Source organism: Ictalurus punctatus, chromosome 3 (genome assembly GCF_001660625.3).
Source record: "Ictalurus punctatus breed USDA103 chromosome 3, Coco_2.0, whole genome shotgun sequence".
NCBI lineage: Eukaryota > Metazoa > Chordata > Actinopteri > Siluriformes > Ictaluridae > Ictalurus > Ictalurus punctatus.
This window is the reverse complement of record NC_030418.2, coordinates 18,685,400-18,826,760: the sequence shown is the minus strand read 5'-3', so window position 1 is coordinate 18,826,760 and position 141,361 is coordinate 18,685,400. Positions and strand designations below refer to the sequence as shown.

The 141,361-nt window shown below is 37.8% G+C and overlaps 3 protein-coding genes across 6 annotated transcripts; 1 reads left to right on the top strand and 2 right to left on the bottom strand.

Moving 5' to 3' along the window:
* Positions 1–32,839: 32,839 nt before the first annotated feature.
* On the bottom strand, positions 32,840–45,361 carry sfrp5 (secreted frizzled-related protein 5). Its single transcript, XM_017464788.3, has 3 exons — positions 44,479–45,361; positions 38,601–38,678; positions 32,840–33,897 (listed from the first exon to the last, which is right to left on the bottom strand). The coding sequence occupies exons 1-3, from the start codon at positions 45,008–45,010 to the stop codon at positions 33,569–33,571; spliced, it is 939 nt and encodes a 312-aa protein (XP_017320277.1). The 5' UTR covers positions 45,011–45,361; the 3' UTR covers positions 32,840–33,568.
* Positions 45,362–79,027: 33,666 nt separating this feature from the next.
* golga7bb (golgin A7 family, member Bb) lies at positions 79,028–99,381 on the top strand. Of its 2 annotated transcripts, none has more exons than XM_017464654.3 (5): positions 79,028–79,424; positions 85,234–85,359; positions 86,951–87,103; positions 89,633–89,734; positions 91,007–99,381. In XM_017464654.3, exons 1-5 carry the CDS (start codon positions 79,413–79,415, stop codon positions 91,088–91,090), a joined length of 477 nt encoding a protein of 158 aa, XP_017320143.1. In that variant the 5' UTR covers positions 79,028–79,412; the 3' UTR covers positions 91,091–99,381. The 2 variants fall into 2 exon arrangements, with proteins under 2 accessions (XP_017320143.1, XP_017320144.1); XM_017464655.3 differs by lacking the exon at positions 79,028–79,424 and adding an exon at positions 80,012–80,104.
* Positions 99,382–105,233: 5,852 nt separating this feature from the next.
* crtac1b (cartilage acidic protein 1b) lies at positions 105,234–132,345 on the bottom strand. Of its 3 annotated transcripts, XM_047154159.2 has the most exons (16): positions 132,182–132,344; positions 129,073–129,272; positions 126,575–126,771; positions 126,334–126,470; positions 120,586–120,742; positions 119,581–119,715; positions 118,882–119,027; positions 116,460–116,596; positions 115,549–115,631; positions 114,861–114,961; positions 114,390–114,558; positions 112,145–112,293; positions 111,690–111,732; positions 111,414–111,557; positions 106,516–106,577; positions 105,234–105,706 (listed from the first exon to the last, which is right to left on the bottom strand). In XM_047154159.2, the coding sequence occupies exons 2-15, from the start codon at positions 129,264–129,266 to the stop codon at positions 106,537–106,539; spliced, it is 1,833 nt and encodes a 610-aa protein (XP_047010115.1). In that variant the 5' UTR covers positions 129,267–129,272; positions 132,182–132,344; the 3' UTR covers positions 105,234–105,706; positions 106,516–106,536. The 3 variants fall into 3 exon arrangements, with proteins under 3 accessions (XP_047010115.1, XP_017320146.1, XP_017320145.1); XM_017464657.3 differs by having other exon boundaries at positions 105,234–106,577; XM_017464656.3 differs by lacking the exons at positions 105,234–105,706; positions 106,516–106,577 and adding an exon at positions 110,259–111,104 and having other exon boundaries at positions 132,182–132,345.
* Between the last annotated feature and the right edge of the window lie 9,016 nt (positions 132,346–141,361).

Here is a 141,361-nt window from a genome sequence, read left to right as displayed (position 1 = left end):
TGGCTTGTTCATTCATTCCGGTTTATGGTGATCTTCTATTCTAGAAACAATGGACTTATGACAGGAATACACTATGGATTCTGGACTGCATGGCATCACATACATACTGTATGCATGCTCATTTTGACTGTAACTAAAAGAATACAATATGGTATTGCACAAGGTCTCATTCAAGGCTACTTATAATTTTTTATTTAACGCCTCTAGAAAATGTAATTAAGAAACATAATGTTGGCTTTTGGGTGTCATAGCGATATAGCTGGTAATGTTGGAATAAATCAATGAATTAATTCATTAATGTTTCCTTCTTTGTTGATGATACACAATTATACTTGCCTGTTCTGTTAGGTTCAGCAGCTAAATTTGACATATACAGTAAAGCACATAAGGTACATACAATTCTAGCTCTGAATGTGTCAGAATGTCTCACAGCTAGTCATACTGAATTTATATTGGAACTGACTGTAAAGTACTGCTTATACTGATTAGTCTATAGCATGTCTTGCTAATCTTTTGAAATAATATTGTCATCAGCTGGTGGAAGATTTCTCTCTAGAATAGTGTTATAGTGAAATAGTCCTATGCCTTTACGTTTATACTTACTTACGTGGTTTGTATTATTTATCAAAATCTCCACATGCAAAGGCCGGGTCTAAGAATACAGTCAAGCTAAAACCCTGTTAGTGGGAAGTTAGTATAGGAAGGCAAAAACAAAACCACTTTATAATATGTAAAGTGCTTGAAGTGAGTGAAACTCATAGTTCTTTCAGTAATTTTAGTGTGTGTCAATCTAAAGCATGATCAGAAAAAAGTTTTTTATTTATTTTTTCAGATTTATCATAAAACATGCCTCGGTGTTGTGACTGTTTGTAGGACTACCAGACCGATAAAATATAAAACTTTTCTAACTAGGCTAGTTTGGTGTCGCTAACTAAGGGGAAGCACAACTAAGCTATAATTGTATGGGTTTAGCTGCTACAGTGCCATGAAAAGTACATTATCTTTCCTTATGCTCTGCTCATATTATGTTCATGTAAACTGGAACTCATATAGACATTTACACACATTGTTTTCCAGCTCAGCCTCAGAGGATGTTAGTGTTTCAGTTTCAACCCATTTACTGGTTTAAAAAAAAAGGCGTATATCCATTTTTCCTAACACTGTGAGCTAGCATTTGGCAGAATTGAGAGATGTCAGCCTATAAGACACAAGTATTTCCACGTATTTTCCTGTAAACCCTGTCTGATTGATCTCGCCTCCATTCAGTGAAGATATAAAATTACAGGCAGTCTTCTTTTACTGATGTTCAGTCACGTAGTGACAAACCGCTCCAAGTTATTTGGGGCTACAGAAATCTTCGGGGCAAAACGAGATTTATTTAAAAAATGCATTTTACTTAATATTGTTTTCTTAACAATAAATTTGTAATGCAAGTAGCATAATTTTATTGACATCAGTAACTGTAATCTAATTACATAAATTTAAAATGTAATGCATTACATTACAGCGTTATCAAAAAAAGTTATTAGATTACAGTTCTCTGTAACACATTACATCCAACTCTGATCACAAATACTTGGTTGAAAGTAATATGATCCTTTGAATGAAGAAATTGTACTGGTGTGCAGATTTTCTTGTGCAGGTGTGCAGATATTTGTGGAAAGAATAGAGGTGGCTACTGTTCAATTTATTGTCTAATTAGATACATGTAAGTATCTATTAAAGAGGCCTGTGTGAAGGTGGAAAAAATTATACAGCGAACTCCAAAAACTTAGACATGACAGAGTGAAGATCCCAATAAAGCAGCAGAAAAAACAAACAAATAAGTCCTGCTGGTCTGCATGAATTTGGATTTTGCTTCATTTTGAAAAAAGAAAAAGAACATGCCTTTACTTCTCATGCTATGCACTTGGTTGCAGTGTATGCAGGTGTTGAGCTTCTGGGCAGACAGCTTTCCTGAACCATGCAACATGACATTTACATTCTACCTGGATATTTGGACCTTCAGCAAATGGGTCTGCAGCCTGAATGACATACTGTATACTGTGCCACAGCATCAGCAGCAGGATCTCATTCAGTCCTACTGCCTTTATGCTTAAGGTTTTGACTCAGGGAAAGAAAGTATGTTTAATGTGACTAGGTTGTGTGATGTAATTTCTTTACATACTACAATACTACAAGGCATTTTCCATACATTTAGATGTAAGCAGGTGTAAGTGTTATCTACTATGTGCTGTGTAAATCACAGCTATGCATTTTGGAACCCATTTTTAATGGGTCATATTGCTGATGATTATTTACCATATGTTCAGTGAGAAAATGGCATTGTCTTGTCCAGAGTCCAAACAAAAAGTGTCTTTGTGTATATACATTTCTGTGCCAGTGCGTATGTGTGTGGCTCTGTGGGGTATGTAAGAATGGCCTGGGCTGGGAAGAGTGATGACAGACTGGCTCATGAATTTCATGTCCAACTGAGAATCTCATCCAGCTGAACCTTCGATCTAGCCAAGATACCAGGCCAAAGCAAACAGTGAAAAAATCTTTCACACTTAGGACACACACATGCACACATTTCTGCTCTTGCCTTTTTATTCTCTTTTTACCACATTGCATTGAATGAAAAACAACAACAACAAACTTTCAAATTACTAGTTTCAAATCTCAAATATGTATGCTGGGGTTTAAAAACCCTTTAGTTACCTTCGGTATAAAGCAATGATTCAAGAAAACTTAGCTCACTCTAAAAATAACACAGTGCTTGTTATTAGCTCATCATGTTTTCTGCTCTCCATGTTCAGCTGAAGTCTGAATGCTGTCCTTTTAATCATCTATATTTCGTCACAGCTGCAATCTAAAATGAATTCATGGATCCTTACCAAAAATACTCCAATGTGTGTGTGTGTGTGTGTTAATAAATGGTTTGACTGAGTGATGTGTTCATTACCACAAATGACCCACAATTCATTCAAGGAAGGAGAGTATTGTAAAAAAACATGGAATTTTTATTTTCTCATATATGCCAAGAATTCTTGACTGCAGATTCGGTAAGCATAATTGGGGATATTAATACACTTAGACATAATTCGCCTTGTAAACAGATGGAACATCAAACCTAGTGCCAAATCTTGTTATTCTATGGTCAGAGGAAGTTTTGCATTATTTGTAAGGTGTAGAATTTGTAGGTTAGATAATTAAATAATCTTTTGTGCCAGAATGAAGGGATGAACAGAATGAAGGGATGTCTTCTTCCTGGGCCAGAAAATTTTCCATTACTTAAAAGTGCTGCATTCCAATACTGTGCTGTTGCATAAGACACTCTTTTACATGGCAGAAGAGAATCTGACAGGTTATACCTAGTTTCTCTCCCATTATAGACCACTAGATGAGCTTTCATATTCCACTTAGCTTGACTGTCCCTAGGCGCAATGTCACTCAGATCCTGTTCTGCATTATTAATATCTACTGAAGGTAAAATATCCATGCACAGGGACTGTGTGGAGATTAGATAATGGCTTTCCCAGCATCCCTAGGTAGACATGAGCATGATCCCTCAGCTCTGCTGCTCAGAGTTATCGCCCCTGTTGTTGACCTAAGTGAGAATCGTTGCCATGGCAGTGGACATTGAGATATGAGTACTCTGCATCTCAGTTGGGGAGGCAATTAGTCCACAGAAAAACTCTGGGTCATACAGCGGATGTTTTGGACTTCCCTGTAGTTATTTTGGTCAGTGTCCAAGGTGATCATAAACCTTTATAGCACTCAGCATGCACAAGTCATGGTGAAATCCCTAAGGCAGAGTTTAGGTTAACTAAACTCAAACAATATTTCTCTGAAACTCTGGTCCACATTAGCAAAAACTCCTGTGTTGCTTTTACACACTACAATACTTTGCTTTTTCAGTAGGTTCAGATGTAAGTATGTGTAAATGTTATACAGTATATGTGCTGTTTATGTCACAATAAATTATTACATGACCAGTGTTTTAAACAGCCTTGTGATGATTTACAATATGTTCAATGAAAAATGATTACTGTCTTTGAAATATTCAGACTCCATATAGAGTGTCTTTGTGTATGTGCACTTGTGTGCTAGTTAGAATGTGTACATGCATGTGTGTGGCTCAGTAGGGTGTGTAAGAATGACCTGGGTTGGGGAGAGTGATGACAGACTGCTTCATGAATTTCATTATAATTAAGCTCTAGCAATGTTGCTGTGAAACTCCAGTCCAAACTGGCCAATAATGCTAGCAATCCTGGCCCACGGTAGATTAGTGCTCTGTTTTATTTTTTCAGGTTGATAGGTAATCACAAGGATTTTCCTTTCATTGCCCAGAAGAACCCACTGATGACAATACATCTTATATATTTTTCTCTAAAATTGTGTAGATTGCTGGATGTTCGTCCTCACAGATATAGAGTCCCCCACCTCCCAATCCATGGCTGTACGTGCATTGGCTATACTAGTGCTGCATTCATGGTGCATTGTAAGTGGTAATTTCCATCTTGGGATGTTGAAGGTGCAAAGTGGGAAAAAAAACAACAACCCCAAAACATGAACACCTCAATGAAATCCTGTTCTTGCTTGCTCTGTCAGAGCATGTAAAGCTAATAAAAATCTACTTTAACTGCACTTTTACAGTTACAGGTCTGCGTGGCTACTGGTACTGGTCTACTATAGTGAACTTCAAACATTCATTCAACATTATGGAGTGAAACTGCAGCACAGCAATAACAGCGGACAACACTTGGCAACACGCTAACCGGCTAACATTATTGATAATTCTATTGATAATAATTACCTTCTCAAAATATTGATTAGTATGGTCAATGTTTGAGATTCAACCAAGTACTGTGTCTGTTTATTAACCAATCAAAAAACGATACTACTATAAACTAATTTAAAATTATGGAAGGGGTGCTTTACACTGTTCACAGCGTGCACAGTTATTTGATGTCACTCTGTAAACGGGGAAGGAACGGGTGGTTGACAAGATTACCCCAAGTTGACAAGTTGAAATTGGAAGTTAAGGGAGTGTTTTCAGTGGTTGCAACTTCACCTCGAACACAGCATAAATTGCCCTGGGTTTGGATGTGTTTGTGTGTGTGTGTGTTTGTGTGTGTGTGTGTGTGTGTGTGTGCGCATGGTGCCCTGCAGTGGACTGACTTCCCATCCTCACGTACACACACACACGCGCACACATTTGATATATATATATATATATATATATATATATATATATATATATATATATATATATATATATATATATATATATATATATATATATAGTATTAATATAGTGACTTTTGCATAAGTGAGCTGTGATGTGCCAAAATGAGTTACATTTAGTTCTTATCATCTGAGCTGTGATGGAGCGGTCTTGGTGATTATAACCTATTTTCAACAGAAAAAAATTACTTCTAAAGTACAATATATTGAATTCCCTCTTGTGTGATTTTATGTGTCATCCACACTTGTCTGTCACTTTTTTCATTCTCTTTCACTGTATTCCATCTGTGACTAGTTCTCTCCTTATTTACTGTCTTCTGATGCTTCCTTTAATTTTCTGTCTTGGGGCCTCTGCTTGATGTATGTTTTTTTTTTTAAGTGTAAGCAGAGACTTTTAACAATAGGACAATGAGAGAGAGAGACAGAGAGAGAGACAGAGAGAGAGAGAGAGAGAGAGAGAGAGAGAGAGAGAGAGAGAGAGAGAGAGAGAGTAAAATCCAGAACTCTTTTCAAATTCAAACCAGCAGATCATAATCAGATTGCTATCTGCTTCTTTTAAATAGGTCTCACTGGACAAAAGATTGTGTTACAGTCAACGTCTACCTGATAGCAATAAATCCTGAAAACATTAGTATGAAACATGAGTTGTTTTGTTTAATAAGTTTTATATCATACCTTTAAAATAGAGTTTTGCTCCATGATGGCTGTGCACATAGTGTCTGCTTGGTATGGCTGTGGTTTGTAGTATACAGTAAAATGTAAAAAAAAACCCCAAAATGTTTCTATACACTACCAAAAAAGGGGAGAGAAGATTTGTAACAACAACAACAACAACAACAACAACAACAACAACAACAATAATAATAATACAATGTAAGTATAAGAAGTTAATTTGACAGGAAAAAAAAGATTTGTCTAAAAATTCAAGTAAGTTTAATTTTCTAGTTTTAAATTGTTATTAGGATCTCACATCATGGCAATAAACTTGTAATAAGGTGGACTACCCCCAGCTTTTATAGTATATCAGCTGTTCAACAAATGGTGATCTTCATAAAGCCCTCAATCACATCTATTTTTAAATTCCATTTACATATTAATTACATCTTTTGAGTGGCCAACAATTAAAAAATGTTTCACATGTTATACTAATTTGCTCACCTTTATAGATGTTGCATAGTCATGGGGCAGCATCCTTGGTAGAGTTATTATTACACATAGTGATCAAAAATGAGATTGGTCCACTGGGAGGCATGCTGCCCAAACTCAATAGAGGAGTGCGTGACAGGTCAGTTAATGTCAGCATTGCCAGGGTGGGCTAGTTTTAAAAATATCAGCTCAGAAAATACTACAGAAAAATGTCAAAAAATAGTATAGCATAATTTGTGACCACCAAGATCTTGTGTTATAGCAAATAATCCGAATGAAATCTAATAAAGTGTAAATGCAGACAATGTGACTAAGATGTGCATAATCATTTCTATTGTAAGATATATTGCAAAGATTGGGAGAGGGAAAATGGGATTATGGAGTGTGTAATGTCTGTGCATCATAAAAGATGACCTTGTTTCCCATACAAAGGAGAAAAAGAAGAAAGAAAAAAGGAAAATGTCTCCTGTTTCCAATGCCCAAATTTTTTGCGCTAGTTTCAGGTCTTTTTTGTGGTTTTTGAGATATAGTTGGGCTGGAAATTTTACTGGATTCTGGCAACCCTGGTTAATGATATTACCTCAAATAATGTTGAACAAAAGGTACATCTGAAATCACTCAAAAAGCCACGAGTGTCACAATTCGAGGTTGACCCAGAAGCAGGTGCAGATAGTGACATTTATTGAAGGAAACGTACTAAGAAACGAATACACTATGACAACTGGGAAACACACTGTGGCAAGAAACAAACACAGACATAAACAACATGAATCTAAGACTACTTGCCAGAATACTGTGGCAAAACTAAACATAAACTAACAAGATCAAGAAACATGGAACACAGGGGTCTAAGACAACGAAAGACAAGCTAATGGTGCCGACAAGGACTATATATACACATGAGTGCTCATTAACCACAACATGAATCAGGTGCAGGTGGTCATGTGACAACTAGAGCAGTGCAGTGGCTGATGGGAAGTGGAGTCCAGAGTTTCCCGATAAGTGACAGAACCCTCCCCCAAGGGCGCTACTCCCGGAGCGCCCAAAATTATACGTCCTCCATCTGGTGGTCCTGGCCCCCTGGAGAAAATGTCCCCCACAAAACCAGGAGGCCGGGCAGCTTCTACAATGGCACAGGGAGGCTGAGATATTTCCTCGGCAGAGCACGAAAGCGGGGCGACGTCCTCGGCAGAGCATGAAAACGGAGCGACATCCCCAGCTGAACTGGAAGGCCGAGCGACGTCCTTAGCTGAACAGGCGGGCTGAGCGACGACCTCAGCTGAACAGGCGGGCTGAGCGACGACCTCAGCTGAATGGGGAGTCTGAGCGACGACCTCAGCTGAACAGGAAAGCGGGGCGATGTCCTCGGCAGAGCATGAAAGCGGGGCGACGTCCTCCACGGGACAGGAGAGGGGAGCGAGGTTCTCCGCGAGGCCAGGGAGAGGAGTGAGGTTCTCCGCGAGGCCCGGGAGAGGAGCGAGGTTCTCCGCGAGGCCCGGGAGAGGAGCAAGGTTCTCCGCGAGGCCCGGGAGAGGAGCGAGGTTCTCTGCGAGGCCCGGGAGAGGAGCGATGTCCTCCGTGGAGCAGGAAGGGGGAATGATGTCCTCCGTGGAGCAGGAAGGGGGAGCGACACACTGAGAGAAGCGAAGAAAAGGAGCGACGTCTTTAGCGGAACATGGAGGCAGAGCGACGACCTCAGCGGAGCAGGAAGGCAGAGCGACGACCTCAGCCGAGCAGGAAGGCAGAGCGACGTCCTCGGCGGAGCATGAAGGCAGAGCGACGTCCTCGGCGGAGCATGAAGGCAGAGCGACGTCCTCGGCGGAGCATGAAGGCAGAGCGACGTCCTCGGCGGAGCATGAAGGCAGAGCGACGTCCTCGGCGGAGCAGGAAAGAAGAGCGATGACCTCGGCCGAGCAGGGAAACAGAGCACTGTACTCGGCGGAGCAGGGAAACAGAGCACTGTACTCAGCGGAGCAGGGAAGCAGGGCGACGTCCTCGTCGGAACATGAAAGCGGAGCGATGTCCCCAGCTGAACTGGAAGGCAGAGCGAAGTCCCCTGTAAGGCCAGGGAGAGGAGCGTGGGTCTCCGTGCGGCCAGGGAGAGGAGCGTGGGTCTCCGTGCGGCCAGGGAGAGGAGCGTGGGTCTCCTCGGAGCAGAAGAGGGGAACGCTATCTGCCATGGAGCAGGGAGGCTGAGCGACGTCCACAGCTGAACAGGCGGGCTGAGCGACGACCTCAGCTGAGTGGGCAGGCTGAACGAGAGCCATAATAGGGGAGGGAGGGTGGGAGATGGTATTAGCCCCGACCACAAACTCCCCCTTGTACCTGGACTCCTCCTCCTGTTGGCGTGGCATGGCGGAGTCCTTCATGAACATAGGCGGTAAGTTGAAGCCCAGGTAATTCCTGGCGACCTGCTGCTTTCGTAGCGCAGCTTGGTAATCTTCCGACTGTTGGCGTAACGTGGCAAAGTACTCCACTAACATTGGTGGCATCCTGACGCCCCAGTTATCCATCCTGGCGATCTGCTGCTTCTGATTGTAGGTCTTTCGTTCTGTCACAATTCGAGGTTGAGCCAGAAGCAGGTGCAGATAATGACATTTATTGAAGGAAACGTACTAAGAAACGAATACACTATGACAACTGGGAAACACACTGTGGCAAGAAACAAACACTGAGACATAAACAACATGAATCTAAGACTACTTGGCAGAATACTGTGGCAAAACTAAACATAAACTAACAAGATCAAGAAACATGGAACACAGGGGTCTAAGACAACGAAAGACAAGCTAATGGTGCCGACAAGGACTATATATACACATGAGTGCTCATTAACCAAAACATGAATCAGGTGCAGGTGGTCATGTGACAACTAGAGCAGTGCAGTGGCTGATGGGAAGTGGAGTCCAGAGTTTCCCGACACGTGACAACGAGACTGCAGGCTGGTTGACTGACTGAACCTTAACTGTCTATTATGGGGTAAAAATTCATTGGTATAGTAGCCTATAGCATAAGTCAAGTGCGATGGCCTCTTGACTTAATTTAGTTTGAGGCTATGTTGTTATTAATGTCATACTATAAGACCAAAATCTATGGTTACATGCCACTGCTCAAGTTGCCTACTAACATTTTAGTTCACACAACTTAAATATATAAAAGTCTTCTTCAGGTATTTTAGGAAGTTTGAAGAAATCTCCTGTATCAAGCAAGGATGGGTTCATTCATTCATTCATTCATTCATTCATTTTTCTTCAGTATTCATTTTATCCTGGTCATGGTCATAGTGGATCTGGAGCATATCCATACCCAGAGAACACTGGGTGCAAGGGGTGAATACACCCTGCTTAGCATGCCAGTCCATCATATGGCATCTTGTACACATCTTACACAGCCTGTGGTCATCTCCACGATGATACATACAAACAAAGGCTACTAAGGCTACCTTAATAGCTCCCCCTTGTGGAGAAACCTCATCCTACTAAACGTGAGTGAGTGAGTGAGTGATTGAGTGAGTGAGAGAGTAAGTGACTAAATGAGTAAGTGCATGAGTGTGTGCGTGAGAGAGCATGAGAGTGAGTGAGTGAGTGAGACAGTGACTAAGTGAGTGAGAGTGTGTGAGAGTGAGTGAATGAGTGAGTGAGTGAGAGAATGAGAGAGTGAGTGAGTGAGTGAGAGAGTGACTAAGTGAGTAAGAGTGTGTGAGAGTGACTGAGTTAGTTAGAGAATGAGTTAATGAGTGAGAATGAGTGAATGAGTGAATAAGTGAGTGAGAGTGGGTGAATAAGTGAAAGACTAAGTGAGTGAGAGTGTGTGAGAGTGAGTGAGTGAGTGAACACGTGTTTGAGAGAGTGCATGACTAATTGAGTAAGTGACTGAGCAAGTGAGAAAGGGAGTGAAAGTGAGTGAGAGTGTGTGAATGAGTGAGGGAGAGTGAGTGAATGAGTGAGTGAGTGAGAAAATGAGTGAGTGAGAGTGATTGACTAAATGAGTAAGTGAATGAGTGAGAAAGTGAGTTACTAAGTGAGTGAGTGAATGAGTGTGAGAGTGTGTGTGAGAGTGTGTGAATGAGTGAGTGAGAGAGTGAGAGTGTCTGAGACTGAGTGAATGAGTGAGTGAGAGAGTAACTAAGTGAGTGAGAGTGAGTGAGTGAATGAGTGAGTGAGTAAGAGAATGAGTGAGTGAGTGAGAGAATGAGTGAGTGAGAGTGAGTGAATGAGTGAGAGAGTGACTGAGTGAGAGTGTGTGAGAGTGAGTGAATGAGTGAGAGTGAGTGAGAGTCAACGAATACATATTTGAGAGAGTGAGTGACTAAATTAATAAGTAAGTGAGTGAGAAAGTGAGTGACTAAACGAGTGAGTGAATGAGTGAGTGAGAGTGAGTGAGAGAGTTAGTGAGAGTGTGCGAATGAGTGAGTGACTGAGTGAGAGTGTGTGAGAGTGAATGAGTGAGTGAATGAGAGAGTGACTAAGTGAGTGAGAGTGAGTGAGAGAATGAGTGAGTGAAAGTGTGTGAGAGTGAGTGAATACATGTTTGAGAGAGTGAGTGACTAAATGATTGAGTGAGTGTGAGAGTGAGTGAATGAGTGAGTGAGAGAATGAGTGAGTGAGAGAATGAGTGAGTGAGTGAGAGTGTGTGAGAGTGAGTGAATACATGTTTGAGAGAGTGAGTGACTAAATGATTGAGTGAGTGTGAGAGTGAATGAATGAGTGAGTGAGAGAATGAGTGAGTGAGAGAATGAGTGAGTGAGTGAGAGTGTGTGAGAGTGAGAGAACGAGTGAGTGAGTGAATGAGTGAGGGAATACGTGTTTGAGAGAGTGTATGACTAAATGAGTGAGTGACTGAGAGTGTGTGAGAGTGAGTGAGTGAGAGTGTGTAAATGAGTGAGTGAGAGTATGTGAGAGTGAGTGAATGAGTGAGTGAGAGTGTGTGAGAGTGAGTGTGTGAGAGTGAGAAAGTGGGTGACTAAATGAGTGAGAGTGTAAGTGAGTGAATGGGTGAGTGAGAGTGAGGGAATGAGTGAGTGAGTGAATGAGAAAGAGTGATTAAATGAGTGAGAGTGTGAGTGAGTGAATGAGTGAGAGTGTGAGAGTGAGTGAGAGAGAGTGAGTGATTAAACAAGTGAGTGACTAAATGAGTGAGAGTGTGAGTGAGTGAATGAGTGAGGGTGTGAGAGTGAGTGAGAGAGAGTGAGTGATTAAACAAGTGAGTGACTAAATGAGTGAGAGTGTGAGTGAGTGAATGAGTGAGAGTGTGAGAGTGAGTGAGAGAGAGTGAGTGATTAAACAAGTGAGTGACTAAATGAGTGAGAGTGTGAGTGAGTGAATGAGTGAGAGTGTAAGAGTGAGTGAGAGAGAGTGAGTGATTAAACAAGTGAGTGAGTGATTGATTGAGCGAGTTGCAAATCCATAAGCCAGCTTCAATAGAAAGAGCAAAAACAGGATTAAAATTCTTGTTTATCTTGCTCTCTGAAATATAATAAAACTTTTTAGAGAGAAGAATAAGATGTCCCGTGGGGCATCATGGAGAGAAAAGCTCTAATGTAGACTGCCAATATAGTGTAGACTGCATATAGACTGGGCTATTCTTTTTCAGAGGGAATAGTGTGTTTATTATGACTATGACAGGATAGTTCCAGTTCTGTTCCCTGTAAAGATAGTAGATTAGCAAATGGTAAAAGCCCAGGAGCTTCCAGGATAGAAAATCGTCAGTTAAACGTTCTCTCACTCTCTCTCTAAGAAAACATGAAATGTATTTAGATTAAACATGATAGACCAACTGGGTAAGAAATAGCATGGAAAATACACACGTAGCTACAGTAAACCAAGCCACAAAAACATAAGATAAAACATAGGTAGTTTGGCCGATTACCACATCTTTACTTTTACTCTTGCTTGAATCTACAAGCTTCTTCTATAGTTCCTTTATGCTGTTTTTATAGGATATGGTGGGATAATTATTGATATAGCACCTAGAAAAATGTTCTAAATGCTTTACTTTGAAACTACCTTGGCCATGTCTTTAAAGGTTAATATTAAAATCTGTTGCATCTTTATTGGTTACAGGTCATCGAGGCAAGGTGAGAAATGTACAGGCCATTCATCTGGCTCAAAAATTCACATATACTAATCGTTTCATGAGATTTATTAACCTGGGTACAGTAAAGTTGCAGGACCCAGGATATGATTGCAGGCTCTAAATGTCAACGAGGCACAAAACTGCTTTGACATGACTGCGCATTGCAAACACATGCAGCTATGTAAAGACTGTGCTTATCTCCCGCCTGCTTCAGGGAGAGATAAATACTGCTCAAAGGCTGTGGTCTTGACAGGAAACCAATAAAGCCAGCTTTCTGGTGAATAAGTCGATTATTACTGCTTGCCTCTCTCCTTGGAGACTCTTAACTGAGTTGACAGACTTTAGCTCTTCAGAGGTGGGTTGGTTTGTGGGAATCTGTCTTCTCCTCTCAGTGGTCCTCTTCCTGAGTCAACAAACAGCACCTCTGAACCCTGAGCCCTGTCCAAGCAACAGAAACACAGAAATACAGTGGATAAGAGGCATTAAAATGTTGTAGTTATGCTTACTTCTCTGTGTATATCTAAGTCTGTTTTTACAGCTTCTATTCCAGTGCTTTTCTCCCTTCATGCAAAAACACTTGCCAAATTCTACTGTCCAATAAACTCATAGCCTATTTGTTCATGCTCTTGCATAGACATAAGAGTGTTTTATAACAGTAGCCTCAGGAATCTTCTTAGACTGCAAAGGTAGCTTGGAAAAACATCTTGGCTTGAAATGCATTTCTACATATTTTCTCAATTAGCCAGTATTTCATAGTGTGTGCGCTATGAAATGGACTTCAATCATTTAGTTGAAATGGCTGATATATGTAATTTTATATTTCACCCATAGATACATGTTCAGTGCATGCTTTAAAAAGCATATTCTGATCAATTGAATTAGTCTTTGTGGCATGATGAAATGGCACACACATATGTAGCTCATTTGGATTAAGCATACATCAAAAGTTACATGCTATATTATGGGAACTGCATAGAGGTCCTAAATCCTGTATTAACCATGGGGTATTTAGTGGTGATGGACAGCTGTGTGCGAAAGGAAGGGAGGCCAAGAGTATTAAACTCTCCTGCCAATTCTGAACCAACCAGCTAGAGGACATAACTTACACAGTGTGAAATTGATAGAAGTGCACTCAAAACTCAGCCCAGAACATTTTTCGGAAAACTTCTTTTCCACTGTTCCCATGTGTGGAAGCTAGATCCAGAAGCATGTAGAGATAGAGAGCAACTTTATTAGCTACGATAGCACTATAAAACACAAATAAAGTAGTATGTTTTAAGACACTCTTTGTAGGTTTATTATGAGACAAGCATTTTGTTGAAAGACTTTTTCCCCCAGTTTTGCTCAAGCAGATCATCTCCACAATTCCAATTTAAGGAAAGTCTGCATTGTTTCTGAGTGTGTCCACTACAACCTGCCCAAAAACCGCACACATTTTACAATTTTTTTACACCAAAAGCTCATTTGACCCCCGTGTGACAAAGCTTATTCTCATTCTGTGGGTCAGAGCAGACCATGCTAAATAAGAAGCTGATCCAGAAGCTACCCATGCTCCCTGAACTGTGTCTCACAGAGTTCTTATTTTTGTGTTTATGTTTTTATATTTGCTTTGGCTGAAGCAGCATTTTTCAAATTCTGATGAAAAGGAGACACACAGAATTGAATCGTGGTGCAACTGTTCCATGTGTGTGTGCATGGAGGTTGACTGCATAAGTGAACACATTCTATGAGGTGTAGTCAGTTTTCACAGGAAGCAGTAGATTTGTTTACACGTCCTTCTGCATAAACACGTCTGCTAGAGATCTCTGTGAAAAGATGAACTCAGCTGCACTTTTCAATCTATTCAATCTTTTGCACATCCATTCCATCCAGGAGCCAGCAGGCACAAGTGAGCTATACACTCCACACATTGCTCAGCCCTGCCAGCCCACACACGCACATGCACACACACATGGATGCACACACACACACACACACGAAACAAGATTTTATCTGACTATCTATCTATCTGATTATTTATACATAGGATTTTTAATGTGTTAATGGCAAAAAGACATTTTAAAAGTTCATACAGTAAATATATATATTTTTTTATAAGATACAAAATAATTCCAATTTTGGTAGATCTAAAAGGCAGAAATGGCATTGGATTCACAACATCCAAGCAGGATAAGCTGGTCATAATCATGTTAAGTTCAGTATTTCATTTATTAAATAATGTGATAATAATAATAATAATAATAATAATAATAATAATAATAATAATAATAATAATAATAAAATCAATTTAACTAAGGATCATTCTTTATGTGTGATCTCTACCAAAAAATAAAAAAATCCCAATTAGCTAATTTCAACAAAATTCAACCCTGTGCCATAGGTACCTTTTATGGATTTCTAAATGACACTGAACGACCAGAAAAGCAGAGCAAAATGCAGAATTGAGAGACGATAAATTACAAGACTGAGTTCCTGGAGTAACTTGGATAATTGAACAAGCTAAGAAAGTTTTTCTCATTGATATTCATGGTCATGGTGTTATATACTGTATGTTGTACTATGTTGTTTAAAGGCCTGATCTGATTCTGAGTATGATGTTGGTTGTGAAGTTGAGCACATATTGCAAAGCTTACACATATTGCAAAGTACACCCCATAGAAATGGACATATTTAGGCGAGGAAACATTTGATCCTCTTTGAAACAGTGCCTATTAATAAAAGTGATACACTCAAATCAAATGACACATGAAATTGACATTTTGTAGTAATTTTCACAATTTAAGCTAACCAAAAACACGTGTCACTTGGAAAAAGTAAATACACTCCTAGATTTATCACACCTTCAAATCCAAATAATTTGAATCAGATGTTCAAGATTGAGTGCCAGTGATTAGAACCCACTCAGGGAGTGCAGGTAGAACCGGTCTTATTTACACCCTTCTCATATCTAGTGTCTGGTGTTCCCTTTGCTATTGAGGTGTGTGGTGTCATCATTCCAAGAGCTAAAGAGTTCTGTAAGGCCTTCAGAAAAGAGGTTGTGGATGTCTATGAGTCTATCATGGGATTGAAAAAGATCTCCAAATTATTTGAAATACATCATTCCACTGTAAGGAAAATCTTCTACATACAAGTGGGCAGATTTCAAACGACTGCCAATTTGTCCAATGAGCATATAGGCAAAGACCAGGCCTTTTAGATTAATGTACAGACGAATCAAAGATAGAGTTGTTTGACTACAGTAACAACAGACATGTTTGGTACAGACCAAAGACAGCTTTTCAGGAGAAGCACCTCATACCAACCTCAAAGCACGGTGGTGGAAATGTCATGGTTTGGGGTTGCTTCACTGCCTCAGGGACTGGAAAGCTTGCATTTATTGATTCAACTATGAATTCTGCATCATATCAAAGAGGGCTTGAAGATAATGTGAGGCTATCTGTCCAAAAGTTGAAGTTGAACCGAAAATGGACCTTTCAGCAGAATAATGGTCATAAGCACATTAGCAAATGCACCAAGGAATGGCTAAAAAAAAAAAAAGAAATGGAGGATTATGGAATGGCTTAGTCAAAGCCCGGCTTTGAATCCCCATTGAAATCTTGTGGGGGGGATTTGAAACAGGCAGTACATGCAAGAAAACCCTCCAACATCTTGCAACTGAAAGAATATTGCATGGAAGAGTGGTTAAAAATTCCTGCAAGCTGATGTCAGAGACTGGTGGACAATTATGCAAAATACCTACAAGAAGTTATTTCTGCTAAAGGGGAGCAATACTCGCTTCTGAGGCCAAGGGTGAACTTACTTTTTCCACAGAAGAATATCACATTTATTGATATTTCTGTTGAATAAATGATTGAAAATGCTATTTTTTTAATGCTATACTTGTGGTTTTGTTCAAGTATATCAACTTCATTAATTGGCACTGTTTCAAAGATGATCAAATGTTTGCATGTCCAAATATTTTAAAAACCCCAACAATTTCAATGGGGTGTACTTATTTTTTCACATGTCTACTACTACATACACTACTGAGTTCTGCAAAGCATTTCAAGCACTGTTCTGTCTATATGTTCCAGGGCCTCTCCCTTGGTGTTCCAGTACCTTATTTATTTATTTTAAATTAAGCACAATAATGTTACTTAACCTAGTTCAGTTAAGAACCGCTGTTCCAAGGCATGGGCAGAATCTGGATTGTACCTCCAGAATCCTAGGTTCAACTATAATGATAATGATTATGAGTCTTTATTGATCACATACACATTACAACACAGTGAAATTCTTTTCTTCTCATACCCCAGCACTTTAGGGAGTTGGGGTCAGAGTGCAGGGTCAGCCATGATACAGCACCCCTGGAGCAGAGAGGGTTAAGGGCCTTGCTCAAGGGCCCAACAGTGGCAGCTTGGCAGTGCTGGGACTTGAACCCATCACATAGATCTCCTGTCCAGAATCCTGGTATACAATATTCCTGGGAGGCTGAATAGTGGGATTACCCTATAATTGGAACACACTCTGAAACTTTTCTCTTTTTTTAAATAGGCACTATTATCCCAAGATCTCCCGAAGATCCCCATGCAAACTTACATGAAGACACATGTTAAGCACATAACCCAGTGACCTCAACATCTCCAGCCAAATCTCATCCACCTCTGCAGCCTTACCGCTTTGAATCTTTCTAACTGCCAAAGTAAACTCAGCCACAGTGATCGACTCCAAAGCACCAGAGATTTCTAGCATTGGCTTCTGAAGTGAGGGCAAGACCACTGGGTTATGGAATTTCTCAAAGTTCTCTTTTGATCACTCAACAGTATCCCCAGTAGAGGTCAACACTCACCTGTACTTGCTTGTGCTTGTCTATCCATCCTGAGGCTCCAAATAGTTTGCCAGACCATCTTTGGGGCCACCCAAAAGTACTTTTCCATGTCTGAGCTTTTGCTTTTGCAACAGTTTTTGTCACAGCCCCTCTTCCTCTCCTTCCTTCATTGGGGTTGTAAGCTGGAAGGCTGTCAGAGCATTATGGAATCAGTAGGAGGTACCCTGTCAAGCACCTGCTAACTGGGAAGATTGGCAGCACAGCATAGTTTTTGTTAACAATTTAAATTTGGAATATTTGGAAACACTTTATTTAAAGGGCATGTACATAGAGCCTTTGTACCACATTAAAATTCAAGTATTAAATAAATATTTTATAATGCATACAGAATAATTTATGTTAAAACTCTTCACATTTTGTGTAACCTTGTTTAAGCATGTAATATGGTAGAGAGATGAACCCTCAATTATCAATATGGGCAGAGTAAGAGAGATTGTAAATGTATTTTTTATCCTTATCTGGCAGCCTTCTAGCTTGATTTTATTAAAAACATATTCACACTTTGTGAAAGTTGGATGAGGTACACATAGTGCTTGATAACAGTGTCATAAATGCAAATTTGATTACCAGTTTAGGTTGAGGGCATTAACTATGAATGCAAAATTCATTTGGCTTACATATACAGGCTTTGAATGTTAAGTTGAGTTTAATTTGAACGGTGCTTCATAATTGTTCTGAATGAAAACAGACCACCACAACTATAGCTGAAGAATGTTTAATTCCATCCTCCTATAAGAAGTTAATACAGTAAATACACCTCCCAAAAGATGACAAGATTATTGGGAACTGACAACTCTTAAAAACAAACAAACAAACAAACAAACAAAAACATTTTGGTGACGGGACAGCCAAGAGACTGCATTCTTTCTTTCTTTATTTGCAGTAAATGATAAATGTGCATGCAGGCATTTCTCAGAGTAAAGATAGACAAATCCTTGTACAACATGTAGTGAAGGTGGCACAGCAGTACCGCGGGTAGTGCTGCTGCCTCACAGCTCCAGCGTCCCTGGTTTCATGTTGAGCACGGGTTACTGTTTGTGTGGAGTTTCACATGTCCTCCCAGTGTCTGTGTGGGTTTTGCCTGGGTTCTCTGGTTACCTCTTAAAAACATCTATGGATGGTTTGTCTACACTAAATTGGCCCTAGGTATGAATGTGTGTGTGTGTGTACCTGCATGGTGACCTATGATGGCCTCATATCTCATATCTCATTTACCTTGCCTAAACACTGTAGGCTATATGGAGTCCACACCATGATTTTTGAATCACTCTTAACTTTTAGCAAGTAGAGGCAGAGCACTGTTTCTCCTCAGCATACATGGCTGTTACATATATTTTCACTTTTCACTAATGCTTACTGAATGGTTACTGTTTTCTCTTCTTCTCTCTCACACTCCTCCGCATCTGCAGACAGCGTCTTTGTCTTTGTGGATATTGTCAGTTTGGCAGTTAAGGAGATTGTGCACATGGTGATAGAGACACAGATGAGAAGATTTATGGCAGTAACAGCTTACCATGTTAAACAGAGGAGAACATTTTTCAGGTACTGTGATGCCAGGGAGTCAGATCAGATCAGACATTTGATTTATGGTGGCTGAAGAGCTAGAGGCTACAGCAGCCCTCTGAGGTCTGGAAATAATTGTACTAATTATATGAGGTGTCCCAGGTAGCAAAAGTCTGGAGTTTGGTCATGCTAAGGAATTCCCATAATGTAGGAAGTACTTTAATGATCATGCTATTAAATAGAGCAGAAATGCTGAGTATATTTTAATATGCACAGGCTACTTTCTCCTTTATAATGCAATTCATACTGGATGGTGTCAAAAAGTTACCCATTAGAAGGAATTTGCTATTAAATAATGCTATAATAATGCTAATAGTGGTACTAGCCATTTCTTCTGATCACGGCACATTTTGTTGACTAAGCAGCACAACAGGCCCTTTACATATCATATTTATTAAATAGTATTTATTTATTTACAAGAAGTTTACTACAATGGTCCATTACTCCCTCTTCCCTTGCATGATTGCAGTCTCTTTACATCCCTTGGGGTGAAGACATTCTTGAGCATTCCAGGAAAGAGGCTCATTCTTTATCCAAGATAACACTGTGGTGTGGAGTTGCTGACTCTGCTGCCTCGCCCTGTCCGGACACACAGTCTCCAGATACAGAAGAGCAGGGGCACTCACCCCTGAGCTCATGGTGCATGTGGCCACAGTGCTCCCAGGATGTGGAAATTTGGTCATTGTGCTGGAATTCATTCCAGCCATTTCCCGCTGTATGGTTCCAGGAAATGACAGCATGGCTCAGCTCAGCAGGTGTACGCCAGGTTGAGGGCAACTGCAATGCAAAAAACAATGTTCATCCATTCATGATCAGATCATCATAAGGCTATTGGAGGATGTTGTTTTCTGTAACAATATATAATAACAAGCCATATTTGCAAACATAATTAACAGACAATAACATGTATGAAATCCAAATTTAGGTTTGATATCCATCCACAGTGCCTGATCCTCTCTACATAGGTGCTCAAAGGAGCCTTAATTGACTTTGCCGTCATGTAAAGTCTAAGTGATGACAGCAGCACTTGGAATAGATAAAGAGGCCATCAGCGCCCTAGCATCTGACTGTCAGAAGAACACTATTCCTGCTTTATGTGAAGGTGTTGAGTGTCTGAGGCAAAGTGCACAGGTAGTGCACTATCTCTGTACCATGGCTGTGGCATTATATTAAGTGTTCATTAAAATATATTTATTCTTAGCTATGCAGTGCTATCAGAGCACACAAGCTTGTTCATGTCCTTTTGTCCTGTCAATTTTGATCCATAATGTCTGCTATAACTTCAGGCCATAGATAAGACACCAGTAATCCTTCCATAATATATAGAGTGAAGATCTACTGGACCATCTATACCTTAATTAGTACCTTAATTATTATGAAGGTTTATTCAATACATACATACAGTAGTAATATATGTTACTGCATGGACACACCATTGTAAGCTTTCCTGTACAGAAGGATTAACAGTGGAGTATCACTGTGTGAGGCTTAATGAAAGATTTGGTGCATATATTACACAGGAGGAATGCTTTACCTGGGTGGTACATACCATTTGTTTTCCCTCACTGTAAATATTTGCAGAATGACATTGCACATGTGTGTTTCAGTGCTATCTGATCAGTTCATAACTGTATGTTATGCATGGTTCACTGTGCATTTCTTTAGTTACATTTTATTTAAAAATTTAAATGTGTTCTCAGAGGGAAAATGAGCAGAATTATTTTGATGTCTCTGAGAACATATTTCAGTATTGTTAGCACTTTTTTTGGCTTGTATATAATTAAAATGGAACTATATGAATAAAGTGTTTCCTTCTGAGCAACGGAAAAAAGTACTATGGGCTGATGAGTCGTCTTTTAACCTTTAGCCTACATCTGGATATATTTATATTCAGAGAAAGCCAAAGGATACCATCAACCCACAAAGTCTGTTGCTAACTGTTATGTGTGCAGTGTATGGTGGAGGTTCTATAATGGAATAGGCAGCTATGTGTAAATCATTCAGTCATATGATTGCACAGCAGGGCTGTGTAATAGGCAAGGCATATGAGCACCAGCTGTTGTATCCTCATACTGTATCCTGAAGATGCTATATTTTGAGATAATAATACTATTGTTAGAAACATACAAGAGTATGTCTATAACACAATGACACAATGACAATAACACTGACAATATGTTCGGCTAGTAATATAGTGACAATAAATTTCAAATTCACAATGATTATTATGAACTACAGGGCCAGACAGTGGGTCTTGCATTCCTCACTCTTTTAACTACATGCATGCATTTTCAAAAAGGTTTCAGTGTTTATTGATTGATAATAGCTTCCAAATAACATATTTTTGTATCCAAAAAAATCTGAAATGCAGATACATAATATGGGCATCTTTATAAATGCAGAGATTGTGTACATATTCAATTTATTTTAACTGTGCTAACAGTATGTCATTTATCTTCATGTTCTGAAGTGATACATGAATTTTCATGAATGCACTTTGTGAGTGGAGCAAAAAACAGTTCTTCGTCTATACTGGAAAGTTGAGTACTGCAGCACACCCACGATGTAATGAAGGCGTTCTGTATGGTAATTAGTGCACATGTGCCCTTTACTCTTAGAGACTTCCATGTGGCCGAAAGCCTTCCTCCCTGTGGCCTGAGTTCACTCGGCCTGTCTAAACAAATACCTCATCCTGAGGACCAGCACATTGCTGTACAATAACAGGTCTGAAGTCAGGTCTGCTACCCATGAAATGCACATCCGCCATCCACCTACTGCTGCTGCTGCTTATGGCTGCTGGATAATCAAATCACATCTGGCCACAATGTCTTCTCTTATCTCATGCACTAGAAACTATTAGAAGAACGATAAGTACTTATCAGCAACAATGAACCATAATTCACTATTAAAGAGGCCAATGGGATTTATATAGATTCTATGCAGTATATAAAGTTAATGTCTACAGTTCCTCTATAAATAGCTCCAATACTAGCCTCTCAGTCTAACCCCTTACTTATAAAGATACATGTACTAAAGTCACTGTGAAGGAATAGATTGTTGATTGTGTGCAGACCTTAAAATGAATTTTGTAGCTCACAAACAATTGTAGTTTTTTTACAGACTAGATTTAGTATTTTTACTAGCCAAAATGTTGTCTATATTCAGTAGGGTCTAAAAGTCTGAGACCACACTGAAAATCTGGGATTTTTATTTTTAAAAAAATAATAAAATAAAATAAAAAAATTCAATTAAATTAAAAAAAAAAATCTGAATAACCAGAAAGTTTTAGAATTTTGAAAAATGTAAAACAAAGAAAGGATATGGGCAATATCTCGAATACTCAGTGTTCAGTATTCTGTAGTATTTTTATGACACTGTAAATTTAAGCACATTTGTGATATTGACTAACTCCTTTGTACAAAAGGTCAGAGTCTTCTCCGTTCCATTGAAGCACCAGTTCAGATGACACAGGACGAAGTCGATCTAACACAGATTGTCAGTTTTTACACAGACTTCCATGTAGACTCCATGCCAGCTCCAGTACACACTGTCCTTAAAGTAAAAGAGGGACATCCCAAATACTATGAACTTCTGAAATTCATGCAAATATTCTTAATATTCTACTTAGGTTAATGCTTATAAAATAATTTGCAGCAATAAATTTTGTATCAAATTTGAAAAAAGAATGATTAGTGGTCTCAGATGTTTGGACCACACTGTATTTTATAGTTATAAAATACAAATGAATGAATTATTAACCATTAATTATTCACATATTCTTTGATATGACATAAAAAGTACTTTTTTTATTTCCTCTTGAGCCCCCATCAAAAATCAAGTCCTATTTAAACTAAAATTCATTAGTGTGCACTTGCTGAGTTGCCAGTTTTTCTCAGCTCACTAAAATAGCAGAGGAGATTGTAGCAAATTGGGTAAAAGAGGATATATATCTCAAACTTGACTCTGGACAACAGTAAATGTCTAATGATACTGACAAGGTGATAGAAATCAGGATCCAGTCTGACCTACAGTAGGATGGTCATACAGCAGCAATAGTAAAACAAACAAACAAACAAACAAACAAGAAAAACCTAACACCAAACTGAAGCGTCTGACTACTATAAACCTAACACCAATATACACTGGTGTTCCCCCACTTCCGTGCACTGTTTGTTTGTTTGTTTATTATAGCCTATTATTTTTAAAAACACATTTATGACTGCATATTCCTTTAAATAGAGAATACTGTGTATTTAGTGCATGATTAGGTATTGGATAATAAGCTTTGCTTTTGACATACTATATTATGTGTTACATCAAGACAGCTGAGTGAAATGTTGTGATTGTGAAGAATAAAGATGGAGTTGATTCTCTCTGAACTTGCTTTATGCTATGTTGCTTGGGAATATTAGCACTCTAAGTGAAATCACACACACACACACACACACACACACACACACACACACACACACACACACACACACACACACACACACACACACACACACATCTACATTTATTTTCTTCCCACTCAGTCTGAACAGTCTTTGCACAGTTTGGATGGAGGTTTGACTCAGCATGGGGGTTGGGGTGCGGCTGAGTGGCTCCCACCACTGCTCTCGACAATTCCCATGACACTTAAGCTGTGTTACATGATTTATAGCATACAGTGTAAACAGTGAGGCATGCTGGCCTTGGAATTTGTGATAAGGGCTTAAACCCTGTTGACCACTTTGAAGTGAATGATCACTTGGCTTGGAGAGAGATCACGGCACACCGAAATAGAGATCTCAAAATTTCCCCTTGTATGAGCATATGCAGAGTGGAACAAAGAGTGTGAGACACAGGAAAATTGGAGGATAGAGTTTCCAGTCCCCACTAAGCTGAGGAGGGAAAAAGAGCAGTACAACTGATCATAAATCATTTCAATCTGTGTTTGACTCCCAACAGACTCATATACACTGCTCAGTGTTCAATGTTCTTTCATATATATATATATATATATATATATATATATATATATATATATATATATATATATATATATATATATATATATACCCATATGTCAGTGGTAGCATAAAACAGGTCAAGACAAAATCCTATACTTCACATACATGCAGTTCCATGTGCACAGTCTTTATGTTTTTATTCTCTTTCTGTCTAGAGAAGATGTAGCAAGCAGTGTGGCTTGTGGTTATCCCACCGCAATCACATTCTGCTCCTTCAGCTCACCAAGCCATGACTGAGGAGTGTCCACTTCACCATAAGGGTTTCTGTGGGAGCACACTAATCAGTCCTGACTATGGCTTGGCAGGTGATAACCTTCAAGTGACACTTTTGAATGGATGGATGTGTTTCGGTGGGGATATGATATAAATTAAAAAGTGAGAGGGAGATATTATGGCAGTGATGGAGCGTTTAATGAAAAGCCATGAATCATGAAGTCTGCACCTCCCATGGCACTGACTTGGTTGGCAGCTGAAACATGGTATGGGCCAGTATTTCCTCCAGGTGGAGCCCCAGGTCCAACTCCCATCACCCCCCACATTTCAGACACCTTCACGTTGTAATCCTTTCATTCTTAAAAATGCTAGTGGTAATCTTAAGCCTATGTGCACAAAAAAAAAAAATCTACACTCACCATTCACTTTAGGAACACCTATACTCATGCTCATTTATGCAAGTTCCAGTCTACAACTATCCAATTTTGGTGAGTCTGTGCCTGTTGTAGCCTCAGATTAATGTTCTCAGCTGACAGAAGTGGATGTCAGTGTGGTCTCCCACTGTTGTAGCCCATCTGCCTCAAAGATTCTCATGTTGTGCATTCTGAGATTCTCCTCACCACGGTTGTTACTGTAGCCTTCCTGTCAGCTTGAACCAGTCTGGCCATCCTACTCTGGCCTCTCTCATCAAGAAGATATTTCTGCATGCAGAATTTTTTTGTACCATTCTATGTACAGATGGAAAAGGTCGAGGAATTTACAATAGGGAACATGTTGAATGACACCAAGGCAGGACATATTCAATTCAACTGCTCATTGTCTCAAATATAGGCATATAGGCATGTACATTACATGCTGTTTTAAAGAACCTGCACCTTACTCTAGCATAAATAAAATTAATCAGTGCTTAAAAGAATCCTGCGTGTTTCTATTGACATCAGGGCAATGTTGAAAAAGATGAAAAAGAGTGAAATTGGAGTGACTGAGTGAAATATAAGATATTACATCCTGTGACCTGGACCCTATTGGATCAGCACTCAACACCTTAGAGTATATACAGCACCAGAGATTTATCCTTTATTCAGCTTCAGTACATGGTTTACCCTGGTCAGGGTCACAAGTGGATCCAGTTCTCGAGAACACTGACTGCAAGGCAGGAACACACCCTAGGTGGGATAGCTCTGTTTACAATGAAGTGCAATAACAAAAGGGCTGCTCTTCGCAGTAAGCAGTGTACAAGACTTCATATAACAAAATAACTAAAGAGTCATTGTCCATTGCACATTGTACATTAACATAAGATCTTGCCAAGATGAACAATAAATGTCCCAATTGATAAGGGTTTTGGAAAATGTCTAAATGTGTCTAAATATATTAGACTATGTTAATCCCTTCCAGGGTGTATTCCTTTATTACTTGTGATAATTGTTACCACAATCATGAGCACGATAAAGCAGTTACTATAGATAAAGAAATGTATGAATGAAAGAACAGTATTGTGATAAGCAAGAGGAATGCGTATATCTTACCAAATCTGTGGCATATTTTGAACTTTTTTGAATTTTTTTCACACAGAATTCACTTTTTGGTCATTGAGGCTTAATCCTGGAGAGATGCCCCCTATGATAAGTGTTGTGTGTAGTGTCACACTGTGCATGGGAATGTCTTCCATTACTGTGCATTGTGCAGTTTTCCAGCTACAGTAAATGGAGCAAGAAAACAGGATAGGGATTATTTAATCATGTTGTTTAAGTAGCTGTAATAATTTAGTGACATACAGAAATTTAGCACTCAACACTGAACATCTCCTTTTTTGGAGCAAACACATAAATATGAACATAGGGGTCACCAGCTCCGGCAATCACAGACAAACACAAAATGTGACACATGGAAGCTCCTGTTCTATGAATAGTGACACAAAGATGTGAAACACTCTTGCTGTATCCACTGGCAGATGCTTAATGTTTATCTGAGTACTATGTGTCAAAAGTACAAATATACTTCTTTGAGGAAGTGCAAATGCTGTTCTTACTGAAACAGAGATGTTAGCCAGCATTAGGATACTTTTTTGTGAGTTCTGTCTCACAATAAAGATGAAAATTAGGCGAACATCAGTGGATTAGCCAGCAAAGCTCTCTTACTTAACAGTTACAATTCATGTGTCGTGAAGGAGGGTTATAAACAGGTTTGGTCCCACAGGCTTAGTTGTACATAATTTATGTGTATAATTTAGTGCCTGAACCACATATTTAGTGTTCTTGTTGATTTGGTAGAAGTGAGCTTGTAGCTGACACAGAACATAAATGCATATTAATACTGTTTGGAGGAAATCCAAGGACCATTTTCTAAAACACTGATTTAAACACAGGAAAATAAAACTAAAGTTCATATGGTAAACTTAGAAAAACCTTGATCATGCAAAAAAACAAAACAAGACAAAAAACAGGTAGAGCAACGTTGTTGGTGGTTACTGTTCATCACTTCTAATGCTAACGAGTCATGAGTAGATGCTCCATATTTCTTTCTTTTTTTTCCCCATTTTCCACTGATTATGTTTCCTATGTCAATCAGCTTCATCAAGACTTTTCCCTACAGATAAGTCACACTATTGTGGCTATGTGTGTGGCAGCCTGAGCAATCATATGGCAAGCCTAGTGCCTCTCTCCCCTTGGTTGCTGGAGGTCTGTGATTTCCTCAGACACTGCATTCTGTCCTAAGACAGAGAGCACAGATTGTTATGCCACCCAAACAATAAATGATGTTAAAGTCCATCATACCTGTTTGTTTGGCAGGTCTAACTGACAGATTGATTGACAGGCCATCAGTCCAGCACTTTTTCACAGGAAACAAATTCATATAAATGAGAAAGAGTGTGTGTGGCTGGGGCAGTGAGGGAGGTAAGGGTTAGGAAGGGGGTGGCTCAACCCTAATGACCCCAATTCTTCCGTTCTTATAGAAAGCTGTATTTCTCCCTTAAAGAGGCATTGTGCTCACCCCTTTCCCACATGGGAACTCTGTTTGAGTGTGGAGGAGGGCTGCAAGAGCTAGGTTGCAAGAGGAGCTATGGCAGTCCGCCATTCCTAATGAACAATGCCACAGAATAGCTTTATTTGTCAAGACCTCCTCAGGCTGTACATAGAGATGCTTTGGATATGTTGAATGGGCTAACTAAGGCTGTTTCTCCTCTCAATCACCCCCCAACCCCACCCCCCAGTTTTTCCCCTTGCAGACCCCATTGATTAAGCTGATTCTGTTTCTGAGAGAAGGCTAACAAGATGCAGTTTAAAGTTTATGTCAATTTGTAGTCATAGTGTGATGGGACAGCTGCAGGGTTTTGTGTGTTAACTCCTGGCTGTCCGGTCCCAGGCCTAGACTCACAGCCCAGAGGTCAAAGTTTACAATCCTGTTGTGAAACCACATCAGCTTCATCAGCAGTGTCACTCTCTGGGACCTTTCTGACAACCTTGACCTTAGGGGACCTACACTGATGAGGCTCTCAAAAGTCTAACAAAGAACTGTCATTAAGTTAATTGTCATTGTGCTTGTCATTATGTATGTATCTATTTATTTATTTATTTATTTATTAGTTCATTCATTTGTTCATGTATTTATTTATTTTTACTTATATGGGGACTTATATTTGGTAATATTTTCCACAATGCTGTAAATGTGTTTTGGGGATGTGTTTACTTTATGACGCAGACAGCACGGCTGGTATACTATAATGATTTTAACAGAGACTTTTGAGCATCTACACTCCTCAAAGGTTAACTTCATTTTTATTTCATTTAATTTAGCTGTTTTCATGTGCAAATTAGTCCAGCAATTATTCTGACATTGTCTTCCATGCTATTTCTGCTGTACTTTAGCTCATGTTGATCAGTTTACTGAGGATCTCACTGTGTTTCCTGTTAAACATCTCTCTCTCTCGCGCGCGCTCTCTCTCTCTCTCATTCACTTACTGTTTCCTACATTTTTAACCCAAGGCCTCAGCCTAATTGCTTACTTTTTCCTTATAAACTGCTACATTTTTATCTATTTATTTATTTGTCATACCAACCTCACATGGTGATACTTTTAGCATACACAGTGCTTAGTTTACATTCAGCCAAGACAAGCTATGTTAAACAACATACCACTCCAACCCACAGCCTGAGACCAACCTCAGGATCACTGTATATAATGAACTTGCTTCAGTGCTGTCAGTGTTGGGAGATGAGAAACATTTTCACACAAACACATAACATAATTAGTTCTTCTTTACATGTGAGACGTGCTGGGCAGCAGTGTCACAAGAGCATGCTTCAAACTATACACAGCTGCTAGTGAGAACTTTCCATTTACCTTATAGTACAGAACAATATACACTGCCTAGGCCATATGACTGTGATGGCTTTGGTGAAAGTCTCATGCGAGTCTCTGTTTTAAACAGTCTAATCCAGTGTGCTTTTTATACCCCAGCAACCGCCACCACTCTGTAGCCACTAATGAGCCTGAACATAATTTTGTTTACGAGCTGCTAAATACAGCAGGCAACATTTGATGTGGTTTGTCATTGAACCTATAAAATGTAGCATTAAATTACACTTACCACATGTGAATCTGAGCATAAAATGAATACTGGAAAATCTAATCTGTAAAGATCTACAATCCGGTAACAAATTGGGCCACCATGAGCCACCAAAACAGCTTAAGTGCACTAGGGCATAGATTCTACAAGTCTCTGTAACCATGCTGGAGGGATGAACTGTTCTTTCCCAAATATATTGCCTCAACTGGTGTTTTGATGATTGTGGTGGAGAGCAGTGTCTAACATCTCGGTCCAAAATATTTCATAGGTGTTCAAATGGGTTGAGATTTGGTGACATCAGTTTCATACTCATCAAACCATTCAGTGAGCCCTCACACCCTGTGTATGAAGGCATTGTCATTCTGGAAGAGACCTCTCAAAATATTTCAATCACAGGATAAATTTGATTAGTCGAAAATATCTTTGCATTTATTTGCAGTGTCCTTTTCTTCTCGTACCCTACAAGTGGACCCTACCATGCCAAGAAAATGCCCCCATGTGCACTTACCATATGTTTATACTGTGTAAGTATATAATTAATGACAAAAGCTCTTTGTTTGCTGGACTCAAGTTATTAGCCAACCTATAGAACTGGGAAGGGACCTCAACAGATAAACGGCTGACCAAATTATTTGGACCATTCTGACTACCGCAAAAAAAAAAAAGACATAGTAGTAGCATTTTATATACACAAAAGGGGCTTTTAAACACGGTGTATCTAACACACACTATCTAACTTTGTTAGACACACCTATCTTGTTGATGCACAGTCTGGGTGTACAGAATAGTGTGATTCTTTTTCCATGCATATTCTGTGTTCTGTCTTTTAGCATATTACTGTGTTAAGTGGTCATTTTCCAACCATATGATCACTGGTAGGTGGATATTAGTGGTTGGTGGACTGTTTTTCAACACAGTGGGGATATTTAAAAGTCTCAGAGATGATGCTGCACCTGATAAACTCATATCTGGCATGCCATTATCATGTCAGTTTCACTGATGTGCTGACAATGGTGCAGAAGCCAATACTATCTTTTTGGTGGTAGCCCAGTTTCTTTGAGAAAAGGGGAAATGGATCTGACAGACTGTATGTACAGTACCAGCTGACAAGCTACAGTCCATATTTGCATACATGCAAAGTAACCTAGAGTATATGGTAGATATACCTGGTAAAATGGACAATAAGCGCAGGGACAAGGTACAAACCTGGTCTAATGAGGCACAAATCTGGCACTTCCCTGGAGAACTCTGAAATACTGCTTTACTGGTATAGGAAGTTAGAGCTTAGGAATTAAGCCCTGAACTCATTTGAAACTGATATTAATCACAGTGCTTTAATGTGTTGAGTATGTGAGCACATCAACCCTAGGAATTCTCCTGATAACTGCTGAGTGCATGGAGGACTACTGCTGCTCAGGCAGTACCTCAACATGACCCCTCTGTGCACCCAGCAATATATACTGAGGGAATAATTCTCACTTTAGAGCCATTATATTTGTGGAAAGACAACAAAAGTGGCCTAGACATGTTAGTAATCATAATAAAATTATTCTCTCTGATCCCATGTGCCATTCCTGTAATGCCCATTTGAGCTGTTTACATAAATGCTTTTGTGGTATCAGCACCATGTGTCTCAGCTGACCCAGTGGCCCACCTTGACATCTGGAAATGCTCTTAGAGTGTAAAAAGGAGCTTCCACTCAAACCACTGAAAAGTGCAGCCCAAAAACTATCATCAGCAAGTCAGCCATTAGACAGAATTAATGATTTTTGGTCACTGTAATATATCCCGTGGAGGGATCTTACAACCATTGGATATGCAAATCTCTGAAAGTAGGTGCTCTATTATTTGTATTTTTAGGAATGTTGAATTTGTATAGGAGTAATAGGAGAGGAACAATTTGTGTCTGGGAGAATCGATATAGACTGCAGCCCTCTTAATGTACATGAATATCAATTAAGTAACCTGTGAAAAGGTGCCCACTATCACTGCACCAGCAATAGAAGTAGACAAAGAGTCCATTCTTTATCCTAGGCAGTAGACCAAAGTGATTATTGGAAAGAGAAAGAGAGGGAGAGAGAGAGAGAATTAAAGGGAAAGAGAGCTCTTGGCGGCACACTGCATTCCCAGTGATATTAACCTTCCAGAGAAATCAGTCTGACACAGAAGCTGATGGAGGATCTAAATTACCTTATGATTGCTGGTGTGGTGGCCTGTTTATATTATCGGTCATCTGGCACAATGCAGTCCCCTGTTTGGCCCCTCTGCAGTCGTCAGGCTCTTATTAATTATGGTAAGTGACCTTTGAGCAGGTGATGACAGAGATGAGGGTTGGGGGCCAGTCCCATAGACACACTGCCTGTTTGATGAGCTCCTATGACTAGGCTCTTTTTATTTGTAAAGAATATTTCTCTGTTTTCTTTGGTACTGCTATCTCTTGCACACTTCACCCCCCCCAGCCCCCCCAACACACACACACACACACACACACACACACACACACACACACACACACACACACACATTTTTTTGTTATTTTTCTCCACTGTAATTTCTCATCATTTGGGGATGTTGGAGAAATCATCATTATTAATTATTATTATAAGTTACATTTTCAGTTGAATTTGGGGAAACTACTTGAAGCATTCTTTGCGTTTAACTATTTAAATTGCTTTTGTTTGGTTTGTTCATTGAAAACAGCGGAACGTCTGTACATTTTGACAATAAACCTGATTTGCATACTTTTGATTGCAACTATATATATATATATATATATATATATATATATATATATATATATATATATATATATATATATATATATACATATATATATATATATATATATATATATATATATATAATGTGTGTGTATGTGTGTGTGTGTGTGTGTGTGTGTGTGTGTGTGTGTGAGTGTCTTCTTAAATTAGAGAACATAATTTTGTTCAAAATCCAATTTTTCATCATTTTTGGCCGTTTCCCATAATTTAGCCACAGCAACCATTGGGGTTTCCCAGGCCACCAGACATATGATGTGTATGATAATTAAGTTTCTTTCTTGCTTTAAGATTTATATGAGTGACTTTAGTTCTCATGAGTCTGGTGTATTTACAGCGTTTTGTGCCACAACCCAATGGCTCCAGTAGGTTAATTCATTACTTACAATGGACAATTCCCATGCCCTATTTCAGCCTTCAACATTAATATATTTTGAACATCAGTTAAATATGTGCATGGTACTGTATTTATGAGTGTGTTAGTCTGTTCAGCCAGCAGGCTAATGAGAGGCCAGGGTCCTGGTGTGCACTGTACAGATCTGCAGACAGTGGTGACAGAGCATATCCAGCACAATGCTGGCTGAGTGCTAATACTAAAGGCTGTAAAATGACAGAAGCTACCAATCCTGATTTTTCAGTTTTCACAAATGGAACTGAGAGCAAGTTTCTTCTAATTCTGTTAATTTCATTCTCTGAATGTATTTACATATGATATATACTATATATATCAAAAGTTTGTGGACACCTGACCCTGACACCCATATGTGCTTTGTGAACATCCCATTCCAGATTCTGAATTGCCTCTACTCTACTGGGAAGGCTTTTCACTAGATTTTGGAGTGTGGTTGTGAGGACTTGTTCATTCAGCCACAAAAACATTAGTCAGGCTGGACATTAATGTCAAGGTAAGGAGTCCTGGGGGTCAGTTGGCATTCTAAAAGTTCATCCTAAAAGTTCAGTTTGGTAAAGGCCCACAAATAGGTGTGATGGTCAGGTGTCCACAAACCTTTGGCCATATAGTGTAGGTTGTAGATATTTTAAATAGTGTCTGATTTTACCTTTCTATGCTTTATTTTGTTATTACCTTGATGATGGTCAAAACTAGAGCAATACATTAATGAAAGTTCTAGCATAAGGATTTTTATCATTTATTTTAGCAACAGTTCAATTCAGTTAAATTACGTTTTATTTGTATAGCGCTTTTAACAATGGATATTGTCCCAAAGCAGAAATATATAAATTCAGGATATAGATTTAAATGTATGAATTTATCCCTAATGAGCAAGCCAGAGGCGATAATGGCAAGGAAAACTCCCCGAGACGATATGAGGTAGAAACCTTGAGAGGAACCAGACAACATGAATTTAAATGATATGCCTACCAGAAGTTTCTTTCCTTTTTTTATTCCTTAAAAGTATAAGTCATAATAATTTCAGTAAAAATGAATATTTAAAAGAACAAATTATAAAAAGGCATCAGAGATCTCACCAACCAAACTGTGAGGTTCAGTCCAGAGTCTGCCATTCAACTGGCTGGTATGAGACACTTTCTCAGAACAAGGAAGTGTTACAGGTGCTACTCATAGTCCCTCTGACCAACAATCACAAATAACTGCAGTCAGACCTCCTTCTTATTGTGAACCATTTTTGAGCTGTCCCCGCATTTTAGAAGCATTTTCATAACCATAATCTTATCTACATGGTTTATGGTGTCACTTTTTTTTTTTATTTATCCATATCTACAAAATAAAAGTTTACCAGAAAAGCTATTTGTCTTTTAATCTAATATTTACTTACTGATTGTTCACTTCACTCTGACATTAACATAATCAGCTCAAATTGGCTCCTATATCTTTCTTATCCCTCATGATGTGGGATCAGTTACCACACCAAAAATGGCATTTCACTTAGTACTGTTCTTTGGAATGATATTATATCCTCTGCTCTAACAAAGGTAAATGAGTACAATTATATATACAAAAATGAAGATTGCTGAAGTATGAAACCATTAGCAATGAATGCTTCCCAAAGGGAACTGCTGAATAAAATGAATACGGTAATTGCAGAAGGGGATTGGAAAGCTTTGAGTGAGCAGAGTTGAATTATATAGTCATCGATCACTGGAAGACAGTGTGGTATGTTGGACACTGCTGAGACTTCATGTATTTGAGGGCATACTTGAGTTCCTTGCTCTTTTTGTCCCACTTGTGAATAGACATGAGCAGTAGCTGTTGATCCACCTTACGGCCCATTATGAGGAAGCTGCTCCCAAGGTTGTCAAGTTGGGAACACGGGCAGTTCGCTCCGTTCTTGATGTACAGCGTCAGCTTCTTCAGGTCTTTTTTACGCAGGATCCCCATCTTGAGAACCTTCTTCTTCTTCTGAGCTGCAATAAGCTTGCGGTCACCTTTCTCCTTCTTCACTTCTTTGATTTTCATTTTAAGTGCTAGAGGAGACAGGAAAGAATTAAATATTTTAACAACAAACTACTTTCACCCAGTGACAAAGAACAATATCAACATGTCATGTCAGTGGAAATGTGTGTGTGTGTGTGTGTGTGTGTGTGTGTGTGTGTGTGTGTGTGTGTGTGTGTGTGTGTATGTATGTACATGCTGTCATTCTCTCTTTACACATTTAAGGGAGATCCCCTCATTCCTTTTAGGGCTCCCACCGTCATACTGGTTCCATTCTTTTGTACTGTCTCAATCAGCAAGACGTTTCACAACAACCATACAGGAACAACCTGGGCTATCTCATTCAGTAGAATAGTTTACACCTCCCCAGAGGAGCATCATTTAACCATGGATGGCATTAATTGCATTCACCCGGGACAGGACCGAGAGACGAATGGAAAGTTTCAAAGACAGATGTGAAACACTCCTACAGTGGCCCAAGCACTTCCCCACCTCATTCACTGCATTCTACAGAGCCTGAGCTACTACTTACATAAGCATTAAGGAAAATGTCTTGTCTATGACAATCATGAAGACTTATGTTCCAGAAAATTAACTGTAGGCTTAATGCTACTTTTTACAGGAAGGAAATAGTGCATTTTTTTAATGCATATGTTAGATGTAATACAAAAACAAACCCTGGTTTGTCCTTAATATAAGTCTTATATTAAAGTCTTACACTGCTGTATTAAAATGATGAATGAAGTGGTGGGTACATTTTTAAAAAGTGACTCCTGCTTATGTGAGAAATTTAAAAAAGAATTTACCCATGAACAATAAATTCATAATGAATTTACAGGATTAAACATACAGATGCATAATACAGTCCAGTTCATAAGACCAAATCTACTATCCAAAATTAATTCATCTTCAGCAACCACTTTATCTTGGTCTTTGTAAGAGTGTGTCTGGATTCTATTCCAGGAACGCTTGGTGTGAAGTGGAAATACACCAGAATACACCAGTGATGGGATGCCAGTCTATTACAGGGCACCATGCACCCAATTCATACCTAGGGGCAATCAATTCAGCTTAGACCTACAGGTATGTTTTTTTTTTTTTGAAGGTGGAGGTAACAAAGGAACCCAGAGGAAGCCCATGTAGACACGAGAAGATGCACATGCACAGAAACGCCACACAGGCAGTAACCCGATCTCAGGCTCAAACCATGGAGCCTGGAGATGCGTTCATGTATATTGAATGACTTATCAAAGTGTTTAATTGTTTCTGAACAAGAATACATTAAAAAGTATTTTACAGAATTTTTTTTGTGAAATTCTTATATGAAATAGAAATATATGTGAATAACCTAAAATAATTAATTCTAATGAGACTGATCATACACTCAGTGATAAATGTATGTTTAGTAACACTTACAATATTGTTTATAGCACTTATCTTAATGAATAAAAATGCATACATATACTATAGCATATATTCTGTTATTGGTAGTTGATTAAGTTATTCATATCCCACTTGATCCTCAGTGCCAGTAGAGGTTTAAGTGGCTTCACCTTGGCAAAGACAGATTTCTAGCATTCTCCTCACTGAGCTATGGCAGCAGCATAAACATTAGTTTGACAGTAACATTTCGTCCAGAAACATCAGACACAATTCAAAAGTATTGAGGATAAGTAACAAAAAATTTTTCAAAAAACTAATTAATCAAAAAAGCTGTATGAAAAGAAAAAAACAAACAAACAAACAAAAAAACAAACAGTGCAGGCCCAGGTGGATGGCACAATAGCAAAGGATCATGTTAAACACTAAGAAAACAAGGGCTTATAGAGTTATGCTGCATTTTGAAGTAGTTTACAATCCAGAGATTAACTATACATAAGCTTTGATTTTAATACTTGCCCATGAACTATAATGCTCTGTGAGTATGAGCAAGCCTGGGCAATACTGTGATGACAAGCTGAACTTATGTTTTAAACAAGAGCTGGTCTAAATTGTGGCTGGTTGGTCTGGTGGAGTGGGTTGATGAATGCAGGTAAGGAGAGGTATTCACTCTGAGCAGAAACAGATCATGTTTTTTTTTGCAATAATATAGCAGATGTGCTAATGCACAAAATCTTGTTTAAATGAGCTCTGTTAGCATCTAAAACCTTTGATTCAACTAATTGGAACAGTACATTGATGTTTTGTCGAATATCTTGCTCATCTAAAGTTTCAAACTGTAATTTTTCTGTAGAATTCAGCCAGAAAAGCTTTTCAAAAAGGAATTCATTGTAAAGAATTGTTCAGGGATTTTCTGTGAATAATGCTAACATTCTATTACCTACTAACCACAGAGCTCCAGTAGAGACATCTCCTGGCTGATCTATTTGATTTGAGGTAAGTGAAAAAACTGTAATTTGAACCCCCCCTGTTCTCCTCAACTGCAGTTCTTGTGAATTACTATAAAAACCACTAAGACAGTGACTGTAAGCTAGTGACTAAGGTAGTGCCTGAATCTGTGTATATTTATACTTGAGTTATTTTGGGTAATCTGACTGATATACTACATTACATATAGTCATTTATCAGTTCTGGGTTCTAACACATGACATTGACAGTTGTAATGTACTGTATTTCCTAGTAATCAGTAAAAATAAGTAAACTCACCATCAGCAAGAATTGTAATCCAGATTCTTACATACTTTTATTTTATCAATGAAAGTGTAAAAAAAGCTAGTACCATAGAGGATTTCAGACAAATCCAACACAGCTAATCTCTCATAATTTGTGAATCATGCATTGCAGTTCGAATTCTGTGAGGGAATTTAGGATCGAAAGTGAATTTCTATTCAGTTTACCTTTTTGTTATTGAGTTGGACAGCATGGCAAATTCATAACAGCTTTTTTGACCAGAAACACTTTACAACTAGTTTTATTTTTATCTCCATGAATGTCTTTGGCAGTCTTTAAATGTTGTAAGCCCTGGAAATGTTCTCGCCCTGAGATTTACAGTGCACTAAACATCACCTTCACTGGTCTCTTTCATTGATTTTTCTAGCCCTTGAGAAGCTGCGTCTCACTCTGAGTAGTGTGAAAATTGTAGAAGTATTGAAAGGGTTCTGTTTGAGTCACATAATTAGGCTCAAACATACCAAAATAAAACAGGACATTAAAAATGTTGTAAACTGGCCAATTAAGACAGTCGAACAAGTCTTTTTAGTTATAGCCTTCATAATAATAATTGTGCTGGCACTCTAGTAAGTAAAGAACCTCTGATATAGTGAATGTTATTTCCTTGTGGTAACTGGAAGCAACACTACACAAAAAGATTTTTTTTTTTTAATAACATCCAAGTGAATCAAATAGACCATACAGTTATGAAACATAATACTGTACCACATTTATGTGCAGACCACCAAGGAAATATATCAAAATAACAGTGAATGCATGTTAAATGGTACTATGTAACAGGAAAATATGAGCAAAGAATTATTAATTAGGCTTACTTTGAAATAAGTGATTAACTAGGACATTTGCTTGTGAGCAGTCACAAATATTTATTCAATATGACTGCTGTCTGTCCAAATGTCTGCAATAATGGAACAGTCAATCCTCCTACTCAACACATTGGTGCAAGTAATTTGTCATACTTAAATGTGATTATATACAAAAGTAGGTGGCTACATCCAAGTGAAACAAACTGTACAGCCAAAAACAGCTGACAGAATGAAGCCACTTCATGGCCTTTACTTTATAAAGGCTTTTCTGAACTTTTCTTTAGCCAACTCTGAACAGAGAAATACAGTTCTTAGAGATCCACCTTTAATAGGTCAGTACCAGACATTCTGGAAGCTCAGACAAACTTTAGAGACCTTCAGCCAGTATAGAGGAGAAATTTTGGTTCTTGCACAATGTGGAACACAGAGTTACATAGCATTTTAAAATTATTAATATACATCCATCCATCCATCCATCCATCCATCTATCCATTTTCTGTACCGCTTATCCCACACAGGGTCACGGGGAGCTTGAGGCCTGTCCCAGGGAACACAAGGCATGAGGCGGGGGACACCCTGGATGGGATGCCAACCCAGTGCAGGGCACAGTTGCACACACACTCACACATCCATCCACACACACTACGTACAATTTAGAGATGTCTATCAGCCTATAACGCATATCTTTGGATGGGGGAGGTAACCAGAGTACGCATAGGAAACCCCTGAAGCACGTGGTGAGCACAAAGGCAGGAATTGAACCCCCAGCGCCAGAGGTGCGAGGCAAATGTGCTAACCACTAAGCCACTGTGTTATTATATTGTATATTGTTATATTTTTCGCTACTTTCACAACCAATAATACCAACAGTATTACAATTCTGACTAGTTTTCCTGCATAACAGAAAGCACCTGTCTCATGAATGCTGGTGAATCACACAGCATGTGTTTCTCATTTTGGAGAAATTAGTTGAGCAGGTAAACAACTCAACATTTTGCTGAACAATGTCTTCAACACAGAATTCAAATACTAAGGGTTTTTGCAATAGCATGGGATGTATCAATGTGCCTACATTTTTCTTTTTGGTACTGATGTTAAGGGTTTTTGTGTTCGATTTAATAGCCACTAGCTCTAATTAGCTGCATTAACAATTATGTCAATGGAAGGTGCTCACAAGGATTGTCATGTGTATGTGTGTGTGTGTGTGTGTGTGCGCGTGCATGTGTGTGTGTGTGTAGCAATGTTAGATTCTTACTTACCGAAGTCACTGGCACAGAAGTGCTCCATTACTGTGTCAGCTTTCAGTTCATTATCACAGGGTGGACATGCTTTTGAAGCTGGCAAGAGAAAATGAGAAAATACAGATGATTTGACAGATTGACTATTTTCAAAATGATATGACAGTCCTACTTTGTTTTTGTTTTTGATAAAGACTGTGGGTTCATGTCCCTCATGCAGGGCAGACACAATATTTGGCCTTGTATAATTCAGTTGCAGGGAGATGTGGGTCTGCAGTCAGGTTCACAGTCGCACTGACCACTTTGTAAACACTTTGTGAGTTTCGTCTTGTCAGATGCTATTTTCTGCGGTGAGGATACACAGAACAGGTGTCTGGTGCAATGTTTGGCTTGCAATTAAGGTGGTGAAAATGTTTGAATTTAGGTACGTGTATATTTTTGTGTACAGGCATGGCAAAAAAAAAAAAAAAAAAAAAAAAAAAAACCTGCCACAGAAAAATGCACTTTCCTGATTTTTTTTCAAGCAACTACTGAGTGACAGCTGAAGTCATATGTTTCTCCTCTGGTGGCTCCAGTAACAAGAACAAATCTGACGAATGCAAGAATGGAGACAATTGTATTTGCTAAATCTCAGTTTATGTAAAAGATTACATTGATGCCCTTTAAACCATAGGTTGAATGTATAATGTATCATTTGTGCTAAGACTTTTTACAGACATAGAGACTGTTGTGTTTTCACAGCAATCCTTGTGTGTGTATGTGCATTCTAATGGGGTCTCGTTTTGTGCAGAGAGACAGGGAGGCATGTAAAGCGCACCACTGCTGCTCTCAAAAAAAGGGGCTAAAGGCCAGGACTAATAGTGCTTAATCCATTGCTTTCAGAATAATAATGAGAGGGAATGCTTCAGGCAAATGGATGTTTGATTTCCTCTGCAGTGAGTCACTTCAGACTTCTTCCACAAACTCAAGCAGTTTTGTTCCACAAATGAAAGTCTATGTGGTTATAAATAATTTGATGAATGTAAAATGTGTTACAGTAATGTTGTCTATGGACTTGCCAGTTTTAGCTAATAAAGATGGGTGCTAGCCTACTAGCGTACCACATCCATACAGCACATTTTAACAAGAATTGACAAAAAGAACAAAAAACAACAACACTTAAATGGCCTTTTAAGTCAATGAACTCTCATGTAGTTTACATGGTAAAATTATATCAGATGCAGTTTGAAGACAGACATAATTTTAGGTATTGTAATATATCACAGGGAACTGTTAGTTGCTTGTGTATAGTGACTAATAACTTATGATTATATATTTCATTCTTTGTACACTTCCCAGGACAAAAAAATACCCATTATGGACACTTAATAAGCTTGTTATGTTATGTAAGTAACCATCAACCTACTAACATGCAGTTTCTTTGCATCAAATGTTTCATTTGATCTTTTATTGTCAATGCCAGCAGCACTGATCGATCCATCCATTTTCTATATTGCTCATGCCCCATATACAGCATGGGGAACATGGCAGGGTACACCCTGGGCAGGGTGCCAATCCATCGCAGGGCACAATCACACACATTGACACACCCACTCATACACTACGGACACTTTTGGACATGTCAATCAGCCTACCATGCATGTCTTTGGACTGGGGGAGGAAACCTGAGTACCTGGAGGAAACCCCCGCAGCACAGGGAGAACATGCAAACTCTGCACACACAGGCTGGAATTGAAACCCCAACCTTGGAGGTGTGAGGTGAATGTGCTAACCACTAAGCCACTGTATGCCAGCACTGATATTTCTATATTTTTTCTGTCTAGCTCCAGGTTTCCTATCACCTTGCAGATTTCCACTCCTTGGACTCTTTTCTACACTCCTTTTACAGCATTTTACTTTGGTTGTTCCTCTGGGGGAATACTTAAAGGTTCTATATAGAGTGTTTCCCTATCAACACTTAAATATCCAGTGAACTACTAAGGAACCTGTGTGTACTTAACAGAAATGTAGTAACTGTATGAAGATTGACTATTTTCTATGACTTGGCTATTGAGGATTTGGGTTGGAAATGAGTTCTGTATACATCTGTATTCTGTTCACTGAGCACTCATCAAAACTTCTAGAAATCACCAAAGAGAGCAGATGTGCCTGGGGTTAAGTGGTTACATGCCCCCCTTCTGATTCCTTCTTCTAGGTTGAAAAATGAGGGTCAGAGTTTATCACCCCTGTCCCTAGTCAACCACTATAGCAGATAATATGAAGGGTTAAAGTTCGGTAGGTTTCATTGCTTGGGTGGTGGTGGTGAGTGGTGGCGAACCCCCTCTGTATGCACTGACCAGCCGAAATTCATATACATTTCCTGAGAACTCTAGTCAGCAGCTCAGCTGGTGACACTCACACAATCTCTTTCTTAGTGAAAAGAACTGTGCCATTTCACTTAATGGCTTCAGTCTCTAACACTGTCCGACAGCCACACTCTTGAAACTGCAATGTCTTATTTGAACTGCAGAGTAATTTATTCACATTTGCTGGGTGGTTTGTTGGCAGGCTGCCCACTTGAAGTAAAGCCAAAGCATGTGCCTGAAAAGGTAGCACTGGGAATTCTGCAAACTGAGTTTCTGTGTAGATTTAGTGATCGACTCACATTAATAGACCATCTCAAGCTATTTGCAATTGATTCAGCCAAGCATTTAGCATTTTATATTTCTTGGTTCTTTTAGATATCCTTTGTGGATGCATTAGATAAATGATTACAAGTGACTAAATGATCACAAGTGGCTGACTGGATCACATTAAAAAGTTATGACCCAAGACTACCCCCGACCAAGCAAATAATGTATAGTGCTTCTATTAGTAAATGTTACAGAGGTGCCTTTTGAATTTGCTGCAGATTATCTGATTTAGAGCTTTCAATTCAGATCACATTTAACTAAATGCACCCAGCATACAGTAAAGCATCATTATAAAAAAAAAACATGGTTTATTTTTAATTGACATTTCTTCAAATATGTATAAAGTGATTAAAACAATATTGAATAATCTCCATTTATTTGCAGTCATTTGGAAAATATAAAATGTAAGGATATCTCAGAGTTTATCATTTATCAATGCGGTTTATTTATTTATTTATTGCCTGATATCTTGTATGTATTCTATGTATATTTTGTCTGCTATATTGTCTACTCTAGGCACATAATTTCTTTTATTTGTTTTTCCAGCAAATAACTCAATCGTACAGGGCAAACATTTCATTTACATTCAGAATACATAATTTTATGGCTCATTTGCTCTCAGACAGGTAAATGATAAAACACTTACGACATAAACCATTACAAATTGATGATCATATTTTTAAGAGAGGATCGCATTTATTGCTCTGTGAGTTTGACTTTAGATTTGAGAGAACAAGCATCTCTCACATGTGAAAAATGTTCCACTGCTATTGTAATTAATGTCTGAAGCCCAACACCCACCCACATTGCTCCCTTACTGTAGAAATGCCATTTATCAGAATGCATCCATCATTTAGGCATGGTACTCTCCAGATACCTATTCAGGAACTCGGATCTTGGCTGTGAACTGGCCCTGGAGGATTTCACCTTAGACTACAGAAGAAAACCCCCTCTACCTTGCTTAGACAACCATTCACTGTGTACTGGAGCGCTCGACAGACCAGTAAAAGACCAGACCCATCCATATTATGTGTGCTTGTTTCGCCATGCTCTCTTGTTTCTAATCGCCATGCCCCTTTAGTAAATCAGTGTGAGTGTTTGGCTATGTGCAGCCTCATGCATTTGGTGTGACAATTTACACTCTGGTTACACAGTACTGCTAGATTTCATACTTTTGGACCATATGATGAAATGTAATTGCAGGAGAGCTAAAGGGCCTCACTGCAGAAATATAGCTGAAAGGACACAGGAAGTTATTGGATTACTCAAAATTATGCAATCAAAATGTTAGAGAATTCTGAGATTAACTTTGCAAACAAAGCCAAGCTGCTTATAGCTGAGGTTAGCAAGGGGTCGGATCAGAAGCACTGTGTAGAACCGAATTCCATTTGACAAAGCAATTACAGTGTTTTTCTTTCTGGTTGTTATAACACTGGAACAGTTGTATTTTTACTACATGAAGTCAGTATGATTGATGTTTTCCTCACTTCCTGACTTGTTAAATGCTCTCCTCTTTTGTCACCCAGGACACACACAGACACATGCTTTGTGAACAATAAACACAAATTTGGGGTGTTTTACCTATATGGTACAATCACTATTTTTCAGTTTTATTCAGCAATAGCAAAGGAGCCCCTACAGAATAGACTTAAGGACTGACTGTTCCCAATTTATTTAGAAATTATTATGTAAATATATAAATAGGGGTCTGACATGTTTATTACACTCAAACCTTTGCATTAATGGAAAAAAAATATTAAAACATTAATAATTAATATCTCAACATAAAATGAATAATATTCTTAGACATTTACCCCATTGGTATGAATTTCTTTTAGCACAAGGATACATTATATTTTAGTAGACAACCCACGCTAGTTCAACTCTGTTCTGATTATTAAAATTAAAAAAATTAAAAAAGAATATGTTGAATTTGCATTCTCTCAAGACAAGGAAAGAATGCACTGCGTTTGTTTTTCATTTTGGCCACTCCCTTATTTTATTTGTTTTTTATGTTTTGTAAATTATCTGAATATTGACAAAGAACTTGCTTCTTTCCTTACTTCAATGACTACTTAATATCACTGCCTCTTCTCTGCTCTATTCCTTTTCTTTCCACTTCAGCTTTCTTTCTTTTATGGTTGGTACTTATATCTTCAATGACGCTAACTAATGTATGGTTTTGGTACTAATTAGTTACCCACAGTAATTGGCTCCCTGGCTAATTGGCTAAACAGAGAGAGAGAGAGAGAGAGAGAGAGAGAGAGAGAGAGAGAGAGAGAGAGAGAGAGACGCCAGACGCCAGACACAACAGAAGTTGCCCCTTCACATTCCAAATGAGATTTCACTTGTAGATAGTGGAAGCTCGAAGTACTTTTTGTCTCTCTAATTGTACATGAATTCCCTGCCTTCACTTTCTGAAGACTCACAAAGAGAAAATAAAGAACGATTAAGTAGAACTGGTGATTATGACCAAATTATTATTATTATTATTATTATTATTATTTTTATTATTATTATTATTATTATTATTGTTGTTGTTGTTGTTGTTGTTGTTGTTGTTATTTATTTATTTATTTATTTATGTATTTATTTATTTTAACCAGTAATCTACTCATTGCCTCTGCATTACTCAATGCAGTATGAATATATCTGAGTTTAAGTATATCTGAGTATATATCTGAGTATATATCTGAGTATATCTGAGATTAAGCATAGAAATTTTGCTGAAATTTTCAATGCTGTTAATCATGCAAATGTTAGTTATATTCTATCTTAACTGCAAATTCAAATTATTTTCATTTTAATGTTAGGTATTATATATTATGTACAATTATTAAAAACAATTACTGACTCACTGTACTACATTGTCATTATAAAAGTTTTGTTTATATATTTTTTGTATTGTATGTTTTTGTATCATTTTTGTATATTTTATTTGGTAAAGTCATTAACAGTTATTACTAACTTTCCTGCATAAATAGTATATGAAGTTTCTTGTATAGATTAAAGCAGTCATATGGCTCAGGAGCTTGACATATCTTCTGTATTTTTGTCAGGAACCGTTTCATTTTTCACTCATTTCTTGGTATATACTTATACTAGTCCTTTAATAAGTAACATTGTACTAATCAATATTTTGTTTGTTTGTTTTTTGTTTTTGTTTTTTGTTTCTGAATAATTTATTTGAAAAAAAAAGTGATTTCTCAAATATGTGTGAGTCATACCTGGAGTCTGAGTGGCATGATTCCCAGAGAACTGCACAGGGATGCAGAGATCATTATCAATGGGGAACTTGTCACACTGGAGCATCTCAGGCCAGGGAAAGCCATAGGTCTCCATGACAGGAGCACAGCTGTTCCTGACAGCCTCACACAGAGAGCGACAGGGGTAAATGGGCCGGTCCAGGCACACAGGAGTAAACAGTGAGCAGAGGAACACCTGTGTGTCTGCATGGCAGCGCTTGGCCAGGAGGGGTACCCAGCTGCCTGCCTGCTGCATTACCTCAGGCATGGTCTCGTGGTCCAGCAGGTTGGGAAGTCGCATCTTCTTGTAGCCAACGGTGTAGCAGAGACGTAGCTCAGGCGGGATGTCCACACACTGTGGTTGTTTGGCATAAAAGCGGCCGTTGTGGAAGTTGTCGGATTGCCAGCTGTAATAGTCGTACTCCTCTGCCATAGTGGCTGAACTGAAGAAGACCAGACCCAGTGCTAACGTCAGTGAACTAGCCACACACACCTGCCTCTTATGTATAGCCATGCTTCTTGAGTTCTATAGTTTATCAATGCTGGGGTAAGCAGGGAAGCAATACAATAATCCTTTTTTCCTCTTAAATAGGAATTGACGATAGAAAATCAATGGAAAGCTTTTCAGTGTAATTTGCGATTCCTTCTCTCACTCAGTTTTGCCCCATTAATCTTCCAGTACAGCAATCTCCTGACTTCAGTCATTCAGGTGACTCTTCAAGGAGGGCTGAGTTGCAGCTTTCACTGCTCTGCTCTTTTGTAGGCTCTCTAAGATGCACCTAAGGAATATGAAGGAGTGGGTTGCTGGCTTTACCAGCCGACAGCCCCCTAGCAAGCTGCAAGTCCACTCCACCTCCCACAGTCTTCTCCTGTGCTGAATAAGACCCGCCTCCCCTGACCATAGCCAACTGCTCTGCAGTGGGAGGCACCCCTGAATGGACTGGCACTCCCCCATAGCCCACCTCCCCAACACACTCCTACAGACAGTCACACAACCTGGCCAGTAGCACAAACTCTGTGTGTGTGTGTGTGTGTGTGTGTGTGTGTGTGTGTGTGTGTGTGTGTGTGTGTGTGTGTGTGTGGGTGTGTGGGGGTTAGAGAGAGAAAGCAGTATGTGTGTGGAGTGTGTTCAGCCTCTTTCTTACATATGTGTATACACAAATACACCTACACAAACATACACACATTCTTCTTTTGCATTTCAGCTTTCCATTTTTTAAGACATGGTGAGTAAGGAGAAACTTCACGGGGAGGCATTGAGATTCAGTGCAGCTACAGGTGGTCAGGGACGTTTGGCCATGCTATTTGAGATATGCTAATGCCAGGCTTGGATGTGAATAGAGTCAGGCTTTCTCTCTGTCAACTTTTATCAGCGGCCTTCACACACACACACACACACACACACACACACATGCACACACACACACAAACACACCCACACACACCCACACACACACACACATGGGGGGCCCAGCTTTTAGCCTGCAAGCATTTGGCAGCAGGGGGCCTTACAGCCACATTGCAGCCCTTTCCAACTAACCATTAACAGTTTATAATATCAGTCTTACTGATAGACCTTACACAAGAACTGCATACATTTCTATTGCCTTCCAAGTTTTAATTTCAATGAGTCGTATGTCCAATGAACACTTTAATATTTCTCTGTCTTAGTTTAGGAAACAGTTAGGTCAGCTGGAAGGCCAGCTGTTGAGTAAAATGTTTTTCCTCATATTAGCCTGACTAAGTAATATATCTTACAGTTAAAATAGATAATGCTGACACAGAATTGAATCCAGCAAAATAATCATTTCAACAATTACACACTTAAAAAAACAAACTCTGTTCATGTGGTTTATGCGCTGTACATGTCCCTGTTGTTCTTATAGAAATAATAACATTAAAAAGAGTGCATAAACATAATGACTGCATAACCTTGTGGTTGGAACTATTGCAGGAACTGTGCTGTAATAGAAAATTTGTCAACACCTTCTGACCAATCAGAATCCAGTATTCAACATGGTACAATAGATAAAAATACTTACTGTAAGATTATGCGCTATCAAAGGATACCAAAACAGGAGGTCATATACACTCCTGGGCAAAACAAAAAAAATGTAAACGTCATAAGCACAAAATGGCAAAATATTGAGCTTTTAATGTTCTTAACAAATAAATCATTGGTAAGGAAATTAGCAAGAAGCAGCAGCCTTTAATTGTCACATATACATTAAAGTACCATGAAAGTCTTTTCTTCATATATCCCAGGTTGTTAAGAAGTTGGAGTCAGTTGCAGCTTGAACCACTGACCTTCTGCGCAGTAATGCATAGCCTTAACCATTGAGCCACCACTACATCTAGATAAAGTAACTTACTAAACTTAGTATGGGATTGCTTTTCCCTTTGATTTCTTTAAATGTTTAAGCCTTATGGATAAACTTGCAGACAGCTTATTTATTTCTTTTTTATTTTCTTGTATTTGTATTTATTTAATTATTACTTTGTTTTAATTTGGTACACTCAGACATGTATTAGTTTGAATATTACTTCAAACGTTTTACTCATTAATCATTGTACCTTTGTGTACAAGAAGACTGTATAAGTGAATTTCACTCTTTCTAGCTTTTCCCTAACAGTTCACTGCCGCAAAAGTGAACAAGCAAATGGTGGCACAGGAGGGCTCAGCGGTGCATTTGTTTAATGTTTGCTATTTATCTGACCAATAATTTGTTGGTAAGACCGTTAAATCTTAATATCTTGCTATTTTGGGCTTGGCCCATTTTTTGCCCAGGAGTGTAATGCACAAACCATTGATTCCTTTCTCAAACTTTGAACACAAAGGTTAATAATAATCTTGACTTATAGATGTTAATAATTCTTATACACTAAAAAGTTTTACTGAATATATAAGAAAACCTTTCACCTTTCACAAGCTAGTATTTCAGCCCAATCTTTAGCTAAAGTAGCAGGAATCAAAAGACAATGTTTTCATTAACTGGCACTTTTCTGTACAGGCTGTACATCTATAGGTGTAAAACACTGAGACTGGTATTTACTAAGAATTCTTATTGACTTCACAGTTTACATAGTTCAGTGATAAAAGATTACAGCATTATGTTGTTCAAAGTTACAGGTACTGTTCCATATTGAGACAGAGACACACAAAGACAGGAAATTCAAAACGTGTTATCTTGTGTCTTAGTGGATAACTGTTCAACAACTTCATAAAAGTGAGTTCCCACTGCACTCTCAGCTGAAGGAAATGGTGCTTGGACAGCAGTGCACTCTGAGTCCCTCTGCTCTAGTCACTCCTTCTCACTGATGGAAATTCGCTTTACTGAGCAGATTGTGTCAGAGTCTAGCTGAAAAAGTGCCATCAACCTTTGCTCCTTGAAAAATCAATAATTGTGTCTTGTTCTCCCTAAAGTTTACAACTGCTATCAGGGCAAATATTTAGATGGGTTTATTGTCCGACCATGAAGTATTTGGAATATGTGGAATATTCTGTGACACTATTCTAAATTAAGAGAGAGGAAAAACACTACTTATTTTTTGGAACTACAAACAACTTTATGAAATTTACTGTTGTTTGCTGGTGAGATTTGTGCTATTGTATTTCAATTGAGTGATAATGGCATGTTTAAATGTTAAGGTAGATAATAAAAGATCTTGAACAGTGTGCCTGAGTAATGGGTCAATTGTGCAAATATATTACTTATTCAGTGTTAATGTGAAATAATCTCCAATGCCAGGACCTCATTACCTGGTCCAGAATCAGGATAGCATTAATAACAAGCATGCAGGAGGTGTGTAAGTTTAATGACTTGAGCGAAACTAAGGCTCCCATGGTTAAAGATGAAGTTCAAGCACTTCTGAAAGTGTTCAACACTTTCAGAAGGGTTAGACTCGGCTTGCTGCTCTGATGTGCTCTTCTGTAAATGCTTAATAAGCAATGCAAGGAGAACTGTGAAAAAGTGAAGAATGGCACAAAAAAAAAGCATCCCCCCCACGGTCTGTGTGTGTGTGTGTGTGTGTGTGTGTGTGTGTGTGTGTGTGTGTGTGTGTGTGTGTGTGTGTGTGTGTGTGTGTGTTTATTTTCATATACAAGAGTGACATAGATATTTAAAGAGAGCACAAGGCAAGTAGGCCTAGGTTTACAGGACAAGCCAGATGATGCTCAAATCTGCTCTGCTATTAAAGCCATTATTTGGCTCCCCATCTATTATATTTATTATACTGTTTTATTTGAAGAGTCTCGCATAACTGCTATTTGTGCTTCTTAATATAAATCAGAGTATAATAACTGTTTAAACATGCTGATTATAATTTCAGCAAACTTTATTTAAATCAATGATGTTTTTGGAAGTAAAGACAGGTCACAAAGCAAATGCGACCATGTCATCAATATACAGTAAATAACAGACACTGTAGTTCCATATACATATACATGCAAAAAAAAAAAAAAAAAAAAAAAAAAACACTTCTTCTACGTACCTCCTCTTCTTCTTCTTCTTCTTCTTCTTCTACTTCTTCTTCTTATTATTATTATTATTATTATTATTATTATTAGTAGTAGTAGTAGTAGTAGTAGTAGTAGTAGTAGTAGTAGTATCATGGAAAACCAATTTTTATCTTTATTCTTTTTTTCAGCTTTCTCTGATACTGATGAAACAACCCCAAATAATTATAGCTGGGCAACATTTTTAATGGGTCAGCATTACACTATTATCTGTCATCTCAGGTACCTAGTCATATAACAGTTTATATGCTGATAACAGTTTAATTATATAAAATTCCTCATTGCCCCTTTCATCTGTCTATAATCTATGAAGTAACACTAGTAATTTAGTCTATCAGCTGTACAAAATAAAAATACCCCTAAACAGAAAATTATGATGTTTAGTTATTAGTTGTGATGCTGAGTTGGTATGTACATTGGAATCCATATTTCATCAAATCTAAATAAATTATACAAACTCAACAACAAAAGACCATCTTTAAATATCAAAATAAATATCCTTCCTAAAATCAATTTCCCTTTTTTCTATAACCCCTGTTATTTAACACTCATGCTGTGCACAGTTGACACAGTGGTTTCTATATTTTATCTCTGAAATAAGTCGCCCTCAAAACGCCAAATAAAATACACAACAGTTCTTCTATTAATTTCTCTCACATTAGTTATTACACCTACTGGATACATAACGCAAGCGAGTTAGAGGACAATTTAATGCAAGAGCTGAACATCGAATGAAATATTTTAATAGACAAAAACAACTTAACCGTTAACATCTTAAAGTCTGGAGATCATTATAATTATCTACCATCAAAATAATACAGTACGTACTACACAACTGAAATGAATGGATAAAATATGATGATGATGATGATGATGATGATGATGATGATGATGATGATGATGAAAAATTTTAGTTTTAAATTTCATTGATCAGAAAAGTAGCTTCTTAAACACTTGTGTTCAGCCTATAACCAATCATTCTCGGTTAAATACAATTTTAATAACATGTTTTGATTAAAATATACTTATTAAATAGTAATAAACACGCTCTATTAAATATTGTTTCTATTGAAATTGCATTTTTGAAATTGAATTTTATCTGAAAATTGACCCTGTTGCCTTTTTTGTTTCACATTTTTTCACATTGACTCAAAGGATAGCTAAAAGATATATTTGGATAGATATGTAGAAAACAATATTTTTGCAAGCACTATATATATATATATATATATATATATATATATATATATATATATATATATATATATATATGTATATATATATATATATATATGTATATATATATATGTATATATATATATATATATATATATATATGTATGTATATATATATATATATATATATATATATATATATATAAATATATATATATATATATATATATATATATATATATATATATATATATATATATATATATATATATATATATATATATATATATATATATATATATATATGAGGGTTACCACACATAAAGTACTGTACATAGTAACCAGGAGTCAGGCTACTTGTGGTCAATGCACTTCATTACAGATTGTGCTTCCTCCAATCATGTTGCATTTCTTTTTAAATACTCTTTAAAAGATCGTGGTCATGGAGCAAAATTCAAAGAGACAGATCAGAGAATAGAAAGACCTCAAAGGCAGGAGCCGGCCCTTGGTTTGGGCAGGAAGAGAGCAGGAGGCCTGTTGTGCCGTGTGTCTCTGAAGCCTTAAGCTGGATAAGGATGTGAAACTTCCACTGACATGCTTTATGGGAAATCCAAGTGTACCAAGGGAGAATAGCAATAAAACATGTGCAAATATCATCAGTAGAGATGCAAATATTCAGGCTGATTTAAATAAGTTGCTTTATGTATATTATTTCAGGATGTTCTTTTGCACATGTATTACATTTCAGTAACATTTCAAATATTAACTGAAACTATGAGCTTAAGCAAACTCCGAGAGACATTGTGATAAATATTACACTCAACCTTGAAAAAAGTGTCATCTTGCTATGTTACAGACCATCTGAGGGAGAGGGAGAGCACTTGGAAAGCAGGACTGTTGGTTACCTTTTCAGTAATTTCTGCAGGGATTACATTTTTATTCAGGAATTAATATCTACATGGGCATTGACTTCACTATTTACAGTCTTAGAAACAAATTTCAATCAGAGGTTTATGAAAAATATATGAAATCCAGGGCTGTCCATACCTGACTGTTAATGTATGCAAAGGTGGGAACCGTTTACTTTGAGCACTCTTACCCAACACTCTTGCTCAGTAACAGAGCAGAAACAAAATTGGGATCCAGACAATTACAGACTTTCACTGGGTGTTTCTGTGTTAGCCTGCAGAAGGTGAACACTGCTTCCTTCTCATTTCCTTTTTGCTGTGGTCTATGAGGTGGGTCTGGGCTTTGTTGCCATAACAATCTGTCATGGTTAAGCTTCTTCACGTTGAGGAAAAGTTGAGCGAGACAATCTTTAGAAATTCATAGGGCTGAAGTAACAAGAATGTGTGTAACAAACTAGATATTCAGGTGCTTTAAAAATAAAAACTTGGGACATTTTTGTAGGATAATAATCTATTTTCTGGCAACTTAAACTTTGAATTTTAAACAGCAGAATGGATGAATGCACACAGAGACTGAAATTTCCAACCTCTCTCGCTCTTCTCTTCTCTTCTCTCTCTCTCTCTCTCTCTCTCTCTCTCTCTCTCTCTCTCTCTCTCTCTCTCTCTCTCTCCATGGCTGGATGATGTTCTGTTCCTCGCACTGGTTTTCAGGCTCTTGTTCAGTTTAGGTCGTGTACCCCATGTCATGTAGCCTCTCCATTTTGTATAGAACAACTGATAACTAATTATGACTCATAAGTCTTGTCTGTTTTCTTCTCAGCTACTGAAGCTTTCCAACAGAGTGCACAGTGTCAACACACAAGAGCAGTAATGCAGCGGATTACATAAGGTGTAATACATGCTCTCCTGCTATCCATAATGATTAATCATGCGTAATATCTGTTTATCTGTGCTGTCAGTTCCTAGTTATAGAACAAGCTTTGACTCTCATCATGGCATACTTTTGGTGGGTAGATGGATGATTCATTTTCATATAATATAATAATTCATACATGAAATGCATACACAAGATGATAGCAGTTGCACCAGATATTCATTCATTGTTCAAAGTTGACAGTGGTCATGCTGTGAGTATATATATATAATTTTGTTTTTTTGTTTTGAGAAAAAAAAAAAAATTGACCTATTTAGATAGTTATTTTGAGCTATTTTGATGGTATTATTTAATGCCTACAAAAACTAAATTGTGAACACTGAAAATGAGGAAATATAAAAAATAAAATAAAAACTCATGCAATTTCAAAGATTTCTGTTCTGCATTCAGTTCCATTTAGTCTGTAATTATCCATTTAGTCTGTAATTGTATATCAGCGTGATATATCATAAACATTTTTAATATATTATGGACATATTGGGCAGCCCTATACTGAGTAATTAGAAACTTAGAATCTTCCACAACAGAATGTAATCTAAGGTAATTCAATGTATCTGGGATAAAGTCCTATTAATTGATTATTGTTTCCTTTTCACTGTCAGCTTCTATTACTTCAAAGTTAAGTAACAGTATGGACTGAAACTGACTGATTTGCCAGAGACTCATCAGAGAGACTGAACTTCATTAGTAATGTCACGGTTAGCCATTCCCTCTGCATCTTGTCCCACAGATGCCGGTGAAGTTCAGAGAATTTGCAGAATAAGGAGGCAGAGAGCTGCGAGTTAAAAACCTGCCTTGGCTTTGGATTTAAGGCTTTGCATGCAGTGATAAGCATGATCCCTCTGAGGGTCAAACCAGGCCCAAAACTTCATCTCCCACATACAGTAAACCACAAGATGGAGTTGCAGTGAAGTGACAGCTGGTCTTGATATAAGATTGGATGGCTAAAATCTAGTATCTATCAATAGCTTGACAATGAAGCTAATAGACTTGAGCTATGTATTACATCATAAAATTTCAATGGCATAATACGAACGATGTGGGGCAAATTATTACACACACTTGATGGCAGATAGGAAGCTGCATTCCTGATTTCTATTTTTTTTTTATATCTGTTTCAAGACCATGTGTAACAGAGATGACTCAGGAGATGTGTGAGAAGGGCATATAGTTACAAAATCCAAGATATAATCCAAAATCAATAAAAACATGGGCAATGGTTAACCACAAAATTTCATAAACAAACCAAACATAGGGCAAATCCAAAGAAGAGTCAAAGGTCAAGGCAAAAGGCCAAGCAAAAAAAAAAATGCAACGCTCACAAGTTGTCAAGAATTTGCACTTATTGACCCTGCATCCAAAATCACGTACTGTGACAGTACCTATTGCATTTGATTCTGTACCCACTGCCAGGCCATTGAAACCGTATGTACTGATCATTATAAGTGGTAAGCATGAATACAATCTGGGCGTACTACATCCGCCATGTTGGCATTGTCATGTGACCTAAAACTTCAAAAGAGCTGACACACCATTTTTGATTCTGACAGCTCATCCATGTCAGGCCCGTTGAACTATGGGATAGCGCAGTATCCACAGTGTCCAGTGGTTCCATACTGCAGAATCTCAGTGAAAGCCGTAGGTTATCTGGGTATTTCTCGCTTACTGTTTTATGAATACTGAGAATTCATACATACTACTCCTTTGGTGTACTGCCTTTTGCCTACTAAATAGTAGGGTAGTAGGGATATATACAGACACAGCCTGAATGTTTAAACATGTTTTATGTAGTCAGTAACCAGAAACGTTTTACTCCTAGTATTTAAACCAAAAACAACAAACTTATGTTTTTCTCATCTATTCTTCTGTGTATTTTGTATCTTAATTAGACAATGTGTTCTTAGTCTGTTTACTTTGAGTTTCTTCTTCAAAGGCCTTTTGAAGAAAAAATAAACGATGTGTTATGTACTATTTGTCAGTAACATAGGTTAAAAAATATCTTTCCAAAATGAAGATCAAATCTAAGGATCTATCCATCTCACTCGGATTCACTCAGTTTTACTCACTGACAGGCTGCAGAAATTTACTCTCTGCACTAAAAAGAAATCCGCCCAGGCCTTCATTCTTCATACCATTCTGTGTATTTTCTTACAACATTTGCAGGTGCTATTGCACTTGGTTCCACTGAAGTCCAACCTTGCTAACTCATTTGTACTATCCATTCCTGAAAACCAGTAAGGCTTTCCAATCATAATGCCTTCAATTGTCATTTGTATTAATGATAACTAATTAATTCATTAATGATACACTTGTAACATAAAAACTTTAAAAAAAAAAAAAAAAAAAAACAGTTTGTTGTGAAATGTGTGAGAGATCGTCTATTGTACATACCTCTATAGGTACTTTGCTGTTTTTGCATTAAACTTGTAGGGCAAGGCCATGTCCCTGCTCAGGAGGTTGCTGCATGAAGCATGTTGTTCAGGACTGCTTAACATCCCAAGTCATTACAAAATTCAATCTGAGGATATGGAACAGAATAAGACATCAATATGTGAAAGCAGTTGTGTAATTGCAAAGCATGCTTTCACAGTACATTTTATCAGTCACAGCTGCCGTGTAATCATGTCTGCTGAGGTCAGAGCACACTGAGGAGAAATGAAACGAGACCTGTGTTCGGAGCACATTTTCTTCAGCAGCGGCAGGAAACTGGACCTGCACCAAACCATGATAATAGCTCTAATATGCACTTTTCTGATGACTAGTACACAGAAGACTGAAAGGCTTATTGATGAAAATATGAAGTCTTTTTTCGTAAGACTGTGCTGAAACAGCCAGGTGGCCCACCTGTATTTTATACAGCAACATTTCTGCAGGAAGTGTCTTAGTCTATGGGACTGTGTGAGGGAGATGTGTGAACTATACTTTTCCTTTTCAAAATGCAGGACGCTCCAAAAGCAGCAACAGAATGTGAATACCAGTGGCTGCTATGTGAGCTGCACAGACACACTCTTCGGATAGTGAGGTTACTAAACCACCAGAGCAAACAAATCTAGAACAATATTTAACATGTAATCTAAACCGGTAAATTTTGGGCATCACACATGATCTTGTGCAATGTGTGGCTGAATAGATTATCAGCATTTTTTTTTGTTTTCTTTCCTTCCAGGCTTGAGAAAACTGAGAGGTATTTCAAAATGACAAAATATTTTGGTGAAAGATAAATAAATAGAGAGAATCGGATATTGTGACAGGAATATGGCATGTTAGACGGTAGCTATTTTGCAGTGTCAGTCTGACCCACTTTCAGCACTAGGGCATTATCCTGTCGACAAGATAGTGGAGATATGAAATATAGCCAGCTCTGAACTCTGTTGTATCTGATAAAACAAATCTTATATTTGCTGGAAAATAGACAAAGTCTGAAATAGGTATACCCCTCAGAACATCAGTAGTTATCTAGTCAATGAGGGCACACAAGAACGTGCAGGAGGTCTATAAGAAGCCAGCGTTTTCAGGCAATAACAAGACAGAGTGACAACTATTTTCAATCATTTACTAGTACTTATTTTGAAAGTATGCTTATCTTATCAAAAATCTTGCTTTATCCTAAGAAACGGGTTACATTTAGGAAAATGTTAACCCATTTGTTGTCCTCCATCTAATAAATTAGGTACCACCAAGTCGTAACTCCATGTCACAGAGACCGTGGGATAAAAATGAGCCCAAAGACAGCAAAGAAGATCAAATATCCCATTTGCCACCGCTGTGAAGAGTGATTCCTCTGCCTTAAAGTTTTGTGGGCACATTATCTTTTATTACTAGACACTGATGACCTGATGCCCTCACTATGCTCAAACTGATAGGTTTGTATCAAACTTATTATAAACCTCAAACACTGGCATGAATGAACAGATTTTTTATCAGTGAAACAGCTCAAGAAGTCAGATTTGTTGTTTGGGGTGGGTGTTGAGAAATATATATAAGATCATACAAATGCAGCCTGAAGGATTTAAATGCAGTGAAGAGGAACTTCTGAAAGAGCATGTCTGTGACTAGTCAAAAATGAATCTACAGAAAATGTGTTTATTTTTATTTATTACTTATTTATCTACAAATTAAATAACATGACAATTATTTTTTTAAACACTGCACAGTAATTATGTCGTGACAGAGATAGAGACAGATGCAAGTGCAGTTTAGAACTGATTAAGAACAGTCAAACAATCCCAAAACATAAAGCAAAGGTCAAAATCCAAAATATACAGTACTGTGCAAAAGTTTTATCCTATTTTTTTTAGTACAAACTTTGTTATAGGTTTTCATTTTATGACTTCTACATTATCGAGTCAGTACAAAAGCATTTTAGATTCCCAAACATTAGTTTTCTAGCACAAAATATGATGTTACAGAAAAATGTTTGTATGTTTTTAAAGAAAGCAGCATATTATGTTAGAGACCCTTCTCAGACAAAAAACACAATGAAGGCTGCTGGGTTTCTGCAAAAATAAGAAGCAAGTGTCTCCAGAAGAACCGGGGCTGGTTCTGCAAGATGTTCAATAAAAGTTATAGCTCATAAAACTGCAGTAATTCTAAATGAGACTACTTTTTAAATATTTTTATTAAAAGCATAGGGTTGTCACACCAAATATTGCCTTTGTTTCATTTATTGCTGTTCACTGCTCTTTATATTATTATTTTTAAAGGGAGAAACATTTAATTTAATTATTTATGATTTATATTTTATATTTCATATTTATATATCTTTGCTTTACAGTATTTCTTTGTATGGACTTTTGCATAGTACTGTAATAAACAGGAAATAAGGATAAATAAAAAATAAAAACAGACAGAGGTTAAAAAAGGGTTGGTAAGTGCAGGAAAGCATACACTGAGTATTATTTTGTAATGAGGCAGTGTTTTGTATTTTGTAATGAGACATTTTACATAGTCATTGTTTGTAATTGGAAACAGATGTGCATGATTAATATTCAGGTGAATGTGAATGTGCCAGTGGAGTGAGTTTCTGGGGATTATAGTCTGTGTAGGCCATGATTGTAGGCTACGGTGTTGTCTGGGGAGTGGAGTTTTGGTGTTTAGGCTTGTCATGGAGCATGCATGACATTGTACTGTAAATGCAAACTTCTATGTTTGACCAACATGACTACACGGAAAATAAGTAACTGTTCAGAGTTGATCATTTCTCCCTTAATATTGTATGTATTGTACTACAAAAGGTGCACCAAAAATCTCCATACATTGGGAAGGTGAAGGCTAATACATGCTTCTTCCAAGACACATGAAGCCAACCAACTGCATGTTTCCAAACTGCTGCCCATGCTGCGTAACCGACTCAGAGGAAAGCACTATCTATGCTCTTCTGCATATATGAACAGATGCCTACAATTGGCTAGTGATTGACAGAGGATATAGAGTATGCCATCCCTCCCACCCATGGCTAATTGTGGTCTCAAAGTTGCTCCCTGTGGCTTTGTCAAGATTCCAAATTGTGATCTTCTGATACTGGGATGAATGCTTTCTGTTGCACAACTCAGGAGAATACACATTATATTAAGTGATCTAACACTGACATTTTCAGCTCATAACCAAGGAATTCTTTGCAATTTTTGTCTGCAAGCGCATTGTCATAACGAAACATGTATAGATTTCTTTACAGTGTAAATGTTTGGGTTTTTTTGTTGTTGTTTTTGTTTTTAACTGTATGCAATACTAATCTTTTTAAAAGACGTTTCAGTAGGATTAATTTCCAGCCCCGGGTCACTTACACTCATTCCTTTCCTCATGTCTAATGTGTTCTTCTTCATTGCAAATGCTTACAATGTGCTCTCCAACTGAACATAATGCTGTTTTGAAACATAGTCAAGACAAAATCTTTTAAAAAGCATTATTCTGTTGGCTTGCTGAGATGTTGTACAAGAACAGTCACAACAGATCAGTCAAAGGCTTGTAAGAAAACACAGTTAGCTTTCTCCATTCCTCTCCTGACACTTGCCCAGTGGTTTAAGCTCCAATAATCATTCAATCCTAATCAAATGCAAATCTACATTATTGGCTACATTATCTCTACGTACCAAACATTCTTCTGAAAGGGAAGATCTTATCTGACCATGCATTATTACACATGATAGGAGTTCGGCTATTTGATTCTCTTCTCATCCTTACCCTACATGAGTCCTCCTTTGAAAGTGGTGACAACCTTGAAGCACCCATTATGCAGTCACTGAGTTCATCCACACCATGTCTGGAATAAGAGGGACATCATTTTCGCAATGAATCCCTTTACTCTTGGTACTATTCCAGGATGTACTAGTGCTTAAAATAAGGTCTGTCATTCTTTTCATATCCTGGGTTGCATATTTGATTAGATTATAAGCCTGGTTAAGATCAGCTCAGAACATGGTCCCACAGAGGGTTTTCATTGCGCTCTCAAACTCATAAAACCTTTTTTATTGGCAATTTCTTTTAACATATAAAATTTTGCCACTTAAAAGACAGGCAACATATGAAACTGATGGGAAAATCCTTGAAAATAAGAAACCATCACCTGTTTTCATTGACCTTTTGGTTTGATATGTCTTAATGCATTAGGGACTCTTCAGAGGAAAAGAGCAACTGTACATGAAGAGTAATCTCTGGCTTTGATTTACTGGTCTCTAGATCATTTCAATCCCTGTACCTGAGAACAATAATTCACATGAATGGAAAGGTTTACCTTCAAAGGCACCCCTCCTCATACCCTACTAGTTCAGCTGGTTTAGAACTGATACAAAACAGCCTGACAAACTTTTTTTTTTCTGATTATAAAAACTTGGACTCCTCTCACAACTGATGATGAACAGAAATGAAAAACTGATGAACTGGTGGAAACTAATAGATTTTTACTATGTTACTATCTTTCAGCATCAGTCTTGAGTGGTGAAATAGAACATGGGTGTGTCCTCATACAGTCCAAAATGAGGAAATGGTTCCCTATGCACACCCTGCTGTGAGTATCAGACTTTTTTTTTTTTGCCATAATGAGGCCGCCCAAATTTTGGCACGCCAGCCATGGACAATGGCCAACATGGGGTGATGTGCTCTGACAGTTCAGAAAACAGACATGACTTCAAAGCGTAAAGGGGTTGGCAAATTTTCCATAAAGTGGAGAGAGGAACAAAGAAAGTGAAAGTGGAGAGAGAAGGGGAATGTCTGACAAATTAATCTGAAGAAGGAGCCAAGAGTTTGGGCCCCGTCCATTCCTCCCTGCCCCCACTATTCACCTGGTGTTGATGTGTGCCCTTTTAACCTTTTAAATCCTTTAAGGGACTGAAGTTCTCTTTCTTTCCCACTGCAGAATGAGATTAATTTGAAGCACGCCTTCAGGTTTCACCTCTAAGTGATTGGGTGAGAGTGGAGGAATCGGTACTTCCGAGAATTTGAGAAGATTTGGCTGTATGAGATTCGCATAAGGATCTTAGCATCTATCATATGGCATCCACTGCTGAGGTAATGAACCATGACTTACACCTTTTATAAGGAATGTATAAGAGATTTGAAAACAGAGCAAGGAAGAAAGTCTTCCTGGCACCTCATTACTGAAGATTCAGCTCCCCATTTCTCATTTGGGGTAGACTTGACATCCATCTCAACAACCTTGATTTGCACACATGTTCCCTTCACCTTTGTTGACAGCCAGCAAGGTTCAATTGATTTCCCTGACTGTTTCCATCACACTCATTTTATTTTTATACAAGCTGTACTGTTGGAGAGAATGTCAGATATTAATTTGTCTTTTAGCAGTATACTTATTTTTCTCTACAGCTGATAATCTGCACATGTCCATGCATCATATAAAAGACTGATATTTAGCATGCACCAGCCCTCTTTCCTCTTCATGTGCAGTGATGTGCTGCAGTATGTATTGTATGGTCCATACAGGCTCAGAACTTGACCAAGTCATCCGTTGTGTTTAAATACAGGGTTTTCCAAAATTTTCTATACATTGGGAAAAGTAACACTTTTTAGTTAAATATAACTTTATTTACAAAAGACCCTCTACATGATTGCCATTTCTTTGTAAACATACACAGAGTCATCTCTCCCAACTTTGGCTCCCAGTGTGTGATGTGCTTGGCTTGTTTCCTATTAAAGTCGATCATGAGTGTTCATGCCTGAGTTAAATGAGTGTTCATGCCTGAGTTAAATGAATGTTTCATGCCTGAGTTAAATGAACGTTTCATGCCTGAGTGAAATGAGTGTTTCAAGTCATAGTCCTGTTCTAAGTTTTGTGCTTCATGCCTCATTTTGAGTTAAGGGATAAGTGTTTAAGTTTCTGGTCCTTAACTTAAGTCTAAATAAAGACGTCACTCCTGTGCTTAATTCCTGTTTTGAGTCCTGTTTTGTAACAGAATACTGCCCCCACCATGGAAGTAGCAGTACAGCACCTTATTGGGAAACGCTCAGACTACTGGCCGCGTTTCCAGTCCGTGCAGTTCCCACAGAGGTTCGCCGCCGAACTCCCACCTGTGACAGCAGGATTGGGGAGCTACCCGCTGGAATTCCTCTGTAGCTGCCAGGTTTATTTCTGCAGCCTGGTGTATCCCAAGCCCACTAAGAGCCAGTGGATCTGCTTCTTGGTGTCCCAGTTTTGCGACCCGGCCAGGGACTGGGCGGAGGAACTAGTGAGTACTGGGTCCCCCGCTCTCCATGACGTCACCCAGTTCGCGGGACTTTTTGTCGAGGAATTCTACCGGCCAGGACATCTTCATGGTCTGGATCTGCTGGGGTGGCGGGTCAATGGAAAGCCCCAGCCTGACCCGCCCTTCCACCATTTCTACAAGTGGGTGGACATGCTAGACTCCGCAGCTCCCTAGTGGGTGAACATGCCCGAATCCACAGCTTCGCATTAGCTTCCAGTCAGCATGGTGGAGAGGACACCGAGATGCATGTCTGAGGGCTGCGGGAGGGAGACTCAGCTACAATGCCCTACCTGCAAGGGGTCTCCAGGAAGCATTCTTCTGTTCAAAGGAATGCTTCAAGAGTAGCTGGCGGGAGCACAAGCAACTACACCAGAAAGCCCATGCAGAGATCCAGCCCAAGGTCAACAGGGCGACCTTGCAGCTCCCACTGGAGGTCAACCAGGTAACCTCAGAGCTCCAGCTCGAGACTGGCAGGGAGGTCTCAGCTCCGGAGCTCCAGCCTGAGGTCAACCTGGCGACCTCTGGGCCCCCGTCTGAGGTCAACCTGGCGGCCTCAGAGCTCCAACCAGAGACCTGCGGGGAGGTCTCAGCTCCAGAGCTCCAGTCCGAGGTCAATCTGGCGACCTCTGGGCCCCCGTCTGAGGTCAACCTGGTGATCTCAGAGTCCCAGCTTGAGACCTACGGGGAGGTCTCAGCTCTGGAGCTCCAGCCCGAGGTCAACCTTGCGACCTTTGGGCCCCCGTCTGAGGTCAGCTAGATGGCCTCAGAGCTCCATCCAAAGACCTATGGGAGCTCCGGAGCTCCAGCCCCAGGTCAACCTGGCGACCTCTGGCCCCCCGCCTGAGGTCAACTTGGCGTTGATGTCGCCCAGCGTTCCAGTCCCGCTGAGGACGTGGTCCCGAGCTTCAGTCCCACTGGGGGTGGTGCTCCGCCTGTCTGGTGCTCGGTGGAGGCTGTCCAGTTTTCCGATGCATCAAGAGACAGATTACACAGGGGCCCAGGACTGCTGTTGGAGGGGGGTTCTAGTATAGTATATCTAGCATAGTTAAGAGTGTTCATGCCATGTCGTAGTTAAGAGTGTTCATGCCATGTCGTAGTTAAGAGTGTTCATGCCTTAGTTTAAAGAGTGTTTATGCCTTAGTTTAAAGAGTGTTTATGCCTTAGTTTAAAGAGTGTTCATGCCGGTGTTAAGAGTGTTAATGCCTGAGTTAAATGAGTGTTAATGCCTGAGTTAAATGAGTGTTCATGCCTGAGTTAAATGAGTGTTCCTGCCTGAGTTAAATGAGTGTTTCAAGTCATAGTCCTGTTCTAAGTTTTGTGCTTCATGCCTCATTCCTAGTTAAGGGATAAGTGTTTAAGTTTCCGGTCCTTATCTTAAGTCTAATAAAGACATCACTCCTGTGCTTAATTCCTGTTTCGAGTCCTGTTTCGCAACACTAAGGCAAGGTAATGCAAGGAACCAGCTGAAATCCGTAAGTAATTATACTTCCTATCTGTTTAAATCACTATCAGCTGGGTTAGTAAATTGATGGTCTATACAAAGGCTTTTTGTTACCAACGTGTCAAAAAAGAAACATCTCATGATGGGTAACAGCAAAGAGCTCTCTCAAGACTTTTGCAACCTATTGTCCTTCATCAACCGACCACATGCAGGAGCTCCTCGAAAGATTTCTGACCAAAGAGTCAGAAGAGTAGCCCAAGAGCCAAGGACCACTCGGAAAGAGCTCCAGAAACACTTGGAGGCAGCAGATACCATTGTCACAGAGAAAACAATAGGCAATGCACTCCACTGCTCATGCTCACGCCACAAGACTCCATTACTAAAGAAAAGGCATGTTGAAGCTTGTTTAAAGTTTGCTTCAACTAATTTGGACAAGCCTATGAAATACTGGGAGAGTGTAGTCTGGTCAGACGAGAGCAAAATTTAACTTTTTGGCTGTCATACTACACACCATGTTTGGAGAAGAAATTGCAATGCACATCACCCTGAAAACACTATATCAACAGTGAAGTTTGGAGGTGGAAGCATCATGGTGTGGGGCTGTTTTTCATCGAATGGTACTGGCAGACTTCATATAATTGAAGGAACGATGAATGGAGCCCTTTACCAGAAGATTCTTGAGAAGAATTTGCTACCATCCACCAGGATGATGAAGATGAGACGTGGGTGGACCTTCCAGCAGGACAACAATACAAAGCATACAGCAAAGGAAACTCTCAATTGGTTTCAGAAAAAAAAATTAAGGTGTTAGAATGGCTCAGTCAATCACCTGACTTGAATCCAACTGAACAAGATTTAAAGACAATATGTTTAGAAGAATGGGCCAAAATCACACCTGAATACTGCGGCTGATTAATTTCTTCATACAGGAATCGTCTTGAAACTGTCATTACAAACAAAGGCTTCTCCACTAAGTATTAAATAAATTTCAGTTAGCGTGTTCAATACTTTTTTCCTGTGTCATTCTGCTTTATTATGCATAACTTAATTTATAGACATTAATGTTTGGATTTCTTTATATGTGTGGATTTCTTGAGTTAATACTGATGTCTGGTGAAAATTTCATGTGAATAACCTTATTGGAAATATATTTCCTGAAAAAAATATTTACACATTCAATACTTATTTCCCCCACTGTATATATCAATTTTCTATACTGCCTATCCTACAGGGCCATGGGGAACCGACGGAGCATATATATATATATATATATATATATATATATATATATATATATATATATATATATATATATATTTGACGTTATAAGATTATGAAGTGATACTACAGGATAATATTTGTTATTTCTTTTTTTAAAAATTAAAAAAGTAATCACTGTACTGTTTTTTACATCTACATTTCATATTCTTTGATGTCTTTAAAAGACAGAAGTATAAGATTGTAAGAGAAATATACATTCCAGAATCTGTGATAAATCTATTGGGTCACCAGAGTTTATTTTAGAGCTATCTCCTCACTAGGTGCAGCCTATATTCATGTAGTCTTCTTTAGTGGCCACTGGAGGGCATTGAACTTGTTTTTACTTTGGCCCTTTAACCGATATGCTCCATAAGCTCAAAATATAGAAACTCCAAGCTCCTTGTAATGTTGACATTTATCTTAGCTATTTTGATTGCACAGCTAGCATAGTGAGAAAGTGGCTCATAGAAGAGGAACAATGTACCATCAAAGCTGCTCTTGCTCATGCTGCTCTGTGGAACGATGGAAACATGCCATTTGGTGTGTTTCATGGTAAGCAGGTTTCACTGTGTCTGGACAGAGGGTGTGTCCATCTGGCCTGCCATATGACAGGAAAAGAATGTCATGTTTTCCACTCTGTGTCCGTGCTGTTTTATACTTTAGTGACACATTCAGCATTAATTGTAAAAATGCTATTCTAAAAAAAACCTAATAATAATAAGTAACTTTATCTTATACTAGTGTGTATACGAGTCATAATGCTGATTGTTAAGATGTATATCTGTCATCAGTTTTCATTAGACAATTTGACACTGACTATTTTTTTCATCTTTATGATTAAAAAGGAAAAAGTTTGAAATTATCTTAATGTGAGTAGCAGTATAGTCTTCATATGGTTAAGAGGATTCAGTAACCTCAAGAAAATAGCTATATTATTTTTTTTAAATCCTATTGAATTATTCTGTATTCTCTTAGTATGGTGCTGTTCTACCAAAGAGAATTCATATTCTGTATTACAAAATATCCATTCTTGTTCCAGTTTCTTGAGCACATCCTAATGGAGTAATGGTTTTATAATCTGGACTGAGCATGGATTGCACTGGCTGTTGGAACCACTTTATGGGCCAAATGACAGCTCATAATATCAAAAGTTTGGCCAGATTCTCATGACAGAGTCCCAACAGCAAAGGCACTTGTGGTTAAGGCATGGTGTGATCATTTTAACAGATATCTGAAATCCTCAGTGCAATTTCTTTCGTTGATGTGTTACATTTGACCTAGCACTAGCCAATGTAGTAACCTCAGTGGCCTCGAAGTATGTTAACCCAGTCCTACCGCTGAACTGCATGTTTCAGTGTTTCCTGCATGTTTCCCTGCTCTAATTTTTAACTATTAATCAGTTGATGAGTTCAATTGATTATGTTGGAGCACTAAGCCTTTACAGGATGTATTGGCTTAGAGGAACAAGCATTGAATATCTAAACAAATGGCTTCATGATGATTCTGCATAACGATATCTGTCCCCCTTGCCATGTCAAACACAGAGAAACACCTTTTTTGTCTTTGTAGCTATATTCCTACAGTACATTTAACATTGTACAGAAAGATCTCTAAACAAAGTAAGCTTTACTCTTGTTCTTTCTCCATTCTGGAACAGTGTAATTGGTTGGATCATTCAAACATAATGAAAATATTGAAGCAATCATATTCAGCTAATCAGAAACAGCAGTGTTTCCAGCAGTGTGCTGCAAACTACCAGAGTGAAACTTAGGAACATCTCAGGATCTCCAGAGGACATACTGTCTTAAGATTCCTGCAGCATGACTATCGCCTTCTGCGTCTTTACCTCACCGCTTGAAGTACACACTAAGAGGCGCATCTACCTGCAGTGAGGTTTACAAATGAACCTGTTAATCACCATAGAGTGGATTGTTCAACACTTACCAGCCATTTAAATAGGAACATATGTGTCACTGCTAATAATAATACATGCTTTGTATCGGAATCTTTCAGTGCATGCAGAACTGCCACTCGCTCAACTTTTTTTCACACTATTCTGTGTAAAGTCTAGAGACTGTTGTGCGTGTGATCAGCAATTTCGGAAATACTCAAACCAGCTTGTCTGGCACCAGAAACCATACCAGGGTCAACGACTCTGTGAGCACATCTTTCCCCATTCTAATATCTGAAGCGAATATTAACATAAAGTGACCATTTGCATTTGCAAAGTTGAATCTACCTCAATCTAGCTTTCCTTTTTTTTGCACTTTAAGTTCTTCCTTGAGGTTTTTTTTGCAGTTGCCTATCGAAAATGAATAATTGTGAAATACCATATGGTGATATTGTGTTGTACGGTAACTGACATGAAATATCACGAATTTAAGTAGCATCATTATGATTTTAGCTTTTGAAGTCCCTAGATTATCACTGTTAGTGTTTGGTTTTTTTTTCTAATTGATTTTCCCTCTTTTCTATTAAACCCTATAATAGATGTTCAGTGCTATTTATTGTTTAAACAATCAATCTAACAAATACACACCTGTGTAACAAGAAACACCTTTCAGTCATATGATTAAAATTGGTTGGTCTGATACAAAAGGTTCTATTTTTTAAGTTGTTTACACATCTAGATGTAATTACCTGGAAATAAAAGCTGAAATCATAAACTCTCATCTCATATCCATCATTTGATCTTAAACCCATATGCCATTGGTGTACAGCACAAACAATGAACTGGCCTTGTCGTTCCAGTAGTTTTTGGATAGGACTGTATATAGTGTAGGAGCTAGATTTAACTAGTAATGTTGCATGGTTTGTTTGTGTTGCTATTTGTGACTCAGTCAGACAGATCTTCATTAGTTATTTATACAGCCTTCTATTTTTGGCATGTTCACCTCTTCATCTCTTCTTATTTTTATGAGGTATGAGAAACCATGAAACCATAGCAATAGTATAGGCTGCATGTTCCAATACGTCACTCTGTAGATATTTACACTGTAATGTTTTCCTGCAGGAGCATGAAGAGGACACTCTGAACAAAAACATTTCCCCTGCTCTGCCCTGCCTTAATGGAAATATAAACCTTTGTGTAAGGGCAGTTAGCCTCTGTCTTCCCTTTTAAGGGGTTCTCAAGGACCCTGTGAAAATTTCAGTGCCTGATTTCATGGAACATAAAGATGTATGTGTATGTGTGTGTTAAATGTGCTCCAGTAGACTAATTAAAAGGAGGCTATAGTCACAGTGTCATGTTCTTTAATGAGGAGTAAAGTTGCTATAAGGGATTTAAGGGATTAAATACTTTGGCTGAAATGTTTTTACATTCTGATAGTGTTCACTCAAATTTTCTGTGGGGGAAAAAATCTCTGTGACTGTCCTGGACTCAATTAGGAAACTTCTTGGCAAGAACGGACTCCTCCGTGTCTGTTAATTATTTGGCAAATGCTCAGGCAGTCTGTACAAGGGTAGGTTATAAATGAACAGGAAGGATATTACTAAATTGATGGAATAGGAGACAAGACCATGATTATGGCAGAGTTGATATATCTTATGGAAGCAATCACAGAGCAGGCTGACACTGAAACAAAAAATTTGGGTTCCACCATTACCGACAAGCGGGTATTCAGCCTATGTCTGAATTTTTTTTTTTTAAATCTGTGAGTATATATTTAGATGTAGCTTACAAAAACACTGCTGTGTATATAAACTTTTGATTTATTCAATCAGTTGCACAACTATCTAATTCTACAAACTGAATCTATGGAGACGGTGCTATATTACCTGATTTTGAAATAGGCGTGTCTCTGTTAATGTGGAAGTGTATGTCTCTGCAATGGGAGACTTTTTGAGAGAGGTTTGAATGGAATCAATAATTCTTAATACCAAACCCTTTCCTAATTAGAAAGGCTTTAGACGAAATACATTTGTGGCCTGTTATATTTATATTACTTCTTCTATAAGAGTCATCTAATTTAGCTGCAACTAGGATGATATAGGATTTGTTTACCTGATTGCTTAAAAGGTATTTGAGTTTGCAAGTATCATTTTTGCAAGTACATTATCCTATATTGTGCTCAGATGGCCCTGACTGAAATGGAAATGTTTTTGCTGGCTCCTCTTGGTTGATGGCTGTAGCTTCACCAGAACATCTGGTTTTCATGGAGTGCACCATGGAGTGCAGCAAGAAGAAGAGAGTGTGTGTTCTGGTGTTATTGTACTTTCAGCACCATCCTCAGCAAATCCAGGTACAAATCTGTAACTCATCATTGACTAACCACTAGTGATCCATTCTACCATATCCTAGAGTTTCATTCATGTGAGTTCTCTTTTTGCAGTTGCCATATTTGAGAGTAAATTTTCATTGTGCTTCCCTGCACAATGGAAAAATAACAAGAGGTGAAAGATTGCTAAAATGAATCACATTACGTCCAAAGAAAAAAAAGGCACTTCTGGTAATATTCACATTAAACATGGGGAAACATATGATCTCAGTGACTTTGACACATGACCTGGTTGTTGTTGCCAGACAGGCTGTTTAATATTTTTAAAACTGCTTATCTCTATGCAACATTGAAAAAAAGACCAAACGATTGTTTTCCAATATTCAACTGTCTATTTTTGTGAGCCGGTGCTCATTGTAGCCTCAAATTCCGGTTCTTGGCTGATAGACATCAAACCCAATGTGGTCTTCTGCTTGTGTTCCTAATAAAATGGACTGTCAGTGCATACAGACACAATAACACTGATGGAGTCAGTCCCCTATTCATCGGTCAAGCACGGTGGAGGCAGTGTCATGGCTTCGGCTTGCATACTGCTTCTGGAACAGGCTCACTATAATAATTAGTTACATAATCGTTACTGATTATGTAACTCGTGATGCTAGCAGCAGAATGAATTAAGAAGTCTACAGAAACATTCCTGTCTGCCAATTTACAGAAAAATGCATCCAGCCTAATTGGGAGGAACTTCTTCATGCAGCAACACAATGACCCAAAACACAGTGCCAACACAAGAAAGGAGTTCATCAGGGGAAAAAGTGGAAGGTCAAAATAGCTGTAATTATACAATGTCAATGTCACACCACCTTATGAGATTTACATTTATGCCATTTGGCAGACTCCATTAACCATCTATGAAATCTTTATAAATGAATAAATACATCCTGATACTGGTTCACTAGGTCACATTCTAAGATTACTATCAATCTAAAAAAAAAAACCTTGTTGGGGAGGTAGATTAGTGTGAACAACATACAGACAATGCAAGAATCTTTAATGAGAAATTCATCTTTAGTCATTGTTTAAAGACATACAGCTGTTCAGACATCCGAGGGAAGTTCATTCCACCACCAATGTACCAGGACAGAAAAGAGCCTTGATGCGTGCCTTCCTTGTAACCATCTGAAAGATGGTTGGTCCAGTCGAGCAGTGCTAGAGGATCAATGGGAGTGTGGTGCAGTGCGGGGTGTGAAAAGTTAATACTTATGCATAAGTATTTCATATTAACAAGTGTGCAAATGTTTTGTTTTGAGTTGGTGATGTGCCTTCAACACAACTTCTGATTTGACTTATGCTGCATAATTGCTGCTATTAAAATGTGTTTCAAAATAGGAAACGTTAAGCATCCTTCATATATAAGTTCAAAGAGGTTTTTTTTTATATATATAAAGCTGGTGTCACATTTTGCTCACTTTAATCCATATATGTGAACAGAAATTTGGCTACTACATTCAGTTACTTGTATAAGTTTCATTTGCAAGTATAATGAGCAGCTGCCAGTGTTTGAATTCTTTTTCCATTTTGCTTGCATCACACTGATTTAGTTTTAATATTTTAGTTGAAAATTAATGCTGGCCTTTTCAATAAATTCCTCTCAATTATGATTTAGTGTTTCTATTCCCAAGAGAAATAACTGGGCAGCAGATGAATCTATTCAATAAAAATGATTATTGTAACATCTGTTTTTGCTATCATATTACAAGACCTACATATTATTTCTTATCCGAAGCTAGAGCAGTTTTGACTGAGAAGTGTATAATGATTATTATAGACAACTTGGGTAAATAATATAATATATTGTTATATACATACAGTGTATACACACACACACACACACACACACACACACACAGATATATATATATATATATATATATATATATATATATATATATATATATATATATTGTAATATACATACAGTGTATACACACACACACACACACACACACACACATATATATATATATATATATATATATATATATATATATATATATATATATATATATTTTTTTTATTTTTTTTTTTTTTATCTGTACACATGCTCCTGTCGTGTTATTTAATTAGAGTGTGAAATTATGATGTGATGCCCCTACTCTGATACCTCTTGATCACTTTGGAGCCTTTGTGTGTGCCAATTATCTTACAATGAAATTCCACATCTTGCTACTCATAAACACACCTGGATAGTCTAACATTACATGCTTAATCATGTCATGAATTCCAAGAATGAACTCCCAACCCTGTTCTCTATTTTAATCCTACCTTTCATAATTTAATTTCCTGGCTTGCTCCTTAGGGCCTGAATCCTTTATGCAAAGTTTGTTTTGTTTTGTTTTTGTTTTTTTGTGCAATATTAGGTCTGAAAGTGCAATAGAAATAAAAGTTATTTAACTATTTTGATATTTTAACATTGTGGCAAATCATTTATAAGAACTCCAGCAAACCTAGAAAGTATCTATCACAGACATTTTTGTCCACATTTCTCATGAATCTATGATGGTTGCTGGTTTTGGGTTGTTGGATCTCAAAATAAAATGCTCAGTTCTCAAGTTTGTGACACTGTGACAATCTGTACTCAAAAAAGATTGAAAATACTGTGCATCTGTTTTCATTTACATCAGTAAGCTGGTGATTTCTACCAATAAAACAATGTGATTTCTATAAGAAAACTAATGATTGAATAAATTTGACACTGCACTGCATTCCGCACACTTGTTTTTCAAAGAAAAAAGAAATGAACTGATTTGATATTATAGCAGCACACTTACCCACACTTCATGATAATGTATTCATTCTAACCCAAACCCAGTTTTACAATTACATCATTCTTTTATGATAAGATGGTATCCTTATCATTCTGCTTGCATTATGATTGTAAATAGGATTCTAATTCTGACAATAAATTTTTTAAAGAATATACTGTCACTATTTATCAATACACTATTTACCACATTTCAAACACCAGAGCCTTCCCATTTCGTCTCTGTTCTCCATAACTACAGATATTTAGAATCTCTAACAAAATGGGGTCTGTCTTTTTAGTGAAAAACCACCCAGAAGTGCAGCCCAAGATTTCTATTACAATCACTTCAACCCACAGTCAATTAATCAGAGCAATGGCTTGCACTTGCAATATCTGTATAGACAAAAATACTGATTGTAGGCAATGAATAATTGATACCACTAGGATTCGGATCGCTTCCCAAACGAATCCTTATGAAGTGTAATGTCTCAGGACCAGAATCATCCCAGACACCGTGTTGGAATGACTGCTGTTGGGTTTAAAGGGTGTCATCCCTTGTCTATTTAATCATTTCTCTCGCTTACCAGATGTGCTAGGCCATGACTCCAACGTTTCCTCACACATCTGCCAAATTGCTCTTGTTACAGATGAGAACGGTTGTCCTGTTTTCATTTTGATATATAGTGTACTCTATGACCCCAACACCCTTCTTTATTATTTTAATTGTTTTCTTCTCCAAAACAAATAGATGGTTATTTCAAATGAACCAAATGGCTGAGTGTTTTCCTGTTGTATTTACATAAGACAAAGCAGTATGATAGCACAATTTAACGTTTTGTCTGCAATTGTTCCATACATTCATGAAAACTGTGGTAAGCATTGTCAACTGCAGCACCATACAACACAACATGGGTTGATCCATGACATACCCATGACATTCCTAGACATGACTGTTTGTTTGATTTCCCAAAGTTTCCATGTAAACAATATATATATATATATATATATATATATATATATATATATATATATATATATATATATATAGAGAGAGAGAGAGAGAGAGAGAGAGAGAGAGAGAGAGAGTTTTTCAGAATTGTTGTTTCCTGGCTTGATCTGATTTCAAGTCAACATAAAGGCAGATTATATTTGTGGTGGCGCAATGCCTGGAAAACTATGCACATGCACATACAAACACACACACACACGCACGCACACACACACTTCATAGAATTATTTACTGTAGTTATACAGATGTTTGGGGAAGGTAACTTAGATCAAACTTAATCAGAATGAAATCCACAGCCAGGTGGAATTTTATTGTTGAGATGCTGGATCATAGCACAGATGGTGCAAATTAGCTTTGGTCATTATCTACAAAGCATCCACCCACTGTCCTCCTGTCTCCAGAATGCTTTTTTCCCACTCCCTTAACTGACACCCAGTCCTGTGGAATTTCAGTTGACAGCTACAAACAATTTCATATAATTTAGAAAGTATTTCATATAATTCAAAAATCCTTGAATAATCACTTTGTGTGTGTTCTGCATTCTATTAAAAATAATTCCTGCCACAAGTGCAGTGTTATTCACTGGGTGTAAAGTTTATACATACAGTTATTTTTTCATGAATGCTTTTCATTTACGCATTTGGAACAAAAAAATTTAAGACACTATGCTGTTTATATTACAGTGAGGGAAAGAAGTATTTGATCCCCTGCTGATTTTGTATGTTTGCCCACTGACAAAGAAATGATCAGTCTATAATTTTAATGGTAGATTTATTTGAACAGTGAGAGACAGAATAACAACAAAAAAAATCCAGAAAAACACATGTCAAAAATGTTATAAATTGATTTGCATTTTAATGAGGGAAATAAGTATTTGACCCCTCTGCAAAACATCACTTAGTACTTGGTGGCAAAACCCTTATTGGCAATCACAGAGGTCAGACATTTCTTGTAGTTGGCCACCAGGTTTGCACACATCTCAGGAGGGATTTTGTCCCACTCCTCTTTGCAGATCTTCTCCAAGTCATTAATTTTTCGAAGCTGACGTTTGGCAACTCGAACCTTCAGCTCCCTCCACAGATTTTCTATGGGATTAAGGTCTGGAGACTGGCTAGGCCACTCCAGGACCTTAATGTGCTTCTTCTTGAGCCACTCCTTTGTTGCCTTGGCCGTGTGTTTTGGGTCATTGTCATGCTGGAATACCCATCCACGACCCATTTTCAATGCCCTGGCTGAGGGAAGGAGGTTCTCACCCAAGATTTGACGGTACATGGCCCCGTCCATCGTCCCTTTGATGCGGTGGAGTTGTCCTGTCCCTTTAGCAGAAAAACACCCCCAAAGCATAATGTTTCCACCTCCATGTTTGACGGTGCGTTGGTGTTCTTGGGGTCATCGGCAGCATTCCTCCTCCTTCAAAGACAGTGAGTTGAGTTGATGCCAAAGAGCTCCATTTTGGTCTCATCTGACCTCAGCACTTTCACCCAGTTGTCCTCTGAATCATTCAGATGTTCATTGGCAAACTTCAGACGGGCATGTATATGTGCTTTCTTGAGCAGGGGGACCTTACGGGCGCTGCAGGATTTCAGTCCTTCACGGCGTACTGTGTTACCAATTTTTTTCTTGGTGACTATGGTCCCAGCTGCCTTGAGATCATTGACAAGATCCTCCCATGTAGTTCTGGGCTGATTCCTCACTGTTCTCATGATCATTGCAACTCCACGAGGTGAGATCTTGCATGGAGCCCCAGGCCGAGGGAGATTGACAGTTCTTTTGTGTTTCTTCAATTTGCGAATAATCGCACCAACTGTTGTCACCTTCTCACCAAGCAGCTTGGCAATGGTCTTGTAGCCCATTCCAGACTTGTGTAGGTCTACAATCTTGTCCCTGACATCCTTGGAGAGCTCTTTGGTCTTGGCCATAGTGGAGAGTTTGGAATCTGATTGATTGATTGCTTCTGTGGACAGGTGTCTTTAATACAGGTAACAAGCTGAGATTAGGAGCACTCCCTTTAAGAGTGTGCTCCTAATCTCAGCTCATTACCTGTATAAAAGATACCTGGGAGCCATAAATCTTTCTGATTGAGAGGGGGTCAAATACTTATTTCCCTCATTAAAATGCAAATCAATTTATAACATTTTTGACATGCGTTTTTCTGGATTTTCTTGTTGTTATTCTGTCTCTCACTGTTCAAATAAATCTACCATTAAAATTATAGACTGATCATTTCTTTGTCAGTGGGCAAACGTACAAAATCAGCAGGGGATCAAATACTTCTTTCCCTCACTGTATATTATATTACAGAACTAATTGCAGAGCCAAAAGTTGCTATACCATTTATTATTATTTATTTGTTTGTTTGTTTGTGCATTATATATATATATATATATATATATATATATATATATATATATATATACATATGTGTGTGTATGTATGTATGTATACAGTATCTCACAAAAGTGAGTACACCCCTCACATTTTTGTAAATATTTGATTATATCTTTTCAAGTGAAAACACTGAAGAAATGACACTTTGCTACAATGTAAAGTAGTGAGTGTACAGCTTGTATAACAGTGTAAATTTGCTGTCCCCTCAAAATAACTCAACACACAGCCATTAATGTCTAAACCATTGGCAACAAAAGTGAGTACACCCCTAAGTGAAAATGTTCAAACTGGGTCCAATTAGCCATTTTCCCTCCCCGGTGTCATGAGACTTGTTAGTATTATAAGGTCTCAGGTGTGAATGGGGAGCAGGTGTGTTAAATTTGGTGTCATCGCTCTCACACTCCCTCATACTGGTCACTGGAAGTTCAAAATGGCACCTCATGGCAAATAAATCTCTGAGGATCTGAAAAAAAGAATTGTTGCTCTACATAAAGATGGCCTAGGCTATAAGAAGATTGCCAAGACCCTGGCACTGAGCTGCAGCACGGTGGCCAAGACCATACAGCGGTTTAACAGGACAGGTTCCAATCAGAACAGGCCTTTGGTCTTGGTCATGGTCGACCAAAGAAATTGATTGCACGTGCTGAGCGTAATATCCAGAGGTTGTCTTTGGGAAATAGACGTATGCGTGCTGCCAGCATTGCTGAAGAGGTTGAAGGGGTGGGGGGTCAGCAAGTCAATCCTCAGACCATACGCCACACGCTGCATCAAATTGGTCTGCATGGTTGTCGTCCCAGGAGGAAGCCTCTTCTAAAGATGATGCACAAGAAAGCCTGCAAACAGTTTGCTGAAGACAAGCAGACTAAGGATTACTGGAACCATGTCCTGTGATCTGATGAGACCAAGATAAACTTATTTGGTTCAGATGGTGTCAAACGTGTGTGGCGGCAACCAGGTGAGAAGTTCAAAGACAAGTGTATCTTGCCTACTGTCAAGCATGCTGGTGGGAGTGTCATGGTCTGGGGCTGCATGAGTGCTGCCGGCACTGGAGAGCTACAGTTCATTGAGGGAACCATAAATGCCAACATATACTGTGACATACTGAAGCAGAGCAAGATCCCCTCCCTTCGGAGACTGTGCCGCAGGGCAGTATTCCAGCATGATAATGACCCCAAACACACCTCCAAGATGACCACTGACTTGCTAAAGAAGCTGAGGGTGAAGGTGATGGACTAAACCCTATTGAGCATCTGTGGGGCATCCTCAAACGGAAGGTGGAGGAGCACAAGGTCTCTAACATCCACCAGCTCTGTGATGTCGTCATGGAGAAGTGAAAGAGGACTCCAGTGGCAACCTGTGAAGCTCTGGTGAACTCCATGCCCAAGAGGGTTAAGGCAGTGCTGGTAAATAATGGTGGCCACACAAAATATTGACACTTTGGGGATAATTTGGACATTTTCACTTAGGGGTGTACTCACTTTTGTTGCCGGCAGTTTAGACATTAATGGCTGTGTGTTGAGTTATTTTGAGGGGACAGCAAATTTACACTGTTATACAAGCTGTGCAGTCACTACTTTACATTGTAGCAAAGTGTCATTTCTTCAGTGTTGTCACTTTTAAAGATATAATCAAATATTTACAAAAATGTGAGGGGTGTACTCACTTTTGTGAGATACTGTATATACACATACTCACGTTTCACAGACATTTGTAGAACAGAAATGTAATAATGAGTCCCTGAACAAAGGGGGTGGGGGGTCAATATTAAAAGTAACAGTCAGTCTCTGGTGTGTTCACCAGCTGCTTTAAGAACTACAGTGCATCTCATCCTCATAGATTGCACCAGATTTGTCAGTTCTTGCTGTGAGTTGTTACTCCACTCTTCCACCAAGACATTTGCAAGTTCTCCATCACGTCTGGGGGGATACATTGTTACATGTAATTTTTCACTGCAACGACGATCAGCTGTCCTCACTGTCTTCCTGTAGCACTGTCTTAGGTGTCTAACATTACAGACATTGCAGTTCATTGCTCTGGCCAAATCTGCAGTCCTCATGCCTCCCTGCAGCAGGTCTATGGCATGTTCAGGCAGGTGAGCAGGAACCCTAGGCATCTTTCTTCTGGTGTTTTTCAGAGTCAGTAGAAAGGTCTCTTTAGTGTCCTAAGTTATTGTAACTGTGACCTTAATTGCCTACAGCCTGTAAACTGTTAGTGTCTTAAGGACTGTTAAACAGGTGCATGTGCAATAATTGTTTATGGTTTGTTTATGGTATATATATATATATATATATATATATATATATATATATATATATATATATATATATATATATATATATATATATACATATATATATATATATATACATATATATATGTATATCCACTGACGAAGGCACAACCGACATGCTAGCGAAAATATGGAGACTTTTGGGACACCCTGTAGTAGTAATTGCTGTCATTCATTACATAATGCCTAGGACATCTCTCTCGCTGACCTCAAACACATGCTGCCAAACAAGACACATGCTGCCCCTTGGTTGCAGTTAATTTATGAGTCAGTATAAATGTACAACACATTGTAACATGTGCTGTATGAAATTTATCTTTTAAATACATACATAGTGGGATGAAACTGTTGTGAAATCTGTTTGACATTAAAATTAAGCAGCATCAGTGGATATAATGCTCAGGATGGCAAACTCTGGGAGGAATTCAGCCTGTAACCAGACAAGAAATTTTTGCAAGTTTTATTTTCTCTTAAATTTAATTTCATTCAGTTTCCATTCACTATACACTACAGATAAAAAGAGATATTGTGTGAATGGTTTTATGACTTGATCCCCCAGACAATGGCTAAATCATAATGGTGTTATTTAGCTTGGTGTAGGTTTTATTTTCAAAGCAAAGCAATTATACTCTTGACCTTTGATTGTGTCAAAGATGATATAATGACTGGAACAATAACCTTGATTCAGCACAAATGCTGAAAATATGAGATGCAAAATGAGATGCAAAAAATAAAATGTAAAATAAAAAAGAAGAACAAAGTTGTTTGTAAATGACAATTTATAAATAAATTAACAATCTAATAATTTTATTTTTTATTTTTAATACTTCGGTGCAAATCCTTCGCAGATAATGACTGCCTGTCTGGAACCCATAGACATCACCAGATGCTGAGTTTTTTCCCTGGTGATACACTGCCAGGCCTTTACTGTAGCTGTCTTCTTGGGACACTTCTTTGTTTTAAAAAAGTCTTGGGTGCTTTCGAAATATGCTTCAGATTATTGTCCATCTGCAGTGTGATGTGTCGTCCAATGATTTTTGAAGCATGTAGATGAATATGAGCAGATAATACAGTTGTATACATTTCAGAATTCAGTGGAACACTGAGTCAGTTGAGCACCCAACTGTCCATTTACTTTTGGTGCCTTAAAAAAAGGTGGGGGTGGGTGGGGGATATATATAAAGTCCTGTAATTCCTAAAGCGTTCATGCAATGTGGATATAAGTACCCTCATTTTAAAGCTGAAAATCTGCATTTCAGTTCATATTCATTATTTAATTTCAAATACAATATACTGTACTGTATACAGTTCAGAGAGCTGAAATAGCAATAACTTTGTCAATGTCCAAATATTTATGGACCTGGGTGTATATTTTTCATAATTTCACACACATAAATGTATTCATTTCTGGTGCTAAAAACATGAACGTAGGCTGAATTATAAGTGGCCTGGAATCATATGTGGTAATATTATTCATCATAACTGATGTTTTTATATGACTTGGAGTTCATTATTTCTTTATACAGCATATACAAAATTAAAAGGAATTTAGGCTGCTTTGGCTGTTGCTACCAGAGAGGTGGGTCCATTAAAATTCATTCAGTCATCTGTCTCTTTTCTCAATTTATTTCAACATGTAGGAGTAGATATTTCCCATTGATGACAAGTGCTGGTAATTGTTTTTTTCTAATAAAACCATACACAAATAGAAACAATGAATGTAATTCCCACACTTTAACATGTCTTAAATCACACATTTGAAATCAGCTTTAACAAATCCAATAAATATGTATGATCAAAGAAATCTACACATAATTAGACAAAGCATGCAAACACATCATACTTGAAATCAAACAAACAAGCAAGCAAAAGAAACTTACATTGTCTACTACTCAACAATTCCACTCAGGTCATGTCTGAATCAAGGAGAGGTGGCTTCTTGCATCCACTGAGACTAAGGCTTAATTAGTAAGAAGCCACAGATATTGATTCACATTAAGATTTTGGCCAGCTAATCAAATCACATGATGGTAGAAGAATTTTCTAAACAACAAAAGCCCCAGTGCTCAGTGAAAATTTATAGTAAGGCCAGCTGGGAATAAACAATTTTTGTAAAGGATAATTCGGTACTGTATGGGTAAATTCAATACACTCATGAAGAAGAAGAAGAAGAAGAAGAAGAAGAAGAAGAAGAAGAAGAAGAAGAAGAAGAAGAAAAGACAACGAAGGAGAAGACAAAGATGAAGAAGAAGAAAAAAGAGGAAGAAGTAGAAAAAGACGAGGAACAAGAAGAAATAAAAGAATAAGAAGAACAAGATGACAAAGGAGAAAAAGACAAAGAAGAAGAAGAAGAAGAAAAAGACGAAGAGGAAGAAGAAAAATATGATGAAGTAGAAAAAGACAAAGAATAATAAGAAGAAAAAGATAAAGAAGAAGAAAAAAGATGAATAATAATAAGAAAAAGACAAAAAGAAGACGAAAACAAGAAGAAGATGGAGAATAAAAAGACGAAGAAGTAAAAGACAAAGAAGAAGAAGAAGAAGACAGAGAAAAAGATGAAAAGAAAAAGAAGAAAAAGACGAAGAAGAAGAAGACGAAGAAGAAGAAGAAGAAGAAGAAGAAGAAGAAGAAGACGAAGCAGAAGAAAAAGCTGAAGAAAAATAAGAAGAGGAGGAAGAAGAAGGAGAACAAGAGGAAGTAGAAGAATAAGAAGAAGAAGAAGAAGAAGACGAAGAAGAAGAAGAAGAAGAAGAAGCAGAAGAAAAAGCTGAAGAAAAATAAGAAGAGGAGGAAGAAGAAGGAGAACAAGAGGAAGTAGAAGAATAAGAAGAAGAAGAAGAAGAAGAAGAAGAAGAAGAAGAAGAAGAAGAAGAAGAGGGGGAAGAAAGGGAAGAAGGAAAATAAGAAGAAAAAGGATAGAAGGAGAAGAAGAGGAAGAAGAGGATGAAGAAGAAGAAGAAGAAGAAGAAGAAGAAGAAGAAGAAGAAGAAGAAGAAGAGAAGGAAGAAGAAGAACTATGGGGATTTTTACTGTATATACTGTGCTTTGTAGCCTTGTGTCTTTTCTACCAGTTATCCTGCAGGGACTGGTATATACAGTCCCTATATATTACCTTGAGGACCAAAAATAAACGTTGTAATTATCCTTCCTTGCCTGACACTAACTACACGCGTGTGCGCGCGCACCGTCTTGATTTAACCCTGCGCGCGCGACTGACTCAATCCTCAGCTGATCCTCACGCGAGTCGAGCAGCACTGACTCTTTTTCATGGCAACATGGCGACAGAGGTAAGATGCTGTTTATCACACACACACACATACACACACACACACACGCTACACTTGTATGCTTCGCTTCTTTTGGTATTCTTATGTACGTGATAAACCTTAACGGTTGAGGAGAAACGTTTTCTGTTCATTATTTTCTGTGAAGCTGAAAGAGGGCAGGTCTTTATAGCAGTAAGTTGCAGGTACGTGCTGGAATGTATTATAAACAGCACAGTTTATCATGTTGAACAGACAGGGCTGACGTGATTTAACGGAACGGCGAGTGCAGCCGTGAATAAGCTGCACCCACTTTATATATATATTTTATACAATATATATGAATTAAAATAAAGTTGGACGTTAAAATTGTCCGCAGTTATTTTAGTTTAAACATTCTCCATGGCTAAGGTTGAGGAACTATTTAGGTTTAACTGTCAGCACTGTGGACAGCGGTTTCATTGCGTGTGTGTTTAGTCTCTAACATCCAAACAGCAATAGAGTTTCTAGTCATTTATGTATGTATGTATGTATGTATGTATGTATGTATGTATGTATGTATGTATTCACCAGGAAGTTATACTCATTCTATCATACTCCACTTTAGTTTTTAGACAGAGCGCACCTGTTATTGTCTTGACTTTAATCACATGACCGGAAGCACCGCTGGGAGACCTGTCTGAAGCGCTGATCATGATGTCATGGTGCTGATGTTTAATATAACCTTCTGCGAGTATATGAAATGTATACAGGACGAGAAAGTCACAAATATCCTGTAAACAAAATCAATACAGAAAGCATAAAATAATTAAATAAGCAACCACTAGCATGCATGGAAATTTAAATTCTGTTCATCTAAATCTTGTGCCTGGTTGTCCAAAGAGTCTCCATACATAGGGGAAATTAACACTTTTTAGCAAAATGTCATATTTTATATAAGACATATATAAAATTTTTCAGATAGCTTTAAGAATGACAAAAGAAGAACGTATTGAAAACATTATTGAGTGTGATGAAACATGGCAAGCACATCACACACAACACTGTTGCCAAATTATTAACAAATTCAAAACCAAGAAGTGGACGTCCACAAACATCCACTGACGAAGGCACAACCGTAGTGGTGCTGGCAAACATAGTCCCATATATATGGAGACTTTTGGGACACCCTGTAGATGTTATTGAGTACCTGTTTTTACTCATGTTATCATCAAGCAACAAAGTGATAATGTTTAGGCATCTGTATGAATTTGATAGCAACACACCTCCACCATATTTAGTATGAAACAAGTGTCTGATAATTAAATCCCCATTCTAACATATCATTAAGTTGTCTTTAGATTTATAAGGTTCTGTCTTAGAGACAAGCTGTTCTGAGATATGGTGCATAAAAGTTTTCAGGGCTCTGTGCAGTCCACACAAGATCTTCTGCTCTACCCTTGGCAAGCCTTGTTTTCATAGTACTCGCTTTTTGCACAGGGGCATTGTCATGTTGGAACATGTTTTTTGGCCACTTAGTTCCAGTGGAGGGAAATCTAAATATTGCAACATACAAAGACATCCTATACAATTATGTGTTTCTAACTTTTTTGGCAAAAACATGAAGAGGGCCAACATATAGGTGTGAGGATCATGTCTCCACAAACATTTGGCCATGTAGTGTACATTCCAGCTTGAGATTTTGCTGATTACTGATTATACGTCCACATACTTATTTTTATGTTCATTCATTCAATCATGTATTCATTCATTCATCTTCTGTAACCACTTTATCCTTTTCAGGTGGGCCCAAGGCAGGAGAATTCAACCCAGATGTGACACCAGTCCATTGGAGGACTGGTGTCACTTGCATATTTTTGGAGAGTGGGAGATAACCAGATAACCAGAAGGAAACCGAAGCAAACACAGGGAGAAACTGTGAAATTCCGTGCAGACAATAACAAGCTCAGGATCGAATTATGAGGTGGCAAGGTTACCCAGTGCACCACCATGCAGCCTATCTATATGTTCATTTCTCAGATTCCAGTATATCTAGCTTTATGCCAAAATTCAAAGCATTTAAGAATGTGTGCAGGGCAGCATGGTGGCATAGTGGGTAGCACTGCCACCTCACAGGATCCCTGATTTAATCCAGAGCTCAGGTTTTATGCAGAGTTTGCATGTTCTCCATATCTATGCACAGGTTTCCTAAAGGTGCTCTGGTTTCCTTCCACCTCCCAAAACATGCTGGAAGCTAAATTGCCTCAAGGTGTGAATGAGTGTGTGCATGGTGCCCTGCAATGGATTGGCACCCTATTCCCTGTCTCACGCCCAGTATTCCAGGAATAGGCTCCAGATCCACCACAACCCTGACCAGAATAAAGCAGTTAGTGAAGATGAATGATTGAACATTCATGCCTCCAAGTGTGCATTCATGCCTTCAAATACATTCTTAACTCAAAGCAAGTGGACATTTGTCAGAAAAATGCTCAACTGTCATAAACAATACTGTCACACTCTGGCTTTAGGCTTGTTATGATCTTGTTGTCCTACATTATGTTCATGCCAACGATGCCTTTATGTCTCACATTCTGCAGTGCACCGCATCGTTATCATGCATATTTCAGTGCATCATTTATATGCACCAAATGTTTCCTCCTTTGGTCCACTGGTTAATCTTGCATTCGCTGCGAAATGCACTAAGTTGTTTCTAATTCAAGGTTCTGTGTACTTCTTTATCATTTCATTTATAAAATCTCTTCTTGATAGACTGCTGTCCATGTTTTTGGGATCCTTCTGCATCATCAGTTAATTCATTTTATATTAGTAAAAAGAAGTTGTTCTAGATTTTCCTCCACTGTTATGGTACAGAGTCAGAGAGCACTATAACCGCTGCATGATTACTGAATTCGTTAGGCTGTACTGTGAGGATACATTACTCTGCATGTGGGGAATTTTGCCTACTTTGAATTAGCTTCATGAGCAATAATTGTTTGATTAAGTTTATTCAGTGGAAATAAAAAGACTAATGAAGGCTACTCAATAGTTACATTTTAAAGGAGCCGACGCAAACATGCACAAATATGTGTATCTAGTAGTGGAAAAGATTCTTGCACCTGATGAATGGCACGATACATGACTTGTCATTTAGGCATCAAACTGTTTCACTCCATTGCATCAGAAAGGTGTTCACACTGTATGAAATAGGAGGCAGTGGTAGTGAAGCGGTTGAGGCTCTGAAGGTCGGGGGTTCAAGTCCCAGGTGCCACTGTTGGATCCTTGAGCAACCCTTAACCCTCTCACTGCTCCAGGGGTGCCATATCATGGCTGACCCCAATTGGCATGCTGGGCCATGCAAAGAAAGGAGTTTTACTGTGCTGTGATCAATAAAGTCTCATTATCATTATCAAACCTCACAACACAGGTGCTCACATTGTGCAAAAAGTCACCTTAGTCTGAAAATGGTGATAAATGTGCAGTACTGATTTTTTACAGTTGAATGCACTGAAAGAAAATGGTGAGCTACATAATATATATACACCTGCTGCCACTGTTCAATTAACACAAGAGACAAGTCTACAACATGTGAATACGGTTACCAAGCAACATTACCACGGATGACAGCAATGTCACAAACAGACTTTAACTGTCAGTGTTAACAAGGTTTCTGATGCTACATGCATCTGATTAAGTTTTCTGACATGCCGTAAAATTGTGCTGACCACGGAAACAATGCTGAAATGCATTTATCAGATATAGTTTAACATCTCACACTGCATAATTCATGATGTACTGTAGCCACGATTTTAAAAAATCGTGAGTGAAAGCAAAACTGTCTAAAAGGCTACAAAATTGTAAACTCAGCTTAAGGGGTGCAACTTTGTATGGTTTTCATAGAATGGCTTATAATGGCTGCTCAAGTGAGAACCCACAACTCTGAGGCATATTCTTTCTATGCATAGTGCTTTTATTAACAAACCTTCATGCACTGATAAATTCTAACAATTTCTAGAGCTAGATCTACTAACTGCAGTGATGCGAAGGGGAGAAGTCATAGAAACGCACGCAGCACAAAATGACGCATAATCATGTGTAAAAACCAACCACTAACAGATACATCAGGAGGGGGATGAACTAATTAACATCAACATTTACTCCTGCCCACTGACAGCTGGGGAACCAACCAGAAAGTAAACACCAAACCGTGCGTCAATGCTACAATATGTAGCATCAGTCGGCCCTGTTTAAATTCAGTCAGTGGCCCGGTTGCTCACTACTACTTTTGATCCCTCTACTCTGTTCCTCTACAGAGATTCCCTTCTATATTTGTAATGTCCATGACCAACATTTGTGCCTTCCAGCGTTTTAACAGAACAGTACTGAGTTGGCCGTTCTGAGGCTTCTGTGGATTTACCATTACTGAGTGTAAATCCCAAAGAGCGATGGCAGCAGTAGATCTAAGTGAAGAATGTAATGTTAGTGCCATTTTACCCTCAACTGGCTTCAACATGAACTCAAATTGCCAGTCTGTTATTTGATGCTGAATGTTTCGTGAATGGGTGGTCTGTAAGCACCCTTATAGCCAGTCCATTTAAACACCAGCCTCTCAAAGCCATCTAACCTGCAGAACCACTTGTTTGTCACAAGTTTTGACTTTTGACCAGTGTTTCAAATTTCAGCCTCAAGGAGAAACTATAAATAATGATTCAATATCTAATTTGTAATAGTATTATTCAGGGTTGGCATATAGAATAAGTAAACATTATCTACAGACAAGCTGCTCCACTGTCTGTACAAGAATTATTCTTATGACTTCATGTCTTTAGAAAATAAATTTTTGTTTTATGGCTGAGTGTGTGTTTAATCTGATTTGGGCAACTATTAAAAAATCATTTCTTTATATGATCCATTAAGTTGATTTGGACTACAGACATTACATGGAGAGAATCCTGGCCTAATGGAAGAATTCATTTTGGCAAGCTCTCAGTTGACTCATTAAACTATTTCATAAAATTTCCGTAGGGCTGTGTAGAGATTTTATAGCTGGGCTTTAGCAAGCCATTGAGCTCATTTCACTTGTAGTACTAAAACTGCAACTAAGAACTTATGTGTAGCTTAAATTGGTTCTCATCACCATCATCATAAGTTGAGCATATGATGCTCTGCAACTTTGTTTTATATTTTAACAATGAATATGGAACAATTTTGATCAAGAAAATACCAAATTCAAGTTTGAAAGTCAATGATAATAAGTCTTTTTAATATATCAGAACCAGAGCACCAGATACACTAGTTACATCACATTAGTTGTTTTTTTCTCTCTCTCCATTCTTTAGTACAGTTGAATACTATAATATGCACAGCGTGAGATGCTCACTGTTGGGAATGAGACACTGTAGACTTAAAGTCCAGACAGTTACCTAATTTATGGAATTATTCAAATCTGCCTGCAGCCACTGCTGTTAGAAAAATTCAATGCCAAAATATTAGGTTTCTGCTACATCCTGTTCTTTCTAGAAGGAGGAAAAGGTAAATATTGTGTTCTGGTAAATGGACACAAAAATAATTTATCTCCCCACACCTACAGTATATACGTGGTGCGTATGCTTTATCCAAGCAGCTTTTAATACACACTGTAGGTCTATAATTCAGTGAGTGTTTTAGGCTCTCCGTTATGAAAATTGATTAATGCTCTGATTTCCCTCAGAAACCCCTAAAACTATTGTGAATTGCAATAAACACTCCAAGTGAAAGCATTTATAATTCTTCCTTGTGCAAATGTAAAAATTCCAGAGATATGAATCATGATTTATAATTTGTGTGTAATAAATGTGTATTTTATTGTATGTTGTAGCTCCAAAACCTTCAGGATCTGAGGCATAGTGCCTCACTAGTCAGCAAGGTGTTCATTCAGAGGGACTACAGCGAGGGCACCGTTTGCAAGTTCCTCACCAAACTTCCAGCAGAACTCAACAGCAGGGTGGGTAGATCATAGAGGTAACTATAAGCGTGATTACATGATTGAGGTGCCATTTGTGTCAAATATATACAAATATGCAAGTAAAATAAAGGTAAATTTTAAAAAACACTTTTTAAACATAAGTAAAATTATTCTTCAGCAACCCACATGCATTGCTAGATACAAGAACTTAAAATGTTTTTGTTTTGTTTTTTTTTTTTTAAATTAAAAAGCACTTTTAAAACTGCAATTTTGCCAGTCTGAGCCCACGATATCTTTCTTGAAATAAGTGTCCATCAGTGAACTGTTGATAACTTCAACAAAATAGACATCATGCCTGGTTACACAAGTGCACTTTTTGACTATATTGTACACAGTTATATAAGGGAATTAGTTACGATTGCACGATCCAGTGCACAAATCCTCATCATCTTGAGGAGTTTTTCTTTGCCACCATCACCTCTGGCTTGCTCTTTAGGGATAAATTTAAAATGTATATCCTGAGTGTATATATTACTGTAAAGCTGCTTTTTGACTATTTCCATTGTTATAAGTGCTATACAAATAAATTGAATTGAAATAATTGTAAAATTTAAATTATTAAAATACTTCTATTACAAATTAATATTTGCGTATCCATTTAATGTCTTATCCTTGAAACTTTTCCATGAGTCATCCACTATAGGTTATGAACAATGCACATTGATTTACATTCTTGGCATTTGGCAGACACCCACTAACATTTATTTTATTTATACAATTGAGCAGTTGAGGGTTTGGGGCCTTGTTCAAGGGTGCAGCAGTGGCAGCTTGGCAGTGCTGGGATATGAACTCATGACTTTCTGATCAGTAGTCCAACATCTTAACCAGTTGGTATTAATCAACCCGGTTACAAGACCAAAATGCAGACAACACTGTAAAAATTAGATAGTTAACACCTTTTTTTGAAAGGTTATATGAATGGTTTGAAAATAATAATGAAGATGAGTTTATTTACACGGGCTACGTAGTACCCCAATCATGAAATCACCCATTATGCTAGACTGTTAATTTACTATATACTCTGCAGATTTGTGCCTCCCATACATTTTAGGCAGTGAGAGAAATGTGAAGACAAATCTTTCAGAAATACTAGTAAGTGGTTAGTGTATCACACTCTCTATATTTATATGAGAAACTTGATGCCTTCAAGGGAGGATACTTGTCTTTTAAATGTCTAATGGTATCTCAACTGTAGCAACTAAAGCAAAGATTAATGATATTTACAAGCTAGATGACTTTTACACATGTCGACACTGGAGTAAAATCACTGAAGTATTCATAAAATATGACAAAGATGATAAATATTCCGCACACAGACAGAAGTGCACAAAAGCACTGCTTGGGAAGAGTTATAGATACCAGTTTGTGTGAACAAAAATTATTGCAGAAATGGGTGTACAGTTTTGTTTTTTTTGATGACCATTTTAGTATATATGAAATCAGCAGACATTTGTAAATTTACCAGCATGCTCAAGAGGTTGTGCCAGTGAGTATTTATTTATTTATTTAGTTAGTTGGTTAGTTGGTTAGTTAGTTATTTGTTTATTGCATGGACTTGATGTTTTTGTAGATTGAGCGGACGCTGTTTGAGGACACTGTGAAGACTCTCAATAGCTACTACGCAGAGGCAGAGAAGATCAGCGGTCAGTCTTACCTGGAGGGCTGCTTGGCCTGTGTGTCAGCTTACATTATATTCCTCTGCATGGAGACACGATATGAGAAGGTATTGACATGTTCTTCCTTTAACCCATTTACTCCACAATCAGCAGTTACCATCTTTATGCTCAAGTCCTTACACATAGCCAGCTTTGATGAAAGAGAAACCGCAGTCATCCAGAACTTGCAATGATTTTGTTTTCAGTTTTGACGTGCTACCTCATTCAAGTGTGACCAAACAACTATTCAAAGGAACAGACGGAAATTGTTTATGAATGCACGTCAAAAGATCTTCTGATGTTTGATGTACTCAGATCCGCCATGCTTACAAATGCATCCATTTACCTACATGTTCACATTGTGACTCCATACAGAAGTGCTTGCACCTGTTTGTCAGTGACTGCACCTGAATTTCTGAGTTCTGTGCCATGGCCGATTCTAAAAGGCACCTAATTAACCTTCACATGAAATAGAAATGAAATAAACACAATGTTCCTACAAGCCCAGGGTCTTTTTTATCCTGTTTCTTTTATCTCTTCTTTCTTGCTTAGAACTATCAGAAGCAGTCTTGTTTATGTTTGTTCTGATTTTCACATCAGTTGAATCTCATTAACCTGTGCAGAACATTGTTTAACAAACCCACTTTAGAAATAAACTATGATAAACTGCCACCCAGGAAGAATATTCTTGTCTGCTGCCTCAGCTGACAGAAGGCCACACATGAATAGACTTGGAAGGATGGCACGTATGCCCAAAGCTACCCTGATAAGCATTTTCCTCATCAAAGACAAACAATTGGGTCCATGCCAAGGAACTAAGAAAAAGAATGAGTCATTTTAATGTATAAAAGATCAACGATGCTTAAGATCACTTGCAATATTGTATTAATTACAGATCACAGATGTCTGAATTCTTTCTCCTAAACTTCAAAACTTAATAAGAGGATAGAGGAAGATTAACATAAGCATTTCATTTGATCGAGTTTCCAGAGACACATGAGTAAAGCATAATGTCTCATTTTATACTGGCAAAAAAAAATATTCTTTATTTGAAACAAACATCAGAACAGCAGAAGCAGAAATATATGAGAAAATTGATCAGATCTCATTTCAAGTAGGACTTAAATATTTTAAAAAGTAAATAATAAGATTTAAAAAGCAATTTTCTGTAGAATGTTTTTTTCAACTGCATGAGATGTTTTTTAAAAAGTCTAACAAACATACTGGCTAAAAAATACTATGGTGTATTTCAAAACAGTAGACTTTTCACACAGAAAATTATTTGACATAGGAGCTTTATAAAAGTTACAAGAATCTCACGGAGTTGGCCATTTATACATACATATACATATACATATACATATACATATACATATATACATACATATATATATATATATATATATATATATATATATATATATATATATATATATATATATATATATATATATATATAGGTAATTATAACCAAAGAATCGGATGACATTAATTCTTTTGGTTGGAGGCTTTAGACGAAGCTCAGATGTACATCACCATGCTCTGTAAGAATCTGTAGTTGACAGATTCATTTGCATATGGCAAATCCTTTAATCTAGCTGATATCAGTTCATGCTCATTAAACTCATTAGATCAGTTTATAATGTCTTTGCTCTGCACATTCACAGAAGCACCTTGCTTCCTTTCACAGCTGATTATGTAGTGTGAAAAGGCACATAGTTTCATCTCAGAGGGAAAGCAACAGGCAGGCTACTGATGCAATATTTATTTGCAAAATCAAATTTTTTAGATAAAGTTTTCAAGCCCTCATTAGGCTATATTCATCATTCATTCATTCATCTTCACTTTATCCTCGTCAGGATGGATCCGGAGCTTATCATGGTTCAAGGCCATAAGGCAGGACAAAATATCAATCATCAGAAGTTACATCAAAACAAGAGCACTAGGCAAGAGGCACAGACAATTCCCAGGCAAACACCAACTACACAAAATAAACACTTCACAACAAAGTTCAAGTTCACATGGTTTATATAGAAGGCAGCTCCTCATAAATGCCAGTTTATTTCAGGGCACAATACACACTTTTCACGCCTGTGGGTAAGTTAGCATAGCCAATCTGCCTACCTGCATGTTTCTGGACAGTGAGTGGAAACCAGAGAACTCAAAGAAAAATGTGTACAAACACAAGGAGAACATGCAAAACTCCCCACAGACATTAACCCAAGCCCTTTTTAGGCTTTAGTGATGTTTAAAATAGTGCTAAATGTACAAAAAATACATACAGTTCTTCTTGGAAATATGGCTAAAAATAACTCCTAAAAGTTATAAACTGGCATTTTTACCAGAGCTATAACTATTGTCACACTCCTTGATAGGATTATAATTGATTATGTGATGAAGTGAAAAAAGGAGTACATATAGGAGTATGTAGTGCATGTGTGGATCATAAATGTTTTATCGCTCCAGAGCTCCATGGAAACCATATCAGGCTGAAAGCCTCACATCTTCCAGGGGGATATTTTCCTCTAAATGATCTCTATTGTGTGATTTAGTCAACTCATTTATCATGTCCTTCCATTTTCTCTGTCACTATGCAGGTCTTAAAAAAGATCTCCATGTATATTCAGGAGCAGAATGAGAACATCTATGCACCCCGAGGACTTCTTATCACTGACCCTATTGAGAGGGGCATGAGAGTGGTATCCTTTATATAGATGTCTATCTCAAAGACGGGATCAAAGACTTGAATTTTATGCATGCAGCTTCTGTGAGCCAGTGGACTGAGATGAAAAGGATGTAATATGTACATTTGGTTGATTGAAGACCAGACATGCTGTTACATTTTGAATCCTCAGCAATATTTTAGCAGTGTAAGCTGATAGGGGAAGCAGAGAGAGTTACAGGAGTCTAGCCGTGGTATAATGAATACCTGAAACTCCTGATGATATGCAATGCAAATCTCCAAGACCTTTAGATCACATGATTACCCAGTGGCTCTTGATTGAATTAAATAAGCAGTCTTTGGTAGTCATCCAGGCTCAGATGCCTTTGAGGCATGTTGAGTTTTGTGCTGAGACAGTAGTACTCCAAACAGAAGACGTGAACAAATTAATTAAATGTTAAACATTTATGCAATTATTCAAATATTATACCCCTATTTAGTTGGACAATCAGCAAATGAAAAATTAAACTAGGTCTGCCTTTATCTGAATCAGATCAAAGGTCTACTACTGCTACTACTGCTACTACTATTACTTTACAATGTGATGTGCAAACCAGAGTCTTCCTACTAATGTAGCTTAGGTTTTGGTCACATGTCTCCAGGTACAGTTCTCTAATCTAGTGTTCTAGATCTAGTGGTCATCTTGAACCTGTTCTTTGTAACGGGTGATTTTGTATTAGGATATGACAGTATCTCAAATGGACAATCAAGCATGCCTGGCAGTGTCACTGTGTCTATCCACAATTCCTACTGTCTGGAGTATGTCTTTCCACACTGACCACCAACAACTCATCACAGGGCTTTGAAACCTCAAACAGAGAGTGACTGTAAATGATACTAATAGTGACTGTAAATGATTGCAATAGCTGGTATTGCAGACGTTCCATGACATTAAGTGTGATTATAATTGGTTAAAACACGACATGTTGCTAATAAATATAATCGAAAGCAACTCGCAAAAATGGTTGTATAGGTAGAATAAAACTGTGTTGGGCCACATCACACTAACCCTGCTTGGATTCTTTTCCTATAACAGCATACTCTGTTGTGCTATATTTCTTATTTATATTCAGTCATTTAGGCAATGAGTGAAATGCGTCAATAATAAATCTCTCCATAACACATATTAATCACCCAGAGTAATGCAAATGATTAAAAGAATGTTATTGCATATCATGTGCATTCAGCATTTGGGACTGTTCAAAGAATTCTGTATGTGCTGTTATAACCGTTGACTGTGATGGTTCAGATAGAAATCTCTGTCTTTGAGGATCGTAGCTCCACCAGCTCCAGTTCCAGTGGCAGCTCCGCATCTGGCAGCAGTGCTCGGTGACTGGAGGAGCAGCACCAGGGGTACGGGTACCGAGGGGCCAAAGGGATTGCCAAGATCCGCATGTTGAAACATGAGAGCACCAGATTCTGAATTAAGAGAATGTCAAAGCCACTTATTCCTCCTTCTCTCTCTTTGCTATCACATAATTCACACAGTATGCACACAAACCCTCCCTCACTCCCATCCTTTCATCGTCTTCTGTCTTTCCATTAGCAACACACATGAACTCCATACACTATGTCCCACAAATGATGAAATAGAGAACAGGAGTCTATTTATATATTATAGGCAAAATACTTCTTTAAATGTACCTGCTACATTTCTCTCTATTCCTGTCAGTTGGACATTGTTATGCATTTGGCAACTGGGTTGAGTGCTGGATGATGGCCAAGCTCTCCGCATTCTCCTGTCTGGTCTTCTTTAAGAGGCGCTGCCACAGTTCACTGCCGTTGCTGATCTTGTGCAGTGCTTGAGGCTTCTGTTCACTTGGCCAACTCTGCCATTCACCTGTGGCTCAGTGGTTTGCTGTTCTGTGGTGTGGGCAGCGAGCCCAGGCGGATCAAGTTCTCACGCGTCTCAACTCATTGGGTATGCAAGCGAGCTTTAGCCCATCGAGGACCTTTTGTCTCCATGAGATGAAAGCTACTAGCAATTTTTTTCTTGTCCATGGAGCTGTGGTTGATGAATGTGTGTGTGTGTATGCTTGCACATCAGATAAGCTACATTTAGCTGATAAAATTCAGGGGAAGTTGAATCAGCAGCTGCTTAATATGAGCTCCTAAAAGAACAGCTGACTCATGTGTAATGTTTCTGTGTTGGTCAGTTTTGCACTAATGATAGCTCCAGGCTGAACATCGCATAGTATCTTATGTATGTCTTTATGCATACTCAGCAACTTAAACCTGAAAACCATCATGAAGGCATTTTGATTTATACATCTTATACATCAAAGAGTCAGAATGGGTAAGATATGAGTGCATTTGTTATTTAGTTGAATTGGGCTCTGTGAACACACAAAAAAAATCAGATTAACCAGAAGCCAGACATGGTATAGGGGATTTGTCATATTTATTTGTTTACTCAGATCATATTCAAAAGAGAAGCTGATAAGCCAAATGTAACTGAACTTTGCATCAGAGAATTCTCAATTTTGGTGTATAGATCACCCACATTTATTATTATTTTTAAAAAGCATATGGATACATTGGGAATCAGAATTCCTACATGAATGGAATGTAACCTGATTTTCTTTCATTCATTTGTTCAGTCATTCATTCATCCTCAGTAACCATATAATCCTAATCAGGGTTGCAGTGAATCTGGAGTTCTATACTGGGAAGACTTGGTACGAGGTGAGGTCACTCTCTGAATGGGTCCCTTGCAAGGCACCTTGCACACACATTCACACAAAGGGCAATTTAGCATTACCAGTCCAGACCCGAAGTTATAATGCTAATTAAAATTATCACATATTTCCTGCGTTAAATTTCGTTGTTGGTTAAACCATTTCTTTTAAGGCACTGTAATATGTGTGTTATATGTTCAGTTAGTCCAAAATGTGTGTTTACAACTGGTGGCGCAACAGGTAGCATTGACGTCTCAGAGATCCAGGGTCCCTCATTCAATCCTGAGCTCAAGTTACTGGAAGTGTGGAGTTTTTGTGCATGTCCATTCAGCTTTCTTCCAGGTTCTCCAGTTTAATCCCCCTTCCCAAAAGCATGCAAGTAGGTGGACTGGCTGTGATAAATTCCCCTTGTGTGTTAATGAACGGACGTGTGTGATGCCTTGCAATTGACTGGCCTTCCAGGGTGTATCCTGCCATGCACTGGCCAGGAAAAAATGGTTACTGAAGGTGAATTAACAAAGGAATGTACAATGTGGCTCCTCCTCTTGTTGGAAAGTCTAATTATCCCTCTTTTGCTCCAAATGTAGCATTATCTCCCAGGGCCAAGTTCAGACTGAAAACTACAGTTGTGAAATATACACGTGCTTTAAGTGAGCTGCACATAAAGCCACCTTGATGGAGTTATACATAAAAAATCATGATGTAATCATTTTTATCTCAGGACATTAAGTATGGGTTTCTTCACATATCACATATTTGTTGATCATTTCTATATTGCTTTCTGTTTCTCACCTGGATGCCCTAAAGCCCAAAAGCCCACTCCATATTCCTTCCCTATTGTGTCTTGCCTTTTTTTTAAACCCAAGACTTCATGGTGCTCATTTCAGAGCTTGCCATTAGATGACTAGAGCTCTAGTGTGAACCCTTCTGTGCCTGCTGCTTTCATGTTTCATCACTATGGAGATACCCAACCTGGTGCTGAGCAACTGGTAGCCAGAGAGCTGGCTGTAAATACATGACTTGCACTATAGATGCATGAGATACCTTCTGTTGGACTAGTAGTAATTTCAATGGCCAAGTGAAAACTGTGTTGTCCTATAGTTAAGAATAGGTCTTCCCTGCGCTTGATCTAGAGAATTTAATTTTGTGTATACATGTGTAAAGTGAGAGTATAATCATGGGTGTGTTTGTATATACAGTGTCCTCCTGAATTTTTGGCACCTTTCACAACATAAGTTTGTATAAATTGAATATTACACAAATTAATTATAGTTTTTCACTCAAATAATAGGGAAACTTATTTATTTTTGTCCTAACAAGAAAATCAAATTAGAACTACTTTTTTAAAATAATGGTGGACTCTCAAAAATATATGTGCCAGATTTATTTACACCCTTAAGGAATAAACGCAAATAAATTGTCAGTCTGTTATTTTTCATTCGCAGTCTCCAGGAACTCTGCTGTTGCCTTGTGTTTCTGTGTTTCTCTGGGATATAATCTGAGGTTGCACATATGTAAAACCCCTTTGTCTTCCTTTACCATGGGAAAACTCAAAGGAATTTCAGCACACAAGAGATAGACAGTTATTGACCTGCACAAATAAGGTAATGCCTATAAAAATATCTAAACGTTTTAAAATACATTAAGTACATTTATTGGTATAACAAAAAGTTATACAGAACAAGAAATTTGGCAGGAATTGAATCCATGAGTACCCTGCCTCCACACACAGTAAGCAGGATGGTTAAGGAGGGGGGGAAAGGGCCCAAAGAACACTAAATACCTGAATAATTTTAACCCAAAACATGATTGAATCTGCCAGGAGGTTCGGACTAAGGTCCAGCTCAGATTCTGAAATTAAAGTTTACTGAAAACCTGTGAAGAGTGAAGTTCACCTACACAAACCTAATAATATAAATGACAATAAAATGTTCTTAGTGAAGTAGTGGACAATGATCACTCTACAAGTGTCTTCTGTCTTATTAGACGTTAAGCAAAGAGACTCAGTTATTCTCTCAAAGGCATAAAATATTTGAAAAAATATGAATTGTAAAGGTACAAATTTTGAGACCAGTGTTTCAGGAAAAATTTTACTACTTAAAAAATATTTAGTGGTTTAAAAAAAAATTAAATATGTGAATACAATTAAACAAAGTTTCATTGTGGGTGTCAAAAAGATAAATTGGAGGGCATTGTATTTTTTGCATGTTTACTGAACAAGGATTTTATTAGTAATGTTTACTTGCTATTTTTTATATATATATAATAAGAGAAATCCAATTTCTGGAGTAGCAATATATTGTTCTTTTCAGTTTTTCTATTGTAAAAGGAGTCTTAAAATCTTAATATCTGATGGAAATACAAAATTATTTTTGATTTTTTAATACAGAGTGAATGCCTGCAATATTACTGACATTGTCTTTCAGTGAAAAATAACATGATAAAGTACATATGTATATGTAAATATGACTTCATAATATCACATTACATAATGCATGGCTTTATGGCTTTAATATTTGCAATGGCTTTATGGATTGATACTACTATAATGTGTTATATAGCCTGACAAGTCACATACATATGCTATATGAAATTTTATGCATGTACCTATTAGCATTTATACAGGTTTTTGCCAGATATTATAGGATATTACAGTCTCCTCCAAAACATTTGGGTTTGTGATCAAAAGATGGATATGAGACAAGAGTTTAGAATAAGAGTTTAGGATTTCAACTTTTATTTTCTGTTATTTACAGCTATATGTGTTAAAAAAACATACAGTTGTGCTTGAAAGTGTGTGAAACCTTTAGAATTTTCTATATTTCTGCATAAATATGACCTAAAGCATCATCAGATTTCCATACAATTCCTAAAAGTAGACAAATACAACCCAGCTAAACAAATATATTATACTTGGTCATGTATTTATTGAAGAAAATGATCAAATATTATATCTGTGAGTGGCAAAAGTATGTGAACCTTTGCTGTCAGTATCTGGTGTGACCCCCTTGTGCAGCAATAACTGCAAGTAAGACTTGTGTGAACATCTGATGTTTTAGGTCATATTTATGCAGATATACAGACAATTCTAAAGGGTTCACAAACTTTCAAGCACTACTATAGAACCTTTGTATCAGACCACCCAATTTTTAGGAGAGCAAAAATATAGGAGCAGATAAATCTTGAAGTAAATTAAACAAAATAACCCTTAACATTTGATTGCATATCCCTTGCGTGCAATAACTGCGTCAAGCCTGTGACTCAGTGACATTACCAAATTGTTTGTTTCTACTTATGTGATGGTTTTCCAGGCTTTTACCAGAGCCTCATTCAGTTGTTTTTGTGGGGGTTTCTCCCTTCAGTCTCCCCTTCAGGAGATAAAATACATGCTCAATTGGGTTAAGGTGATTGATTGGGCCAGTCTAAAACATTCCACTTTTCCTGTAAACTTCTGAATTAATTCTGCTGCTACCATCATGAGTTACATCATCAATAATGATTTGTGTGCCTGTTCCAGAAGCAGCCATGCCAGCCCAAGCTATGACACTACCTCCACTATGTTTCACAGATGAGCTTGTATATTTTGGATCATGAACAGATCCTTTCTTTTTTCTATCACTTGGTAGAGGTTAATCTTGTTCTCATCAGTCCATAAAACTTTGTTCCAGAACTTCTGTGGATCATCTCTGTACTTTTTTTTTTTTTTGCCAATTCCAATCTGGCTTTCCAATTTTACTACTGATGAGTGGTTTGAATCTTGTGGTATGGCATCTATATTTCAGCTCTTGAAGTCTTCTTCAAACAGTGGATTGTGATACCTTCACCCCTGCCCTTTGCACATTCTGGATGATTTCACTGACCGTTGTTTTTGGGTTTTTCTTCACCACTCTCACAATGTTTCTGTCATCAAGTGGTGTTGTTTTCCTTTGCTGACCAATTCAGTGTCTGTTGCTCAGTAGACCAGTGGTTTCTTTCTTTTTCAGGACATTGCAAAATGTTGTATTAGCTATGCCCAATGCTTGTGCAATACACCTGATTGATTTTCCCTCATCAACATCAAAATGTTGCTTCAAAATGGCATGTTTTTTCCTCATAGACAGCTGTCTAATCTTCATGTTGGCTCATACATTTTAACAAATGCAGTCTTCACAGGTGAAACTGAAGAAAAAACATGAGTAGATTCTCAGAGCTATTTATTGTTTAAACAATCAATTTAACAGGACACACCTGGGTAACAAGAAACACCTGTCATTCACATATTTCAATATTCTTCCTCGCTTAAAAACTGGGTGGTCTGATGCAAAATGTGTTATGTTCTATGCCGTTTAACACATCTACATATAAATACCAGAAAATAAAAGCTGAAATTCTAAACTCTTCTCATATTGATCTTTTGATCTCAAACCCAAAATTTTTCAGTCTACAGCAAAAACAAACGGTTTCATGGGGACTGTATGTTTACACATTATACGTTTATATATAATGATTTACAGAATTCATAGGAGGTGGTAGCAAAAAGACATACTTATAAATTGGGGTGTAGTCAAAACCTGAGTCCAAGTTAAGAACGAGTTAAGACTGAGTCTTAAGGTGGCTAAGGCCAAGTCGAGATTAAAACTAAGAAAATGAGAGTCAAGATTGAGACAGAAAACCATCCAATCCTTTTTTGAGACTAAGCATTTACTTAGTTGGAATTTAGTTAGTTGGCTTAATTCATGCAACTTGCAAATGATTAGGCTATACTTCCTAGAAGAAGGAATTGCTTCTTGATAAACTTTGTGCATGCAGAAAGAAAAGACAACACACAAATTACTTTTACAAACTGTTGATCGAAACTAAGACAATATTTATTAAGACCAATGGACAACACAGAGACAAGTCCAGGTACAAATGCCAGTAATTCCAAGACAAGTCAATACAGAAAATGTCTTGAGTCTGGTCTTAGTCCAAGACTGGAATGCTTATGTCTTTATGAGCATGAGTAGGACTCGAGTCAGGTCTTGTATTTGAGTCTTACAGTGCTACTCGTAAAAACATAAGCATATTTTTCACAAACTTTGATTGTTGATTATTGTTTGTTGTTAACTTTAATTAAATTTCAACGGAAAAAAAGTGTTTAAATGGTTTTTGATTTCTAGTATTTCTAACTGATTCCTGTTCGTTATTGTCATGCCTAGAATAGCAAGAGAAAGTAGCTTATACACATCTTATACACAATTTTGCTCTGTGCAGTACGTAATGAGGGACAATTTCACACTATAGGCAAGGTGCCTCAGGTCAAAATCAAGCCAACCCCAAAAATATAATCTATCTCTTCTCCCTGACATTAAGCACAGTTATTGGGGAGGGAGGAAGCGATATATTTCCTTTTCAGAGGAAATGATATTGTCCTTGATGTGACAGTTACATACTCCATGCCAGGGATTGAAGGTTACGTCTATGATTTTGGCATTAGTAGGTGCTATTTATTCTGCAGAATAATGACATTTTAGCAGTTTTCATCTAGAACATTGCCTCAGAAGACGTTCACCTGGCTATAGTGTGATTGGAGGAAAACCTCAAATGGGTTTGCAATGGCAAGAAGAACTAAAGTGATTTGACATTACCATGGAGATTAAATCGTGGGGGGAAGGACACTTTTTATGCACAGACTTGCTCTAAATATTTAAGACAGAGAGTTATGTTGCCCTTGATGTCAGAATGAAAGAAAGTGAAAAATACAAAGCAACTCATCAGTCAGAGCCCTCTCATAAACTGTGTAGAGATAAGTCTCCTGGGGTCATGTGACCCTAAAGAAACATATTTGAGTTCTCTAATAGGAACAACGCACCTGTAGCAAAAGGTCACTACTGGAACTTAGGACATCTGACAAGAGCTTCCAGTGTTTTTACTGCTCCATCACACAACAGTGGCTCTGTTCTAACTGAGAAAAGGCTCTCTTTTATACATGATTGAGCCTGTTTCCCTCCTACATTGAAATACACATCATTCTGGGTAAACTTATACAACAGGTACAGTACCCTCTGAAATTATTGGTACCTTTTAATGAAAATGAAAATATATAATTTGCTTATTTTCATTAAAACGTACCAATAATTTCAGATTATTTCAATATATTCAATTCAGTTATTTCTATTTAATTTATTGGCACTATCTAATAATGAATAATTTGTTACACCTGCCCTGGAGAAAATAACGGCACTAGGTCTCTGTTTGTAATGTTGGTAGGATACACTTGTAGAGGGATCTTGGTCCACCCCTCCATGCAGAAGATTTCAAGCTGCTTTATATTCTTAGTTTTTGGACTTCCCTCTTTAATTTAGACCCCAGGTTTTTAGTAGAGTGCCAATAAGGAGACTGGGATGGTAATTGCAGATCAGTGATTGTGTTTATTTAACTGTTTTGTTGTTTTGTAATTATATATATATTCATACATGATTGAGCCTGTTTCTCTCCCATGTTGAAATACACATCATTCTGGGTAAACTTATACAACAGATACAGTACCCTCTGAAATTATTGGTACCTTTTAATGAAAATGAACAAATATGTGTATATGTGTGTATATATATATATATATATATATGAATATGAATCGGCCAAATATGAATCTCCTGACAAAAGCAACCAAGTTTGTGCTGAAATATCCTGGTATTTAGCATAATTCATGATGCCGTCAATCTTTACAAGAGCCTGAAGCACCAATGATCCATAACTATATTTTACAGGTACTTTTCCTTGCATGCAATGCCCTTTCATCTCCAAAAATGCTGATTATTTGCATGACCAAAATGTTTTATTTTGGTTTCACCATGAGACATGATGCCACCTCGACTGACTCTTGGTGAAGTTTAGGCACTGCATTCTGCAACATGCTATCAGGAAGGGCTTTTTCTTGAAAGGCTTCCTTCTTGCAATGTTTGAACAGTTGATTTTTAAAATTAGCGGCCACAAGAATCAAAGTGTGCAGTTCTAAAACTGTGATCATTGTGATCCTTTCCCTCCTTCACCTTCTCCTCACTGTGTGTGTGGAGACAGTGTACTTATGGGTCCAATTACTTACCAACAGTTTCTGACATGTGAAGCTTTTTGTTTTGGTCCTAATTGTGCTTATTTTTAATTGTGCGTATTTTTACTGCTTGTGTAATTTTATATCCATTATCTGATATGTGCAGGTCAACGGCCATCTGTCTTTTCTGTGTTGAAAGTCCTTTGGTATTTCCCATGTTAATGGATGACAAAGGGATTTTAACAACCAGGCCTTTTTTAAGCAAACATACAAACTAAAGTATCTCTTTGTAGCTTTCCAGATATCTAATATCAAACTACCCAAATATTTAACCATGTGTAATAAAAAAAAAAACCTAGCAGATCTATCTTCCACCCTCAATATTTGGTAGACGTATCAGGATTCAGCTTCTCTGCATCATGACAAAACATTTTGTAACACATGATAGCTGTGCTCACTAAGGGACAGAGTGTGAAAATGAAAGGAACTGATGCAAGACTAGATGTTCTACAATGTGTGTCAAACAAGGAAAACAATTGTGAGACAAAAGATGCTGACAGTCTAGTGGAATAAATAATGTTGCAAGAACATAGATTCATGTTTAAATATTCCTGTGAGGAATCATTGGGCAATCAACTACCTCATAACTAAAGAATAACATTTTTCTGCTGTAACAGTAGAACAGCTCTGATCATTAAAAAAATTACAGTGATTTTATTAATTCTTGATTAAACTAACATTAAAGAAGGTTGAAAGAATTCATGGCAGTACATTTACAGTTAAGGCCAAAGGTTTACATATACATACTAAATTTTTCACCATGCCACACATTTCATGTTACTATACATTTTACTTTATTTCCATAAGAGGTAATCCAAAATAAGACAGATTGATTTCCATTTGTCTTTGTTTACATACACTTTGTACATATTTGGTGGCATTGCCTTTTAATTGATCAAGCTTCAGACTCTTGCAAAAGCCTTCCACAAGCTTCTCGCAATACTTTGCCAGAAATTTTGTCCATTCCTCCTGACTGAACTGGCATAAGGTTTGTGGGCCTCCTTGCTCAAACAGACTTTTTCAGTTCAGTCCAAAAATTTTCTAAGGGATCCACTGGTCAGGGCTTTGTGATTGCCATTCCAGTAGTTTTAATTTGTGGCTTATAAGGCAGTTTATTACAACTTTAGGGATATGCTTAGGATCATTGTCCTACTGAAATACCCATTTGCAACTGAGTTTTAATTTTCAGGCTGATGTCTTGGGAGTTAATTTGTTTCCTGGTTGCCAAGTGAACACATTAGTAGAAAAAAAGGTTAAAGCTTCTAATTTTTTAACAACAGCCATAATCAAATTGCTTAAACACTAATTTTCTCTTACAGCTATCATTAACAAGTTTGCAGACACCTACGCCCTTTATTATTATAATTTTTCTGTTGGACACTCCACAAAATTCTCTTTTCCCAGAAGGCCTATCATGTTGTCTTTGGCAAGAACTGTTTAGCTTCAAATACTGACACAGGTTTTGTTGTGCCTATAGAAATCTGTACACAGGACTATGGCAGTAAGCATTGTTGTTAGAGACATTTAGTGCTGATATTCATAACAAAGATGAAGTATCTGAGAAAAAGCTTGAACCTTTCATAACCTCTAACAAATTCTTCCAAATCCCAAAATAATCAGTGGACCACACACTGTGGAAAAAACCCACCACACAAACCATAGTCTTTGAGTTATTGCTAAACCATCCTTCATTGTTTATGTTAATTTCAATGACAAGCTTGACTAATATAACTGAAAATCATTATTACTTTTTATTCAATGGGTGTATATCCCACTGTAGCCTTAACTTGCCTGTGCTTTCATTGTAGATTGTATTGACAATTATTTCTAACTAATGACTAACTAAAATATCAGCATGCAAACATGGTAGCCAGAATGCTGAAAAACAATCTGTCTGCACTGCCATTGAAAGAGGTCTAACTTTAAAGTGGATTTAATTTTAATCGACCAAATTAATTTCAAACTCAAAATATCACACAGCACAGAAATCCATACTGGTTGAACATTTGGTTCGCTTCTTGGTTGCTGTCTTCAGGAAAGAGGTTTTCCTTCACCTCACGACCCTGAACTGCCCTCCTCCCAGGAAGCCCCTCATTCCACAAGACTGACCTCTTCTTATCTTGAAAATAACATTTCATTTTCAAGATAAAGTCTTCATTTCACTTCATTGAGACAATCATTGCATTTTGGATATTCTGTAATAATGTTACAGTGTTAATAGATTTTTAAATGTTCTTTTTATTTATTTATTTTATTATTATTATTATTTTTATCTATATGCATCCATTGCATGTACTGAAATACATACCTCCCAGTTTATGATTCATCCATCCAGTCAGGACCAATATCATTCACTAGACTATGCCTCATTTTCCAGCACACTGTCTGTGTACACTATACTTTTCTATGCGTGAATATTATAACAGATTTGTCACTTCTTGATCTTTACATATCTTTATCCCAACCAAATCAAACATTTGGGAATAGTTAATCATGAAAGCTAAAATGACACATTATCCCTGGCTAGCTCACTTGAAAAGGAACAGATTGTGGTATACATTTAATATTTGAAAAGAACCATACAGCTATTTTTGCTCTGAATGACATGTCATGATTCACTATGTGCTTTAAAAAAAGAAATAAATAAATAAATAAAAAGGTTATGCATCTTTCAGTTTAATACTTGGACCCCATGTCTCTCGTTTACCTCTCTGGCCAATCGCCCAGCAATGGCCAGAGGACAGCACCTGGGTAAACAGGTATGTCAGTAGTGTGAGCAGTATGTTCCGCTTGCTCTGAACCATGGGAGACATGGCTTATGGCCCAGAGCAGCACCCCACGTTCTTCAGCCTCCAAAATGTGCCTCCCCATCAAAGGGCCTGACCTAGCCTTAGGAATCTGATGTTGCATTCAAAGACAACAAACAGACACTGACCTCACATCATGGCAGGCAAAGTCTGCTCAGCTTTCCTCTCTTCCCACACCCCCTCCATTCTTTACTAATCTGGCTTCTCACACACACACTCTATCTACACACTCACAATTCTCCAATTATAAGTCATAAATTTCCCTGACACACAGATCTGTATGACTTTCAACATTCCTACATGTGTGCCAACACTTGGCATTGTTGGAGACACAGGCATGTTATGGATCACTGTTCCCAATAACTCTTCACAAAAAGCCATAAAAATATTTAAAATTTTATTATACAGGAGAAACCGTCAGTAACAGCTCATTCTGCAAAGACAGATCTTTATTCAGTACAAACGAAAGACACAAACACTCTCGATGTATTTAGGCGTCTGCTTTCTCTGCTGTTCTCTCCAGGGCGCATATGCGCCTGCTTTCTCCATTCACTTGCACCTTAAAAACCTGAACTGCCCTCATCATTGGAAGCATTTTATTCCACACACTGACCTCAACATTTCATTTTCAAGATAATGACTATAATCACTCCACTGAGACTTAATCAGTACATTTTTTTTTTTTGCATATCTCGTAACAATGTTTGCTTAATAGATTTTTAAAAAATATATATATTTTATATATATAAAAAATAAATTTTTCCTGTTGTATTTTTTCATCTCTAGGGAACTTTTACATGTACTGAAGTATTTATTTATTTATTTTTTAAATGCATTATTTTCTAATTAGTACATATATAGCAATTACTCTGCGTTTACACAGCATATTGAAATGCTGGATGCTTTTGCTGATGCCTTTGCCATATTTGATTCCTAACGCTAAACCACAAAACGTGAAGCAGGAAATAATTTTTTTTACCCGTCACCACATACCATGAGCCACTTCTGGAGAACTACCAGGCTATCGCTGCCCAAAGTCATATATCATGCTAGAGCTGTCATTGGCTAGAGTAGAGAAAAAGGATATAGCTCACAATTTAAAATGATATAAAGATGATATAAAATGAATTCTGGTAATAAAATGCATTTAAGGAATGCTGTGAATACAGATATAATTATGTTACTTGCACCATGGTCATGTTGTTTTTATTTTCATTTTGGACCTGCTGAATAAATCATTAAACCACCATCTGACACTGTTATATGTGTAAGAAACATGCTTCATAATATAGCACTGGAAATTATATTAACATGCTAATAGTACATATTTTTAACTAAGTATTTCTATCTAAACAAAAACATATGCATTGAGAGGGACCATCTAATCTAATCTAATCTAGTCTAGTGTAGTGTAGTCTAACTCATTGTATTAGTGATTCAGGTAAAATTGTCTAACTTGAAAAATGTTAAATCTGGCAAATATTTCCACACAGTGCTCAGTGTTCTAAATGTACAAACCTAAAATTGTAATCCAGTATCTTCACAGTGTCTTTCATCATCATCATCATCGTCATCTTCAGTGTCATAATCTTTGTACTTTACATTATCTCGTAAATAAATATAAAAAGAAAAGGGATGAAAGTGAATATACAGTATATTATTAAGTGATTTGCGGATAACAAACTGCAATGATTCAATGATCAGGATTAATAGCCTCAGACCTGTTGCTATTGGCGTATTTTTATTTTTTTGTTTTTTAGTATACTGACTATATATAAACTGTGCTTTACTGGTGAACCACCATCAGCATGCAGACCTGGCAAAGTGTTTAAGTGTACACTCAGATACATAATGTAGCAGAACTGATCAACGTATGACCTATTCTGTGAATATTTTTTTATTTTTGTTTATTTTTTTAACATGAAGCAGCACAGCTTCTGTAGCATATCCTCTGTTGTGGATTTCTGTGCCCAAATTACAAAAACGTATGTGTAGGGATGAATTTTCACAGACTTTCACAGATTTTTTTCACTGCAGTTTCATTTACCTTCTCTGTTCTGATTAGAGAAGTAACAACATGGCTTGCTCCAGAAACGCTAAGGATAACAACAGAATGTTTAGATGAATAGATGCAGAAGTGTCTATTGTGTTGTCTGCTTCAAGTTCAAAACAAATGTGTCCATGGTGTTAATCAAAAGTGATCATGTCAAGCACCATGCAAAACAAAACATAACCACTTGTCTCAACTGTCCAAACTAATCATTAATGGTTAAGTGTTAAATGGGAACGGTCATCACCATTCAGATATGTTAGTCACTTATCCAGACCTTTGTGAGAAAGGAATTTTATATAATTGGACCTTCACAAAGTTTACTTGAACACCCCTGAGATGCTTGTGCTTGTAATGTGCAGTTTTACACAATCTAACCTTGTCTGAAACAGATGGCTGAGCATATGCTACCCAATCACCAACAGTTTCTCTGCATGTGTCCCTGCAAATCTTAAAGGGGACCAGTATCATTTGTCCAGTCAACAAACATTTAGTGGAAAAATATGTTTTGTTTTAGATATACTAAACTGTTTGAGTCCTAATGCTACAATTTGTAATGTGTTAGACACATCTAATCTGGACCAGTGTCTATGTCCACACTGTACAGACATGGTTACAGCCCTATTTTAACAAAACAGCAGAGACGAATGCAGGATTCTTATCTTCTGTGAGTCACTACTGTTAACATACTTCAGTAAGAAGCTAATTTTCTGCAAAATGAACACATGTCGTTTCTCCAGTTCAGTCAAAATGCTGTGCAGAAAGCAAAGCCAGTCCACATTACATCCTGGTGAAAGATTTCAAAAGAGGTACAATATGTTGTGCTGTGATCAATAACTCAAATTTAAATAAAAAAGGAACCAAACAAAATGTACTGAGAAACATTTATTTGTTCAAAAGACTTTAAGACAGAATGCATCTAGGGCAGTGGTCGGGAACCTATGGATCTTTCACAAAAATCATGTGGCTCGCCAGGTGTCTCACCCTTCACCAACATGTCATCATTAAAAATTCAACACATCACTAGAAATCAGTTTCCTGCAGAAAATGCAAAGTCAATGAAGTCATGCAGTGCTGTGCCCAAGTGTCACCCCACCAATCAACGGCAAACCACTTACGTTTCTATGGTAACCTCTCACGCTAGTTTGTGGAGATGGTGAAAAGAAAGAATTGAGAGGAGCATCAAAAATTTCAAAGTGAACGCTCTGGTGCTCTGCTGTATCTGTGATTTTCACAGAACGTATTGCCTCATTTAAAAAAACCAACTGTAAACAGCAGCAGCTACAACCGTGGACAGGGGCAACTGGAAGCCTGAATGCTGCAAGCTTTGCTGGCTCACTGGAGACTGTAAGACAAGAAAAAACTTTTACCGATGGAGGATATGTAAAGTCATGCATGTTGAGTATGGCAACTGAATTGTCTGCAGATTTCCAGAACAAGGAGAAAATCGTTCAGAAAATAAAAGATGTGCCCCTGTCAGCCCAAGCAGTGCATGACATGCTGATAGAGAGGGAAAAGAGCACGTACTGTGTATAACTTTGGCAGATTTGTTTTCTGTTGTGCTGGATGAGTTTACAGACACACACACACACACACACACACACACACACACACACACACACACACACACACACACACACACACACACACACGGGTTTTATGCTGCTCATGTGGAAACTCAACCTCTAAGTGAAAGCCCGGCACAATTAATTCCATATTGCAACGTTTTGCAAACCTATTGTTGTTGCATATTTGATTGTTTATGGATCTAAATAAAGTTATTGTTATTGAAATGTTATTGAAAAAAATGTGTTTTAATAATAGTAAAATATTCGTTTTTGCAATGGCTCCTTCTAAAAAATTAATTGACCAAAAAGGGAAAAATGGCTCTTTGGTGTAAAAAGATTCCCGACCCCTGATTTCAGGTTTGAAATGACAGAAGCTAAATCTAGACTGGAACTAAAATAACATGTGGTCTCCTCAACAATATGGAGAGAAATATATCCATACAAGAAATCCCAATCTTGTAGATTGTTTGTAATGACTTAACATAACAAGGAAATACTGTATGTTACCATTAGCTAGTAGAAGAAAACATTTGCTTTATAATTACAAAAATATGCATCAGGCCAGTAAACTTAGCTGAAGGTCCACCTGAAGTTTATCTTCAATTATTTAAATTATCAGGCCCCCACTTCTACCAGAGCTCGGGTGCACTAAAGAAAGAAAGAAAGAAAAATAATTAATTAATTAGTTAATGAACAATGACAATGACAACAACAACAATAATAATAATGATGATGATGATGATGATGATGATGATGATGATGATGATGATGATATAGCCACAAGCAGCAATCTGCAGGGTCCAAGCCATCTTAGCAAACATCACCCCCAGTGGCTAGTCCTTTCCACTGCACATAGAACAATACAGATTCCATACACGAATTTACTTATGAAGTTTTGCAACAATTGCTCAATGCTAGTTGTGTAAAATGCCTGCTGAAAACTGAAGCTGCTGAAGGTGACCACGTTTTTGAAGTAATTCTGTGCTGATTAAAAATCAAGTATCAGATTAGCACATTGATGTAGCACACCAAATTTCAGCACGATTGGACTTGTAGCTTCTGTAACTTTGCATATCACCTAAGAACCCTTTGCCATACATACACTGCGAGTTTTGTGTTATTCCATGCAGGCATTCATGAATTACAGCTTGAATAAACCAGCTCCATCCCACTTGGATTGATTGGAGTGTGGCAGCCATACTGTTTCAAAATGTTTTTTAAAGAATTATTAAACTTCACACTCCTGAGTACTTTGACACCAAAATACATGACAATCTGGAAAAAAAAATCCTAGGACTAGTTTGCTAAAGAAGGTTTTTCAGATTATGTATATTGTAAATTGGAGTGGGTAGGATAAATGGAAATGGAAAATGTATATGGGTTGAGCCAAGGAATCAACACTAACAAGAAATTTCACTTTGGCTCTTATTTTCCAAGAGATGTGCTTGTTTTTGTAAGCAAAAACATGAACATCGCCTGTAGTGGCCAGTGTTACTGAATAGCTCAATATTAACCCTGCCAATTGACTGCTGAAAATGTACTGGCCAATTGTGGCCATTATTTAATTATTGTGACCATTATTTTTTTTAATTACTTAGGTCATCATCAAGATTACAGATCATCATTACAAGTTATCATAATGATGCACCATACCAAATTTCAGCTCAATCAGACTTACAGTTCCTCAGAAAGTTATCTGACTTTAGCTCCACTCCTTATGTATGACCACACCCCACACTGACCTGCACCTGACCTTAGAATCTTGTCCTGTACACCAATCAGCCATAACGTTAAAACCACCGACAGGTGAAGTGAATAGCATTGATTATCTCTTTACATTGGCACCTGCCAAGGGGTGGGATGTATTCGGCAGCAAGTGAACAGTCAGTTGTCAAAGTTGATGTTTTGGAAGCTTTGACTAGGTCAAAATTGTGATAGCTAGACAACTGGGTCAGAGCATCTCCAAAACGACAGGTCTTGTGGGGTGTTCTCGGTATGCAGTGGTTAGTACCTACCAAAAGTGGTCCAAGGAAGGACAACCGGTGAACCAGCAACAGGGTCATGGGTGCCCAAGGCTCAATGATGCATATGGGGAGTAAAGGCTAGCCCTTCTGGTTCAATCCTAAAGAAGAGCTACTGTAGCACAAATTGCTGAAAAGGTTCATGCTGGCTATGATAGAAAGGTGTCAGAATACACCTTGTGCGGTGCTTACTTGGGGAAGAGATGGCACCAGGACACATTATGGGAAGAAGGCAAGCTGATAGAGGCGGTATGATGCTCTGGACAATGTTCTGCTGGGAAACCTTGGGTCCTGACATTCATGTGGATGTTACTTTGACACATACCACCCCCTAAACATTGTTGCAGACCAAGTACACCACTTCATGGCAACGATGTTCCCTAATAGCAGTGGCCTCTTTCAGCAGGATATTGTGCCCTGCCACACTGCAAAAACTGTTCAGGAATGGTTTGAGGAACATGACAAAGAGTTCAAGGTGTTAAGTCAGCCTCCAAATTCCCCAGATCTCAATCCGATTGAGCATCTGTGGGACGTGCTGGACAAACAGGTCCTATCCATGGAGGCTCCACCTCACAATTTACACTACTCAAAGGATCTGCTGCTTATGTCTTGGTGCCAGATACCACAAGACACCTTCTGAGGTCTTGTGGAGTCCATGCCTTGATGTGAACTTGTGCCAGAACTGTTTTGGTAGCAGGAGGGAGGTTTTATTTTAGTTTTAGGCAGGTGGTTTTATTGTTATGGCTGATAAGTGCATACAGTGCACTCCACTAATATTGGCACCCCTGGTAAAAATGAGCAAAGGCGGCTGTGAAAAATTGTCTTTATTGTTTAACCTTTTGATCGTTTGTTTAAAAAAAATCACAAAAATACTCTGCCCTCATGGATATCAAACAATTGCAAACAAAGCACAGGTTTATTCAGAAATATCTTCGTTAAACATATGTGTGCCACAATTATTGGCACCCTCTTAGTCAATACTTTGTGCTACCTCCCCTTGCCAAGATAACAGCTGTGAGTCTTCTCCTACAATGCCTGATGAGGTTGGAGTATATATGGCAAAGGATCTGAGACCATTCCTCCATACAGACTTCAAGGTCTACACTGGTGGACTCCCCTCTTCAGTTCACTCCACAGGTTTTCTATGGGGTTCAAGTCAGGGACTGGGATGGCCATGGCAGGACCTTAATTTTGTGGTCAGTAAACCATTTGTGTGTTGATTTTGATGTATGTTTTGGATCATTGTCCTGCTGGAAGATCCAACCATGGCCATTTTAAGCTTTCTGGCAGAGGCAGTCAGGTTGTCATTTAATATCTGTTGATATTTGATAGAGTCCATGATGCCATGTATCCTAACAAAATGTCCAGGTTCTCTGCCAGAAAAACAGTCCTAAAACATTAAAGAGCCACCAGCATATTTAACTGTGGACATGAGGTACTGTTCCATATGTCTACCTCTCTGCGTGTGCCAAAAAGCTCTATTTTGGTTTCATTTGATCATAGAACCCGATCCCCTATGAAGTTCCAGTAGTGTCTGGCAAACTGAAGACAAAATATACATTATAAAAACATATACTGTGTTTTATAATATATATGTTTTTGTAAGTATTGATTTTTTTAAACAAAATATCAAAATGTTAAACAATAAAGACAAATTTTCACAGCCTTCTTTGCTCATATTTAGAAAGGGTGCCAATATTACTGGAGGGCACTGTATGCCTTTCAACTTTTGTTTGGATGCACACAAGCATTTATGAGTTACAGCTCTTTAAACAAATGATACTCTGCCTCATTACAGTCAGCCATTTTGTTAACAAATGTCAACATATTTTGATAATTATTGAATTTTTTCCTGAAAAATTTGACCTCCTGTTTGTGAAGATCAGTCAAAAATCCTATCACTAATTCGCAAAAGTAGGTTTTGCATATTATGCAAATGAGCAAAAAATTCATCATGGTGGAAAGGAGTGGATGAGGTCTATATAAGAGGGGGAAAAAGACTTTTGAGTGTGAGAAAACTCCTAACAAGTCTGTGCTTGGGCCAATAATAATAATAATAATAATAATAATAACAATAATAATAATAATTATTATTATTATTATTATTATTATTATTATAATTATTATTATTACAACATTTATGAACTAATAGCCAACATATAAACAGCTTGCAAAAGCAAATGGCAGGCTTGATGTAGATTTCATAGAACCAACACCAGGAATTTGGTTGTTGATCCATTTTATTAAATATTAAACTGCAGACAATCCACACACCCCACACCCAAGGAACAACCAATGACTTTTAATATGTTTCATATTAGCAATTTATATTCACAGCAAAATAAAATCACTTTATCATATCTGCACTTTTAGATGAAAAGTCTACACCAAATCATTTGGGGAGACTTTATTTCATATTATTAAATAAAAATAACAATAAAAATATATGAAATAAATATTTTTAAAATAAAATAAAAATAATATTTGCAAATATGTCAATAAATAAAATACCTTGCAAAGGCAAATCACATACTTGATGTAGATTTCATAGAATCAACACCAGCAATTTGGTTGTTGATCCATTTTTATTAAATATTAAACTGCAAATAATCTACACCCCATATCCAAGGAACAACCTGTGACCTTGAATATATTTTTATATTACCAATTTATATTCACACTAAGATAAAATCATATCCAGGCCTTTAGATGAAAATGTTCAGCAAATAATTTGGTGAGACTTCACTACTTCAGCAGCCATGTGATGCCTTTCTTACTTCTCCACAGCTTGCTGCATTGAATCTTTTTTCTTTTTTTCTTGAAACTCTTTTCAAAATCTTTTCTTCTTTAAAATGCCTGTTAGTTCCTGTGGGCATGCACAATGTCTATTCTACAAGTATTAGAGCAGAAAATGAGACACAGCAGGGGTCACGATGAGAGTTGGGAGTCCAAAGAGAGTTCAGTTTACAGTCGACTCCCAATACACAGGAGAGAGAATGCACAGTAGAGGAGGAGTGATGATGACAAGGAAGAAAGGATCCATCAGCAGGTTAGACAGAGAGCAGCGTGAGCAGAGTTAGAGACAGTAACCAGAAGTGAGAAGGCCACTGTTTGAAAGCAGAAGATCTGTTTTCCTCAAAGTATGCTACTTGAGCTGCAGGCAGAAAGCACAGAGAGAACTCATCCACATTTATTTTACTGGCTTTAATATAAGGACATTTTAGTGAATATCTGAAAATGTGAGACAGCACAGAGTGAAAGGAAAGGAAAACAAATTGGAAGCTATAAAGCAACAATAGAAAAGAGGATCATGGGAAAGCTGTAGGCAGTCATATTTGGCCATAAACACAGACTTGGGTTTAAAACTGATGCAGTCCATGAACGCTTAAAGCAGCGTGACAGTTGGAAGGCCTCATGACAGTTCCTTCTTTTATTAATCCCTAGTCAGCAGTTTCCTACTCACCCACACAGGCTGATCCCTCATCATTAGACTCATGTCCCTGGTTACACTTCTTCTTTGAGCGGCACTTGAAGCTCCCATATGTATTGGTACAGACAGGACGCTCAGGGGGACACGCAGAGGGAAACTGTGTACACTCATCCTGATCTGGAAGTTACAAGACAGTGGAATGAAGGATTGTATGTGGGCGATTTGCAACAGTCAAGTGACAGATGACAACACAGTTTGGGGGATTTACAGTGACACTGAACAACAGTCTGTAAAGTCTATGAATCTTACCAGTGCATCGGCCATTTTCGTTAACAAAAAATCCATGTCCACACTGTAAAAGATACATAAAGGGAACATAATATAAAGGGACTAATTTGACTTATTTAAAAGTTTCGATTCAAGTGGAGCAATACTAAAAAATTACCAAATGTTTTTGTATCTGCCTCAATTTGTCTAATCAATATGAACAAATATTTCAAACCGCATCGCTAAATGTTTAGTTAATTTTAATCTGGGAGTAATAATATGGAATAAATAGGTCTAATAAACAGGTTGTGAATAGAAAACAAAAAAGTGATTTTAGTGTACTTCAAGAGCATCCATGATTATTTGAATGGAAGTCTGTGGTTTCATAAAAAATAATTTTTATTACTAAAGACCAATAAGTATACATGTATTGATAATAGCATGCAAGAGGGTTAACCATTTAATAATCATAAAAGTCAACAATGCACTGCCCACACCTCAATCTCGACTGCTGGGGTCACTTCCTCCTCCTTAGATGTTGGATAGTTGATCTCCATAACTGTGTTCAGGTCACTGAGCTCCAGTGGTCTGGCTACAGACCGTCCATCTGGCCAGTACACCTCCACATTGGTGGCCACGTCTTTCCCTGTTGGCGAAGAACATGGCAGGAAAGCAAAAAGCCTCTCAGCACTTAGAGAACAGTCTGCCTTTGTAACCTCCCCTCAGAGTTAGGAGACACAATGAATGATTTCTTCTCTTTAAGCACAGCTCTCAATGGAAAAATTCCACTCAGGAGAAAAGGCCTCCCAAGAAGCTCTTTGGCAAAAGCCAGGTTGGAGCAGGCTTGGGTTTGGCACAAGGGTTGCAAGCTCTTAACAAATGCACAAGAATGCACAGGGCTACAGCTGTGTGCAGTATGAACTAAACTTGTCTGATTTGATACAGTAAATGAAAGTCTCATGAATAACAGCATACAAGACAGGATTATGAGTTTGGGAGCTAGTCGTATAGCAGGCAATGTTCCACAGAGATGCTCAACAACCAGATTAGAATTGAGGTAAATGTGTTGCATACTGTGCTGAATGCCAGAACACCATGAATGTTCTATATTAATGCATTCGAGCAGCTTTTGGCAAAGTAACATCCTATATTTAGCCAGCATCAACCCATCCCAACCCATCCAAATTCTCACTGTACACCACCCATCTGCTGGCAGTGCCACAACGAGAGCCTGGCTACAGTTACTACAACAGTTGGTATGGCAGTGTCCAAGACATGGTGATCATCACAGACACCATGCAAACGAAGCAACACATGGCAGAAGAATATTATAGAACTTCAAAGGGAAGGGATGGGGGAAGAGCTCAATTGCAAGCAGCTCCCATTTCCTTCCATTCCTCTTTTTAGTCAAGCATGGAGAGATGCTTTGAGTGCCTTGCCAGTCTTTAATTAAAGCAACATTTCTTAGGTAAACAGATCCGCAGGGGCTCCTGCCAGGACCCAGTCTGCATCTCCAGGTGCCCCTTGGGAGAAAATATTGGACACTTCACCTGCTGAGGCTCATGATAGCTCTTCAAGAGACTGTCATGTTTAAATTCTACATGTAGCTCATATAGGGTAAAAGTCGTCAAGCTGTATTTTATATTAGCATTCAGTGATGAGTCAGCAGTGAAGGTTCCATGAGGCACATTTGTAGCCAACAGCGAATGTATGAAGCAATGTACATTACTGAATTTTGCGGTAATGTAATCTTCGGCTCTGTGGGAGCTGCAAACTGAAACTTTATGGCTAACAATCAAGTGCTCTGACAGCTATTCCAATAACATGGAATTTGTAGTCCTTCAGATCTCAAGTCATCTGATGTGATTTACAATCTTTTAGCTCCTGCTCCACACATCCACCCACCAGCACCAAGTATGCATGCGTGGCTGTACCCAACACTAGGTATACATATATTTACAGGCCCTCTGGGCTGATCATTTGACCACTAAAGGAGAGAATTTTGATTTTCACAGCATATTTAGAAAGTTCAGAGCTTCCAACTGGCTTCCTACCACTGCTACAAATCTGGCTGATGGCTCCCTGATGAGTTGCTGAAGCCACGCTCGGCAGAGCATCCGTAACTGAGCCATGGAGAGGGAGCACGTTCCTGTGCTGACCACCGGCTTCTGCACCTGTACACCGATGTCTCATCACAGACTTCTAATCAGTGAGGATATTAAAAATGCCGGCTTGTACATGGATAATGTTACCGCTGCATGAACACACTTGACATATGCACCCTCATGAAACGGGAATCATAGTGGAGTCAAGCAAAGCACATGTTGCTTCACTGTGTACTGACCCTTATTTGCTGAAATTAAATGAAATTATGGATGTTTTAATAGTAGAGCTGTCAGATTTTATGAAGTATAATGTGATTTCTATTTATTCATTGTATTGATTCTAATGTTAGTTGTTAATATCAAATGTTTATTTCAATATCACCTGTCTTTGGATCTTCTTATTGTCACTGTTGTTATTAATGCCATTCGCAAGATAAAATTTTGAATGAATACAGCATAACAACACACATAAACAAGTATAGGCCCATTTTGTACTCATGTAGTCAACACATTTGTCTAAATTAACAGCAAAACCTAGGAATTCTGTTAAGCTGCTCTGAATCTTGTTGTTAGGAAACTAAAACTGTGAGAGTGCTTTGTATGCTGGCTAGAAGTTAAATACAAATACAGCACATACCAAGGCCAAAGTGAGCTACAGGTTCCATTTCACACAGGTATCCAGAGCCTCCATCGATGATGCGTGTGTGAACGCCATTTCTTTTAGTGTAGACCACCACTTTGGCCCCCCGAGCAAAAGCCCCGAACTGAGTGCGTGGAATCACACGGAGCCATCTGTTAGATGATCCCTGTAAGGAGCAATCAACAGCATGGGATAACTTGGAGAAAACCTCTAAAATAACTTGCATTTAGCAACAGCTACATTAATGATGTTTGTTGTTGTTTAAATGGATGAAATTACTAAATGGATTTATTAACGACTAATGAAATGAAATGGCTATTTTAACTAGTAACTAAACAGCAAAATGCACAGCAATTTCACAAATAATGATTTTCTTTCACATTTGAATGCAAACACAATTTTCTGTTTAGAATGCATTTTCCTGTATTTTGCAGCTGTTTCATAAGAAGGTGGACATCAGATGCTCACTTGGTTCACTCGGTACACCGTGATAGGCTGAGCTGCACTCTCGCCATGCGTTACCAGCAGATCTAACTGTCCATCTCCATCAAAATCAGTCACAGCAGCTCCTACAAGACAAATGTAGAGATCAGATGCAACACAGGTGAAAGTGCCATGCCACGAAATATAATTCGCAAAATATATATTTTACATAATATATTACATGTTTAAATAAATAAGAAACATAAGGAGACACTTTATGACTTAAATTAGTTGTTTTGGTTTATATATCATATTATAACATGTGGAGAAAGTCATTCACCAGTCAAGATCTATCATTTCTGCTTCCCATTGAATCTCTCCTACATAAAATACCCTGACTTTTAACCTTAGAATAATACAATAATCTTACACTAATTAATTAAGACTCAATGATAGGTGATTATCATTACTCTAACTGAATATATTACACATGCTTATAAAATGTTATGCTTGGTAAGAAAGCAAAAATACAGCACAGTAGAGCTCTGACACCACCCACTGGTAAAGAAAGGTCACATATTTATGCTTGCTTAATTGTCAGGTGTTAGGAATTTAACCTGGAGTTTAACCTGAAGGAATGTGTGTTTTATACAACCAAATACCAAATAATGTGGTTGTTTGCATCTGCATAAAATTACACAATTTTATTATAAGACAAATAATAGGCAGATACCTGTTCCCCTCCCTTCTGGCTCAGCTGCCTCCCCAATGTTCAGCTCATCTATATATGGGTCTGAATTTCCTCTCCGAGACACCCTGGGAATGCAATTAGCAGTTAACATGCACCTTAATTTTACTACAAACTGTAGCAGTGGTTCTCAAACTTTCAGTGTGAGGCCCCCTTTGTTTAGGCTGCATCCTTTTGTGGCCCCCTAGAATCGTCAAATTTTTGCAATTAGTTTTTTTTTTTTTTTTTACACACTAGGCTCTTCTGCATTAACTTTCTCAGTACAGAGGCTGCGTCCTCTATCTAAAAACATATCCATTTTAAGTAGTCGTAGGTTTTTGTCAGCCTGTGGTTAACAGTACTGCACACTAGTATATCAAAGAATGTCTCTGTTTGGTGATGTTCTAGCTTAGTGTGCTGTGTATAACTGATTTAAATGATTAATATTTCTCATTTTTATGTACATCATAGTTCAAAGGTTGACAATCCCGACTTACATACAGGTAAAATTAATTTTTTGATGGCCTCCCGGCGCCATCTGGCGGCCCCCAGTTTGAGAACCACTGCTCCAGAGAGTGTTTCACTCTACATCACAGTGATATAGCTATAGTTACTGTCTTTATGCTTTCTGTTTTTGGTTCAGTGTTACATAGCAGGTGTCACTTGAGGTTGTGATCTACAGAATTGTAATTGGTGTGCTACCTGATCCATCAGGTAGCTTTTCAGGTTGGGAATGGCGTGTATTTTGCATGACTACTGGGTGTTTTTTTGTTTTTTAAACCGGCCTGTCTAGGCCTACTCAGATATCCACAGTAAGATTGCGGTTTTCCATTAATATCTTATGGCCTTAAATACTTCATTTTCTGGCTGAGCTTTATTTTATGTTTGTTATTTGATGAACTGAAGTCTTGGTTTACCTAAACAGTCTGTTGGCTGATGATCCTCTATATGCAATGTTGTTGAAAAAGACCTCCAACTCATTGTCACTGTCAAAGTCTGCAACGATGACCGTGCGCACAGGAGATGGCATGGCAAACTTCTGTGAAGCAATGTCCTGAGACACAAGGGTATCAGTATCACTCATACATATACACACCCCTTTTATCATACTTTCCTAAATTCACTGTGAAAGAAGAAAATTTACAGTAAAGACAAATACAAATACTAAGAAAGGCACATGTAGACTGCAACGCATCTGGATAGTAAATAATTAATGTCTGATGTCTTGTATGTTTGACACAGAAGGCAGACCTCGAGGTAAATCATGCAGCTCAAAGACCTGCAGCAGCAGGAAGTAAGAGCAGGAGGAAGTAACTGATATCTCCTTGGTTCAGTGGTGCAGCAATAAGTCCATGAAGAGTTATAGAGCACTGCACTCCCTCAAGTATTTACCCCTCATTTTAATTATAGGGCTCATAAACTCTGCTTGACGAGTACCCTAGAATGACCTTGTCCTCCCAAGGTAAAGAAGATACGATGGACAGCTTTGGACAGGGCTTACACTGAGCAAGAGCAAAATCAAAAGTGAAAGAGAAGTGAACATTTCTTACAGTCTGCTTTTGGCCATTTGGTGCCGTCACACCTATATAATAAAGAAGGCATACTAGGTTCATGTTTGGTGTAAAATTACAGTGCCTTAAAATTATTAACTTAAGCAGTTTGCAGTGCCTGTACAGCTTGAGGTCACTTCAGATTTAATTAGCAATTGAGCAAAGTGACAGAACATCTTAATTAGAAATGGCAGTGGTCACAAGAGCCAGCAGTGCATTGCAGATGTCTCTGTACAAGTGCTCCCACAGGACCTTAACCCAGTATGTGACCTCTATAAAACAGCTCCCCAGTGACATTTATCTATCTGGCCAGAATAAACATCACCCGTAGTGACAACAACATCCAAAACAGCACTGCAGGTTAACACATAACACTGTTCCACATCCACACAAGGCTCCAGTTCAGCACTGTACTTGAAGATCAGGTTGATTTATGACTCGTGTTTGAAAATAAAATATTGCATGAAAAGCCCTTTAGATTAGGTTAGATCAGTTTAGCTCAGTTTAAGTATATTTAGTCAGGGCAAACACCAAGGTTAGCTACTAGCTAATTTACATCTATAGTTCCTGGGCAGGTAAACAGACCCAAACAATTATTTTGCACTGTACTGGAGCCATTGATTCTGGCATGAACCCAAATACTATGAACTCCCCTGTTACTCATAAATCTATCCTCAGAGAATTATTATAGTATCGTTATCATAGACATATGCTGCTTTGTATGGAGTAATATATAATATGTGGTGAATTTTTGATAATGATTATTGATAATGCAGTGATATTAAAATACTTTCACTACAAGCACAACTCTCAAGCTAAACCAGAATTAACTAAATGGATTTTATCATATTTCATTATTTTATATTCATTCAGTCTTCCAGATACAGAACAAAGCTAGTGTTATACTGGATTTATATCAGAACAATATGAATCCAGCATAATTTAGAACAAGTTAGTTGAACTGAATCAGAGACATGATTTAATGTGTATCTGGAAAAGATGTCCTACACATCTTTCATTTTAGTCTACTGTATTTGAATGCGTTAATCAGTCAGATATAATCAGGTAGACCTCTGATTGTATGTGTAATTGCACTGTGGTCATAGCAAAGGCCTCAGACAGTCACTCTCTCATCAACGCTTTCTCCACCAGCATTAGGATAATCAACACTGCTCCAATCTGCAGAGCTCCGTAATCAGCAACCGTCATAAAATCTTGCATTCTGTAACATCTTACTATGTTTGCCTGAAGAGGAGTGACACAGAGTTAAATGATCAGTAGAAATGAATAACAGTCAGAATTCTTTAATCAAAAAGGAGGCGCTGTAGACCAATTCTGAGTCACTGTGCTTAAAATTCTGCAATGTGTGTCCGAAGGCATTTCAAAAATGGACAAGAAAATCTTGGCTCAGTTATGCTGTCCAAGCATCAAATTATGGGTACACAGAGAAATAATAAAAATAATTCACAAAACTAATATAATTATTATGGCAAACTATTCAAATACTTCCACTAGCAGATTACACCTACCATTTGTTCCTCAGATACATTAGCTTTCAATTTACAGCAAATAAATGTACTAAAGTAAAGCAAGTCTTCAATGAAGCAAACAAATGGCATCGGTTAGTCAAATAACTGGTACAGAACTGGTGCAATCATGAGCACTGTCCAGCTGCCATGGTTAGCTCACTCAACCTTAATCCATCTGCTCAGTTGTATGCTGCCTCAAGTGTAAGTCATTTTGCACTAATGCATGCATAATGTAAATGTATAGATTCAAACAAACTCACCTTGAATCTTTGTTTGCGGTTATTGTTTAATTGCAGGTACAGACGATGTGGCCCATTCCAGTTGCCATACACAATATCTGTCCTCCCATCCCGATTAAAATCTGCTAGAGCTACTCCACGGCCATGCTGCATTGGGTCCTCAACTCCTGCAACAAGTGTACATCATCCTTTCAGTTATGAAACAAATAAATATTGACTTTTGCTGTTCATGTTTTTGTATACAAAAAACACACAGTATGGCCAAAAGTATATGGAAACCTGACCATCACTCTCATATGTGGGTCTTCCCCAAACTGTTGCCACAAAGTTAGAAGGAACTAAGGGGCTCAAACATGTTTCATCATGACAAAACTCCTTTCACAAAGCAATCAAGGTCCAACCTTGGTTTGCCAAGGTTGATGTGGTAGAACTTGAATGGCCTGAGCCCTGACCTCAATCCCACTGAACACCTTTGGGATGAACTGGAACAATGATTGCTCACCATACTTTCTCACTTGACATCAGTACCCAATCTCACTAATGCTCTTGTGGCTGAACGGGCACAAATCCCCACAGCCATGCTCCAAGTTCTAGTGGAAAGCCTTCCCAGAAGACTGAAGGCTGTTATAGCACCAATGGTGAAACCAACTCCATGGTTTTGGAATGGGCATACATGGATGTGACGGTCAGGTTTCCAAATACTATCCTTGTACAGCTCACCTGCCTGCGCAGCCACATCTGTAAACGTCCCGTCTCCATTGTTGTGGAAAAGAAAGTTGGGGCTGTACTCGTTGGCACAGAATATATCTGGAAGGGTCTGGCTGAGTATGGGCCCCACCACGACCCCACGTCCTCCTATAGTTCATCACAGGGACAACCACATTTACCATATGCAATGTGCAAATCATTTCTGCTTTTCCAGCCCATTCCTCTATGCAGGCATGCCACTGTTTCTGCTGACACAAACTACTATTATTACTACACATTACAGACTCTCTACAGCCATATTGCCCCTCACTGCAGTGCTCATTTTAATACCCTGGAGGCAATGATAAAACTCAGAATGTTTAACGCTTACATCTTTAAATGTTGTGAACATTTCCTCTGCAATGCATTCACATGATGTGCTTTGTTGCACTGTCCTTTAGCGAAATATTTAGATTCCTATTTGACCAAAATGCACCCGAGCCTCAACCCCGCGCAAATTATAAAAGAAAAGATTCAAATACACAGACTGAACATGGCTTTATCATATATCCAAAATGACCTTTCAGAATAATTCTGGACTCTAGTTCTCCCTGCCTCAGTGCACAACCTTTCATAACTGTGCTTCCACTGAAACAGCGTTGAATAGAGGATCAAAGTCCACTTCACAGTCTGTGCTGATTAATGGAATGTTTGGCCCATTGAGCAAGTCCGGGTTGAAGTATGGCTCTGTCGTCCTTGTGCCTCCCTATGACTTTCAGAACAGCAAACAGCTGAGTGGGCCAAAAACTGCCACTGTGCTGCTGCAGCAGCACCTCACATGCGCATTCTCTCTCTATTAGGGCTGCTTTACACAATAAACTCTGTCCATAACTCAATGACTCGCAGCTGATATGAGCACTGGGTTCTGGTGTAAATCAGCCACAGGGTTAAGCACACTGACCCTAAAGCCAGCTGCTTTTAAGGGTTTCTGGTAATAAACCCCTTCTCTTACACATATAAAGTAATATAACATTATACCTGTAAACCTGTTGACTCCGGCTTGTTCTGCCACGTTAGACAGTGCAATAATCCCCATGGACAGGTCGCTGGCAGTTTCATCCATTTCAATCAGAGCATGTGGCCCCACGTTCCCACTGGCATAGTTGGCAATATAGATTGCATAATGCCCTGTTCCCTAATACAGAGGAGGATTATTTATTGTGCATGTACCATTCTAAGCGATTCATATGTCTGCACAAATACAAAATGTGTGATTATGATAATGCCAAACACAGCATGGACGTGCGCCTCCAAATGTTAACTACCACTTCGTTGGATTGTAGGCCTTCATTTCTCTTGTTTGAGGACCCCATTCCTTTGCCTTCTCTGCATTCTCCAGCACCTACCCCGTGGATATTAATTTCACACTCCATTATCAGACAGAGTCCCTGTGGGCCTGAACTCAGTGAAGGAACCGTCTAAATGAACTTGCGCACACAGTTTCAATAAAGTCTCCAGGGATCCCTGCATCTCCACACCAGGGAAATGATGAACTAAAGAAATGTGTGCATAAGTATATAAATACCACTACCTAGTCTCTGCGGTCTTAATGGTGCATAGGAATGTAAATGTCAAAAACATTCATTGCTCTTTGTACTCTACTGAGACGTCAACTCAGGTCAAGAAAACCAGCTTGAGAAAGGGAGTTAAGAGAATATTATATATGCTATAAATATTATGGGCGTCATTGTTTTCGGTTTACTGAAAATTACTTAATGGATATCATTTTTATTTGATTCATAAACGTAATAAATAGAGATTGGAAACACACAGATAGGTAGGAATATCATTATAATTTACGTTGTATTGCAGCTTTTTATTTTGTCCCATTTTTTGTCACTGTTAATTACCAGAAATTTAAAAGCCAGCTACCAATTAGGTAGGTGAGGGTTAGCACATGCTTTCTCCAAAACACATGAAGCCAGCAACCGCATCTTTTACTGTTGTTCATGCTACAGTACGTTACAGGGCAGCAGAACCCAAAGCATTAACAGTTTTCATTCACACATGAGCTGACTGACGGCCCTAATTGGCTAGAGTTGCTTTGGTTTACAGAGTAATGCCATCCTACCATCCAGCAAGGCCAATTATACTTTCTCGGACTCCTTGCCATGGATGACACTGGTACCTTCAGTATTCGAACTCGAGGCAATACAGAGACAATAAAGTTGTGTCACTCAGGAGCCAGCAGTTGTTAACCTCATTTAATAACCATCAATCCACCACTGTCAAATATGATACATTGGAAAATAAAAGAAAACTGGTTTAGTCAAAACTTGTCTATAATGGATGTCTAGGGGCATTTGTTGAATTTTGTCAAAGATTTTACATATATGACTATACTGTGTGTTAACAGAATGAGACAAACTTAAAAGGGATGTCTTACCATAGTCCTCCTCATTCAGTTTTATCCAAATTCTTTTGATGTTCTTATGGTGTCCATATGAACACAGCTACTGAGGCACTGCCATGTTTAACACATAACTGCAATTTCTCTTCATAAGAAAGTTGCCCTATCTCTGACAGGTTGAATTATGCAGATATTGTCCAGGCTGTATCCCTGGCTTGTGCTTAGTGATCAAGAGATAGGTTCCAGATCCACAGGATCCTTCATTCATTCATATTCACTGGTTACTAAAGATAACTGAATGTAATGTTGTATCCAAAGGTTTTGGCACCCCTGGGCAAATTACATACAATATTTTGCTGGGTTTTAAGTGAAATTAATTTAAAAATATATTTTAAAAAATAATTTTTAAATATATATTAAAAAAAAAAAAAAAACAATAAATAACTAAAAACTTTTTTCAAGTTTGGACTAAGTTAATAGTTAAACCACCTTTGCCAGATATCACAACTTTCAAAAGCTTTCTGTAATCAGCTAGGAGTCTTTCTAGTCTTGCTTAATAAATGTTCACTAACCTTTCCTTGCAGATCAAAAGCTTTAGCTTGCATTTCTTGAAGTAGTTCCTGGTAGATTCTGAGGTGTTTTGGATCACTGTTCTGTTGTAGAAGCTTCGGTTTCTTGAATAATTGCATCACGTTTGCTTACAAAATTTGCCACTTTTTACTAGAATCCATCTTCCTTCTACTTCTGCAATGTTTTCTGTCACACTGGCCACCACACAACCCCAAAGTACATGAGATCCACCCATATGTGTAACAGTTAGCAAGCTGTGCTTTTCATCAAATGCAGCTGCTTCTTTCTCCAAAAATACCTTTATATTGTGGCAATGTGTTTCCATTTTCACTTCATCAGCCAATAGCACTTCTTTCCAAAATGCCTCTGGCTTCTAAACATTGTCTTGTATACATCAGATGTTCGATTTTGTAATGAGGTCAAAGGTGAGGTTTCTTTCTGATGATTCATCCATGCCAGCATACAGGCATTTCTATCTGAAAGTTTTCTTGGTCTTCTGGATCTTGCCTTGACTGCGACAGTTCCCCTTAACTGCCATTTATACAGTAAGGACATTTTGGACAGTGAAAATTGTGAGCTAAAAGCACTATTAATATATTTGTATAGCCTTTCTCAACTTTGTAGGCATCAATAAGCTTCATTTTCAGATCCTCAGTCAGCTGCTTAGAGGAGCCCATGGTAGGTAAGTGTTAGCACAAGGTTTGAAGAGTCAGAGAATTTATTAATGGAAATGTTATTCCTAATGACAATTCTTGATCTTCCTAATGAAACTTAATGAGTCAGTTATGGCCTAATGAGTTAATTAAGTTCTGAGACTTTACAACTGGAAAGGTGTCCAAACTTTTGAACATGACACAATAACTATTTTGTTTCTATTTTTTCCAGTTCATCAAATATAAAGGAACTGCACATTTTGCAGATTTAAAAATAAATAAATAAATAAATAAATAATTTTAAAAAATGGTTGCTGCAGAGAATACCTTTTTTCATTTCAATTAAGCGATATCACACAAGCAAGAGTACTGCTGAAGTGAATATCACTGCATATTCACTTCATTAAATCTGTTCAGTGATATTTACTACAACAACACAATTGCACGTGTGATACTGCATTTATACAACAGTTCCATAAACAGGAAATAATATTGTGTAACTGAAATTTCAGACAAAATATATCTAAATATTTAGTTTATTTTTGCTCTGTAATGAAAATCTTTCCTAAAGAAGCCACAGCTGTGTAGCTGCCATTCAACACAGACTGACTGACTGACAGCCCATAGTAAGTGTAGTAATGGTTTCAGTTTAATGAACTATTGCTAGAATTGTAATTTTATGTAGCGAGTGATTCAAACCGTGAAATGTCCCAGTGCTGTTATATTAAATATCAGTACTCTTGGAATGCCGCCTGTTCAATCAAATGAGTGCACTGGAACTAACTGTTGTGTAAAAATCAATAAAGATTGTTTTGGCCAGTGTTGCCCAAACTTTTGCATACAGCTGTATTAATCACCTTACTGTTTATCATCCTCATCATAGATGAAAGTTTGACACAGTACCTAAATAGAAGTCTATGGACATTTGCTGAATTCTGCCATATATAATAATAAAAGATTTCCCCTGAGAACAAATTCTTCCCCCAAAAGAGTAGCTTGATCTATGAAAGGTTGAAATATGCAGATATTGAGCTTAAAGTAATTTATTGATTAATCTTTTGATTAAAAACTTCATCAAAATACATGTTTAAATGTTTCTTTTCTGCCCCAACTATTCCCACTTCCATTACAATTTAGTTTCAAGTAAACAGGTTTTCTGTTCTTTTCTCAGGACATGTCAAAAATGTTGAGCTTTTGGTTTAAATTTCTTTCATCAGCATGGTGGTCTATTTTCACTACATGATGTCACTTTACACACTGAAAGAGGCCAGTGCAATTAGCCCTTAATTTAGCTCTATCTAAAGGGACAGGTGTAGCTGCCATATTATTTTTCACCTCCTCACCTTGTATTCTGTCTCGTTCCAATAGGGTTCCTCAATCAAATTAATCAGCCTTGATATCTCATAGATCGCTACCTAGCTGAGCAGAGTTAGTTACCGACTTCTAACTCACCTCGACAATGTTGTATAGCCACTCTGCATTCTGGAACATTAACATGATGTTAAACATGGCTGAAATTGGTGCATGAGAAACGAAGCTCTTGCTGTTTTGTTTTTAGGTGCTAACAGCTAAACCCGGCTATACTCTCTTGATAAAAAAATTATCCTATTGAATGCTATTGGAACTGCACAGGAGATGTCCCTCTGTGATGTCAGACTGGGAAACAACTGCTAATTCTCAAGGGAATAAAAATACATAAATAAAAATACAGCAGCATCCAACAAAAAAATACATAAATTCTTGAAGTAATATAACTTGGCTGGTCCACTAATCAGCATGTTTTTGGAGATGGGAGGAAACCAGAGAATCCAGAGGAAACCCATGCAAACACAGGGAGATTAGGAGAAACTCCACAGTAACTTGACAGTACCACAGGCTCAGGATCTAATCAGGGCCCCTGGAGCGCTGAGGTGGCAATGCTACGCTTACAAATATTTCAATATAAACATATTTAATGTGTTTCAGGTTTCAGTGCACACATTTCCTTTAAATACTGCAGACTGGTGTTCGTAAAGGTTTGCACCAAGGTCATAAGTATAGAATACTTTTGTCTCTGTGCTTTATTATATTGCATTTAAATGAAGAAAAATCCATTGTTCTGCTGGTAAAATGCTACTCTTTTCCTCTAATGTATAAAGGGTTCCAGTAGCAGCCATAAACCCATGGATAATTACAGGACTGAACAGATAGGAGTGAGTGAGAACCAATCCATCTCCATTCCATGAGCAGGTCAATACATCTCCCTGTCCACCCTTAAGAGACAAATGACAGCACTTCATTGTCAAACAGGACACCTTCTTAAAAATGCTTTTCAGTATTCATTGTCCTGCATGTTGATGGGAATCTAACAGATGGATAAATAGGAACAAACCGCAAGACCTCTATGAGTTTTCGCGCATAATATCTCATTCACTGCCATTTCATTGTAATAATCGTTGCCATTGCCCTTGTATGAGTGCAACTTCTGAAAGAGACAGGATTAATAATCTATAGCAGTACATTAAATGCTTATTACAGTCTTCCTGGGGATCTCTCAAGAGGTCATTGCTGTTAGTAAATGATGCAGTGTTTTTTCCACAGTTCAGTTAAATCTAGTCTGAACACAAGTCTGTGTTTTGTTTTAGTTCACACCCTCACCCAGCTGCGCTACATCATTTATGCAGTGCCGCAGAACAGCATCCTCTTATTGCTCAGTCAAATGGAGCTGCAATCAAAAAATCTATTTCAATCCCTTGGTTGCTGCCTCACAGGATAAGTGGACATCGTTCATTGCTGACGGTAGTGGAGAAGAGTGGGGAAGCCAGAAATATGCAGTTCAGCTTATTGTGCTTTGGCTATCAACCAAATAATTTACACCATAAGCAAGCTATCAAATGTTGCTGTTCAGCTCGGGATTGTATGGAATAGCATAGTCTTTCATGTGCTGTTCACATATAATATAATATAATATATTATAATATTTCATAGAAGTTTCATAGAAATGAGGTGTTAAGCTTCATGTAGCTCCCCATTTAACTTTCAGTAGAATTTAAACACAGATTTTGCTATTAATGTATACTGTTGTGTTATCCTGCAAATGATTGGCAAGGAATAGGACAAACTGAGAGGATGTCTGAGATACTCATCAGGTGAACCTAGATGCGGTTCTGTTACCTTTCTATCCACACAAGCTACAGAACGACCTGCCATTCGATTTGCCACATCTCGCTGTTCATTTATCTCATCATTTAGAAGATCCTCAAAACGTCCATTGCGAAACTTGAAGAGCTTATCAGTGTACGTGGCTCGACCTGGTCAAGGAAAGCAGAATATTGTATTGTATAAATAGTCATCAATTGTTTTCCTTCATATGTCTTGTGTGCTTGTATCTCTCCATGAGAATATTTGTACATACCAGAGAAAGCATTATTGGAGTTGAGAACATAGATCTCTTCCCTCCCATCACCATCTATGTCACATGCTGTGACTCCAATTGCATTCCCCTGTCGGTCTCTGAGTGCATAGTACGGCGAACTGCGGTTGTCTACAGCAATGTTCACTAATCTCTTCTTTGCTTTATCGTACTTCAGCACCAGGTTTGGGCCATTGTACCTGCAGGTGGAAACATTATTTTTAGGTTATTAAATACAGATGCCTCTCAAAAAATGTGAATATCGTTGAAAAGTTTTTTTCTGTAATTTAATTCAAAAAGTGGAACTTTTACGTATTCAAGATTCATGACACATAAAGTGAACTATTTCAAGGCTTTTTGTTTGTTTGTTTTAATCTTGATTATCACTGCTTACAGCTCATGGAAATCAGAAATCCAGTATCTCAAAATATTCGAATAAAGAATTTATAATACAGAAATGTTGACCTGAGAAGAGCTCTAATCAGTTAATTAACTCCAAACACCTGCAAAGGTTTCCTGAGCCTTTAATCTCTCAGACCAGTTCAGTACACACAACAACAATCATGGGGAAGATGAAAGTAAATTTTGCATTTCATTTGGAAATCAAGGTCCCAGAGTCTGGAGGAAGAGTAGAGAGGCACAGAATCCAAGTTGCTTGAAATCCAGTCTGAAGTTTTCTGAAGTCGAGAGTCAATGCAGCATCAACCAGGAAATTTTAGTGCACTTCAAGCTTCCATCTGCTGACAAGTTTTATGGAGACGCTGATTTCCATTTCCAGCAGGACTTGGCACCTGGCCACAGTGCCAAAACTACTAGTAACTGGTTTGCTGACCATGGTATTACTGTGCATGATTGGCCAGCCAACTCACCTGACCTGAACCCCATAGAGAATATATGAGAGACACCAGAACCGACAATACAGACGAGCTGAAGGTCTCTATCAAAGTAACCTGGGCTTCCATAACACCTCAGCAGTGCCACAGCCTGACTGCCTCCATGCCACGCTGCATTGATGCAGTAATTCGTGCAAAAGGAGCCACAACCAAGTAAATTAACATACTTTTCAGAAGGGTGACATTTCTGTATTATAAATCTTTATTCTAATATTTTTAGATATTGGATTTTTGTTTTCCATGAGCCATAATCATGAAGATTAAAACCAAAAAGGCTTGATATATTTCACTTTGTGTGTAATGAATCTAGAATATATGAACATTCCACTTTTCAAATTAAATTAAAGACAGGAACGTACTTTTCCACGATATTCTAATTTTTTGAGAGGCACCTGTATTTAATAACCTAAAAATAATGGTTTTTGAGATGCACCTGTAAAGTCTCTGTTAGTTAGGGACAAGATTTAGGAGAGTGTCAAATATCAAGCAGTGTTAATTTATAATAATGTTAGTTGTATTTTAGAAATGTTGTTATTGTTATTTTTAACCTAGATTTTTACTTTATAAAAACTGCAACATTTAAAGCCACCTAAAACTGAACAGATTTAATAAAACCTAAGTTTTTGGTCATTTTTTACCCAAAATTTTTCCCATTATGTTATGTATCACATGTGTTAATTAGTACATACCAAAAACACAAATCACCCACATTTCTCAAGTTTTAATTCTTTCTTAAATGGAATGCCAATTCATTTTACAAATGCACTTTGCTATTCTGTCTTACTAAAATCTTTCTCTGATGTGTGTTACGTTATACTAAAATGATCATATGGTTATGACTGTTTTTCTAACAGTCAGCAGTTCCTTTATACCGACATGTAGCCATTAAAGTTATATACACATAGCTTAATAAAATAGCTAGCGTTATATTAGCCTAACAAAAAAAGATGGTACAGAAAGCAGTTTTTGCTGGAGGATAAAAATTAACATCAAACATCAAAAAAGGCTGTATTGTTATAAAGTGAGGTTGTAGGATGGCATTTTTCTCCAACTATGAAGCTTTAACATTAGAATACATTTGGAATACAATCATCATGTAATAAAAAGTCAATGATTAACATTTTCCAACTTAGACCTCTTCAAAAAGATTAATACTGCTAGCAAGCTTAAAGTGGTAATATCTAAATTTGTATAACTCAAACTTTGCTACAATATACAAACATTGTCATTATAAATTCCTGCAAACTGACATGTGTGCTAGCTCCAGCACACCTCACTGTCAAGTAGAGCATGGGAAGTAGCTTATCTCCAAAGAAGAGAGTGAGAGAGAGAGAGAGAGAGAGAGAGAGAGAGAGAGAGAGAGAGAGAGAGAGAGAGAATGCCATCAATTACCTCCATTTCAACATAAATCAATTTGAGTTAGTCAAAATAATTCACGAAACTTTTTTTTTTTTTTTTTTTTTACAAATTCATCTTCTTAAACCCCTGACCACAACCTAAGTTTAATCAAATTGACTTGAAAATGAAATACGTTGTCCCAAACCATGTTTTACTTTTGCAGGTCTTTTATTTTAAAATCCTGATGCAGATGTAGAACAAAATACTCACCCAGCCACAAATATTTCCAGGTCTCCATCCCCATCCACGTCTGTGACAGCCATGCCATAATTCAGCTGAGTGGGGTTGTTCTCATAGTCAGGTGGCAGCACACTCTGAGTGACAGATACAAACATGGGCTCCGAGCGCTGAGCCAAGCACTGACCCACCAGACAGAGAGCTACTGCTATCATCCACACAGACATGGTCACCTGCAGAACACACATATAGAGTTAGTGTTTGCATTGTGACCAGGTGTGCCATCTTGTAAGTAGTGTGAAAGGCATTTTCTTTAGACAAGGTAGCCATCTACTTGAACCTGAAATTCTTGATATACATTAAACTGATTTGGAAGTGTCTAACAGCCTATGGATAATCTTGTATTATGTTACAATTTGAAAAATTTTACAATTTTCAACAATAATTTTTCAATTAAAAATAGCACTTTTAACATTTATTATAGACTTTATCTCAGTGACATTCAAATGTCAAATGTGATCTATTTTAATTTTATGTTGTTTTTCTATATTAAATTACATAGTTATACCATACCACAGTTTTTACTACATAATTTAAATACTTTACTTTAAATACATTCTTGATTTCTTGGATAAAACCCTTACTTTTTGAATTTTAGTTAGCCTTAACTCTTTTATAATCCAACATTGACAGTGGCCATTAACTTGTAAGTAATTTGTGTGTTTCTTAAATCTAAATCTTATGTTTAACTTAAATTGTGCACAACATAAAATGCATAAAAGGTATGTTTTAGTACAAGATTACATACATCTTTGTCCAGTGAATTTCATCTTATAGACTGCAAATTTACAGCATGTTAAATACTATACCAAAATTGTTAAACAAACAAGTACAGCAGATGTTATATCTTGAACATATACTAATGCATTAAAAGGTGCTTTTAATACACCAACCAAGTGGCAGCAACATAACCAACCACCAGGAGTTGCTCAATGTCTTTTATTTAACTTGTCTGCTGTACAGTATTTAGCTTCAAACTTCTCTGCATGAGAAAGTCTGAACAAAGCACAATAGGAAACACAGTTCACTGACAGCTGGATTTAAGATGTCTCAATGTTTCTCCTGTTAAGAGGCAATTACATGGTCAACACTTCACTTACAGGGCAAAACCATAAATCAGGGGACTGAAGACAGGTGATAGACCAGGTCTAAATTAAGACCCAAGAGTAAAAGCAATCCCACTGCACATGAGGCAGACATTTTGGACAGAAAAATCCATATGTGCCCAAAAAAGATATAAAGGCATTGGAGAATCTTCTTAATTGTCTAGATGAGGTCAATTGAAAGAGAGTGTTTCAAACTGAATACTCGACTGTCTGTGAATAAACGCAGTAGTGGAAGAGATTCTGTGGTCTGTCAAAAGGTGTATAGGAGTGAATTCATCACACTGACTAAGCAGTGGTTTTCAAAGATGTACTGCTTAAAGACTAGGCATTGAACCCTAAATGTCTGTAAACACTACGGTACATAACTGAGGTGAAACAATGGTGAAGAAATTACATGAAGGAAAAGGGGGGTGTGATGGAGAAATGACTGGATAATTGAGGAGTAAGAAGAAATGAGCACAGCAAATTTCACAAGCTGGCAAGATATACACGGAGCTGCTTTATTTGGTTACTATGTTTCACACATAACAGTAGATATAATGAAAGTGTCTGATTACTTAAACACAAAGGTGTAACCATTATGATGAGTAATGGAGTGGGAATCAGGTTAGCGGAAATGCTGAATGAAAAATGAACCTGCCATTTTATATATTATGCAGTGATTCTAAGGACAGAGGACAACACCTGGTACAGATGTTGTCTTAAAATATTAAATAATGGGTTTAAATAAAGAGGCAGTGTAATGCTGTTGATTAAAGGGGCGTAAGTAATGTATAATGTATTTTGCTGAAGAAAGTGTTCTGGTCAAAATTGGAAACAGGCCAAGCTGCATCACAGGTCATGTTATTGTAACGTTTAAGGAATATTTTTTAAACTACTATCCAGCGATGAAAGATAGTAAGGACAAGTAAAAGACAAGTCCTAGGTGAAGGGGTCCTTACACATGTTATTTGTCTTGAGGTGGCATATGGTGTCTCTGCATCTCACTGCAGTTGTGGACTGTGCAAGACTCACATTGCGTTACTGAGGGACACATTATCCATACAAACATTACAGTGGACACTAATACAAAGCCTCACTGTGTTAACTTGAAGCATTATGCTAACTTCTATTAGTGGATGCAGGAGTTAATTCAGCACTCCTGATTACAAAGTATAAACTTTTCATTTGGACTATCGGCTAATGAGACATTTTTATAGCATAAATCATGTAGGAAACAACTCTAAAGTGCTACTTTATTATTTTTTGAAAACAAAACGATGGGTCTATGGTAAAGGCTATATATAAAGCCTTAGCATTTTGACATGTGTACAAACATTTGTAGGCTATTTAGTAGCCTTCGACATTACGCAGGTTTGGATGTAGCCCATGACAGTTGGCTCTCATTTTGCGTCAGGCAGGCTATTAAATTTAAGCATAAATGACTGCGTCAAAAAGCTGCAGCATCAGTTTATGAACCCCGAGATTCTTCTCCCCTCTGAGGGACTTCAACTATACACACTCACACCAAGTCCACACAGCAAGTAAACTTAGAAAGCACAGGCTAAAAATACATCATAGTAGCACTTCTCTTATTAGCCTACGGGGCGCATACATATCATTTACAGCGCAAGCTTTTTCATGAATCGTGTCAGACATATCAAACTAGGCAAATCAGAGATCTGACAACAACGACAACAACAACAACAGCAACAAAGAATAAGAAGAAGCATATTTCGCACAGAAAGTTCAAAATGACCAGCACACAACCAGCAACAAAAATGGTCACCGTCTCACCCCGATTCTCCCCAAATCGCTTTCAAGTTCAGAACAAAAAAACAACAACAAAACTTCTCCAGTCACGTACTCGCTTATGAAACATGCGACATTGCTAGACATGATACGCACGCGGCATGCAATGACTCCTCATGGTCCACCGGTAAACTTTCTCTAGGTGACATGCCAAGAGCCCCAAGAGCATGCACTCAAACACCTACATGGAAAAAAGACGTCCGGTTTCCTCCGATGCGATTCTCAGCGGATTTCCAGGACCTCTCTCGTGTGTTACAGAAGTGTCTGTCTTTCTTAAAACACAACTTCTTACACAGCTGAGTTTATGAAACCAGTTGTGTAAGACTCTGCCCAATAATAAGAGCTTGGAGGGAATACTTCAAAAAATAGCCAATGACGTGCGCGGAGGGCTGAGCCAAACCTGCGGCAGGAGAAGAAGTCTTCTGCGCGTCTCCTCTGATCTGAGATCAGGACTAGATAGATAAATGCAGATGGGTACATTTTTATTGTCGTTGCACATGTCGTTGTTTATATATATATATATATATATATATATATATATATATATATATATATATGGACAATTTCCTAATTTCACCTCACCACCATAATGGATTGTATCAAGATGTGACTGAAGTGTAGACTTTCAGCTTTAATTCAATCGGATTAACAAAAATATTGTATTAACCATCTAGGAATTACAGCCATTTATTTCACATAGTCCCTCCATTTTCACAGGCTCAAATGTAATAGGACAATAAGCAGTTTCAGCGCATGGACTCAGCACACAACCTTGTGGGTCACCAGTGTTCATGATGAGGATAAAGGACATGTGACCACCCAACATAACATACTGAGGTCTACTGGTTAGGAAGTCCAGAATCCAACTGCATATAGAGGTGCTGATGCCCAGGTCATTAAGATTGGTGGTCAGTTTAGTGGGGATGACAGTGTTAAATGCACGGCTAAAGTCAATGAACAGCATCCTTATGTAGATTTGTTGTTGTCCAGATGGGTGAGGGCTGAATGAAGAACAGTGGAAATGGCATCCTCTGTCAACTGTTCAGGTGGTAGGCAAGCTGGTGGGAGTCCAATGTACGTGGTAGGCCTGCTATGACGTGACTCAAAACCTCATACTTTTCTTCATATTTTGCTGAAAGCATTTCATTACAATGTGGGTGAGTGCTATAGGCAGAAGTCGTTTAAGCACACTGCAGTAGAATGCTTAGGCACCGGTATGATGGTTGTTGTCTTCAGGCATGTGGGGACAATTGCCTAGGCCAGTGACAGGGTGAAGATGTCAGTAAAGACCTGTGCCAACTGTCCAGCACATGCCCCGACCACACGCCTGGGTCCCTCTGCTATAGGCCTCTGCATCCCCAGATCTAAAAGCAACTTCTCTTATTTCAGAAGTAGGTGGACCTCAGAGTTCATCCGAGGTTTCTGATTAGAAAACGTTTTTATAGATTTTAGAGGATTGTGACATTGTGACAGGCCTAAGGTGGCCTGTGATGCAAATATGCTCTAGTTAATATCTTGAAACTGGTGTTGTAGTGAAGAAACCACCCCCTCTGGCCATACCTTCACTGTCCTCAATAATGATTTCACATGTTTGATGAGTGACATGTACTTGGGTAGCATCAACAGTGAGGTGGTCAGACTGACTCAAATTGGGGAGGGGATGGCCTTGTACGTCTCAGCACAAGATCAGTTCCCATTAACATGCCTTTAACTAACTGCTAAAATTTATACTATATGAAATGGGTTGAATGAAACTGTTAAAGGCATTAATAAAAATAAATAAATAAATAAAAATAAAAAAAAACAGGCTTGTCACATAACCCCTGTACCATCTCTTGTCATAAACTTTTTTCATTATTTATCCATGTATCCAAAATAAGATTTAATGTGCTCAGGTTTATTTCTTTAAGGAACATACAGTATACAATATCTTGTTAAAACTGTTGTTCCAAATATTTTTTTGGCTGTTCCAAATGCTTAGTGAGTATTTATCATAATATACAGCTGATTACATAAGTGTAAAATAAATAGATAAATAAATAAAAGAAAAAAAAAACACCTTTTTTTTTTTTTTGCTCAGTAATTGCACTATAATGATACTCATAAAAGTCCAACAAGGTCATCATCACGAATGTGTCACTCATTTTGTTTAATTACATTTTATTGGCTGCAGCTGCTATAGTGAGGAACAGAATTAACCAATCAGAATTATGATTGTCTATCATGGCTAACCCTTCTTCTTAGAAAACTGGACGTGTAAAGAAAGCAATTCATTCTGAGAAGAAAATTTTATTGCTCAAAGGTTGTTTTTATTTAGGTATCACATTTGAGATTAAAATTGAAAATTAGAATTAACCAGAAGTGGAAAGTCATGAATTGCATGTGCTTTCATGACAGTACTTGAGCACATAGTCCACTGTAGTGGTAATATAATTTAATCATAGTAAAAATATTCAACTTCCCTACATTTGCAATTGCAGTCAAGAAATTGGAGTCTGTGAGTACGATGCCAGAGTTCCGACATTGGCATGACACATGTATTTTAAAAATAACCCCAGAAGACTAAGCCAATAAATAGAGAGTATGTGCAAAATTCTAAATACTCTTGAGACTCAATCAAACTAGAACAGTCTCCTGCTGAAGGTCACAAAGCAGTGTCTGAGACAGTGGCGACAGAAACACATCCCATGGCCAAATTGTCAGGTATCTACAGTTTTCAATGTTTCAAAGGAAACCAGGTGATTATGATATGCAAATTATTTCACAGCTCAACATCCAACCTGTGCAAACATGCACATGAAACCCATTAGAAAGCTGAGTAAGCTAGACTAGCTTGCTAGCTAGATTTTTTGATGTTTTACATTATGACAGCTCTGTATTAAACTTAAGATGTCACTTTGATATTTAGTAGTGATTGCCTGTTGTGTTAAATATATGAATTAACATGAGCTAGGTAGCTAGCAAAGAACTTATCAATTTACTGAAACATGGCTAAGTTAGCAATCCATTTGAGGTGGTGTTCACTTCAGCAATGTCACTCACATCATAAGTTAACATAATTGTGCAAAAATGTATTCCTCAGATATAGAACATTTATTACTGCTCACAGCTGTCTGAAAAAAGTCACGCTCCTCAAATGACCTCCATGCCCAACAAGCTGAATATAGCTAGAAAATGAATGTTTAAAAGGTTGATCCTGTGAAACAAGAAGTGATCAATGTCAACTATTTTTTTTAGTTGTAATGAATGTATTTAGTGTTAGAATTGCTCAGCCACAAAACTAAACTTCTTTCAATATCAGTGTTAAATAATACAGGAGAGTAACAGTTTAATGATTGTGGCTGACAGCTGGTCACATTTATCTGAGAGAATGATATAATCAATTTGATATTTTTTTAATAGGTCTTAATCTTTGGAAGACTATGAATGAGAACTAAGTTTGTCGTTCTCAAAAGCAATCACATATTCGTGATCAGATAATAATAACATCTAATGTAATTCTGTTTTGTGGCTCAGCAATATTGACAGAAACAAATAAATAAATAGCTACAGCTAAAACAGCTAAAAGAAACAAGCTGTTGATCATTCCCTGTTTCAGACAACTGATCTCACCTTTTTAGACATGCTGGTCTCCCTTCTTTTTTATCAGAACATTTTAAGTGATTAACTTTTTGTGGATTTCACTCCACACCAAAATATTTAATAAGATTATAATATGTTATGAAATGTTGTTTCTCCCCTATATTTACCAGCAATACACGTATGAACAATAGGTATGTATCCTAGGCCAATCAGCTCATAACCTGTCATGTCAACTAAAGCGTGTATCATAGAGCCAGAGTCAGTACAGCTGACAGCGCAAAATCTCCTTTAATGCTCTGATTGAAGTTCTTGCACTTTTGAAATCCTTTGTGACGCTTGCGGTATGAAAGAGCACATTTGGCATTGTCGACTACAGGTCAGGCTGCTGATTCTGCTTTGTTTCTGAGGCCATAGTTGAAAATTGTGGTTCAGATGTCAGTGTAATTCAAGTCTGTAAAGATTTCCCAAACATAGCTGTAGACATCTGTTGCACTTGGCTTCAATTCCAGAATCAATTATTTAACTCATCTACACTCAATGATAGGTTGTCCATATGACCAGAAAGAGATTCAGATAGATTTCTCAGCTGTGGTGTTCTGTGATGGCTGCCACATAGAAGTTTAGGATTAATGGATACTTTCTGCTGATTATGATCCCCTGGAGAATGGTCGAAAGGCATAGGAATTGGGCAGTGCACCTGATAAGATGAGCACCATTCACACCATTTTCACACTTATTCCACTTACATTGTACACTAGGATGTCAGTGTTCTATCTAATCATTCCACATCAGCTTTGCTCCAAATTGTCCCACCTCATTGTGTCTGTCTCTACCAGTCTATGGCAATGCATCACTAACTTTGTAACTAGTGGACAGTAGCAGATGAGCCTGGGGAAATACACTTCTGTTTCCCTGAGATGTGTGATAGCACTTCTCCCAGTACACCAACAACTGCTCCACCAAGGACACTCTACCCAACCCCGTGCTGATGATGTACAGTATATCTATTGTAATGCTATCCTTAAGCAGCTGCACCATTTGCACAAACAGCTAAGTCATTGGCTGTGCTCAGACAACAATTAAAGACCTACCTCGTCACAATAAATTAGCACTTTAAAAAAATTCTTGTGTTGTCTATGTCTTTTTTAAAATACTATATTACCTCCCGAACAGTTATTTATTTTTTTTTTTTTTTTTTTTTTTTAACACTGATAGACCTAGTGAACCAGTATCACACTGAATTTATTGTTAGAGCACTTCTGTAAGTAACCATGATCTGTGAAATGCTGCAAATTTAAATGTTAATGTAAATGTAAATAGTCAGATAATATGGCCCAGCTCACCAATAAAATCCAACTCTTTCACCTCCCAAACAGCCCATTGCCATTTTTGTCTAAACCAGACAGTTTGCAATCTTTGATTTTTCCTGTGATTATTCTTCCTTGCTAACCTTGGCTGAAATTATTTCACAGGAAATCTTAAACTATGTTGCACTATTTTTTTTTTTTTTAAATCAAATCTAATTATAGAATTGGCAAGGCACAACATATGTGCATTAATAAATACAGTAAGCATTCATGCATTCTTGTTATTGTGTCTGCTGTGTCTGTTCATCACTTCCATTTATCATGATAACTAATCACCTCTCCTACTTACTACATACAGTATATCTTCAACAAGCAGAAATGTAGGCAGATCCTCCCTGTCATGCTGCCCAATATACACAGCTGATAGCTAAACACATTCACACAAACAGCTCAGATGTTGCAAGAGTAATATTATTGTCTACATCTTTAAAATAAATAAATAAATAAATAACCAAACAACTCGTAAATTCAAGTCTGCTCACAACATTCACCTAAAATAACTTAATGAAAGCTACCAGGAAAGTTGATTAGTTTTGCCAGTCACAATCTGGAATCTGTTCATTTCACATAGCAAGAAGGTTAACGTTGAAAATGAATGATCAGGGTTTATTTTTTGTGGTTGAGTCCTATATAATTGTAATTGTTTGTCCTGTGTTTCTGTGCTACAATACTGCACTGCATTGTTTTAACAGTAGATGCAAATTCTTGCTAGTCTGAGCTCAGAATGCATTAGAGGCGAACACATTTCTTGGATTTTGGTTTATTGCTAGGTCTGTACATCATTGAAGCTTGGCAGCACATTAAAACGTCCTTGGCAGATTCTCTCTAGCACTTGCTTCTTTTACCTGCCTGCCTAGCTTCTGATGGATGCTGTCATATTTCTCCCACTCTCCTGAAGTGCACCCATCATCGTCGGTCCTCGTAATGTGCGGCATAATCCTCTATAGATGCTGATAGGTACTGTGCAACGAATGAACCCTTTTCAGTACTTTAGTGCTTTTGTTTTTATTTATTTATATACCTGGTATCTATTACATGTATGGGTATTGAGAACACTGCCATTCCAAAGACTTTTAATTAGCGCTTGTGTCTGGTTCCAGCATTAGATCAACAACCACTCTAGTACAGGTGACAGAGTTCAGTCCTAAAGGGCCACAGTACTGCACATTTTAGAATTTTACCTCATTTAACACTTGATTCACCTCATCAGCAAACCATAAGGGCTTTCAAAGGTTGAATTTAGTGTGCTCAAAATATATACAGTACTGTATATATCTTAGGTACCCTATTTTTTTGTACAAACTTTGTTATAGATTTTTATTTTATGACTTATACATTATCGAGTCACTACAAAAACATTTTAGATTTCAAAACATTAGTTTTCCAGCACACAAATAAATGTTACCAAAAATGTTTATATGTCAGTAAAGAAAGCAGCATATTAAGTGGTAAGAAACCACTTTTCACACAAAAAACATAATGGAGGCTACTGGATTTTACTGCAAAAATAAGAAGCAAGTGCGATAGTCAAAGTCTCCAGAAGAAATGTGGCTGGATTTATAAGATGCTCAGTAAAACTTACAGCTAATTTCCTTATAAAACTGCACTAATTCTACCTGAGACTACTCTTTTTTTTTTTTTTTTTTTTTTTTTTTTTTTAAAACAAAGGGTCGTCACACCAAATACTGCCTTTGTTTCATTTATTACTGTTTCCACTCTTTATAGTATTTTTGTTTTTAATGGAGAAACATTCAATTCAATTATTTTTGAAGGCATCTTTGCTTTTACATCAATTCGTTGCTTTGTTACAGCACTGTATATAAAACAAATAATAAATCTCTGTAGCTCAAGTCTCGAACTTCCATAAAATTCTACCTTTAGGCAGACTGTTATTTTGACAATTTTCACAGCTGTGTTTGTTAAGCTGGCTCCTTATTTACCCAAAATTAGCCAACATTATCTCTGCGGAAATCATAGGCAAGGTTAGAAAGTAAATAGAAGCATTTCTACATTGTGTTGGTGAAATATAGGCTATTTTTAAGTAGAGGTTTTAAAGTATGTGATGGGCAGAAAAACTCAAATTGGTTAAAACCAGATTTTTCATATGTTTGGCTTTTCACCAGAATTCAACCACTGAAATATTTTTTTTTTTTTTTTGGGGGGGGGGGGGGGGGATTTCCCTCCAGAATGCCATATACAGATTGTTCCCATTGTGCTGAACTGAATTCAGAGTATTAATGAAGGTTTTTATACTGTGGGCCACCAGGAATAATGTCCTGTTTGCTTTTATTTTTGCTATTTTTAATGCCCATTATAGGGCACCATGCACACACATTCACATTCTCATTCACCTACCATGTTTCTGTGAGATTCAAAACTCCACACAGACAGTAACGTGAGCTCAGGACCAAATCAGTGATTCTGGAGCTTAGAGGCAACAATGCTACCCACTGCACTAAAGCCTTTCTTCACTTCCTCACAGAGTCATTTTTTACTTGAACTAGTAGTTTTTAAACCACTTTTTACACCCACCTTTCCACTCCACCCTTGATTCACTATATATGTCACTCTTTAATTTGATGTATGAATATATGAATTATGCGTCAGTAGAGGGACGCATAAATCTGTTTTGTGTTGGGGAGCAATAATGGCATTTATGTTCCTTCTATTGATTGATATCCTTAATAGTGTTTGTTCTTTATGATCTGAGAAAATAAAGGAATTTTGTAGAATGAACTTCCATAGTGAGCATTAGAGTGATTGAGGCCCGAATGAACAGAACATTGTTTAGAAGTTCTTTACATTAGAATACAGACTTACATGGAAGTAGTTCTAAGACCTAAAGCAATGTATGGTGCCTCACCTGAACTATTTTGCCTAATAAATTGTGCCGTGTACAGAAACAAGATTTAATTGTTAATTATTATATTTCAAATAAAAATTTTAAATATTATTTGCAGTATACGTAAAGTGAAATTCTTTTTAATTTAACTTCAACTAATTGTTTTTGGCTCTGTGGTGAACTGGCATTTCATACAGAATGTATTCCCACCTCACCCATTGTTCCTGCAATAGGCTGTGGATTCACCACAACCATGACTAAGCTAAAGTAGTTACTGAAGACGAATGAATGAATCATTGTTTTTGTTTATGCTGTTTTAAGATGAAGAACTCTAAATCTACAATGTAATCCTTGTTGATGTCCATAGCATACAGTCCATAGTCCACAGAAAGACGCAAATAAGGAAAGCAAGTAAAACTCAAATAACTAGTCAAATAATAAAACTGGGTAGTTGAAGATTGGAAGATTGGAAAAAGATCATGGAAGGTTTTTCCAATCTTCAACTGTCGAGATTTGCTAAGCCTATGCCCACTGTAGCCTCACTGCTTTTCTGCTCACCACAGTTGTAAAGAGTGGATATATTGGGTAGATTTCCTGTCAGCTCCAACCAGTCTGGTCATTCTCCTCTGACCTTTCTTATCAACAAGGCATTTCTTCCCACAGAAAAGCTTATCACTGGATGGTTATAGTTTTGACCATTTTGAGTAGTCTGTAATTTGACCTTGTCAATGTTATTAATTTCCACTCCCCAGGTAAAGCGTACTATTCATTTGTAGAACTGAATCTTACAGACATAATTACACCAAGGACTGTTAAAAACAATACAACTTATGTTCTTTGTCATTGCACAGAAAGAAAAGCAGGAAGCTGCAGTATATATCTCTACCTGCCTTTAGTTTTAAACCATATATTATTTAATGTCGAGGCTACAACAACAACATAACACTCTTTTTAAAAAATTCACGAGAAATGTAACAAACCCAAGAACTCTATGAATCATGACAGTTTTGACACATGCCTTTCATGTCCCTAGGATTTATCAAATCAATAAGAGAAATCAAAGAGCGATTTTTAACTGTTCCAGCTTTTACAGGCTTTCAGGCAGCGTGCCTCAAATGTCTTAACAAATCAGTGTCACAGTGTCAGTCAGGAATGTCTTTAATTTAATGTTACTACAAATAAACTGGCACGTTTCAAGTGTAGAAAATCATGCTTGCCTATTTGCTTCATGTGAGGAGAATGTGTGAATATCTGTTCCAATGTGTACTGGGTGTAAAATGAGGAGGAGTGGGACAAATAATTCAAAACAGTTACGTCTGAGATTTAAACTGACAGTTTGCAAAAATTGCTTTGCTGAGATAAAGAGGCATGTCAGCACTAGGTGCTAAACTCTCACCTCTGTCATATTTCTCATTCTCTCAGATTAATTACGAATCGATTTGGAGAACTCTTATATAAAAGATTAGAGAGGACCTGTCCATCTCTGGTGATGGGAGTGTGAGGTAGGAACCGGATGCTAGCATGGATACGTTTTGCAGAATGAGTTTCCTGGCAATTAATCTCTGCAATATTCC

Excerpts from the sequence above, each read along its gene's own strand:
- golga7bb (XM_017464654.3), top strand. Across the intron at positions 85,360-86,950 it reads CAGCAGAACTCAACAGCAGG|ATTGAGCGGACGCTGTTTGA; the intron begins GTGGGTAGATCA and ends ATGTTTTTGTAG. Across the intron at positions 89,735-91,006 it reads TTGAGAGGGGCATGAGAGTG|ATAGAAATCTCTGTCTTTGA; the intron begins GTATCCTTTATA and ends GTGATGGTTCAG.
- crtac1b (XM_017464656.3), bottom strand. The coding sequence starts at position 129,266 with ATGTCTGTGTGGATGATAGCAGTAGCTCTCTGTCTGGTGGGTCAGTGC. Across the intron at positions 114,962-115,548 it reads GCCAGAAGGGAGGGGAACAG|GAGCTGCTGTGACTGATTTT; the intron begins GTATCTGCCTAT and ends TTTGTCTTGTAG. Across the intron at positions 111,733-112,144 it reads CCCCAGCAGTCGAGATTGAG|TGTGGACATGGATTTTTTGT; the intron begins GTGTGGGCAGTG and ends TATCTTTTACAG.
- sfrp5 (XM_017464788.3), bottom strand. The coding sequence starts at position 45,010 with ATGGCTATACATAAGAGGCAGGTGTGTGTGGCTAGTTCACTGACGTTA. Across the intron at positions 38,679-44,478 it reads TCATGCCACTCAGACTCCAG|CTTCAAAAGCATGTCCACCC; the intron begins GTATGACTCACA and ends TTCTCTTGCCAG. Across the intron at positions 33,898-38,600 it reads CTTCTGTGCCAGTGACTTCG|CACTTAAAATGAAAATCAAA; the intron begins GTAAGTAAGAAT and ends TGTCTCCTCTAG.